Source organism: Amphibalanus amphitrite, unplaced genomic scaffold (genome assembly GCF_019059575.1).
Source record: "Amphibalanus amphitrite isolate SeventyFive unplaced genomic scaffold, NRLGWU_Aamphi_draft 001804F_arrow, whole genome shotgun sequence".
In the NCBI taxonomy this organism is placed as follows: Eukaryota; Metazoa; Arthropoda; class Thecostraca; order Balanomorpha; family Balanidae; genus Amphibalanus; species Amphibalanus amphitrite.
The window spans coordinates 1-108,322 of NW_024883297.1; the positions used below are offsets into that span (position 1 = coordinate 1).

Below are 108,322 nucleotides of genomic sequence, written 5' to 3' on the forward strand. Positions count from 1 at the left end.
AAAGTGCTGGGTATGTATGCTTTCCTATTTATTAATTAATGTACCACAAACAACCAAGCCCCCTGCCAGTGATGTTACGTTTTGCCGACCTCATGGGCCAGAAATAAATTTTAGGAATGTCATTTTAATTTATGTCTATCTATCTTCGTTTATATGATCTGAAAACACCAGCAGCTGGCAACACCCGCATTTATTTGCGCAGGGATTCGAGTGAGCAGGTCTGTACGACGTGCAATGTGCATGCCTTCACGCATATATTGTATGCGTATCTATATGAAATGTATTCACATCGGTTAACCTGTATTTGCACCGGAGTCGTACTTTGACATCCTTGCACCTGTTCTTCATCACCTGTTTCATGTTTCACAAGCCACTTGGCCTTGGGATAAGGATCAAATGATCTCGAATGCATGATTCAGGACCGTAAACAATGAGCTGTGGCGCCGATAATAACCTACAGTAAATCTTTCAAGTGTGCAGGCCGTCATCTCAAGGGATGATTCAGCGACAGAATGTCGATAGGCTGCAGATATCTCTTAGCATCTAGGACTAGATTATATTATGCCTACCTGTCTAGATCGATCTAAGAGATCTCAGGTCAGACTCTCCCCTTCCCCCGAGTGTCAGCATTGTGTTGTAAGTGATCGATTTCTTAACTCACATATTTGGGTCGAAATGCAAAATACGAATGTATCGCTTGACATGCCCAACCATGAAATAGCTAAACGTCATGCTTGATGCTATAATATAATTTCAGTTTCCGACCTACCGTTGTCAGTAACTCACCTTATATGAGACACCGCGTCGCACAGCTTTACGCCATGTTATAACGGGACTGAACATCACAAACACAGTGGGAAAATCTTTTGTATCAGGCTGAAAATATTTCATGTTGTGGAAAGTATTTGACGATATGCAGTATGCACGAGCTCCTGTGTTTCGGAATTCACATACGACAGCAGAAGAATTGTCGCAATGAAATACAATTTCAGCGTAAAAAGTTGATCACGGGCCTCTATTCCCATGCAACAAGTCGTTGATATTGAAATACGGAAGGAGGTTGCAACTAACCAATCTGGCAGGCTCGTCAAAAAAAAACTGGCTTACGACAATACTAAGTGATACGAGAATTGTCACTTGGAACTCTTGCGGGATGTACATGAACGTCAACCGCACATATCCGAATTCTACTCCCTCCAAACTAAGGTCATCGCCAAACAATTATCAAACACCCTTCAATCCCGTATCGGTGAGAGCACAATCATCGGACACACGTCAATCCCGCATGGTGAGAGCACTAGCATATGGTTCAACTACGACCGACTTCGAACGCATTCTTACACAATAATGACACTTTGTCAATATTGAGCTTATGCGACATTCAACACTTAGTGACACAAACCGTCCCTGTATGTGCAATTGCACTTTAACGTTACAAAGCCTGATTTGATGCTGATTCACCAGTAAGTGTGCCCGACTGTCCGAGACCCTCTCAGATGAGGTCATCAAGCGCCGACTGTGCAGTAGCCCACCGAGAGGACCCAGGTCACCTGTTCCACCGATATCCCGATATCCCAACGTTAACCCGCCCCGGTATCTTGCTCGATGACCACAGAATTAACCAGCGGCGTTCGACCCTGCGATCGTGCACACGGATAAGATAGCCTGCCGAAACACGTGAGCCGCGATAGCAAGGCCGTCATGACCTACAGGGGTGGTCGAGGTGATGGTCCGACTGTTGTCGCCAGACACAACAGGGAGCCGACCGCGGCCGTACACGGTAAGATGCAGGGGCGATCCAGAAAATCTCCAAGGGAGGGGCCATTAGAAACCAGGAGGCCCCCCCATAATCCCACCTGTTGGAGGCCCCATCTTCCCACTTGTTGGCCCCCCCCAAAAAAACTGCGTCTATTGAGCTTATCTAGCTGTTCAGGCAACATCTCAACATCTGTGCAGGCTTGGAGGCCCTCTGTGCAGGTTAGCAGGCCCTGTAAAAGTGGTCATCTCTGTGAGTATAAGAGACCTCCAAGTTATGAAAAGCTTTACCAATCTTCTAACAAAGAAGTCTTCTCAGCTAGTCTTCTAAGAAATAACTAAGTGGGTAGGTTAAAAAAAAAACTCATCGGATTTCGGCCACTTTATTTTCAGGAGGCCCCCTTTTCAGCTTTTTAAATTTTTATTTTATTTTTGAAAAAAAATCGGCCAAGGGGGGGCCATGGCCCCCATGGCCCCCCCCCTTGTATCCGCGCCTGGTAAGATGAAGCGCTTTGGGTGTCATGTTAAATGTAGTGTTCAGAGTTAAACACGGTAAGGTAAAGGGTATCATCTTAAATTACTTACAGTGTGAACTTGCTGTGTACTTCACCACGACTTTGACAGTCAATGTATTTTAGCACTAGCCTATTCAAGGTCCGAGAGGTTTTCAAACTAAGAAACCATTTGAGGGATATGCCCGCTGCGTGCCAAACCACTTTTTATTCATCGATGCGTCTGACTGAAAATGACGTTTTTAAAAGGACAATCGGAGTAACGCAAACACATAATCACTAGTGTAAGTAGACAACTGCCGAATATATCTTCTGAAACATGAAAAATGGGGCCAACATCATTGCAAAATAATAGCATCCTTCATCATTCTTTCTAGAATAATAGGTAAAACTTATTCTGGTGCGGTTCTAGCGACACTGCAATAGGGCGGACAGATTAGATAAGGCCTACGACCATTAACCATGACAATTTAACAAGCATGCTACTGTGAGCAGGGTGGCTTAAGGCTACGGTTATCTAAGTCCTTAGTAATTCGCAAGAACATAATCCAACTTACATAAATGCACAACAAAAGTAGGTAAAGACAAGAGATATCAAAAAGGACCTTTCTTACAAAGTGCCCAATCGTATAAGAAATAAGTAGCACCATCGCATAAAGAAACGACCGTTAAGAGCGCGTGTTTCGACGATCCCTATGCATTCAGTTTTAAGGTGACCCTCTCCCCTCCCTTCCCAGAAAGCATCTTGCATTGTGAGTTTGGTTAAAACATCTTTTTTTCTTTTGCTATGATTACAGTCACTCAATTCAGACGGACTATAGAACTGCTGCCAAGTTCGCCTTTTACTAGCGTTACTAATTGACTTATGTGAAGTGTTGCAGGCATGTCATCAACTGAAAGAACAATGACTGATTCAGAGAAATCGAAAGGTTGCACTTGAAATATTGTATTGACATGATAAAACAGTAGATCGCTTACATGTTATGTAAGCGAGTGCTTCCTGAGCTTATATCCGTAAAAATCTGAGTCACACAATTTTTCTGAAGCAATCGGATCCCACCATCAAAAGCACCCTCGCAGAAGCTCACTCATACACCAGCCTACATATGAAGCGGTGCGTTTCAGGTGCCTGGATGGGATCAGGAGAATCGGTGCCGACGGCGCCGGCCGGGGCGACGGTGCCAGACATCTGCCCCGCTTACAACTCAGCAGCGGCCTACTGCACCAGCGACAGCTGCCTGAGTCTGCACATCTGCCAGGGCTTCGTCATCGGAAACTGTCTCTACGGCGAGAGGTGCAGTCGCACCCACCAACTGACCACTGTGCATAACCAGCTGGTGCTGAAGGTAAATAATTGGACACAGCGAGCAGCATCCCCAGTTGATGACCATGCTTAAAGAGAAAGTCGGACAAGGAGCAGCTAGTTGCAATGGGGTGAAGATTTCAGGTCTGCCAACTCCTGAGCTATGTCTAGACTACAATGCTCTAGGATGTGTGCGTGAAGATTGCAACAAGCTCCACCTCTGTCTGCATTTCATTTTGAAACAGTGCAACGCTTCGGAAGGTCAATGCCGTTTTATGCATGACTTTGGCAGGGATGAGCACAACATGCTCGTGCTAAGAGGCGCAGGACTTCTAGACATAGATCAGAGCGTTATCATTAAAAACCTCAGCGAAAAGTACAGAAACCTATACAGCGAAAAACAAAACATCGCGAAAGCTGAGCCGCGACGGGGAGACGGAGCATCTGTTCGACAAACGAACGACCCCACACTCGAACAGGCTGAGCGGAGAACTGAAAAAGCCCAAAAAAGCCGATAAAGGAGCACCAAAACCCAGAAAAGCCCCGAGTGCTTGCATTGAATACAACAAGCGCTTCTGCACTAATCCTTCGTGCCCTTTTCTGCACGTCTGCTTCAGCTATTTAATGGGGCGCTGCAACAAAAAGAGCTCATGCCTCAAAGAGCATAACATCTTCAGAGGCGAACACAACAAGGAGATACTCCAAAAGTTCAATCTGCTTGATGCCGAAGACGTGTTCGCCACGATCCGTGAAGGATATGCTGCCAGAAAGGCGCGAAGAAGGCCGCGGCCGTCGAGTGCCCGGAGGGTGCCACTGGCGGAGAGGAGCCACCGTCAGCGCCGCAGCGGGCCGGCGCCGGCGCCCCGGTCAGCCTGACCTGCGCGGTGTGCCACGAGTTGTTCGTGCGCGCCACCACGCTCGGGTGCACGCACACCTTCTGCGAGGGCTGCGTGCGCGACGTGCAGCGCCAGAGGCAGCCGTGCCCGCTGTGCCGCGCGCCGATCGCCACCGCCGTCCGCTCGCTGGTCATCGACGACACGGTGGCCGAGTGGTTCGACGGACAGGACGAGGAGACGCGCCGCGCCCGGCGACAGCTGGAGGCCGAGCGACGCCGCCAAACCTAGCTGCGCGGCTCGACCAGCCGCCCAGCAGCCGCTGGAGACGACTGCACAGCCACCGGCAGCCGGCAGCCGCACCCTTCGAGAAAGCTTACTTATGTCTATGTGGCACACTATGTCTCACTCCAAAAGCGGATCATGTTTCTCGATATTTCCGAAGTGGAAGAAATGGACAACAATGCGAACAATAGGCGTAAAACAACACTTGTAAACCCTGTATGTATGCTTTGTAATATTAACAATCGTAAGTCGGTAAGGTACAGTATGAAAACCTATAGATTCGTATGGCACCAAATCGCAATCATTGTGATGCTTACCAATGGTGATTGTTATTTTGATGGATCAAATAAAAAATAACAATAAAACCGATTCTCTTTCCGATTACGATGAGCGCGGAAAAGCAGGGAAAGGAGAGTGAAGGAAAGAGAGCGAGATTGAGAGGGAAAAATTCAAGACCAGGGAACCGCCACCGAAGAGAGTTAAAGGGACTATCCCACCTTTAACATGGGGTTTGAGTTGAGATAGCCAAGTTTGCGGCGAGGTTCAGAAACCACTATCTATAGTAGGTTGCAACCCCCGCGGCCTCTTGGTGTTGAAGAGATTCGTTCCCTTCATTTGAAAATGGGCCTTGCGCAAGGCCCTATCTTCAACATGGAGCGACCGTTAGTGTGACATCACCTCGTTTAGTCATTCTGATTTAAAGGTAGTGTGCCACCTTTGAAAGATTTCCCATTTTATTTTTCCTAGGATAAGAAGCTTCTGTTTTTACCTAATATCGCAAAAAAAAACAAAAATGGGCCTGGAATAGTGCCTTTTTCGCCTAAAAGTTTATCGGTTTTTAGATATGTATAACAACTGTAGTGGGCTCACCTGCAAACAGGCGTCGGGCAACAATCGCGAATGCGGCGCACTTGTGACAATAAGCAAAGGTCATTATAGTGTTACGACCATACGACGTACGGGAATGAGTTATCAGCTGTCTAATCGTAGACAACACAATGTCGAGCCTTAAACTGTAAGCCCGTATTGGTATTGTTTCTTTTATTTGGCTGTCGAACATTATTTATGGTTTGAAATATGATTTTATGTAAAATAATTGATATGAAAAAGCCGTCTTATAAGTTATGACCCCATTTCACCACACGCAAGTGGCAGAAATGACAATGATCAGCTGACACATTTTCTTGGCCGAAGTCAGAGCGCGCAGCCCGACGCACCACCACCGCACTACAAAGTATGAGCAGAAGCCGCACCCAAAGCCAGGGCCCCGGTAACGTGAGGTAGCCGAGTCGGGGCAGCGTGCGCTGACCCAAGCCGGGGCCGCAGCTTTGGGCGCGGTCTACCGCATCCCCGCGGGCAGCCCCGGGCTAGCACATGACACCGGGAGGACGCGCGGCTCCGGCTTGGGTCAGCGCACGCTGCCCTGACTCGGCTACCTCACGTTACCGGGGCCCTGGCTTTGGGCGTGGTCTACCGCACCACCTAACAGGCGTGTTCGAAACCGCAGGAGCTGATGATGAACGGGTTTATCGAAACTTGATTGGATGAGCATATCGGTAATAGCGATTTCAGTGTGTGCATTTATTGTTCATAGTGGTGTGAAATGTGGTTGGGGTACGACCGACAACCCGTCGGGGCGAATTTCGCACTGGGGTACTCAAAATTTGAAGAATTTAAGACGTTTCCATGAGTTTTGAAGGTATGGATAAGTTCTAAAAATCCGGTTCTCCTTATCTGGGCCATTAACTCCATACGGTCCAGGAAAGCTGGCACACTACCTTTAAATGGGTTTGTTCGTTGAAAAATCGCTTAAAAATTGGTCTGAACTTTGTTGTGGTGCCTACAGAGTAAAAAGAATCAGCTTTATGACAGTAATGTGGCCTGGGGAAGGAGGTAATTTTGGGCTGTGACGTCACATATTTGAAAGTTTGTGTTTGGAATATGGGAAGCCTAAGATGTTTAATGAAAAATAAATGCCAGAACCGTGTTCCTGGTCATCCAATCTATAAAGTCGGGCACAATTTAACTGGTTTTAACAACATTTTAGAAGGTGGGATAGTTCCTTTAAAGGTAGTGTGCCAGCTTTCCTGGACCGTATGGAGTTAATGGCCCAGATAAGGAGAACCAGATTTTTAGAACTTATCCATACCTTCAAAACTCATGGAAACGTCTTAAATTCTTCAAATTTTGAGTACCCCAGTGCGAAATTCGCCCCGACGGGTTGTCGGTCGTACCCCAACCACATTTCACACCACTATGAACAATAAATGCACACACTGAAATCACTATTACCGATATGCTCATCCAATCAAGTTTCGATAAACCCGTTCATCATCATCTCCTGCGGTTTCGAACACGCCTGTTAGGTGGTGCGGTAGACCGCGCCCAAAGCCAGGGCCCCGGTAACGTGAGGTAGCCGAGTCGGGGCAGCGTGCGCTGACCCAAGCCGGGGCCGCGCGTCCTCCCGGTGTCATGTGAAAGCCCGGGGCTGCCCGCGGGGATGCGGTAGACCGCGCCCAAAGCTGCGGCCCCGGCTTGGGTCAGCGCACGCTGCCCCGACTCGGCTACCTCACGTTACCGGGGCCCTGGCTTTGGGCGCGGCTTCTGCTCATACTTTGTGGTGCGGTGGTGGTGCGTCGGGCCGCGCGCTCTGACTTCGGCCAAGAAAAATGCGTCAGCTGATCATTGTCATTTCTGCCACTTGCGTGTGGTGAAATGGGGTCATAACTTAAGAGACGGCTTTTCATATCAATTATTTTACATAAAATCATATTTCAAACCATAAATAATGTTCGACAGCCAAATAAAAGAAACAATACCAATACAGGCTTACAGTTTAAGGCTCGACAATGTGTTGTCTACGATTAGACAGCTGATAACTCATTCCCGTACGTCGTAACTCTATAATGACCTTTGCTTATTGTCACATGTGCGCCGCATTCGCGATTGTTGCCGACGCCTGTTTGCAGGTCAGCCCACTACAGTTGTTATACATATCGAAAAACCGATAAACTTTTAGGTGAAAAAGGCACTATTCCAGGCCCATTTTTGATTTTCTTTGCGATATTAGGTAAAAACAGAAGCTTCTTATCCTAGGAAAAATAAAATGGGAAATCTTTCAAAGGTGGCACACTACCTTTAATGGGAACAAAACGGCTACTCGCCAGCATTCAGTGCGGCTTTCAGATTCTCCTTTTCAAGACTCGCCAAGCGTATGTAACAGGTCGAAAAGAGGCGCGGAGAGATGAAGGAGCTCCTCTGTCCCCTTGGGTGGAAGCCCCGTTTTCCATATGAAGCGCGCTGGCTGCCCAGTGGGTTCAAGAACATTGTACGTTTACATGTACCTACCATGCTTTGATGTTTCTAAAGGATATTTTTATAGGCCCTGAAAAAAAACATACTTGACCCACAAACCCTAAATGCAGCGATACTTCACGACGGCATTGAAAGGTTAAAGCCCGGGTCGGGGAGGGAGAAGATGCTCAATAGAAATGAGCCAGGGCACCGCTTCTTTTTAGACAACTGCCTGCCTCAGACTTCAATACTTGTTTCCCTGCCCGAGATCGGTAGCTAAACTAAAATGCCAGTACGACATTGCCAATAGTCACGCATGTAGATGTACACATTGCAAGTGCTCCTACCACTGTCCACTCGAGCTGACAGCTGGCGTTGGATGATTGGTTAACTGGTCATCTCTGCCCAACTCTGAGGCCTGCACTTCTGAGGCATCTTGCACCTAAATACAAGAGGGCTTATCAGCAAACTATTTCAGTAATTAAATAGCATACAGTGCCGATTTTTAGTGTTTCAGCTCATAACGTAAACCTACAGGTGCTCGGCACAATTTCTGGGTAAACTGTCACGGTAGCATTTCAGAGTGGGTACCGGGTATCGCAGAATGTAAGTACCTAAATTGCAATTTACCTGGTAGGTAGGCATTTTGCTGCAAAAGGCGTCCTGGTGGCCGTCTAGTCAGTGCAACCCTTCAAATCGTAGGCGGTCTGCCGGGCACGTACCTATATTTTATACATATAGGACAGTCACTCTACTCCTTTTCCATCGCATCCCCTTTCCCGTCTTGTGCGTTCCACCTCCGGGCGCCAGTGCATCCGTGTTCAGGTTTTCTCATTCACGTGATCGCCTTAGAATGATACAGAACATCTCTTGTTTCAGGGTCGCCATGGATCCCGAAACGGCGGAAGCCGAAATGCCTAGCATCAGCGATGCAGCTGGTGCTATCATAAGGGACAGACAAGTCCCCCACCTGTGTGCCCGCTACTTTAATGAGCATGTTTTGACGAAGCATGCCCGCGACTGCATGTCTGCCTTTGGTATATACTTACAACATGCAACAACAGTGGTTGCAAGAAGATTCACGACCTGCACACAGCAAAGAACCTCAAGGTGCTAAACGATGCCGGCTGGAGAGGCGAAGACGACATAAGACTTGTGTTCGAAAAACTACGCCGCATAGCTCGCGGGAAGAACGTTAACATCTGTACTTCGTACAACGAAGGTTCCTGCACAGGTCTCTCTTACAGCACGTGCAAGTGTCCCTATTTGCACGTCTGCTACCGGTATGCGTTAAATCATTGTCCGCTGGACGACTGCGACCTCAGCCATGACGTCAAGGCCGGCCAACACAACACCAACGTACTGGAAGCCACAGATCTATCAGACATGCCCTTGGCGGATTTGCTGCAACGGCTCAGCGAAAACGTTCGGCGATGCCGAAGACTCCGGCCAAAAATTTGCAAGAACTTTGACAGATCTGGCAGGGAGTGCAGCAAGCACTGTATGCGGTTCACCTTTGCAGTGCTTTCACGCGTGGCGAGTGCAAGAGCGGAGACAAGTGTTCCAGGGGCCACAGCCTGGGAGGCACGCACAATCGACGTGTGCTACGCTTCCTGAGCTGGACAGAGAGTCAGGCACTCGCACTGCTGATGCCGAACAGCAGTTACGCCGCAACGCCTGATCAGACGCAGCGGCCTGCAGAGGCGCAGCGACTCGTCAACTATCTCAAGGAATACAAAGAGCGAAAGGCAGGTGTTAGCAGACAGCGTCAGTCACGCCGGGACAGGAGCTCAGAAAGAGACTCTGCGGGAGATGTCTGCATCGTGACAGACAGCCGGGCAGCAGAAGACAAAATCGGAGAGGCAACAGAAGTGGACACAGAACAAAAGGTAGCGGACACGACGAGACACAAGTGCCGGAGGCAAGTCCGACAACACTAGCAGACGGCATCGACGCTGCAGAAAAACAAGAGGATATGTCAAGAGAAGCAACAGGAGGATACCAGTGCTTCAAAAAAGAACAGAAGAGGGAAACGATCAGCAAACAGCAGATGATCCTAGTCAAGCAGATCACATGTAGAAGCGGAAGCAACAGAGCGGAGCAATCGCATGAAAACGAAGTTGCTGGGGAGGCAGACGGGTACAGAAGGCGACGGAATCCATACAGGCGGAAGCTGCTTTGGAAAGTGAGGAAAAAAAAAGGAAGGAAGTGAATTAGGAGCAGTGATGGGACACTGGGACCAAACCAGAAGTAAAACAGGATATAGCGAGAGCAGTACTAAAAAGGGCAAAGAAGAGAGAAAGGGCCAACAAAAAGCAGATGGCACTGGTCAAGCAGGATCGCAGAAAGAAGACGAAACCGACCAAGGCTACTACAGGAGGAAGAAGTTGATGGGGAAGCAGTAGTGGCTGATGATGTGACAGGATTTAAACAGGTGGCATCCGCAGTGGGAAGTGAGACAAAGGGTGAAGAGCGAAGCGTATCAGATCCAGGAAAGATGCTTCAGACCAAGAAAGTAAAGCAAGGTCTATCAGGAGCAGTAAAAGGAGCATACATTGCGTCAAAAGGATACAGGCGACGGAGAGGAATTCAACAGGCAGATAACACTGATGAAGCAAGCCCAAAGAAAGAAGCAGAGCACGGAGCAGGAGCGACCAAAGAGGAAGATTTGAAGCACCGGGGAACCAGCAGGGGCAGAGAAGGAGGCACATGAATTAAGAACTGTAGAATCTGTTCTGAAAAGTGAGCCAAAGGGCGCAGAGCAGACGGCATCGGAAGCAGCATTGGGGGCGGCAGGGCCACACGGAGCAGAGATAAATCCCAAAGAGGCAGACAAGCCAGAAACAAAGCGCCGAACTCAACCGAAGAGATGGTGACAGGAGGATTTGGAAAATAAAAGGGAGAACGTCGGTGACGACTGATGCAGGAGATACTGACGCCATGTGGAGAGAGCAGCAAGAGGATGAACAAGATACTATGAACGACACAGGCAACGTAAAACATGTCGTTGAAACGTTTGAACAGCAAATTGCGCAGCGAAACGAAGCAGGTTCGGATATAAGTGGCTTCAAAGAAAAAGGCTAAAATGGTGATGAGAGTAGCGGAAGCCCAACAGGATGCAGATAATGGAGCAAAGGAGAGAGAGAGAGAGAGAGAGAGAGAGAGAGAGAGAGAGGAGAGAGAGAGAGAGAGAGAGAGAGAGAGAGAGAGAGAGAGAGAGAGAGAGAGAGAGAGAGAGAGAGAGAGAGAGAGAGAGAGAGAGATAGAGAGAGAGAGAGAGAGAGAGAGAGAGAGGAGAGAGAGAGAGAGAGAGAGAGAGAGAGAGAGAGAGAGAGAGAGAGAGAGAGAGAGAGAGAGAGAGAGAGAAGAGAGAGAGAGAGATAGAGAGAGAGAGAGAGAGAGAGAGAGAGGAGAGAGAGAGAGAGAGAGAGAGAGAGAGAGGAGAGAAGAGAGATAGAGAGAGAGGAGAGAGAGAGAGAGAGAGAGAGAGAGAGAGAGAGAGAGAAGAGAGATAGAGAGAGAGAGAGAGAGAGAGAGAGAGAAGAGAGAGAGAGAGAGAGAGAGAGAGAGAAGAGGAGAGAGAGAGAGGAGAGAGAGAGAGAGAGAGAGAGAGAGAGGAGAGAGAGAGAGAGAGAGAGAGAGAGAGAGAGAGAAGAGAGAGAGAGAGGAGAGAGAGAGAGAGAGAGAGAGAGAGAGAGAGAGAGAGAGAGAGAGAGAGAGAGAGAGAGAGAGAGAGAGAGAGAGAGAGAGAAGAGAGGAGAAGAGAGAGAGAGAGAGAGAGGAGAAGAGAGAGAGAGAGAGAGAGAGAGAGAGAGAGAGAGAGAGAGAGAGAGAGAGAGAGAGAGAGAGAGAGAGAGAGAGAGAGAGAGAGACGTTGTGAGACCCCGACCAACGACATAGCTTTTTCATCCCTCATCCAGGATACCCTGGGGTTGCTTTAATGATGCTGTGGATAGACATGACTCAATACTTGATACTGCGCTTTGAGTTCGGGAATACCTACTGTAACGACCAGCCTTGTCTAATTGTCGGTAAATGAGCATATATTTAATATAGTGTGTACTTATGCGTGCATGAGTCCGTGTTTGCACGTACGTACGCTGACGTCTTAACCCTCGCCCTGGCAGGGGGGGGGGGTCGATGCCACCCCCCCTAAGGTTTTTCGAAGATAGCGTAAAAACGGCGGCGCGCAGCGCCGCCAAATTTGGCACAGCCTATGGGGCAACCTTTTTACACATGACCTGAAAATTTCAGGTCCGAGTGACCTAGGGTCAGGTCACCAGGTCAGAAAAACCGGTACAAAGTCATGGTCAAATTTCAATTTTCTTTTTGCACCTGTCCAACTCACAGTTTTCGACTGATTTCCTTCAAACTTTCAGGATGTGCTAAGTTCACCGAGTTGTATAGCATATAGTTCGGGTTTTTCGAGGTCACTGACCTGAGGTCAGTTAGAGGTCATTACGTCGTAATGTTAAGCCTATTGGAAAATACTAAATTCGGAAAATACTGGAGATATCCGCTTCATTCTATCACTTTTGTGCTTTGAAACCACAGTACTTAACAGCAGGTCACTTGGTGCTTCTTTGTTTGGTGTACTTATCCATGGGTCAGGTCAAATGAGGTCAACTGAGGTCAAATGACGTTTTTGCCAATAACTTGGCACATAATGACGCTAGAGCTTAAAAAATGGTATCATTGTGTTCCTGGTGATCAGCCGAATCGAATGATATGCGATATGATGCAATTTGGCTAACTTGAACTTAATTTATTAATTTAACCCTCGCATGTGTGCGGCGTTTTCCAGCTTCTAATGTGTAGGGGGGGGGGGTCGGTTGGACCCCCCCTTGCCGTTTGGCCCCTGATCGAGCTAGAGCTTCGCGGAAAAAACGAGCGTGTTGCCCGTGACGAGAGGAAGCCGATGATACCCAATTTTAAGGTCCTAGGTCATTGTTTGACCTTCCAGGTCAGGTCAATGACCCAAGGTCGGGAAAATTGGGACCTGTTAGAAAGTCGTAAAGTGTGGCTGCTAAGGGGTTTTTCGGGGTGCTGATCACGAATATCGTGTTAGTTTTGATCACCGATGATGTCTTTAAGCATTTAGACCAGGTCGGGTCAGGTCAGGTCAGGTCAACCAGTAGGCGTCGTGACGGGTATTAGTATTACGTGTCAACCGCCTCTGACAGCTTCGTAACATGTTACGAAGTCACCAAAACTACTTCGTAAATGTTCAAATGGTTGCTAAATTCGAATTCAGCTCCAAAAACTAGCCTAGAAACATGTAAAACTCGAAAAAGTGAACCGAGGTCACCAAAGGTCAATGACCTGACCTGACCTTCAGGTGACCTTGACACCCACCCTAATGCATGGGAGCAACATCAAATCACATGTTTGAACGTTTGAAACCACGAAAAGCTTGCAAACGCGCGGCTAATGCGAGCCGATATACGCGGAATCGCGGTTCCGGCCAAACATGGTCTCGGAAAAGAGGTCACAGGTCAAAGGTCATTGGGGTCACGGTCATGAAATTTTCAGGGTAGGTGTAAAATTGATCAATGCGAGGGTACTGAAAGTTTCGTCGCGATCGGCCGCTTTTTACGCGAGTTATTCGCGAAAAACCATGGGGGGGTCCATCCGACCCCCCCCCCCTACACATGCGAGGGTTAAGTTTACTTAAAATTTGAGAAAAAATTTAAGTACACTTAAGCAAGCTAAAAAGTATATCATTCGACGCGCCTTGACGTGCTGAGTTCACTGGTGCTTTTCTTTTTGCTCTATCTTAATTAGATCAAAAGTTATAAGCGAAAAACTTTTGACCTGTTTTTAGCGAAATTTTTACATTTATACCTCCCAAAACCCCCCTAAATATTGACCTAGAGCAACCAAAATTGCACAGGGGCGAGAACTCCAGGGGGCCCACCTACCTACCAAATTTGGTGTTTCTAGGTGCCATAGGAGCCAATCGCGAGGGGGGGGGGGTCGCATCGACCCCCCCCCCCCCCCCCTGCCAGGCCGTGTTATGAAAAATGCCCTGCCAGGGCGAGGGTTAATTGTTGCTCAATGAGTGACCTTGTCATTGTTTTTATAATCATGAGCGACGAAACATACATCCGCTGGCCCAGGGCTTCATTATGTCTTGTCAATGATTTTCAGAAATGCAATGCATAGGTTTAGGAATGCATCGCCACCACTTAGATTAGTGCATTATTAGGTCGCTGAAACCTATCAAATGAATGCTCGCTCCTGCACAGCGAACACCTGTTTTAAGTCGAATTATAACATGTTTTTAAGGTCAAATGCCGTGTGAAATGGTCATGCTATAACTCCGGCAGAGTTTTATGTGATGTGACGTTCGTATTGTATTTGTCTAGTGATCAGCGGCTCTGGAAGGGCAGTGCCGAGTTTTTTCTTGTGAGAGAGGGGTTTTTTACGGCTGAAAGTTGCTTAAACATCGACGAAGCTGCACAGATAGCTTTAGCAGGCCACGACCACAATTACCCCGTTGGATTCGATAACATTCAGACCTCAATAGAATTGTTCAGAATTATTCGTCCTCTGGCTACCCCTAAAATCATGATTGAAAGAAGGTACTTTCTTAACCCGCGCACCGACGGGGGTCTGCGCCAACTTCGCACCGACGGGGGGGGGGCGGATGACCGCCCCCCCCCCGAGATCTCGAGAACGAAGCAAGCTAGCGACAAGCGGTAAACGGCATCGGATACGCACGGTCAAGATCTACAATTTTTACTAAGGTCATTTTCAGGTCAGGTCAAAGATGACGTCACAGGGGTCGAAAAAGTCAAAATGGCGGCGCTAGATATGGAGAGGGTTTTTTTTCGAATAACTTTCGAATTAGTCAAGATAGGAACAAACTAAGGGCATCATCGTGATCCTCTCGTCAACCCGCATCGAATGATATATATGTTGACCTCGAAAGGTCAAGGTCAAAGGTTGACCTCAGGTCACGTGACCTCGAGGTCATCATGCATATCATTCGATGCGTCTTGACGAGCTGAGCACAATGAGACCATCCACGCGTCTGTATCTTGTTCCTGTACGGAGTTATTGGCCAAAAACCTTTGGTGACCTTTGATGACGTCACATGACCTCACAGCTGCCCAACAGCAAAACAGACCTCAAGGTAGTGAAGGTTGATCGTATATGAAGTCATGTATGGTATATGGGGCCATTCCGACCCGTTTTAGTGGTAAAAACAGGGAGTTGATTTTCCCCCATTGACTTATAATGGGGAGGTCGCGAAATTGACCTGACCTTAGGCCACCGATATCAAAATTCCAAAATCAAAAAAAAAATCAAAATTCCGAGATATACAAATTGTAGCTACTAATGACCTTATAACATCCTGCGACTTTCAAAGGCCTCCGACATCTACTGTAGCTCTCGCACGGTGACAAGTTGCATAAAAGTGACTTGAGGTTGGGTCATTCAAAGTGACCTGGTGACCTGACCTTGAAAGGTAGGAGGTTCAAACTTGCACACCATGGGTAAAATTGATGAGGGAATAGTCGTACCAAATTTCGCGGCGCGTAGCGCCGCGGTTTTCCCGCTATTCGCGAAAAACCTCAGGGGGGGGGGCGGATATCCGCCCCCCGTCGGTGCGCGGGTTAAGGCAAAACCCCTTTGAGACGCATTACTGCCATTCACACATTTCCAATCAAGAAAGATAGATCGTAGATTGATACCGATTGTAAAATCTTTCCTCGAAACCCGCAAGCATCCCAACACTGAGACAAAGTCTAATCAGACCTCAATGGGGGCTGGCCCACCGGCTCTTGACAGAAGCATTCAGATAAAGACAAAAGCAGCACAGCTTACCAATGGGTCCTCCCTCCTATGGCTAGTTACCATTAAACCCCTCGTTGGACACCATCCATCATGATTGCGCTGCCCTGGGAGCGCGGCCGCTGCCCCAGAAGACCAAACGCGCAGTCGCTGCCTGTAATCCCCAGTTTAGCGGAAGGCGCTCGCTCCGTTCCGAGCGAATACCGGTGCCCCTCATACCCTACCGCTGCCCGTAATCCCTGCTTTGGTGGCGAGCACTCCCTCTTAGCAGAGGCCGGAGCCGATGGAAGGGGAGTTCAGCTGGCTCAGTGCCGTGCCGAGCCGCTCGAGTGGAGCTCCGGTAGATGTCAGGTGGTCAGACGCTCTTATACGGCCTTGGTCAGAGGCGGAGAATCAGAGAGTGGAGGCGGCCGGCGGCGACGCACGCCGCCTTCTCATTCTGTGAGAAGGGGTACTCTCGCAGGTCGCAAGGCGGCTCCTGTAGGTACACTTGGGGGAAGATTGATGTTCCACCACTCCCTACCCATCGGACTCCCATGGCTCAGCCCTGGCTGCTGCCAGTGTTGCCTGCCCTCAGCACTGGTCAGCACTGCCTGCCAGTGCCAGTGCTGCCAGTGTTGTCACTGGCAGTAGCCAGTGCTGAGCCATGGGAGCCCGATAGGTAGGGAGTGGTGGAACATCAATCTGCCCCCGAGTGTACCATGCAACGCCAAGCGAATAATAACATTGAAAAAAACCTGGAATAAGCACTAAACAGTTCATGAAGACACATATGATGATAAGCCATGTAATCACGCAATCTATTTAATTTTTAGCGTATGGTACCAACACACACTGAAACGTGCTCTGGGGCCGCGAAGACATCGTGCGTCCCCGGCTGTGCTGTCAATTGCAATTGAGAACGTTTTCTATAGCTCATAACATTACTGATATTCTGCTGCTTTCCGAGGCATTTATAGGTATCGTGTAGGTGGTACCGTGGAACAGTGTGTAAAAACACACTGAGTACATTGAACAGGCATTCGTCGCAGAAAGAGTGGCGAATTAACTTGACCCAACCGGGAGCGCACACCGATAATTTAATTAAACGAGCTCCATTTAACCCGAATTGAACTCCATCCAACTGTGGCTGAACACAATCTCCGTGCACGCACCGGCATTCCGCGTCGACTCCCTCTCCCTGCCTCTGTCACGTGCCTTGGCGTGCGCGCCACTTGGCGGAGCCTTTCAGCCAGGATAGGCAATCGGTCTGAAGGTAGTCAATCAGATTCAGGACTACCCACCCATGCAGTGACAGCCCCATATACTTTATCTTGGTGAATAGTCACCACATCAACAGACATCATTGCCTTCATCTATCCTCGCAGACATTTTAAAAGCGCCTAACCCACTAATCCAGACTTCAACACGACTACCGGTCCACCCAGCCTTCACAACACCCAGCTAGAGATATACTTGTATTTTAAGTCCCAACAGGTGAGCAGTGTAGGTCACACTACATAGGTTTCAACCAGCTCTTAAGACCTTTCCAAAACGGAGCAGGACACCTGCTCCGCGGACCGGCGCTACCCAAACTGCACACGAACGCACCACGGCCTTCTTACAAACCTACTGGGCCGGCGACCGCCGATCAGCGCCGAATGGCATTCAGCTGCATAAAGCTGCCTTTGGGCACACACGCATAGCTCGGTATAATGAAAGTACATACCTACAAACTGCCGAATGACGTCAATCACCGCAATCAGTGTATAATGCATCAAATTAGCGCATGATTTCAGACTGTGCTATTAACCAGATTAAACTGCATCAAGCTTATCATTGTCATCGCAGTTCACTGGCCGCTGTTGTGCGTCTAATCACCTATGATAAGCCGACATACGATACCCTGATCTTTTGCACGGTACAAAGCTCGGCACAGAGCCCGGCGGACCACTGGTCAGCCTGGTCCGAGGGGCCGGGCCGGCGGACTGGTCAACGGAAGACATTGCACGGGGAGGGTCCAGAAGCGGCCCCTCTGCGGGCCTGTACGGTCCGGCCGGGCACGGCTGGCGGCGTGGACTACTCCGGCCGTTTGTACTGCTCACACCAGCGGCGGGCTAAGGCACTGCTGAAGGCAACCGACGGCTTGAGCTGCTGCGCGAGAGCAAGTCCATACAACAATCACAACCGGACGAAAATGGCCGAGCCAGCTCAGAGAGGCGCTAAGTGAGGGAGGGAATAACCTAGCCCCAGAAAAGACACAATGAACTAGCACGGCGAGAGGCCAAAGATTGACCAGGCATGAGGCAGGTGATATTGGGTGGGGTACGGAGGGACGAAAGACTACACATCCCAGGAAGACAGAGGAGTCTAAGCATATGTAGAACGGAGGAGATCGGACTCGCGAATTGCACAGCATCGCGACTGCTATGGCCACTGGCTAAAATTAAAACCTCTAATGATTAAAATCAAAGAACAGTCGCGCTGACTAGACAGACCACACAGCAAAACTACGCACACAAACGGGTCCACCCAGATACGCCAAATTCGTCACAAAGGCGTATGAAAACGTGATTCGTAAAATCGCCCAAATCACAAAAGCCCCTTAACTCTGGCAGCCTTAGCTGCAATTAACTCCAAGCCGGAAGCATCCCCATGGGCCAAAATCGACCATTACGATTGCTGGTGCAACAAAATCAATCACGTGCGTTCATCAACAAACGGCATGCAAAACAACTACCAACAATCGAAGACAATCGCCCTATTTAGCTGTCTTTTGATTGCTGATGGACTAGAGCAAATCACACGATCCCCAAATGAACACAAATCAAACATTATATACACGATTTTGCTAAGACTAAGTACCAAAAGGGCACAGGTTACCAATAAATACATCTGACTACCGTCCAGCGTCCACGTCACTGCACTGAACAGCCTCATGGCACGATAAAGTATGCCTCTGAGCGGGGTACAGGATGGCGACGGTCACTACGCTCGCCCATCTACCACTACAGGGTAGCTAACAATCACTTGGGTTCCGGAGGGAATGGGTTCAGGTTGTCTGCAGGAGTGGTCTTCACGCGGGCTCTAGGGAATGTTGACTTGCACACCAGTCACCTACCACGCCTACCAAGGGTACCTAGCTACTCTGGCCGACGGCGGCCGGCGGGAAGCTCGCTGGAGGAAGACTAGGAATGTTTCGTGACTAGGGTGCTGGCTCTCTGTGGGCGGGGCGGGACAGGGTGTGTGCGCGGCGCGCGCCTCAGCAGGTGGTGACGGCGGCGGCGGCGGCGTCAGCCGGGGCCGGGGCGGGGGCCGGTGGCTCGGCGGCCGCCGGCGACGGCTGGCCGCTGCTCTCGTCCACCACCAGAGCCGGCTCCTTGTCGTCCTTGGAGTCCTCGGCGGCGGCGGAGGCGGCCGGCGCCGGCTTCACCGGCTCGGCGGGCGCCTCAGACGACACGATGCCGTGGTCCAGCATCTCCCGCAGCGCCTCGCCCTTCACCTTGTGGATGTTGGTGATGTGCTTGCGAAGCGTGTCCCGCGACCGGGTCGGCGTCGAGCACAGGGAACAGATGTACGTCAGGTGCTTGTGCAGGTCCATGTGCACGCGCAGGTTGTACGCGTTGCTGATCAGCTTGCTGCACTCGGGACATTTGACGGGAAGCATGCGCCGGTTCGGTTTCGGCAGCAGATTCTTCCAGACGGGCCCGCTCTCGGCGCTGCCTGTGTCTGGAACGAGGGCCGCATGCATCGGTGTTAGTGGAAGCCCGTTACCAGCGTCAGACAGCGCGAAAATGTGAATGCAGTAGGGGCAGGGGAGATTGAGTAAAGAAAGCCGCAATTCCGCCAAGCGTGTATTCAGGCATCAGAGACGGTAGCGCAGTTAGGCACGTTACATCGCAGGCAGGAATTATAAAAAAGAGGCCGCAGAGGCGTGACAAGTCGCATTGAGGGCGAACCCCTGCAAAGAAAAAACTGAGTGTTAGTGACAAGAATGTTGCATGTGTGGAAATCATGCTAAGCCAAAAATTGCTGTTGCCCAGTTAGTGCGGCAGCGCATCTCGGCGTTTTGCAGTTAGTGAACAGCGTTGTGCAATATTTTAAAACAGCAGCATATTAAAAGTAATACAAAGTTTGCTCAGCATGGACCATGTCAACAGGCTCAAAGTATGAAGTGTGAAAACGGCAATGATGTACAACAGCCGCTGACAGACAAGTGGACAGAGACATGCAAAAGAAAAGCCAAGCGTATTGAGCATACTTATCTGGAATGCCGCACCGGAACTGTCGAGCGTCTTGCGCACTGCTGATTGCTCCACTTGCGCCCAAGATTCGAGTCAACCTGGATTGCAGCACTGACAGCTGCAGCGATGCTAAAGGTGAACATGGTTTAGCGTGTATGGACTCATTACCAACACCAACAGAAACTCGCAAAAAGTATGGGGTAGACCGAAAAAGGCGATTTTAGCGTCCCTTGCGTTTCCCTGAATCTACAATTATGATGTTTATGAAAAAATATACATTCTTTACAATTTAAATTGTCTGAGAATAACAATCTGAAAAAAACGAGCATTCGTATAGCCAGGTGAAAGAAATTACCAACAAAACCCGAACATGGAAATTTTGTCCACTCTATGAGGACACATAAGCTTCATAAAAACGTTTATCCTGTCATGTTGATCAAGCCGTGGCTGCATAGGGCGTCTGCTAGTTATTTATGTAAGATATGTTTCAATTTTAGCGTTTTATACTTGTGCCACGTGCAGCCGTTTAGAAAAGACCAGTAATGTTCAGCCTCACAGCTACGCTTCAGAAGCGCCACGCCTCATCTCTTCAGAACTAGAATTACTCGAGAGTATAAGCTCCCACCTCAAATCAAGCTCAAAGGAACTCAATACTTGCTCAATATCCAGACGAGTGAGCAGCGCCGGCGCCTTCGCGGCCTCAATTCCGCCGCGCGCCTTTCAGAGGGCCGCGCCACCGACGGCCCATAGCGGCGGGAAGTTGGCTGGGCGCCGCCGGCGCGCCACTGGGAGGCGGCTTCTCGGACTGGTCGGCTTCGCCCAATCGACGCCGCTTGGCGGTGACGATCGTCCGACACCAGGTCGGCCTTTGAAAGGAGCGCGGCCGCCGCCAACGCAAAGGCCCGTTCCAGCCGCAAAATTGATTGATTGTGCTCACGCGTAGCGACCGCCTCAAAGGCGTTTTGGCGCCGCAGCCGCCCTCCATCCGGTGGGTGCCGGGGAAAATGGTCAGAGCCGCGGCAACATCGGCGCCCAATTCGGCCCAGCGCGTCATCTCTGCGTCACGGGATGCCCTTCTGCGTCCTACTTCAGCTCCGCCAGTATGGCGGATCTTTGCAGTCCTGTCACACCATCAACACATAAAGCGTGATCACACACAAAGAGACCCAAATACATTGCATTCACGGGTTATCCAATTTGGCAAATCATTAACCATTGACAGGTCTGCAGATACGCCATTGCTACTAGAACTGAAACAGGACACAGAAGCGGGGATCCTGGCACGTAGGCGACTGACACTATTGGACGCCTGTCACCACGGCAATGACTTCCTCCCAGAAATCCCAACAGAGAGAGGGCGGCAATCCCGCATAACGCCTTTTGGTTTGCTATGCACCATTATAATCACGCAGCTGAAATCCAATAAAATGAACCACCTTGGCCTGTAAATGTGCATTTCCAGGAGCCAAATAAGTCATCCGAAAAAAATCAATTTAACCGACGCCACCAGCACGCCGATAGGATGAAAGTCGCCCGTAACCGCCGATAACCGGAGGGGATGCAGAGTTATCACATGGCTGAGTGCACCGACCTATCGCAACACTAACAGCAGCTCCAGCGGCGTGACATTTAGAAATCAGCAACAACGGCCATCAGCGGATAAAGATTATTATGCATCATTTATCCGCACTGACATGAGAGCTGCGGGGATAGTTCTCTTTTTTTTCTGAAAAGGAGTAATAATATCAAACCGATTTTGAGGTGGCCATACCATTCAATATCGACTTAGAATGGCACACCACAAAACAATAAACCTACTTTGCAGTATGGTTATCTTAAATATTCGAAACAACCATTTTGGTTGATTTAGTTGCTATTTGGCACGAAGATGTGCTTGGGTTGAATGGATCAAGCCACAAGAAAAATAGCTGAAGCCGATAAAATGGTCTGCAATTACACGAAACAACTACCACATACGTGTAGTGTGTTGATTTTAAACCAATAAAGGCAATAAAGGCAATGACAAAAGTCACACACTTGCCAGCATGCCGTACTTAATAGTCTCGTATTTCAATAAGCTGTTATAGAATCTAGAAAAACGCATTCCTGAAACAGTTAAATCTTTGTAACTTGAATTACCGTAAGGTGGGGCTATTTGAGACAGCATTTAAAATTGCTATAAAATAAAAAAAAAACATTTAAAATTGATGCTTAATTTTTTGCTCAGGCGATTTACTGCTCGATTCCAAACCTCCCTGAGCAGAAATATCACACAAAAATCAAACGATCTTCATTTTATAGCGATTTTAAGTACTGGCTCAAATAGTCCCATTGTCTCAAATAGCCCCACTTAACGGTATGTCAAGGTATCACAAAAATATCGCTGAACCCTTCTCCAGACATCATAGCATGCACGCTGAAACAAAATTACAGAAATGTTATTCGGAGTCACATCTCAGCACCAAACCCCGTCAGCTCAATATTGTCATAACGATTGATATTTAAAAGAGGAATCAGAATATCTGTAGTCATAAATATGCATAACCTTTAACCTTCAAATGCTCAAAATAATTATGCATTGGGCTTAAAATTAGCCATCCGAACATGAAATGTTTAAAAATGGCATTAACCTACTCAAACATGGTCAGCAGGCAGACGATAAAATAAAAAATGACAACACATTGCATTACCAAGATGAGGTTCTAAGGTAGCGGGGGAGAATGGTCACTTTCACTCAAAAAGTTGCAAGAATTGGTAGGTATTTATAAAGACGGCGGAAAACGGCCAAGGTTAGTTTATTGGGGTTTTAGGGCGTGCCGACTACTAAGGTCATTTTGCGCCCATTCAACGGCCAAGGTCAGTGTTGGTATAAAGACACTAAAAAATTATATTTTGGCTTCGGCGACAGGGGGAAATCTCTCAGCAAAATGGTGATGAGTGAAAAAAAAACACGGCGAGAAAAGGTCAAAAGGGTGGAATACTGATGGATTTCATTTAAACGTGTGCATGCATACATTTCCACGCGTGTGTTAGAAATGGATGTAGGATGCGATGAATGGAACAATGAGGTCCATCAGACTATACAAACATGCTCTTTCTGGGTAAAATTGGGAGTGGAAATTGCTCTTGAAAAATGGAGGCTAGAGTGAAAACTCTTTTCCCTTTAAATGTCGTTTCCCACGCGAATCGACAAAGTTCCGGACACTGTGTGAGCTTACATGCATCAGTCCGCTTGAGCCCAATGAAGCATTGCAGCATCAGACAGGCGACATTTGCATATGGCACTGGCACATTGGAGTCAAAATGTACACAAGTGCTCCGGCCAAACGATCATGAACCCGTCGAGTACGATTTTAGAAGGGCAACAACCGTTGCACCGTTCGTGAAAATTTACTAAAGAAGAAAACTGCAAACTGACGAAAGGTCAGAAGATATTGGTCGCAAGTCTGTTAGTATTGATGGATGCCCGAGGCCCCCAAGCTGCTTGGAGCAAAGTGCCCCCGGGGATTGAGCGGTCCTACTCTGTTCAACTCCGGATCCGAGGCGTCTGAGTATAGGACGCATCCATACGTATACCATCTTAAAGAAGAGGAGAGGCAGAGGCAGATGCAGAGGAGAAGGGAAGAGATGGCGGAGAGGCGGTAGGTACCTGGCGGCGACACGGTGGCTGGCACGGACGGAGGGCTGGCCGGCTTGCTGCTCCGGCTCTCCTTCGAGTCCCAGTCTAGCCACGAGCCTGGCAACAAACAATACAAAATCACTGGCAGCGACAGGTGTGGACGAGCGAATGGGCGGGGGAGACAACTTTACCAACACACAAAGTCCAGAGGATAGTCAGTAGTCACGGCATAGCGAAAATAGAGCAGCACACGCATAATAATGGCATCACTTGGTTTATGAATTCCACGACGACCAAAAAGAACGTAAAAATGCACAGTATAGGAAAAAAACCATATAAAAATATAGGGAAAATATTGAGTTTGACAAGTATCACAATAAAACGGAACAAATGCAACAGCACTCGCGAATATCTTCTAATCGAAAATTATGATAATGAATGACGAGCACTGACGAGCACTGAAACGATATTGGAGGACTGAGTGATGCTTCAATCATGCAATTTTAATCTAGCGCATTGCTGAACGTAATTGGAGTGGTGGACGGCGCACTGAATTCACATGATCAGCGCGCCATGCGCCATACATTGGTCTCAGTCGATCGGGACAGTGATCCATATGAGCACTCTGATCGGCACGCCCGGCCGGCCCGGCTGGTTTTCCTCAGTGGCATGTCCACCCTTTCAGCCCCCCTCCCATCTCCCCAGGTGGTCTGGACGGACCGTCCACCCTCTCCGCGGGCCTCAGATAACGTCCGACAGAACAAGACACGCGTTAATCAATCAGAAACTATTGGCGACGGCACAGGCGGCCGGCGGCTGGCTACGATGGTTCGCATGCTCCGGAGATGGGATGTCTTCGGACACGCCCTCGCAGACGGACCGGCAGGCGGAGGGGGCGGCACGACCTGCCCGGCGGGAGTGACCAATTTCTCCAGGTCGCCTACCTAGAGTGGGTCCTTTGTTAGGTCGGTCAATTGTCAATCTCTCCGAAGTGGGCTGTTCAGAAATGGCTACCATGCTGGCCAATTGAACACGTAGCCACAAAAAGCGGGAATATGACCGAAACGCGTGGCTTTATTATCAATCTTATAAAGGGTTCAATGTTTTACCTCAAGTGCCAAGCTACCCAATCCATATCTGGAGCCAGTACTAAAAATATCTGCTCTTAATGAGCTGTTTCAGAATTCCGCACCAGAAATCATCCAGATTAAACTTTCACAGGTCTCAAGCGACGAGCCCGCTCGCAACCGCCCAAAATCGAGGCGCGACATACCGACAGTTGAAGCATGAATCCCTCCCAATGACATTACGTTCATATTCCAGCGAAGTTCCATTTTCTGAAAGCGTGCGCATATACTCATATATTATAAACTATCATATCACTTTAATGGAAACGTACCAAAAGGGGCAACATACGAGTATCATTCAGTTAATTTAGGACCCATATCTCATCGTTCTAGTGATCAGAACAAATCCCGTGAGGACGTCCCCTAGGCCACCGAAAACGTGCTCAGAGCTCGGTCCGCCTCATTATTGCATTATGATAGGGACAACGGCCCTCCGAGGTAAAATCAAACGATGTCAAAATTACTAATGAAGAGCAGCGAATTCTCTGCCGTAAAATAGTCTCCGTGATCAATTCCTGCTGCTCTATCCTTCGCTTGGCCTCAAACTCGTACTATCGACGCAGGAAGAGGCGCGGTTCGTCAGCCGAGTCGACTGCGCCAATATTTGACAACAAACGAGTGGATCTATCTGTTCAGAATGAGGTGCTCGGCCAAAGGAGCCGGTGATCCAGCGCGATTGGACGCGCCGCCTGTATTGGCACTTGGGAATACTTCACGATAACGAGCCAATTCAGCAGCCATTGTGCAGCTATTGGTACGCCACGGACGCGCGGCGCCGGCCTACTGGAGACCTGCCGCTGCGCCCAGGTCAGCTGCGGGACTCAACTAGTGGGAAAAATTACCCGCGGACGCAAGGCATTGACCTCCTGGGGCTCTGTCGCTGGGCGAAGGTCAGCACTAGCACCTAGCACCGGGACTCCCTCACTGATTTTGACGGAGAGACTGGGCTGGAGTGATGAAGTTATGCCGAGAACGCACGGCCAGCAAGCTACAGCTCTGTCGCGGCAGCTGAGTTAGCATCGGTCTTCCAGTGGTGATGGGAACTAGAAAGTTCTCGGCTCTACGACGGACTAAAAATCGAACTCTATGGGACAGACTACAAAGTCAAAACGTTTCAAAACAAGCGCAACGAAAGGTGATTCTGAGTTAAAGGAATGCCTGGCATAATTTGATTTTCAGGTTGGCCGTAACTCGGCTACAACTTCGTGTCACAATTGGTTGTGGGGAGCTATTGCGCATGTCCTTCGCACGCAGCTGGACATCGCTCAGCCCTCTCCACCGTTGTGGCCCTAACAGCCGCGCCCCGCTGCTCCAGCCACCGGGCCTCCCCATTACGGCGCTGGCAGCGCACGCACGGAGCCATTACGCACACGCAGCGGGCTCTCACCGTCGTCCGACTCGACGCGCGGCGAACCGTCGGCGCCGTTGTCGTCGGCGGCCAGCGCGGCGCCCGGCACCGTCGGGATCTTGAGCGTGAACCGGCCGGCCGGCGGCTGGGCGGGCTGTGACGGCGGCGGCGGCGGCGCGCTCGGCGCGCAGGACAGGTTCAGAGGTGTGGTGGCCGACAGCTCGGAAGGAGAGGCGGCGGCTGGCGGGTCGCGCCGCGACTCGGCGCTGCCGCCCGTCTTGGCACGTTTGGAGGGCGACTCGTCACTGGGCTGCGGCCGGGCCCGCGGTGTCGGCTGCGACTGTGGCTGGGGCGTGAAAGCCTCGCCCCAGCCCACCTGAGAAACGAGGGAAGGGAATGTCAGCGGGCTGCCGAACAGCTGGAGGGGAGAATAGATCACCGATAGACCACAAACACCATCGAAAATGCTGCTAATACAGTTTGAAATCAAACTTTTGACCGAAGCGTCTGTAGGTGCCAAAGGTGCGCCAGGTTTCGAGCGACATTATTCCACGAAGCTCAGTTTGCTGCCTGCATGATGAATGATGATGGAAAGGCAGTTATCTGCAAAATAACCAATAGTTGAACGGCTAATGGTAATGAGCTTTTCGGAATAATTGCGGGCTTCATTGACACTCCTTAAGGATCAGTCTAATCAAGTGTCGCCCATTAGCAAACGAGCATTCCTCCCGAAAAGACACCAGAGTTCAAGGAGAGATTAAAATGAAGACATGCGAATTGCGAGGACTTCCTGAAATTATGGAGCGGAAACATCCTAAATTTCGCTGAAGACCATCCGTAATGCATATTGCTAATTTCCATTGACTTTCGAGCTGGATGTTACCATTACAGCAATGGTAGTTTTTGTTGATGGTAATTCACACAAAAGACTGAAAACAATCCCGAAGTATGAAGTTATAATTGCAATATTACCGTGGCTCATATCTCGATTGATGCGCTTCTTTTGCGGGACATTTAATCGACCGTAAGCAGCTCTCTGCTCCATCAGTTAACAAACGCTTTAAATGTTATCAGTGCAGAAAACGCCTGCGGTGACGACCTCCTATGCGGGCTGCTATCAACCATACGCTGAAATGTCCCCCGTATCAGGTTATCCGATTATCATATCAACACTTCGTCGGCCCATTTATATTCCAACATATATTACTCAGTTTGCAATATCCGGAGGCCTTATCGCACCCCGACTCTGGGCCACTTGATTCACGTCCCGAGCGAACAAAGCCGCGGCGAACGGCGTCCGGCGGTGAATAGAACGGCTGTTTAACGTGCGACTGCGCAGAGCGGATCTCGGCCCGTCCATCATCACCAGAATGCCCTCATAGCGCGTCCCATACACCATGCTGAGCGCCTCTCGAGCCCGCTGACACCATAAGCGGCCGATGAAATCATGCAGCTCGGTTCGCCGTACGAGAAGACGGCGTCCTTACGAGGGAATTGATATTGTGACCTCGCTCTTTGATACGAACCAGGATTCTGTCCCGTGCCAGGTACGCCGACGACAACTGGCATTGTTACACCTATCTCGGTATTTGATCAGAGGTCACCCAATAAGCTGGAATATCATTCACCTGGAAGGCCTTGCGTCAATAGGTTTTATACAGCGTTAGTTCAAAGGGCTGCTGACAGCTTGCGCTCCCCCGCTGCTCGAATGCTATCAGGCGAGCTTGTGAAGGTGATACCTGGGACTAACAACGCACGCAGTCAGCTAATGGGAATGGGGAGAAAAACAATGCAACACGAATATACACCACCACCGTGGGTAGCTTGACAGGAGGCCATCGATCAAGTAGCTTTCAAATATGCCTATCAAAGCCTCCTATCACCCGAATGCAATGCAATTCCACGTCGGCAGTTGGATTGAGCCTTCGATATTTCATCCAATTTTATATTTATATAACACCGACAAAAGGATATCTCTCACGTCCGATCTGATTGTTTTACGTCCAAAGCCTGCTCTGCCATCGATCGACACTATATAATGCAGTACCAAGGAAACGAAATACGAGTACGATTAGCCCAGACCGCGAGCTGGAAAAGCGTGCTCCTTGTTTTTACTTCCGGTGAGCAGATTGAAGTAAAAACAGCAATAACATTAAGTAAGAGTTAAATGAAACACACAAAGCAGTTAACCATCGACCCAATCCATCCATTGCTAGGTTGAAATTCGTCTCACTTTTTGTGAGAAACCCAGCGTACACAGAAACCCTTTCATCTAAAACCGGCGTCATACTTTGGACCAACTGCCGCTCCGAGCCGATAAAGCCCAGCGTCGCCGCCGCAACTAATTCAGAACGCTTACCACGAGTGGCGCACGTGGCAGCAGCAAGGCATTCAGCGAACCCCCGATCGACACAAATACAGGTCACCTCTCCATCACACATCTCCGACAGAAGCCCGGGCAATGCGGGCCGGGTGCGGGGAGGAGGGCCGGGGACGGGAGAACCGGCGGGTGAGGGAGCCGAGGGAGCCGGTGAGGCCGGTTTTCCAGCGCTGCTCGACAGATTGGCCTCCAGCCAGTGCAGGTACGGACGACCCCCGCCGCCCACCGCCGCGCCGGCCCGTTCTCCGCGACACTTGGCACGCTCTGGACGGGCCGGCCGCACCGGCCGCCTGCCACCGGCCGCTGGATGCAGTGCCGCGCTACTTACACCGGGTCCCACCGGACCCCGCTGGGACACAGCAGTGTTTCCTGGAGCGTTATGTAGTCACGCGCCGTGCAGCGCTCGGTGCCGGTCCCCAGGTGCTCGGGGACGCTTATACTTCCCCCAACAGTTCCGCTACGGAGGTCACGAAGCGCTCAGCGATAAGTGACTTTTGTTATACCACGTAGACAGAAACTATAAAGGAGGTGGTCACACAATATCAAACGCGGAAATCATCCTAGTACTTTTCTCCAGTCTGGGTGCCTGGAGAAAAGCCTTCTATTCTAAATGCCTTGTACTTGGCGATATCACCTGACCTGGCAGCCAGACTCGGTCACAGTCCAACAAGAGGTGGCATCCCACCCAATTTTAGCAAACCTTACGTAGAAAGGATAATACGTATGGTCCTGAAAACGTGCCCCCGAATGCTCGCTCTAATCTCCAAACAGCTGACAGCGGTAGCGCACAAAAAGCGGAGTCAAACAGCACGGCACGGGCTACCCGTCCCCTTCCCTTAGCTGTTCCATCTGTCCCAGTGCGCGTCATGCCATCTGTCGGTCCAGAATGCCACCGATCCGCGGCGGGCCGGCGGCTGCCAGCGGCGGCACGCGCCCCACGCGGTCCAGAATCCTGGCCGGCCGTCGGGTCGGGTCGACACGTCGCCCGCTCCCCCGCTGCCGCCGCACACCCGAAATAGGCTGGAACCGGCCGATCACCGGCCGGGACGGGCAGCTCAGTGTCACCGACAGACACCGGGGACGGTGAGAGGAGTACCAGAGGCAGGACTTTAGCACCGGGCAGGTCCGAGTCACGTGTTACCGTCGGTACAGTCTGCAGCGGGTGGCGTGGGACATCTTGTCTTACTAGCCATTGTCAGATTTACACGGGTTTATTCAACTTGAAACATTGCGAAGAATAGTCACAGTCGAATTGGGATTCGCCATAAACAAGACGCAAAAGTCGGCAGAAGTTGTACGTCGGATGAATGAAAAGTTTGGAGCCTGACACAGTTACAAGGACGCACGTAAATGAGAATTTGGTCACATGTTGTGCTACTATTTATATGTGTATACCAAAGTTTGAAGTCGTAGTACTTTTCGTTTCGTTTTTGGAGTCCGTTAAAGTAAAGAGGACTGCCCGTTCGGTGAAAATGGAGAAAATCTAGAACCGAGCTAACATAAAGTATTTCAATTTGGAAGGCATGTCTTCGTCTGGAATTAAAAAGGATTTGAAATTGAACTCATTCGTTGTGGCCCATTACATGGCACTGTTAAGGTTTGAGCTGCTAATTTCAAGCAAGGGATGAACAGCGTTCAAGATGAACAAATATCCAAAACTCCGTAGGATGTGACAAAATCCAACATGCCCACACATATAAATAATGGCAAAACATGTGACCAAAGTTGCATTAATCTGCGTCACCCGTAACTATGTTAGGCTCAAAACTTTTCATTCACCCTAAGTACTTCAAATCACAAATTGTTATTAGTTTCTGGAACTTCGCCAAATAGTTGCATCAACAGCCTGAGTTAACACCAACACAAATATGATTAAATGCAGCGATATTACCGCAGCGCTAGCATAACCGGAACTCTTCACAACGAATAATCACATTAACAATCAAGCCATATGTGCCCAATGACAGCCGGTCGTAATGATGAAATATAAGCGTGGGAAACTACGCCACGAGTGCCGGCCACGAAGGGTCAGTTACAACCAATTATGATAATTCAATGCGCAGTTATTTCTAATTCAAGATCCTACAATAGTGAGACGAAACAGTAGAATAAAATGATCATGCTATGTGTATATCCTTCAGATAATTTTGAGTGTTTTATTTTTCAGGCTATGCTATATGTAATGCATATTATCGTCCACCGTCCAAAATGAATGGGGAAGGTGTCACGACCAATAGTACCTAAATAGTTACCACATGCTGCAGCAGCACCAGAGGTTCCATCAATCACCTGATAACGTAAGTGATCAAGGCTGCATCATCTAAGTGGCAGAGTATACATATCATGATTATATGAAAGAAAAACATTGACCTTATTCCTCGAATATATAGCAAAATTAATGCCAAGTTACCTTTTTATTTACGTGATATTTCGGCCAACAGACCATTATCAAACGAAAAAACGACCAATGTAGAAGACTTCTACATTGTTCTTTCTTTCGTTTGATAATGGTCTGTTCTAGCATTGCACCATCATTGCGCCCTGGCAATTACTAAAGACATCCGAGAAGCACAGCCATGAGCCAGGCGGATGTGCGATGGACGCTCCGGAAAGAAGCCAGTCAATAGCCACAGAATTCCACTCGGTTCCGCGATTCCAGTCCGGTAGGCAGTACCACCTGGTGATTTTGGACTGACGAACGTTGGCATGGCGTAATGACACGCCATGAGAAAATAATACGACAGTTGGCACAGCGCATTACGGAGCAAAGCGCTGATAATCGGTAATCAGACAATACTGATGATGACTGATAGGCAAAATGATCTCCGCAGCGTGTACACGGACACATGCCAATGGGCCGGAAATTACCATAATATACGCAAACGGAGCGAACCGACCACATCATACAGTGCTTAAAGAAATCATTTCGAGGAAAATCCTCGGGCATCACATTACAAATGGAGAAGTTTTGAGAAGGTAAGATTTGTGGTGCGGATAGAAAGGTCACGGGAGGGGCACCGACTCCCAATTTGGCTGGTGCCAGGCGGATGTCATCTAAGCGCTGTACCCAGGGGTCGGCGGGACGTCATCGAAACGCTGCATTATCTGCCATTGCGGTCCACGTCTTATAAACCACCGTATACTTTACTGTTCCAGGAATTTAATTACAGCTATAATGATGACATTTTCACGTGCGTACCCGAATTAACGAACATAGACCTGGGACGATACATACATAAGATGAGCTGAAATCCGTGAAAGTATTTTGCATTGAACAACCGTTAACTGCAGCTGAAACTCGGCCAGTGCTGCCATCCCCATTTACAAAACTCTGTGAGAATGGCCAGGGTGCGGGTAAGCACGGGCGACATTAAGCCACAGACCTCATGCCGTATTCATTATGGCAACTGACATCCAATGCCCGCCTCAGTGCGGCAAATGCCAGCACAGCTTAGTTTTGATAGCAACAGGAGATGGCAAATGGATAATTATCGCTATTTTTACAGGATCAAATAAATAGCACCAACAAGCCGACAACACTTCCGAACACCACTGGCTCTCCTCGACGACACTAACAAGTATTAGTGGTTCCAATAACCAGTGGCGCAGCCAGGGGGGGGTCAGAGGGTCAGCTGACCCCCCCGAAATTTCTGTCAGGGGCCCGCTCGAGAGAGAGAGAGAGAGAGAGAGAGAGAGAGAGAGAGAGAGAGAGAGGGAGAGAGAGAGAGAGAGAGAGAGAGAGAGAGAGAGAGAGAGAGAGAGAGAGAGAGAGAGAGAGAGAGAGAGAGAGAGAGAGAGAGAGAGAGAGGGAGGAGAGAGGTCCTAATCTAACCGGACGAGAGAAGTGGCCCGGGCCCCCTGGGTGGATGGGGCCCGGGTCCCCTGGGTGGAACGGGGCCGGGCCCCCCGTGGATGGGTCCGGGCCCCCGGGAGAACGGGCCCCGGGCCCCGGGTGGACGGGGCCCGAACCCCCGGTTGGATGGGGCCCGGGCCCCCGGGAGAACTGGCTCGGGCCCCTGGGAAAACGGGCCCAGACCCCCTGGGTGGATGGGGCCCGTACCCCCGTGGATGGGTCCGGGCCCCCGGGAGAACGGGCCCGGGCCCCCGGGAGAACGGGCCCGGGCCCCCGGGAGAACTGGCCCGGGCCCCTGGGAGAACGGGCCCGGGCCCCATGTGTGAATGGGGTCCGGGCCCCCCGTGGATGGGTCCGGGACCCCGGGAGAACGGGCCCCGGAGGGACGGGGCCCGGACCCCCGTTGGATGGGGCCCGGGCCCCGGGAGAATTGGCTCGGGCCCCTGGGTGAATGGGGCCCGGGCCCCGTGGATCCCCCGGGAGAACGGGCTCCGGGTGGACGGGGCCCGGACCCCGGGTGGACGGGGCCCGGACCCCGGTTGGATGGGCTCCGCGCCCCCGGGAGAACAGGCCCGGGCCCCCGGGAGAACTGGCCCGGGCCCCTGGGAGAACGGGCCCGGGCCCCCTGTGGATGGGTCCGGGGCCCCGGGAGAACGGGCCCCTGGTGGACGGGGCCCGGAACCCCGGTTGGATGGGGCCCGGGCCCCCGTGAATGTGTCCGGGCCCCCAGGAGAACGGGCCCGGGCCTCCCGGAGAATGGGCCTGGGCTCCCGGGAGAACGGGCCCCGGGTCCCGGGTGGACGGGGCCCGGACCCCCGGGTGGCCCCCGGGAGAACGGGGCCCGGGACCCCGGATTGATGGGACCCGGGTCCCCTGGTGGACGGGGCCCGGAGCCCCGGGTGGACGGGGCCCGGTGCCCCAGGTGAACGTGGCCCGGGCCCCCATGTGGATAGGGCCCGCGCCCCCGTGTGGATAGGGCCCGGGTCCCCGGTTGAATGGGGACCGCTAGGGTGACCCGCTTGCTCCGCAACGCGAATAAGGGGTATTTTCGATCGGTGGGCGTTTGGTTGGTCTTGTGTCCGTGGGTTATGTATCCATTTCGGTCGATTGCTTTTTGACAGCTAAGCATTTTGGTTTGGGAAAAAATATCCATCGCATCGAGGTGCTGGTGTCTGATGAGCATGCGTTCTACTATAGAACATGTCATGTGTAGTTTATAACAAAGGTTGACGTAGGTTATTGAAAAATGAAAGCCATCGATGAGTTACTATGAAGAGGTTTGAAACATTTATATTTTTAAGAATACTGCTGCTCGTCATGCAAAAGCGATGGTTGGATTTTGGACAAAATTGAATGCTCTTTCCAACTATGCCATTTTCAACTGTCAAACGTACCAGGTTATCCAGTAAAACCCGTGTAATTAAGTAAGCCATTAACAAATACCATTTTCTCCAGCGATTTGTTCCACCTTGTTTTTTATCAATTAGCTTTTCACAATTTTTCCATGCGAGGCTGTGCATTTCTTTTGCCAACAGGCGTTGTTAGAACCCGCTCCGTCAGTCACCCGAAAATAGCATTAAGTCCCAAATCTGTCCGAAACGTCAATTTTCCAGCATAAGTGCCCTCACGGGTGCACGTGGCGCGTGCCATCCCTGCACCGCACGCCGATTTATACATGTATTGTAAAGTATATGACGCGAATTTGCACTTTTTAACCCGGCGGCCGCTGGGCCTCCGCGCCACCCGCCGGCCGCTGGGGGGGGGGGGGGGGCATAAAGTTGCCCCCTTTACTTCTGCGACGATATCGTCGCAACGCGAAGAGATAGAGAAGCGAAACTTTGCACACATCTTCCTGAATACCTAGCCGAGGTTGTGTTCAAATTTGGTGTCAATCCAATTTGAAATGACGTCACAGTGACGTCATAAGTGAAATTATAGATTTGCGACTCTCATATTCCTCACGATACATCACATATATGGGACCAAATATAAAGGGCCGATTATTGGTCAGAAACTAGATGGAAGTGTAGTAAGATGTTTTAGGGTGACAGCAGGTGCTGTCTAGTTCATTTACAGTCGAGTTTCATGCTCAGCGTCATCAGAAACGGTCCATATCGGAAAACGACAAAACTTTATGACGTCACTGTGACGTCATCTTAGGTGCTACAACCACCAAACTTTCCTCAAACATTGCCTAGGTATTCATTTGAAGCTATGCCAAGTTTCACGTTCGTAGCTCATCAAGTTTCGGAGATATTTCACAAAACGTAAAGGGGGGCAACTTTATGCCCCCCCCAGCGGCTCGTGGGTTAAGCACGCGCCATGTGCTCGCTATCGATCCGATCGAGCTGAGACCCTCAAAGGCACGTTGCCCATCCTTGATCTATAAATCGCGAAAATTTCAGCGCACTAGGCGCAACGGTCTGGCCTGTACTCCGCGCTAAGTAACACCATGCCGGGACCTCGATAGCAGACAGAATCTACGTCACCACATCACCACACCACAACAAACCCGGCCCGAGGCAATACATGTCCCATATGAGCGCGTTAACCCTCGCCGGCACAAGCCATTCCAACCATTTTGCGTCCTTCGACGGCACAAGGGGGAGGGTGGTACGGTACGACCCCCCCCCCCCCCGCGTTTGGCCCATGATCGAGCTAGAGCTTCGCGGAAAAAAGGAACGTGTTGCCCGTGACGAGAGTAAGCCGTTGATACTCAATTTTAAGGTTCTTGGTCATTGGTTGACCTTCCAGGTCAGGTCAATGACCCAAAAATCGGGAAAATCGGGACCTGTTAGAACGTCGTAAAGTGTGGCTGCTATAGGGTTTTTCGGGGTGCTGATCACGAATAGTTATCATGTTAGTTTTGATCACAGATGATGTCTTTATGCTAAATGCAGGTCAGGTCGGGTCAGGTCAGGTCAGGTCAACCAGTAGGAGTCCTGCCGGGTATTTGTAGTACCTACGTGTCAGCCGCCTCTAGCAGCTTCTAACATGTTACGAAGGCACCAAAACTACTTCGTGAATGTTCAAATGGTTGCTAAATTCGAATTCAGCTCCATAATCTAGCCTAGAAACATGTATAATTTGAAAAAGTACCGAGGTCATAGGTCAATGACTTGACCTGACCTTCAGGTGACCTTGACACCCACTCTTATGCATGGGAGCAGCATCAACTCACATGTTTGAACGCTTGAAACCACGAAAAGACTGCAAACGCGCGGCTAATGCGAGTCGGCATACGCCGAAACGCGATTCTGGCCAAACATGGTCTCGGAAATTAGGTCACAGGCGAAAGGCCATTTGAGTCAGGGTCATGCAATTTTTAGGGTAGGTGTAAAACTGATCAACGCGAGGGTACTAAAAGTGTTGTCGCGATCGGCCGCTTTTTACGCAAGTTATTCGTGAAAACCCTTAGGGGGTTGCATCATCCCCTCCCCCCTGTGCCGGCGAGGTTTAAAACTTCTTGTGATCGAATTTACGTAATGAAGAAGGATAAAGGCACAATCTTCTACAGCAGCCAATAGATGACTTAGGACAGGCATATGGAACTACTTAAATCTGATCCGATAGAAGCAGGCTACAGCTCCGTTTGCATATATGCTATGCATATTGCGGAAAGGGCACATTTCGTCCTCGAAAGATACGAATTCATACGTCATAGTAACATATTTCTGTCATGGTCAATTCGCGTAGAAATTGAATACCGGGTGATTACCGAGCTATTGTTCAATCAAAATTTTCCGATTCAAACTCGCTCAGGGTTATCGTGTAGGTAAAGGGGGCCCGCTCAGCAGAATGCGTATGAAATATGGAAAGATTCTGAAAAATGGGTGGGGGCCCGCACACTAGGGGGCCCGCTTTGGAGGCGATGACCCCCCCGAAACAAAATCCTGGCTGCGCCACTGCCAATAACCCAGCCCGTAAAGTTCAGTCGAGCTCTTTGCTAGAAAACCTGGCTGCGGCAGAAATTCCGAAGCAGTTAATCGTTGGGCAGCAATTTTCCATGCCTCCAGAGCACACGTCGGCCCCTAATCCGGTGCCACATAAAGCGCCGCCGCCACAGCAGAGGTCGGTCGGCCGGCCTGCATTCGGCCGACACGGAACAATGGGCGGCCGGCGGCCGGCGCCGCGCGCGCTAAAGCAGCCACTTCCGGCGCACCGGCCAAGTGCCCCTCCGAGATCGGAGCCGAGAGATTTAGAGCCGGCCTGAGCGGTGCGCCACGAGTGGGAGTTGTACTGGCGACTGCGGAGTACGACCCAGATTACCTCAGTGCGCAGAAGTTGAGATTGAGAACAGACATAAGGGAGCCGAATGGGAGAATGGCGCACAGATTACCAGCCATCAGACTAAGCACTGAACCGGATACCTGTGCCCGTCATTTCTGTGAACTGCCAGACTCCACAAAACCTGCATGCCAGATGGCAAAGAAATGAGAAGCACTCAGAAGATCAATACTGCACTGCACAGCTCTCCAAAAGAGCTTTATTGCGCATTAGAGCTGACAAGAACAAGTGAAATAGAAAATTGGGTTCTCTAGACTATCATTGAATAAGACTAAAAGAAAACACACTCAAGGGAAATAACTTCAGAGTAGTTGGCGTCCGCTTTAAGAAAAAAAGGCTCCAGAATCATCAGAAAGGCGTCACAGGACAATGCAGAAGTTCACACACCCAACAGAACTCGCTCTCTCCTGCACAAAATATCACGCAACCCCTACACAAGAAACGCAGCATGACTCCCAGCTCAGCCAACGCGGAACAGGCGACGCGATTTCCCGAGTATGCACACGCCATTTTAGGTCTGTCGCCCACTGGATGAGACTAATACTTTTTTTTCTAACCTCTCGTCTAACCAGTCTAGCCTGCCAGGCTTCCCGTTCGCCGTTAAACGACAGCGAGCTGAACATAGGAACTGGCGTGAAACCAGGACATCAGAACCGAACAAAGGAATGGAACAGGAACGGGACACGAGAACAGGACACGGGAGCGGGGCACGGGACGCGGGTACGGGGCACAAGAAAGGACACGGGAATGGGATACTGAAACGGGTCACAGGAACGGACACGGGAAGGGTCACGGGCACAGGACAAAGAACAGGGCAGGAGAATGGAGAAGGAGAACAGGACAAGGAAGCAAAACTCGGTACAGCGCCTTGACCTGGGAACGGTTTCCGGTTCACCGGATGGGGTCTCGCTGAGCACGGTGTAAGGGTGCGCGACCCGGGGACCGGCAGACAGTGCAGGCGACAGCGGGACACGGGACACGCGACAGGACGTCTCGGCGGGAGAGGGGTGGCAGGGGAGGCGGGCCGGAGACCGCTCGCGGCGCGCGATCGATCGTCGATAGAGTGAGTGGGCCGGCGACGGCGGCGTGCGGTCGGCGGAGCCCTCCCCTCCCCTCTGGGTGCCGCCAGCTGCCGGGCGCTGCTGCCACACACAGGTGGTCGCGGCCGGCCCACTCCAGACGGGCGCGCCGGCGGCGGACGGGCACCGCGCTGGAGCCGCCGCCTCCGCCCGCATACAGCCGAGTCCCCCGCCGTGCCAGTCATCGCACAGAGCCCCTCCACGCGACCAACCGACAGGCCCCTCGGGCCCAGCGGCGATTAGGGCGGTTTGCATCCCGCCAGCCTCGTCCGTCGACACGTGCTCAGCGCCGGCGTCCACGGGGAGCCATTTCCATCACGGCGGGTCCCCCGCTCTGTACCTCCTGCCTATTGGACGTGCCCGTGGGGATCGGCACACATACACACAGGGACAAACGTCACCGACACAGCACGGCAGAGCGGACCGAGCCGAGCAGCGGCGGACGGCTGACGGAAGAGACGCCGCAGCATGGAAATAAACGGACCGCAGGATACCAGCCGAACCGATAAGGAGATAAATGAGAATACAATGACGGTGGTATGGGAGGGGGTGCACGATGGAGAAATAATGGAAACGCTGGATGCAGACGCAAAAAGTAGAGTCTGTCTGACTATCCATTCACTGCAAAGCGTATAGACGCAAATCATAGAGTCTGACTATCCGTTCATTGCAAAGCACGGCTTGAATATCACCCACAGCTTGCAGGCTTCATCTTCAAAAGCAACACCGAACCGATTTTCGGCATGTTTTGGCCGAGGCACGGCGATCATACAGAGCACACAAACACACGTGAAAACAGCTCTCCGAGAACGAGCACTATCTTTTACCGTTATGAACCAATTCCGTGTTATGCGGCCGCGCAGATGTGTTGTCGCTGGAGTTTTACGGCCGCGGCCCGTTACAGTTACGGCTGTACATACACCGTTTGTTTATGCCGTGTGCGTCGTGCGCGCGATGTGACGCGAGCAATGCGTATGCGGTGGCATGCTGACGTGCCTGTGGCTAAGCTGTGAACGTGGCTGGCAGGAGGCAACAGGAGGTGGACCCGAAGGAAAAGCGAAATTTCCTTTACACCCGAAAGTCACAGCATCAGTTGACTTGCACCAAGCAAGAGATCCACCTGGACGAAATGAATAGCATATCGTGTTATGTGCTAGCCAAAATAATTTCCTGAACACAAATTTTATGAAAAGTAATATGAAAGCAAAATCATAACAAGTACATCAGCCTTAAAAGTATATCGAGTAGTAGTGGCGGCACCCATCCTTTCGGTTGGCTTATATTGAGTTTTGATTTTGTTCACCGGCCGAGCGTATCAAATGAAAACGGTGAGACCCACATCACCGGCTGAAGCACATTCTCCACCGCTGGGCAGCAGTTTCGATCCGAGTGGAGTACACCCAGCGTTATTTATCGCCAGTTTTGACGCGATGTTGATGATAAGTGACGCTGCTCTAATGCTGTTTACATGGGAAATATCTACCGTACACCAGCGCTCCAATCAATCTCCCTCGGTCGGCGATGTGGAAATATTTGCGGGTAAAGGGCACTGGAGCAGCCCCGTGGACCGGCGGCGGGTAGCGTTATTAGTGGCGGCCGACTCATAACACGCAGTCGCACATACAGCCAACGAGTCATGTGCACAGGGCACTGCTCATAATAAAGCGACCATATCACCGCTAGCATTTGCCATGCACGTCAGTGAGGTCCACATGATACCTACCATAACCAAACATATCATACCTAACCACACCTACACTGATAGCATAGACCGTGTTCGCGTGATAGCTGCTGCCTACTGGAGCATACACGGTTTCCGATACGGTTGTTGCCATTGACGCACGCTACGTAATTCAATGCACCCTCTGTTGCAAGTCCAGATCCCCACATATATCGACAAAAGAATTTCCATAAGGAAGTCAATAACGTCTGATATCGAACGTAATGATAGTTGTATATAATTAGATAAATAAAAGAAGTAATGATAGTTGCATATTTTCCGCGCAGACTTTGTTCATTTTTATGCATTTGTTATCTCCATTCAAACAATTTAAATAACTTTGAAATCTCCATGTTGTGGCACTTCGTGCTATCGAGGCTTGATGTTGAGAGTTCAGGTGTAGCGAGTGCAATATACATCCATTGAAATGTGACAGCCGACGGGCGTCATCAATGTAATCTAACATAGCTACCTACTGTTGATCACGTCATATGCATGAATCATATGTAGGTAGATACCGTCATCGTTACCTTTACACCGATCAATACAATCTAGGACCACACTGCAAGTCTACTTCACTGCCACAGACTTATCCCCTCCCTCCCAACCAACAAAAAAAAAAAAAAGAATCGGCATTCCGCCTTTGGTGGTTTTTGTGGAGCGCGGCGGGTATATGAGGTACGGTGGGTGCCGATTAGGTAAATACGGACTGTGGATCATGCACTTGGTCTGCGGCGCTTATATGCCGTGGGAATATGAATCGGATGCGAATCGAGGAGGAAGATAAAAAATAGTGTTATGGTGATGCATCATCGGCGAATTAATGGGCTTCGTCGTGTTTTAATGGCGATATAAAGAGAAAAAGATGGCTAAAGAATGACTTAATCGCTAAATGCTGAGATGTATGGAAATGCCAAGATGAGGATATTGTAACCACATGAGGGTTCGTCATACGCCGAGTCTCAGCCGTACGCTGTGAAAACTGAACTGTGAGTGTAGTTTCACACAGGCCCGCGGTGACCGTGGCATGGCCGAGCCCCGCAGCTCGCTCGTCGCTCGGCGGGCGGCACTCCACGGCGAGACTCACCAGGAACTTAGCATGTGCCGGCTGCGGGACTCAACTGGGACTCTGAGGCACTCCGCGCCGGGACTCACCAGGGACTCGGCGGCACTCCGCGGCGGGACTCACCAGGGACTCTGCGGGCGCCGGCTGCTCCTCTCGCAGGTGGGACGGCGTCAGGCCCTTGATGCTCAGTACCTCGGCTGTACGCAGCAGCGACGGAAGAGCGCTGTTGGATACCTGGCCGACACAAGACACAACAGTTAGAAAGGAAGTACGTCAAACTACTCCTGCACCTGCAGTGCTTAAACGCGCTGAGCTGTGGCGGAGCAGCGGGATAACAATGATCCACTGTATCAAAAACACACCTGTTTATGCAATAGAAGTCGGTTACAGCCCAGGACTGTCAAGGAGGCACGACCCGAAACACAGTGTCAATGTTTGGAAAGCCGCTAATTAACGCCAAACGCTAGGTCACAGCGCTGCAGGCACGGTAACATAATTAGCAGCTCACTTCAAGGGTTGCATTTAACAATAAAGGAGACAATAGCAGCGGCATGCCCCTGGGACACCGTTAATGTAGTTGCAGGTCAGTGCTCTGCGAGGACCAGGATTTCATTGAAAACAAAGGCCAAGAAACAACCAATGAAACGAGAAGAAGGCACTGCCAGGAGCCGTTAGCAACACAAATTACATTTTTAAAGTATCGAAAGAAGACTAAATGTACCCAAATGTAGACATCAAATAAGAGAAATGATAGTTGTGATCGCACAAACAGCAGAAACTTGCGCTGCAAGAACGAGAGAAATGGAACAAGACGAGAAAAGAAAATATTCCTAAACAAGAAATTCCACACACCGGGGCGGAGGGCATCACAAGTGTCCGAATAACACATCGGTACCAAGAGCCCTCCGTTCCGGGTGGGTCCCTCGCCAGTCACCGTTGTCTGCGCGGCACGATCGTCTGTTGTGTGACGGTGACACAGCCGGCGGGCTATATCATTTCCGGCCGCGCGCACGGCAGCACCGGCGACCTTTTATCGCGAGAGGGAGGCCGTCGGCCGTCTGCCTGCCTCACCAGCGGCCAGCGGCTGGCGGCGGCTCCAGTGAACCAGCGCTCAGTGGGAGGTCATGAGCTCCCGGCATGTCGGCCGACCGGGATATTGCACTGCTGCTCGATCGGAACTTTATTTTCAAGTAAATTACTTTGAGTCTCGACAAGCACGCCAGCTAATGGATATTTAAAATTCTTTAACACCCAACTGCATTGCATATTCAGAACCACAGACCTTCTTAGAATTAGCTGGCGGTACTGAGGAATTCGAGGAACGATGGCCGCGCTGATGATATTTGAAAGTGCTCCCACTGCCGCGCTGGTAATTTTCCCAAATACGATATCGAGAACCTAACTTATAAGGGCAGCGACGGTGACTTCACGACGGTAGCGGGAGTGATGCTTGGAGACTGATCTCTGAACTTATCCGAGCAGCCGTCAATATGATGGGTCCGGCGCTAGCCCATCCAGCCTCGTTTCAGAGCTCCCAATCACCAGCCATCAGCTCTCAAGGAAAATGAGAAATCGCTGAACCTCAATTTTCCTGATGTACTTTATGTACGGCATTAGGAAGTTTCACCAAGTATGCTTTATGTACGACGTTGGAAACTTTCAGACACTCCCATACTGAGCATGCATCACGGCAAGGAAGTCACGGTCTCGGGTGTGGCTAATGTCACGGAAGGCGACGACAACGGAATGTTGTGTGTTAAACGGTACCGCAAAGCTGCTTTTTTGTACAGGATATCGCATCCAAGATCCTATCTGGCTAGACAGCATCACAACATACCGGCTAGAGCCTTCCGCAATTATTTCCAGTAGCAGTCAAAAGGCATATCTCCCGCTGTTGGCTGACCTTGTCGAATCCTTTACACCTGTCCCCGTACACAGACTCTTTCGCCGGCCGCATCTCGGCTAGCACCCTCCCCTACCGGCCCTATCCCTGCCCACACCCTCTCCTGTCGCCTCCACCCCTGCTGTGACAGCCCGGGCCCGTATGGCGGCAGTTTTAATCAGTGTCGCCGCCGCCGGCCGCGCCGGCCGGCAATGGACCGGTCGCCGGTGAGATTGCATACCCGGCCGAACGGGTCACCCGGAGCATTAGCAGTCGGGCCGCGCCGGTCATGCGAGCGGGCCAATATCAGCGGCCGGCCGTGACCGCCGGCAGGGGAACGGCGCCGGTCACCGGGGGACGCGCCGACCCCTATCCCGGCACTGCCCAGCGCCCCGCGGCAGTCATTTATCTGTTACAACCAACGTGATTTCAGGAAAGAGAAAGAGACGCCAGCTTGATCATTGGCCAGAATCGAAAGCTCTCACTATGGAAGGAAGTCAAAATAAATCTCAGTAATCACTGGCTTCATTGTGATTGGCTCCATGGTAATAACGTGAGATATTGCAAATGAGATACCAATACGACGATACTGCAACATCATTGTATACAAAGACCGCAGTTCAGGTAATTCATCGCCGACAGTTGAGAAAGTTCTTGGACTAGTTCACCATTCAATAGTCATAAGTCAACATCCAGTGATGATGAGTCAGTCTACACTGTCCTGCTATCCAAAATAAGCCTGTCCGACATTTTCAAAACATTGCTAAGGGGAGAGATCAAATCCCGCCAGGACGAGTAACCGGAACTAGGAACCGCAACTAGATTCGATGATGTCTTCATTAACAGCCTTATAGTGACCAAAGTTGGTAGGTTCTTTCACGTTTTACAAGAGCTTTTGGCAATGCAATTCGCTTTGTAAATATTGGCACTTATTTGTTCAGATGACGTGCTCCTACACCATGTCACGATTAATCTACACGCATCAGCAGTGAATATGCGACTAGAAACTGTCCGATGCTTATCTTTCACGTCCGCATTCTGCCACCAGCCAGTGACTGGGTGCTGCCAATGCCGTGATCCGACGGCGGCGCGCCGGACCGGGCGCGTTCCATCCGCCGACTGCCCCGAGGAGCCGAGCGCCGGGCGACGTGCCTGGCCGGCATACCTCCGGGCCGCGCACCCGGTCGTCGCCGCGGCGCCAGCCTCGGCCGGACACGCCAAACACGCACACCGCGCGAGGGGCTAATTCCGTCCGTCCCCACCGGTGGCCGGGCGCTCCGCGGCCGCTGGCCGACTGTCCTGGCGCCGAGCGGCCGTCCAGCGGACGGTCGGTGGTTCCGCCGACCCAGGCGGCGGCGGAGCGGCACTCACCTGCACCTCGCCCTGGTAGATGAACGCCAGCAGCGTCTGAATGTCGGCGAACTTGCAGTCGCGCATCACGATCACCGGGTGCTGCTGGCATGGCAGCGTCTGGCGACAAATCGCAACAGCGTGACCCAACAGCCGCGCTCACCACTCATCGAGCGCTTAGCGAGATGAAAGCCCAGGATAGCATAGTCGATATTACACTAAAGCCTAACTCGCTGTGAAAAGCCCAAATGTTGAACAATGTATCAAGCTCCCTTCGATGTTAAATCTCCTCGGTACTTATCTGCCTAACCTACTCGACTAATGAACTATGCAGCGAGACCGTATCGATAAATGAAGGAACACTACCACACGAATTTGGAGTGGGTGCTGGGTACGAAACGTTTTCAGCGAAAATCGAACATTACCTGAAAATAAAGCCAACGGCACAGTAACCGTCCCAAACCATATCCCGCAGCTGAAATCAATTACCTAACAAAAACACAAAACTCGTAAAAACCGTTAGATGTCGACGCGGACGAGCAGTGGCGCGGCGCGCCGACCCACCTTGAAGAGCTGTTTGAAGTAGGGGCTGCAGGCGGAGAGGACGACCCGGTGTGCGCCCACGGTGCGCCCCTCGGCCGAGAGCGTCACGTCCACCAGCTCCTCCCCCAGCAGCTGCTCGTGCAGCGCCGACGAGATCGACGACTGGAAGTTGTTCCAGCGCAGGTTGAACATCTGCTGACCGCCCGAACCCATGTTGGCAGCCCCCGGCCGCTGAAATAACGCAAAACGAGGAATTTTGAAAAAAACCTTAGGGAAGCTCAATTGAATGGTTTGATTAAAAGTGTTTGCCAACAGTTTTTGGTGGTACTTACTGATGTCAAAAAGTAGTGGGAGCAGCACACCATACAACACCATAGAGGCATATAAGAAAGCTCTACCTATCATGACACCATAAACTGGTGTCCAGATAGGTTGATAATACTATCAGCTGTGACCAGTAGTCATATGATCCAGATCAGCGTCAGTAACTTATCTGTCAACTTATAGGTACACTTCCTTGCATCGGCATTGAGTAAGCTATCTTATCATAACCATGACATGGCCTCCATGCACCCCACAATGATGAATCAGAAAATGTCCTCTTCAGACATGATGAAATATGCATCGTGCTAAGGAGGCTACCCTTGCAATGCCCAGATAAAGTCTAATCAAAGTCAAAATCCAGCAAGAGACATCCATGCTCAATACATTACCAAAAACTCAGGGGTGGATCCAGGGGGCTTTGGGGGCTTAGCCCCTAGCCAAAAAAGTAGTGCCGCCCTTGGCCGCCCCGACACGAAGACTGGTGCAACAACTTTAGAATGTTAGCATTCTGCACCATATGGAATACATAGTCCACCCTTTCAAAGCCAAACGGCGCCCCTACCGAGCCACTTGCGCTCTACTAAGGCAAGCACTGTAGCCACCCCATCCAAGCTCAATGGCACCCCTCTCAAGCACCTGTCGCCCCTCAACAGACACTGGCACACTAGGTATCAAATATCGAAGTCATCCTACCCAAGCCCAGGGGAGCCCCTCAAAAACAACCGGCGCCCTGTTGATGACCATTGCGCACGCCGCGCGGCCATCCTATCCAAGCTCAATGGCATCCCTATAAGGCACCATGCACCCCCCCCCCCCCAACAGATACTGACGTCCTATCTAATGTTTTAGCCGCCCCAGCCAAGCCCAAGAACGCCCCTCCAGGATAACCAGCACCCTATTAATGACCACAACTGCCCCATTCAAGCTTGATGACATCTCTCTAAAGCACCCAGTGCCCATTGACACTGATGTGATAATGAAAACCGCAGTTGCCGCATCCAGGATAGATGGCGCCTCTCAGGCCTAAAAATAAAAAAAACAGCAACAGCCTACTAAAGAACACAGTCACCCTATCCAAAATCGAGGGCTCCTATCTTATATCTAGAATTCAGCACCCTACTCAAGCCCACAGGCACCTAATGAATAATGATCAAGATCAATGGCGCCCCTCAAGAGTCATCAATGCCCTACTAGAGGTTCCTCAGGAAAAGGGCACAATTTACACGATGTCACAAAAAAGGAACACGCTACCTACAACTTACAAGTACAGTCACCCCATCCGAGATCGATGGCATAGCTCAAGAGCCAAACAATGCCCTACCTAAGACAATGGTCACCTTATCCAAAAGATCAATTGCACCCTTCCAAAATCACCAGTGCCCTGCTGCAGACCCAAGCGACCCTATCCAAGAGCAATAACATCTCCTCTCCTCAAGGGCGGCTGGTGCCCTGTTGAAGACAACAAGGACCCAAATTTGAGAGCAATTGACCCAGCTGGGTGATTTCCTCCTTTTGTAGTGTTCACCCTTTCAAAACTGAAAAAATGACAAAATAAAGCATAGGAAGAAAGAACACATCCTCCTAAGGTTGAAAAGTGAGACCACATTAATACTTATGATACTTTTTACACAAGCCATTTATAAGTTACACGCAACCACATGTTAAGTCAGGTAAGGTTATCTTACACTGTTATGCTACATAAGGTTACTTCAGGTGAGATAAGCTTTTGTTATTTCTGCTTGTAGAGTACTTGATTTATAGCATAAAATGAGCGTATGAAGTGAACAATTTTCAAGGTTGATAATTATGGTTTGTGTCAATATGGTGTGGCTCTTATTCAATTTTGAGCCTTTGGTGCAAACCAGCAATTTCACCCCTAGCCGATAGCCATCCTCAATGTGGAAGCATCACCCTGCACATGCAACATAGGTAGGTGGATGCAGGCCATAGTCACTAGCATACTTGTAAGTTGTAGGTAGCGTGTTCCTTTTTTGTGACATCATGTAAATTGTGCCCTTTTCCTGAGGAACCTCTTTGATAGCTACATTGTTTTGGGATCTTTCATAAGATTGCAGATCAGTTTAATGAAAAAATGTAATTTTAATGTCAAAAACTGTCTAACAAGTAACAGATGCAGTTTTTCACCCATGAAAAAGTTCACACCATGTCAGCAATCAGCATTCTCTCGTGACACCTCCTGGGCGGTGTTTCACGGGACGCTGCTACCACGCTGCTATCAAATTGCGCGAGCTGACGTCACACTTGCGGTAGTGTTGGAGCAATGGGCCTGTTGATGTTTCCATGGAAACCCAATTTGACACGTGTAAAAGCAGCGTGCTGCTATCACCAGTGAAACAGGGCCCTGGTATTTATCGCTTTGGGTGGATGCTTGTGGACAGGTGCTTTAGACAAGGATGAGATAATCTCAGTATTTGTTCAGAAAATGTCCAATCTAAAATTGTGGTGCCGTTGATAAAAATATGCAGCATAAGGTTAGGTCAGGTTTGATGATGCTTTTTCCCTGGCATCCCAGGAAGATGCCAGAAACCATTGTAGGCTGTAGGTTTGTAGGGTAGGTTGTAGGTTTGTAGGTAAGGTTAGGTCAGGTCAGGTTTGTTTTGGTCTATACATCTCAGTCATCCCAATCTGGCATCTTCCTTGGACGCCAGGCTTACTAATACTGCAGGTTTTAGGTTTCAGGCTGGTGTTTTAGGTGATAGGTTTTAGGTTGCAGGTTTAGGTTATAGGTTTTATGTTGTAGGTTGTAGGTAAGGTTAGGGGTCTGTTCCCGTCGCTCCTCCAAAAAAAACTTTGGAAAACTTTGTAAAACAAAATTCACATTTGTATTACATGCGCCAAATATGTCTACGCAGAGCCTCCTCTGAAAATCCAACTTTCGTTTGGGATGAGGGAGGAGGCAAATAGTGGTGGCGAGATGTGGAATCAAGATGAGCTTGGATGAGCTTGGAGGAGCGACAGGCACAATTTTTTAAACGAGAGGAGGTTAGAGGAGCTTAGAGGAGGTTAGAGAAGCGACGGGAACAGCCCCTAGGTTAGGTTTGGTTTAATTACAAAGCTTCTCTGGGTATAGCACCTCTCCTTGATTGCAAAACACGAGTGTGAACTGTGACGCCTACTTTACGACTACCCATGTTTGGCCAGCATAATCTTGATGTTAGAAACAAGTCTATCAGCACGTCCATAAAGGGAACAATACCAGCACTGGATGAGCATACCGTGATAACCTCATCATAATTTGAATTGTTTTATTTTCCATTCCAAGCCCCCCTGGGCCCTGGATCAGTCACTGTTGTTGCCTAGCCTTGACAGCACCTCCTGTAGCATACCAATAAATCTGAGAACTAATTCATGTTCATGAGAATTCATGAGAATTCTCATTCATGAGAATGTCATCGAAAAAGAATGGCAAAGTGAATATTGCAATAAATTAATGACTTACCGCCCCTGGCTCGCGACCACACAACCACCCTTTCCAGCGCATGAGCGCAGCAAGGAAATGTAGAGTTGAACGATCCAAACGATCCAAACAATCGAGAACGGCTATCGATAAAAAGATATGCACCGGCGAGATTTCACTATAGTGCTGACAATGCATATATCGAAATATAAAACATTTTTTATTTTCAAGTTTTCAAGCTTTGATTGAGTCACCGGTAGGATAAGATCCTTGCAAGTTTTTTTTTCTGGAAAAACCTTGGATTACCTTTGACATGACTCATGCGTCTGCTAAGAGTGGCTGAGGCATCGATACAGTGGCGTTGCCAGGAACACTAAAAAGAGGGTAAACTCAAGGCTCGATAGACGGCAAACTGCCCGTCAGTTGTCGATGGTTCCGGGCCGCGTATATTTATAATAGGCGAGAAACTGCAACGTAAGTTGAATCATCTTGTTGTAACTGAACTTGAAGATATGTGAAATGATGTTTGACCCATGCATTAGGTATGGTGGGTGCAAGGGTGGGTGGGTTGTAGGGCCGCGCGAGGGTTAGGTGAAGCCGACGGTCATTGACCTTAGATGACCCTTGCCGGCTTAGAGGGGGGGTTTAACCACTAGCGTCGCCACGGGGGGGGGCAAAAGTCCCCAATCTTCGATCGGGCGTTTTTTCCTTAACCCGGCAGGCGGTTAAGGGGGGCATTCCCCCCCCCGGCCCTCGTATCTCCGAAACTTCTGGGCGGATCCGTAAAATTTAAAGGCTTCGATAGCCCTGTCAAATTTGTTGAGGGAACTCCAATTTCTTATTTCATTGACCTCGGGGTCACCGATGACGTCACAGGTCAGGTCAAGGATAAAATGTTTAGCCGTTCACGGGTCTTCTAGGGAATGCGCTATAACATTGAGTAAAACGCATTTTGTCGAAAATCAGCCATAGGGCTAGGGCATAAGTTGCCTATTACATAGGTACCTATGTTGCTACTGGATGTCACTGATTGGCCAGGTCAGGTCACAGGTCAGGTCACCAAGGGTCAGCACATGAACCCAACTTTACTAGGGTTGTGCGATGCATGTTTTATGGACAAATTTTCATTTCCAGCTCAATGGTGCTGGTTACCAGAACATCACGATCCAGCGCGACTCGAGGGAGGACGTCAGACGCCGGATCTCTGAAGCGGGACGATCGGCCATGTTCCGTTGTGTGCGGGGCATTATAAGTGGAAAGGCCGCCGGCCACAAACTACCGGATGTGGCCCCTGACGCCTTGAATGTGTTTTTTTACGGAGATCGGTGTAAAAACGGCCCAATCTGTTACTGTCGCGCGTCCCCCCGATTTCCGTGAGCTGCCTGTTCGACTCCCCCGTGTCTCCACCGCTCAGTTCCGTGTGAGACCTGTCACTATGGGAGAGCTGCGTGCTACGGTACTGTGCATGAACGGCAGCGGGGCGTGTGATGCAGACGGGATTACGATGAAGTTTTTGAAATCCTGCTTTGACGCGATAGCACATGTGATCCTTTGCGTAATTAACACTAGTTTGGTCACCAGTACAGTACCTACGCCGTGGAAGCTCTCCGTGATACAGCCCATTTACAAGTCAGTCGGTGCTCTCACCGACCCATCTAGTTTTCGCCCTATATCGCTTGTGCCCTGTCTCTCAAAGATCATAGAACGGCTAGTTCACGAACAGTTGTACTCTTTCTTCGTCAACAACTGCCTTCTTGCTTCCGCCCAACATGGCTTTCGCCGAAACTATTCTACCGAAACGGCACTTATTCAAATTACCGATCGCATCCATCAGGCCATGGATCAGGGTCATATCTGTCTTCTTGTCTTGTTAGACCTGAGTAAATGTTTTGATGTTGTGAATCACGCCAAACTGCTTCAAAAACTTGAACTTTATGGAGTGAACACTGAGTGGTTCCAAAGTTATCTTTCGGATCATTTTCAATACGTTCGGATGAGCTCGCCACAGAACGAACAGGTGACCTCCAAACCGATGAGAAACCCGATTGGAGTGTACCAAGGTACCTCGCTCGGACCTTTGTTGTACACCGTGTACTCGAACGACATCAGTTTGTACGTAGAGAGCGAGGTGACCATCGTTCAATACGCTGATGATACTCAGCTCCTCGTTACGGGCAGAAAAAGTGACATCGCATCACTGGTTCATCGCATGGAGTGTGCACTTAACACCCTGCATCGCTGGTTTATGCAAAATTCCTTGAAACTGAACTCCAGTAAGACGCAGCTTATAGTTTTGGGTACGCGCCAAATGTTACGAAGTGTTCCGCCTGTTACCCTTACCGTGAGCGGCAGTACCATCCACGAGAGTGATCGCGTCAAAAACTTGGGCGTGGTGATGGACCGCACACTGTCTTACGAGTACCATATAGATCAGCTTGTCGGACGATGCACTGGTCTTCTTATAGGTCTTAGTCATGCCAGATATAGACTACCGAAAGAGACTCTCATCACTATTGTCAACGCATTGGTTCTGTCAACCGTGAGATATTGTATCAGTGTCTATGGTACTGCGGTCGCCAAAAACATGTCTCGTGTTCAAAAGGTAATTAACTTCGGTGCACGAGTTATCACGGGGCGGCGCAAGCATGACCGCGTGAGTGACGCACTCAGAACTCTCACCTGGCTCCCGGCTCGTGAACTGGTGACTTACCACACTCTATGCCTACTCAAGCGCATGTTGGTGACCGGCGCTCCTCAGGATATCGCCGAGCAGCTCTCCACAGTAGGAGAGGGGAGAGAGCGCAACACACGGCAGGACGCAGACCTCGCTCTTCCACGGATAAGATCCGAGTCCGGCCGAAGGAGATTTTTGTACCGTGCTGTGTCGGCTTTCAATGCCCTGCCTCTCGCTGTCAGGGAGCAACCACCGGGCGCTTTTAAAAGGAATGTGAAACGGCGTCTGGGCCAATTTTAGAAAGTATGCGTGCTTGTGGGCTATGTATTTTTTTATGTGTGCTTGATTGCGTCACCATCCCCTTGTATTTACTTTTTCACCTCCTATGACACGAACTCAAGAATAGCCATGTTGTATGGATGAGTTTTTAAGTGTTCAATAAACAATAAACAATAAACAATCACGTACGGTTTAGGTCACTTTCTGGTGGAGGTCAGCTGTTCAGGTCAGTGTCAGGTCAAAGAAGGTCAAAGCTCAAAGTTGATAGTTTGCATGAACATGTGTACCTACATTGTACCAGGGATATAATAAAATTGTTCCAAGTGCATTTTACCTATGAATGATACTTAACTAAAACGCCTCGAAGTTAACGATAAGAACAACAACTTAACAGTTCAAAAACTTGCAAATTTCGCTGCCTGCTGAGCTCGGGCGCCGGGCGGTAGTACCCAGTGGGCGGTGTTACCCCGGAAAATGTAGGCATTTACTAAATCTGGAATAATGCAATTATGAACCAAACTACAAGAAAACAATTTGTTGATATGCATGCAAAATTAATGCGATAATTTAAGGAAGCTGAGAGTTTGACTATGTGGCCAAAAATTACGTGACCAGAACCTAAAAGGTTAGGGGGTCGGTGTTCGCCCGTCTTCCCCTATACCACTCGACGTGCCTGAGCGAGGTAAACACGATGATGCCAAAATTGCGGCTCTGCGGCCGTTTTTCGCGAAGTTATTTACCAAAAACCGAACCCGACCTTGAGCCACTTGACCTGACCTCAGTGGTCACCGGTTGACCTGAGACCTTAAAATCGGGTTTCAGTCGCTGTGTCTCGTAACGGCGCACACGCTCGTTTTTTCTGCGACGCTCTAACTTTATCAGGGGCGAAACGGTGAACGGGGATCGTACCAACCGTATGTAGGGGAGACCCGGGAGGTATGGGCCCCCTGGAGGTATGGGCCATCGCAGTTTTGAAGAAGTGTTGCGTATTTTAACACATTTGATGGCGTTAACTGGTAGCAACCATTCCGTTATACAACCCACCCACGTGACTTTCAAAATCTTCCTCAGTCTTCTTTGGCAATGAGCGGTGATAAAGCGTTTTTGCCCTCTTCGAGTAAAATACTATACATACAGAAAATTCGAGATAAATTTGAACCAGGCTCGTTTTATGATGTCAGACCATCGCTAACATAAAGTTTAAAGCATGGAAATTATGACTGGGTAGAAAATTTGAAGCTTCTTGCAATATTATGAGCTGAGATGCTACGCACATTCTGGCGTCCTAACCGGGAGGCTCGGGCCACCCACCCGGCACCCCGTTGATCCTAATAAATAAATAAAAAGATGCTTATATTGAATGTCCCCGTCAATAAGTTTTTTTTTGTCACGCAAGGTCGAAAATTTACCTTCAAATTTCATTCGAACAGAAAAATATTATTGATCTTATTTCATGGTGCATGATTAAGTTTACCAAAATACATATGGGCCCAAGTGACCTCCACGAAGTAAGCTGTTGGCCACTTATGCGGTTCCTGGGCTCTAAGAGAGATCAAGGTAGATACCAGTTACGAGTATTATTCTCACTGTCGAGAAAAGAATATGAAACATGGCACCGGCCCATACCTCGCGGGCCATGGCCCATCGCCTGGTGTATTTTGATGGATTGAAAAAGCACATGATTTATTGAAAGTTATCTGGAGACAAAATAGTTGATCCCAGATGCCTAATATCAGGCACACGTTGTAGGCGAAAGGCAATTTCACGTACACAGAGTGAAAAACCGGGTCTAGCCACTGCCCACTGGAAGAAAATTGCCTTTTCACAAAACCGGCCCATACCTCCCGGGTCTCCCCTACCTACCCCCCTCGGCCGGCGCGTATGTAGAAAACCAATATAGGTCCGGTGAGGGTTAAGGCGGCGCAATTCACCCTCCTTCCCCTAAAGGTAATGGATAGGGCGCAAAATTGGCATAACCTTTGGTCACTGATATAAAAAATCCGAGATGATAGCTACCTACCTAGTACCTAGGTACCTACTGATATTCTTATCAATCACTGACAGTTTCGACAATCGTTCGGTTGGTGTAACTGTGACCAGCATTCTATTTTTTTCTGAGGTGACGTCACTTGAAGTGACCTGATGACCTGACCTTGAGCGACCTGGGTCTGAACTTTTCGCAACGTATGCGGAATAGATGCATGAACTGAGTGTGTGTGTGAAAACGGCGGCGCTGGCCACGCCGCTGTTTTTTAGATATCTGCGAAAAACCCGTAAGGCCAGTGTCCAAACATCCCCGGCCCTGCGTGGACGTATATATGTTACGGGTCATATGCTAACTTGGGCAGTATGCAAACTACCCGGACAGTATGTAAACTACCCAACAGCCCGGGCAGTATGCAATACCCCCATGGTAGTATGCATACTACCCGGGCAAGATGTTTTCTCGGGCAATATATGCTGACCGTGGCCCGTGAGACTATATGCAATAGCTCGGCATATATACATACATGTCAATGACAGACGCTTTAACCCGCGCCGGGGCGGTGCTCGGCGCCAGTCGTGCCGGGCTGGGGGGGGGGAGGGTTGAACACCCCTGCTCGACTCCCGTGCCACTTAGCGGAACAGAAGTAAGCGGCATGTAAGATGCCCTAGGCATTTTAAGGTCAGGTCAAAGAATAGGGCAACAGAGGTTATCAAAGATCAAACTTCATCTTTTTCATTTTTTTTTTTTTTTATAAATTCGCCCATAACTCGGAAGATAGTAGAGCCACAGCGCCGCAGTAAGACGCATTCGATAGCTCTTTTAGCGCTTTCTGGAATAGGTGAGTACTCGAAGTTGATCTAAGTTCAAAATTTGACCTGAGGTCAAGGTCACGACCTGACATGAAATGGTCATGTTGTTTATCAGCCGCTCCTTATCATCGAACCGAACAAATCTAAGGTTGTTTCCATGACCATCGCTCCAACACGTCTCCATGAAAAATAATGGTCAAAGAACTGTTGGAGACCTTTTATGACCTGATATGACCTCATGGTCATAAAAAGGGGCCACACGTGCAATTTTCTCAATTCAGTGCGTCATGTTTACCTGTAACCCGATGTTTGAGTGCTTAGAATGACGTTCATCAAAAGGGGCGTCCTTCAACTTTCTCCTGTCAACTTCTTAGGGAGACTGTGCAATATTGACCTGACCTAAAGTCATCGGTATGATATCAAAATTCAAATACATGCATTTTGAACCTATAATTTTACTCTTATTAATCGCTTAAAGTTTCAAAGCGATCGTTCGGTCGGTGTAGCTATGGCGAGCATTCTAACTTTTTCTGGGGTAAGGTCACTTGACCTGACCTGGTAACCCGACCATAACAACTTGTAACGTCTTACATGTGATGGTTTCATCATCATGTAACATTAGCTAAGTTGAAACACCCTCTGCAGGTCCAAGTGCCAAACCAAAGCCAGCGAGTGATGGCACCATATATCTGTCGTCATTTCAGATGAAAATGCCGCTGGCAATGAAATTCAATGAAATACTGGGGAAATATTTTAAGTCTTTATATTCAAACATTATTTCACCCTTCGATCGATAAATCACGTTTGACGGCAAAAAAGACTTCGCGATTGAACTACGTTACTTTTTTAAAATTTAGTCCGAACCTTTTGAAAAGAAGGATTCACAAGGACAGAACCCCCGCTAAGCGAAGCTTGTTGCGGTAACCCTGCCCTCTACCCTCCGATCGCGCAATGCTGGTTCTATGGCAGAATTTGGAGTCCAAAGTTTAAAGTGCGCACAGAGCCGCGAACGGCCGGTCCTCCCACTGACTTCGCTTGGCTACGGCCTGCCACAAACCGCAACCATGCCTATGAGGAGGCAGTAAACGTCAATCGCCCGTCGCGCTTCGAACCCGGGCTTTTATAACCTGGAACGCGTGCTCTCACCACGCTGAGTCCAACGCTCATCGACTGAGCTACGGGACCGGCCAATACTTATAGAGCCATACTTCTTAAAATGGACATGGAATACACAACTTCAAAACAAGAAGCGGGCAGTATGCAAACTGCCCAAGCTTTTGGGCGGTATGCATAGTGCCCAAGGGGTCGGATAGTATGCATGCTACCCGGGCGGTATGCATACTGCCCGGACTGTTGGGTAGTTTGCATACTGCCCATAGCATGTTACCCGTAACATATACCTAACAGTTTGAAGTATGCTGTAAAAATGTGTTATTTTACACTTGTGACCTACTCCTTGAACCCCAATATGTTTGCGGCAGTTTTTTTTCTAATTTACCAAAAAGCCAATGCAGCTTACGTTTGGAGCTCAATCGCATGCCTTTTGCCGCATCAAAATCAGCCCTGCAGTTCTCAAAAAGAGGGCCGAATCGGTGGGCCCTTCGTACAAGTTAGCATACCTACAACAATAAAGTCCACAAGCATAGGTAGAAAGGCTGATTTTTTTCTAAGCAGTTTGAAACAATTTGTCGAATACTCTGGCTCTCCTCTCTCTTTCTCTTTATCTCCCTCTCTCTCTCTCTCTCTCTCTCTCTCTCTCTCTCTCCCTCCCTTCCTCCCTCCCTTCCTCCCTCCCTTCCTCCCTCCCCTCCCTCCCTCCATCTCCTCTCCCTCCCTCCCTCTCCTCTCCATCCCTCCCTCTCCTCTCCATCCCTCTCTCCTCTTTCTGTCTCTGTCTCTGTCTCTCTCTCCCTCTCTCTCTCTCTCTCTCCCTCTCTATCCCTATCTCTCCCTCCCCCTCCCTCCCTCCCTCTTCCTTCTACTGACATCAGCCTTGCGCGAGTTTAGTATCACGCGCAGCTAAATGCGGGCATCGAGCTTGGATCCCTTAGGACCCGTGAAAACCGCCCCAAAGCCAATCATGGTCGCGCGTCGTATCCGATGGACAGCAGGTCAACGTTGCGGTGTGTGTACAGAGCGGCCGGGCTGAGCCGACAAACACCCAGTGTCAAACAGTGCGGGCCAGCGTCACAATGGCGGATGGACAAAACTACGATAGCATGGCAGTGCAATAGGGTGACCTAATGCGACTGCAGGTCACAGGTCTGTCAGGTCAATGATATAACAATGTGGGAGGTGGTCGACGCTTTTAGAATACCATTTTGGATTTTTAGTCGCCCTAAATACCTCAATAATTTGGACGACAAGATACCTGATGCCTAGGTAAATGAATAAAAGAGTTGATTCATCATTTCATCACTGACAGCGTTTTCTAAGAAAGTTAGTCATCATATCTGCACTTGTCTCGGTAGTTATTTTTGTTGACACCGACAAAGACGTTGACCACCGAAAACCTGCAGCGCTGATTGGAGTTTCAGGTTCTGCCGCGAGACGGCAGCACTATGCCCAGCCTGATGTGCAGTGGTGGCGCTGGCGTTGGTCGCTGGTTGGCGAACGCTCGTTGTCGCTGGTCGCTGGTTGTCGCCCGCTACAGTCGGTAAGCTGCTCTGCCTTTTTTCGAGACTGGAAAAACTAGTCCCAAGATCATTAGCGGTGTAAGAATGGAGCTGGACGAAGCTACTCCTAGGATGGTATTATACCCAGTCCACTAGCTCAGTGAATGATAAAACTGGACAAAAAGCTTCGCTTTGTAATAAAACGTTTTTTATTTTTTAATAAGGATGCCTTTCTGATAGCATGGAAAAGCTGGACTACGATGGCTAATGATTACGCTTAACCTACCTGTAGCCTTCAATCAGAAGCTGAGCTGCTTCAATAATTTTGAAAAAAGAGCCAGGCGCCGCTAATGGCAGCTCGAAAAAATAGCATCAAATGATAACTAGCAATGCGACTCATTTGGGTCAGTTGTCAACCTTGCCTTGAGGTCCATTTAGGTCTGGTGCTGTGGGACGCTGATCCGGTCGCGGGTTAAATACCATTTCAACACCAACAAAATATGTGTATTTGAGTCTGGTAACACTTGTTTTCCAACACAAGTCTTTTGCCACACAAACAAAGCGCGTCGTACACCAAACGAGTTTCAGGGGACGTCTCACAAAGTAGTATCGAATGTTGGACTATTTGGATAGTGAGAATGGTCGACATCACAATGACAGCCAGAACGTTACACGTCGAATAATAAGCTGTCGACATTGGTAAGCAGCTCACAAAACACATATAGCGGACTTATAATACCACTGATGGCTGCGCTGCGGCGATGGGAGCACCGGCGGTGCGCACGCCCTGATGACACCTGATGACACCCCAGCGCAGCGCCGCGAACGCCGAGAGCCGCCTAAGTTATCGGTGTCCAAAGACGGATGAGGGACACCAACAACAGCTGAAAGCTCTCCTTTCATCATTCAACAACGGCTACCTTTCGCTATACTGGAGTTCCCATTTGGCATACATAACAGCCACAATACGTTCGTCCAGATTCGGCAAACGCATAAACCCTGCATTCCACAGTACACAACTTCCATCACATAACATCACATACGCGTATAACGCAAAGCGTCTCGCAACAGTTTTAAATTTTACTCTTTCATTCAACACATGACATTTTTTCAATTCAGAAGCCTAACTTGCAAACTCATAGAGCAGCAAGACAATAATAGCTTCTTCATTGACCCAACTGTTACATCGGGAAAGTCAATCCACACTCTCAAAACTTCTACGCACATTTGCCGTGAGAGCAGTGCTCGATCACGTTTCATTGCACTTTTTTTAACACTACATTTAGCCAAACATTCTCACTTCATCGCCGACGCCATCACACTATAAAACCCTGTCCTCACAGTTTTCGCGAGTGTGTCAGCGTTATTCACAGATTCAGCTGACCGTAAGCACCTAAAAGCGCTATGCGTAGCCACTGTTCAGTGCTCATCACCTGGCGCTTCGGGGTTCGTATGCCGCCTCACCAATTGCAAGGGTCGTGCGTCACATACACGCGCTGATCATTTGTCCCCGTCACATAGGCCGCGGGAGTCGCATGTCCCATGGCGCTGTTATCCTAGACGGTGGCTCGGATAGCTGAGTCGGTCTGTGTGTTTTTCTGTGCGCCGCATCTGAGCGCCGGTGACTGGGGTGGGTCTGCGGGGCTCGACGCAGGCCTCCCCCGTCCCAGTCGGCCCACGGATGCGCCGTCATCAGACACCATTTGTGACAGCAGGCTGTGTGAGCAGCTGCACGGAACAACAGCGCCGTGCAGTGGGGGGCGTCGCTGGAAGAAGCCGCACCTCCACAGATACGTCCCTCGTCTGAAATATGGTTCGGTTTGCCACTGTTCTAACAACGACGCTCTTTTCTTGGTCGATAAATCTCGGTATCGTCCTACTCCAAGGCTGTTAGCAGTGATAAATTACGGGCGGGATGCAGTTGTGACCCAGTCGGGCGGCCAGAACGGGCGAACGGTCGCGGCGCGGCCGCGAGCTCCGACCAGAGTGCGACCGCGCTCGGTGCGCGCTCCATTGCGAATTCCGGCTCGTCAGCGTTGTAACGGACCACGCGCTGCCGTGCCTCACTGTCGGGTTTTCCACTCGGCTTGCGTCAGGAGCTGTTGGAGCTATTGTAGATCGTTGCTCGACCCTCCCAGGATCTCCAACAGGGCCGATACTGCCCGCAGATGATACCACAGAAATTGAAGCTCGATTAGTTCCATTCAGCAGCACCATTTCGCACCCAGCGATGCACGTCTCCGCTCGGCCGCCCACCCGCTGACGAACTGGAATGACGCCAGGAGAAATTCTCCCCCGCCACGCCGCCAGTGCCGCCGGAGGAGCCGGGACTTCCGCCGGAAGTCGTCAGCTGTGGACAGAAGGGTGACGGTTTGTGAGTGAAATTGGCCGTCCGCTGCTCTCAGACTTTTAGCGGCACTCTCAGTCGGCGTTAGCGCGGAACGGGTCGAGTTTCGTCGTCAGTCGGCGCGTCTCCAGGTGCACTTCGAGAGAGCAGTTACGATTCGGGAAACGCTGACGAGCTGCGACAGAATGTGGAAGTGGCCTCGGAAAACGAGCCGGTGGGCTCGCGCGAGGACTAAAGTGGGGTCTCCGACACTCAGAAAAACTACCGACTGGGCAATTCAGGCGTTGGCACATCTAAAACCATTTTACTGCCTATTTCATCTTTTAAAACAGAGTTAAATAGCAAAATAAAAGTGAAATGTTATGCGACATGTAAATATTATATGAGAGAACTTTGCAAGCGAGAGACTCGAGAGAGCTCCTATAATTTGACACGGCAGCTGTCAGCTTGAATTCCTCCCGAGAGAGATGGGTACAAAGTACGGGCTGAATAATATAGGACTCAAGTGCGCTCGTATCTATCAGTCTTTGGTAACCGAGAGGGAACATTTTTGATGTTCTGGGCTAAGATTTGCTCACGTTCGGCAATAGATAGGCTGAAGTTTACCATCTACTTCCCTTTTTATTGATTACATCCTGTGTGGGTTGGATCAAAGTATTTTGAAGTCATTAGGTAAAAAAATACCAATTCTTATAGTCATGTTTAGTAACGACGTGTTAATACTATGAAAAGACGGCTTTTGTTCCGATAGATAGTGGAACACTTTCCGTGAAATTAATTCTTTGAAAAATGAGCTGACAATTTAATTACTCAGCCATACAAAGTTTCACGAATCTCTATTCTCGGAGGCATGAACAGTGAAAATTGTCGGCTTCTGCAAGCTCACTCAGGCCCTCGGACACGATTGCTACAGGATACAAAGTTGCCCTCTGTTGCTAGTTCAGGTGGATGTCCGCCATTGTGCTAAGCCAGGTGCTTATGTCCGCTATTGCACCTGGTTTGGTTGAGGAATGACAGCCCTGCCTGCAATTGCTGGGGCAGGCTCATCACGCATGAGGTAGCGCCTGTGCCCCAGCGATTGGCAGATACTCACAGCTCGCCATGTTAATAAAAAGCATACATTATTATCGTAAAGAACGTGATGCGTTATGGTCTAGAAAAAGGCATTATATTGATTGTTTATCACTTTGTTGGACAGGACACTTAAAGGTAGTGTGCCAGCTTTCTTGGACCGTATGGAGTTAATGGCCCAGATAAGGAGAACCGGATTTTTGGAACTTATCCATACCTTCAAAACTCATGGAAACGTCTTAAATTCTTCAAATTTTGAGTACCCCAGTGCGAAATTCGCCCCGACGGGTTGTCGGTCGTACCCCAACCACATTTCACACCACTATGAACAATAAATGCACACACTGAAATCGCTATTACCGATATGCTCAATGCTCATCCAATCAAGTTTCGATAAACCCGTTCATCATCAGCTCCTGCGGTTTCGAACACGCCTGTTAGTTGGCTTCTGATGCTCGTCGAGGTCGGAATTTCCAAATACGCGTGGTGCGTCGGGCCGCGCGCTCTGACTTCGGCCAAGAAAAATGCGTCAGCTGATCATTGTCATTTCTGCCACTTACGTGTGGTGAAATGGGGTCATAACTTATAAGACGGCTTTTTCATATCAATTATTTTACATAAAATCATATTTCAAACCATAAATAATGTTCGACAGCCATATAAAAGAAACAATACCAATACGGGCTTACAGTTTAAGGCTCGACATTGTGTTGTCTACGATTAGACAGCTGATAACTCATTCCCGTACTTCGTATGGTCGTAACACTATAATGACCTTTGCTTATTGTCACAAGTGCGCCGCATTCGCGATTGTTGCCCGACGCCTGTTTGCAGGTGAGCCCACTACAGTTGTTATACATATCTAAAAACCGATAAACTTTTAGGCGAAAAAGGCACTATTCCAGGCCCATTTTTGATTTTTTTTGCGATATTAGGTAAAAACAGAAGCTTCTTATCCTAGGAAAAATAAAATGGGAAATCTTTCAAAGGTGGCACACTACCTTTAACAGGCAATAAACCAAAGACAAAGACCAAGACCAAAGACCAATGTCCAAGACCAGGACCAAAGGCTTTTTTCGGGCATGAAAGGAAGTCTACAAATGATGTTTACTATTGTCCCGCTCTCTACCGAAACCAATCGTAGCGGCACGCATTTCTACGCAGTACGCCATATGTCCCGTTGCCCGGATACGGCGAGTGTTAACAGAGTATCAGCAGCATCCCCCGTGATACTGGAGCGGGATATCGCTGTTACATATTTACACACAGCTGGATAGTGGATATCTTTCCCACTTCCCAGTCAAAAGCTCTACCCATTCTCTGTGCGCTGTAGTCGGTGCCATTCTTAATAATGCCGGCCTTTCATATATGCTGGAGAAGCACACCGATTTAAATGAGATTATTGGTCGAGTGCACCTGTTCGAGCCAGTGCGTATTAGCTGGTGCACCTGTTCGAGCCAGTGCGTGTTAGCTGGGGAACAGCCCGAGCATCGTGCGAAACGGCATGCTATTGATATCGCCTCATATTGTATCAATCCAGCTTTACTTCTGCATGCCAATTGCCAATTCATTTTGACAGCTATTGATGCACAACCATTTTCTAAGTTGACAGCTCCTGCAATGGTTTTACACGATGAACAACAAACTGAGAAATGTGTATACGAGGATGTGTTTTGTATGTTTTGTAATGCGTTTGACAGGACGTTAACTCGCAGTTGTCGCAGTTTTTCTCGCGCAAATTGCTCGGGAATTATAGATATAATGAGTTGGTAGAACACCAAAGTCGTATATTGCAAAATGAAGCGGCCAATGCATAGCATTATGCTTCAGCGATCCGCCCCAGCCAGCCGGTAAGCTGCCGTTATCTTCGGCCGGGCGGCGCGCGCCTAGCTGGTTATACTAACCGTGTTTACATAGGGTTCCCTTAATCTTCCCCTATTTGTCTCTTAAATGTCCCTTATAAAGGAATCCTCTGTCTCCTTTACCTCGCTTCACTACAAATATGGCGCAACTAAGTCATTCTAGAAGCAGTTTGCAATTTTTACTTACCTTTAGGGCTCTCCCAAATAGCTTCCAGACTAGACACTGAGGTAAAAGTGATAGCACATGAAAGCTCAAAGCAAGAAATATCAGAAAACTATCTGGCATTTAACATACTTTAAACGGCTGAGCTATTATTCAAGTAGGTGTAATCACATCCACGGCAATATCAGAACACCGCACCTGTCGAATTTCTGCCTTGACTTTCTGCCGTTTATGCGTTAATGCCACTTAAAAATCCTCAGTCGGCGCACGTGCGCTTGTCGAGTCGGGGACCACCAGTCGGACGATTCGGAACTGCCGGCCAATCAGCACGCCGCTTTTGTGATGTGTTAGTTTGAGAACCACTGGATATGGTAGCGTAGCAGCTTTTGGAAAGGCGCTACGCTACCAAATCCTCCCCTATTTGTCGCTTAAAGAGGGAATTGAAGGGCAGGATAAAAATACTTCAAAATATGAATTGTTGAATTTCGAGTATTAAATAAGCCCAATTTATATTGTTTACAGCATAAACGATGCTTTGTATGCTTCTAACAACAATAGCGCCCATAGCAACGTTACACGCGATCGCTATGATGCCTAAAATTCGATCTGAAAATAGGGGAGAAATAGGGGAAGATTAAGGGAACCCTATGTAAACACGGCTACTGTTCCGCCCAACTGTGGTGTACCGCGGGCTAGTCTACATTCCAGGCCAGTCAGCCAGCCAGGCCGCCGAGCCGCCGTGTGGCTTTATTCAATACTGAGCTGGAACATGCAGATCGATGGATTCACCCAATAAAAACAAAAAAAAAAAAAACAAAAAACAGAAGCACAGTCCGTACTTTATACCTTGCCACGCTTATCAAAAATATAGTTTTCAAGATATTGTCAATCAAGTGCAAGAAATAAGTGATGACAACTTTTTTTCTGAGAATGTGTTATTTAATGCCCCTAGCGGCTGGATCAATGGGAAATAAAACGTGGATCCAACTCCACGAAATGACTGTGAGACCTGTAAATCACTCTAAAAGTTACGTCTACCCAAGGGCACCGTATATCTTTGTTAGTCCAGGCTCGATCCACACGAGAGCGCAACCTTTTCAAGTGGGCCGCTGGGTTGATAAATGCTGCACGCTGAGGGTTTTGATTGTTAGCAATGCGGTTGGTCATGTGCAAGTGGCGGGCTAAATAAAATGTTTTTCGTGAGATAGTCTGCTACTGTGGCATGTAGTTTAGGTGCTAATTTAACATATTTAATTTAACAGCTGACCTGTGACCATGGAACCAAGAGAATGAATTCTGTTTGGAAACAGTCCATTTGTTATCATGCAGTAGGTGTAGATCTGCATTCTAAGTCTAGCACCTAGCGCTTCAGGTGGTAACTTTGAACTCTGTAGAGTACGACTGTATCACATATAGGCTTCACACGGTGCAATCATCTCTGTCCCTATAAGGGAAACCTTCAGCCACCACCTGTTGCGTTCGACTGAGCTGTTATCGATCCCAAAGATAATATATAGTGACAGGCGTTCCCATAAGCACCGTACAGATGGGACCCAAAAACAATGAAAGGCTGATCGATTTTCATGACCCAAATGTAACAGCTAGCACTGTTCAGTAAAGCGTAAATTCACAAGCCTCCAGTGGAACGTATACTACTGATCGTGTTTCAGTATGTGTTCGGATCGCTCCCAGTTGTATGTAAGTATATCTGAGCCCGCTGTGCCCGGACAGACAGCAGTGGGAGCGACGTCGACCGATGCCTGTTCCCCCGGGCACGTGGGCGTGTGATTGGCTGGGCCAGGCGGGGCCGGCGCGGGACAAAGCCTAATTGAGGCTCGCGCTAGACCATGAGCATGAGAAATGTCTACTGTACGATTCCGTGCTGGCGCCAGAAGCGTGCTATGACGGATATGTATTTTTAGATATACAAAAAGACAACGAGAAGCTTAAAGATGTGAGCTCAGTCTGTTAACATTTTAAAACTAAAACCATTTTAAGAAGGAGCCTTATTACATTATTGGATCCACGAATTTGTCAAATTGAAGTGAGATTCTTACAGCGCTAGGAGACTGTAATGAAATTATCAGATAGCAGTCTCTATCCCTGACAATACCTTAGGTATCAGTGTTATTTTCTTTCACATTAAAACCTGCTGGTTATCACAATTGGCATGTACAATTATGATTTAATGAACTGCTCCAAATCAGTGGGCTGTGCCACGCAACTTTTGTCAAAATAATTGGGTTATGTAAGACTTATGTTTTTAAGGAGGTATGTCCTTATTCCACTCAAACATGTTCTAATATTATTTCAACATCACCAGAAACTATGCGGAGCTGCGTACCAAGGATTCCAATGTGCGCCAGTGTTGATGGATGACCTCTAAGCGACAGGCGATTACAATTATGGCACAGGCAGGAAGCCGGCCTGTGCTGGATCGATCCCGAGCACAGTGCTCTCAAGAGGCCGCCATGACAAATGGTCTCATGTCATGGTATGTTCAACGCTTTACGCTGACCGGCGCAGCCGATCCTCAGCTGACAGCGACTAATTCCAGCCAGACTGATAGCTTCAAATGGAAGAGAACCGGACACTCCGAACAAATGACGCCCGTTTGTCCGAAACATGGCAAAACTTTGACGGTAAATTTACTGAAAAAATACGACCGCGGAACTGTTCAGCAACATTCCGCTACTCGGTGACATACATCAGTGAGAGCTGTTACTGTGAGAGACATCCTGGTCTTTACAATGCCGAGCTGCCGGGTCCATTGGGACGCGATTCTGTTAGGGTGGTTGACTAAAAATCAGCTTCATTGTAATTCTTGAAACTCCGTAATAGGTGTGCTATTGGCACTAAGAAGTGCATATATTTGCACTAAGTTGCAGGTACTTGCACTGAGTAGTATTTGCCACTAAATTGGGCCAACTTGTGCATGAATATTGCATATTTCTTACTGCACTCAGACACCGTTTGATACGCTCAGGCACGGTGGCTGACTATACAAGTGAATAAAGATAATGCGATGCTAGCACATGCTAGCTAGCGATGCTAGCCACTTCATCGACTCGCAATTCGCATACCAATTTGTTTGTCGACTTCTACTGTTCTACATATAGTGGAATTTGTGTCAAAATGAAGTTTTGTGCTTGCATGACGTGAAGAGTGCCACGTCTGATGATTCAAAAACGTCAGGGACGGATCCCAGTGGTTCACGGGATCACGCAAAGGCCCTGAACGTCGTATGATTTGACCTCGAAAAGTGGCCGACATAACTGTGGGGTTTGGGGTTTCTACGAAGTTACAGTGTGTCGACTGTCGACTTTCCTCTTCTCCGTACCGCCGAGCACATTTTGCTGCTCCGGTCAACAACAACAGGCCATTACTCCCCAGCTCAACACATCTTTAGTTGTACAAAGGTATAGAGTTTTAGTTGACCTTCCCTCAAAAAAGAAGAAATAAATTCATGAAAAATTGACAACAAACGCAGGGCTATACCAGTCCTTGAAAATTGACGTAAGCTGCGTACGTTATGCTGGTATGCATTAACGAGTGCATAAAACAGCATTTTCTCGTCTGACCCGCGACCATTGACCAGCCATGAGCTGCAGAGTTATGGTTGACTTCGGTCATCTATCATGAGAGTAATGTGTCGAGGTCGGCTCTTTGGACATAGGTCTGTCAGAAAAGGCGTGCCTTGACATCTTCAGTCCGTCTGCGGTATCATCGAGACCGTTGTTCATGGGGTCGTAAGCTTCAGATATTGTGCTCGCGCCCAGAGGGCTTTGACAGAAATACGTTGTTGAAGGGCGTCGCAAAGGAAAGACGGCGTAGTAAAGGGATGAAGAGCGGTGACGTTCCATAACAATATGGTTGCCGAAATGAAATGATGGCTTTGGCTTTTGAGTTATGCTTACAATGCACGTGCATTTCGTATAATATAGCTAAGTTGAATCAATCTTTATATCCTCCTTGATGTAATAAGTTCAATCGTATATGCTGTTAAAAGTACGAGTCACTTTCTTATTAATTAACCCGCGCGGGGCTGGGGGGGTAAATTTTACCCCCCCCCCCTCGCGAATTTTTGCGATATCTCAAAAACGGCGGCGCGCAGCGCCGCCAAACTTTGAGTACCTTTTCTTACATCAATTTGACACGTTCCCTGAAAATTTGAGCGAAATCCGTCGAAATTTTTTTAAAGAAATTGACGTTTTAGTGACGTCATGTTCGTCATTTTCGCCTCAAAAACGGCAAAAGTTCAAACGCCGCTAACATCTTCATTTTTAAAGTAATCAAGACGTAACAAAAAAGGTTATACGTAATTTTACTTTGTCTATCAAATGGCGATCTCGGTTTTTTGAAAATGTTGGATTTTGGCCTAAATTTTTTTTTCTCAAAAAACTGACTTTTTTGGGAAAATCATTATAAAATCCAAAATTTTGAGTCTATCGAAAAAACCGGAATATATGTCAGAGAAGTGGTCTATGTGCACCTACATACCAAAATTTTAGAAGAATCGGTTCAAAAATGTGGGAGTTATTCAAAATTTTATGACGCCACGACACACAATTTTTTTGAAAAATGACTTTTTTGGAAGTTCTAGACCTCGTACGGAAACAAAAATAGCACCATTCGATTCGCCGTGAAAAACTGCATCAGATAGACACCTTTTTAGGCCTTAACAACCAACTTCAAAATTTGACCTCACTTGACCTGACCTTGACCTGACCTCGACCTATAATTCATCCAGAGGTGGTCCATATCACTTATTGAGTGTGCCTATTGAATTCTATGAGTAAAATGACCCATAAAACATGTGTCGCACATGCCCTTTTCTATATTTTGTTTTTTGGTGACCTGACCTGACCTGACCTGACCTTGACCTTGACCTCTGAATGATATTGTATGCAACGAATATTGTCTTGGTAGCCTAAGAACACGTTTTGGGCGATCAGTCTCAGTCCATGACTCCATTCTTCGGCAACTACGGTGCAAGGCCGATACTGTAGAAACTTGCAATTTGTACCCTTGACCTGACCTTGACCTTGACCTCAAACTTTAAATTAAGTACATGTTTTTAGTAGTTCGTGATGAGAGCTTTCGATTGGCGTTTGAATTTTCCAAATCGGACCGTTAGTTCGGGAGATAACAGGGGGGGGGGTAAAATTTACCCCCCCCCCCCCCCCCCCCCAGCCCCGCGCGTTCGGCTGGAGACCCCAGCCCCGCGCGGGTTAAGTGATACGATCCGTCCAATTTATGGTTATACTTATACGCGTGAAGAGGACGGGGGAAAAACGATAGCGTTCATTGACTGCCAAGGGTATAACAAAGTAATCAGTCGCAGCTTCGATGCAGCTGTTCAGCCGTTGCAGCACTCTGCCTGGGGTTTGTCCGTACCGTGTCTTGTGGATTCGGGAAAGACGTCAGAAAACACTGTCTCCTACTCTGTGGACGCAACCAAACACCCCATAGCAGGCCCTCGTGTCTTTTACCTCCATGCCGATTAGAGCAGCTGGAGCGGAATGTCCCGCGTGACCATGGTCTCCTCTCCGGGCGGCTGGTACGTGTGACTCCGTCCGTTGGCCTGTGTGCAGGTCAGCAGGGTCCTGAGGTTACCCTGCGACCGCTCCTCCTCCGCATTGGCACCGGAGCGGCCCTTGCGGAACAGGCACGGCAGCGCACCGTGTGCCAGTTCGATAAACTCCTTCCTGAAGTTGTCGTTGAGCCAGCCGTACAGAATGGGGTTGGAGCAGGCAGACGTCATCAGAATCATGTGGCACACGGCGAAGATGATGCGCAGCTTCTCCAACGAGCCGTTGTACATGATGAGGTCGATCACAAGGTTGCAGACGTTCAGTGGCACCCAGGAGATGGCGTAGATGAGTGAGATGGCGATCAGCAGCGTGTGTGTGCGACGGGTGCGCTGTTCGCGGCCCTGGCGCAGGCTGGACGTCCGGCTGGCCATCGATGACATACGGAAGCGCAGCTTCTTGGTGATGCGGGCGTAGGCGATGCTGACGGTGACGATCGGCACCACGTACTGGCAGATCATGCTGAAGATGGAGTAGTAGGCGCGGCCGTTGCGCACCGTCCACTCTTCGACGCAGTAGTGGAACGTCTTGGGCAGTCCCGGCAGCGTCTCGTTGAGTGACGCCGGCAGCAGCTCGCGCACGACGAACATGGGCGATGCCAGGAGCGTGGCCAGAGTCCAGATGCAGGCGAGGATGATGCAGACCTCGACCAGCTGCAGGCTGTTCCTGGTCGGGTAGACGATCACCTGGTAGCGGTCCAGCGCGATGGCCGTGATCGACATGGACGAGACAAACTCGGAGACGCCGGTCAGGCCGCCGAACAGCTTACAGAGGAACGTCGTGTCGCCGCCCAGCGGCCAGTAGCGCGACAGGATCTCCAGCAGCGTCAGCGGCATCGTCACCAGGCAGAGCAGCAGGTCGGACACGGCCAGGTTCAGGATGAACAGGTTGCGCGCCGTCTTCATGGCCGCCTTGCGCAGCACGGCCAGCACCACCAGCAGGTTGCCGAGCGCGCCGAAACAGATGAGCAGCGCGTAGAGAACGATGAGCGTGTAGTACGCCTCCTTGCTGACGCTGCGGTTCTCGCGCATCCGCGCGATGAACTCGGGGTCGATGAAGTCGGCGACGGTGACGTTGGGCGGCAGCTCGTCTGCTGGCGATATGTTCACGATCTCGGTGGCAGCCGAGTCAGGAAGCTCCGTGGTCAGCAAGACCGAGGTCATCGCGACGGTGGGTGGTGGCTCACGATGACAGATCGCGACTCAGTAGACCTGAAGAAAAGAGAAAAGGAATCATTATATGGGCAAGCATCGGGCTGGTTGTTCTCATCAAATGGTTGCTTTGGGGGGGGGGGGGGGCAAGGAGGACTTGAGCGATGGGCATCTATGCCAGTGTTAGGCTATTTTCTAACAGCTTACTTGCGTCATGGATGCACGTGACGCACCAAATGTTTGGCTCAATCACAATGCAGGTATTAACATCATGGAATCTGATATTGACAAGAGTTTCCGCTATCCTACATGGTGCTTCATCCACTCCCGCCAACAATGCATTCCTTGCCACCCGGGCTCTTCACTGTATGTCGGCTCGGCCGCGGAGGTGCCGGAATGAAAACAGCCGCCTGCTGGGATCACTCCCACTAAATAAATGTTTGCGCACACCGGCTGCTGTTTAGGTCGGAAGACATTAACATAGGCAATTTGGGCCAGACACTGAGAGCCGGCCTAGATACACACAGCTCGCTTCACACGCCGCCAAAGAACAATTTGGGGGAAATTCGTCTCGTCAAGTTCAGAAGCGTGCTTCAGAAGCGTACGAGCTCAGCTCCTTAGAGTTAAGACTATTATAAACTCGATGTGTTTAGCATCAGCAAACTTGAGAACTCGGCAAAAAAAACTTGAAAGATAATGTGGATTAAATGTTAAGCGACACAAATATGGTGACACATTTTGTTACTTTCTTCTTTTGCCAGCTGTGTTCCTAATGCTTTGCTTGGAGCACTGCAGCTGATGTTCGGCTAACCGTCCATAATAGCTGACGACTGAATGTATTGATTGCACTCTGAACAGTCAAGATCCATTGGCAGTTGGGCACAAACAGCCTTTTGCTCTTTGACTGACGGACCTGGTAATTTCCAATCAATCAGCTGTCAGAGTCGCTCACAGCACATGCCAAAACGAACATCACAGAATAATGGCAGAACTAATTCATCAGTACCGTTGCCATCCTCTATGCACCCCTGACCATCTTTTTACATGTGTGTTAGAAAAAGTTGATTTAGCGGATAAAACACGCTTAATCCTTATTGGAACGGGCGACCGTGATGCGGTGGAAATGAGAACTGGCTCGTTTAGTGCCGCTGCTGATTGCTCGTTCAGTTTTTCAGACCTGTAGGAAATGCCGCGCATACAGAAGCCTGTACGAGAAAAAAAACACGAAACGGGACTGATTGGTACCAAGAACGGCTAGGTAAATCTGATTTGTGGAGCAGACAATTTCATTTCGTGCTTTGTAGAGCTAGCTAATTTCAAACACATTAGAGCGGAAATACAAGATCATCATTCATTGCAATTTCCAAAATCACAGGAGTTGCATTTGCATGTGTTTATTGAGGCTAAATCATTTCGAAGTAAGTTATTTAATCTAAACAGTTTTATGGCCACTCAAGTTGACGGAGTATAATTTACATTTAAAGAATGTTTCCCTGTAAGTTACGGGTAAATTCAACTTACGCATCATTAAAGCTACACACCATTATGAATCGGTTGACTTCATGTCCCACGGTATTCAAACCGTCGGCGGAAGACGCTAAAAGCTGTGACAGAGGATAGCAGTGCACCTTGGCAGTGCACCTTGGCAGTGCACCTTGGCAGTGCACCTTGGCAGTACACGCTTCAGTCGGGGATCGGGCGATCGGCAAAGGGGTCAGACGGTGGCAGCGAGGGGAGCCTGGCGCTTCAGTCGGGGTCCGACGGGCGCCATGAACGGCAAGATCGTTTCAAATTTCACGTGCCATTGACTTGATGGACTAGCTCGGGCTCGACAGGCGAAACGATAAACGTTCCGCCTCCGTCGGATGGTACGGTTTCATTAAAGAGCGCCGCTCACGGCAATTTCGGTATGATGACACAGCCCATTGAACTATGGGTGACATATGATCGCCATGATCATGGAACTTGTTAATTAAGCCTAGACCTCATGGGGTGCTCGACTATTTGTCAAGGTGAGGTGCTTTGGCTCAGTGTTCACATTGTTGCATGGCACCCTTAGAAATAGAAGACATGATGTTAGAAATGCTGCACTCATCCACTTCACTGTTACCGTGCCGCTGCAAATCGACTTCAAAATTCGAGACAATAAATTCTAGAAATTAAGCGACTATTCCATTTTGATGTTCGGAAGGCAATTAGCATAAGTGGGGCATCGTGTGAATTGTACTACAAATTAACATTTATTACGTTATAAATTACAAAGTATAAAGTATTACATTACCAAGTATTACGTTCTTAACATTACACATCAACAAACAGCACTTACAGAAGAAATTGAAGCCAAGAAACGCTGACACCCAATCTAAGCTAGATGTCTCCAACAGATGTGACTGCTGACATCAGTTTAAGTGAATTTCAAGATGAAACGCGGCGACTGCACCCAGTGCAATTTTGCGGTGTGCCCTAGGGCGGGCGACAGTGAAACGTCTGCTGCCTCCAAACGCGCCGGTGAAACTCTAGTCGACACTGCTGTTATCGTTTTAAGCCAGAGCGAAATCGGGAGAGCCAGTGACGAAAAGGCTTCCTCGACCTTCAGGAAATGTTGCTGAGTCCACAGACTTTGTGAGAGTATGATGGGGTTTTAACGAGAGCCAAGTGACGCAGACGGAACAGTGGCCGTTAATTGCTCATTTCCGCAGAGTTTCAACGATGAATGCAATATAATACATTCGATACAACACTAAATGAATAGAAAACATAATATTTACGTTGATTTTATTAGGTACGCTTGAACGCTTGTCCCAAACTCTGAGAACACACGGTACAGTTCTCATCGGCAACCTGAAAAGTGTTTATAATAGTTTTATCCTACAAGGGGACGTGGAAAGTTGTCAGCTTTATTAAAAAAATGCAAGACAAAGAACCAGCGTAAGTCAATATTAAATTTTCCTAGCAAATAACGTTGGTCGTCAAAACTGCAAAGACGTTGTTAGGTATGTGCAATATGTATTGCAGGCTGTAACGCTGTCAGTTATTGAACCATGAATTACTATTTAGCATGCTAATCTTGATAAAAATGTTTCAGATTACAGCTAGCATTGAAAACACGAAAAAAGAAGCCTGAAAATCGGCAAGCTTGCTATTTTGTCTCCTCATCAAGTTCAGAAGTTTGGGACGAAGAGACTTCCATCACCAGGAAAACATTAGTAGCGATGATGAAAACAAACTCTCCTTTAATAATTTCATAAACATTAAATTTCTTCTCAAATTTGCTTCCTCTAAGCACACTCGAAGGTAGGAGCTGCTTGTTCAGACTATGTACTTACATATAGGTATGTAGGTCACCAAATGTAGCGAAGTATAACACTTGTACCTGCGTTCGATCATAAAGAAGATTAAAACCTATTCCGTTTCAAAATCTACATTTCGATGAGTCAGACAATTATCAGCAGAAAAGGAGACGTCTACTGATGACCTGATTGATCACTACTTTCGGGATATGCCTCTTGGTTCCACCGGGTTTGCTCGTTGATTAATAGTGACCGAACATATTGTTGTGTGATTCATTAGATCATGTCAGTGAACAACGATGCTGACATGACATTATCGCTTGCAAAATATATTTTGAAAACGACTTTGGCTGTGGGTCAAAGCTGATAAATGTGTTGATGTATGACAAGACATGTTCTTCATTTTACTCATACGTGATAACAAAAGACTCAATTTTGTATACCTTATCGAAAGGAAACCAATAACGTGCAGTGTCCTGAAAAGAGCATTCGTTGACACGACTGATGTTAGTGCTATCCTTGACTTAAGTCTGTCAATAAAAGAGCGGACAGAAAGACCCATTCTTCTACTCACGCCATCGTGTGACAGCGATGCGTGGCCTTCAGCATCGATTTGCAGTAAAGTGAGCGCGCTTATGATGATTGGCGACTGTCACACGTGTTTCTAGACTATATTTCTTCAGAATTTTTGATGCTTCAAAACTTTTGACTGACAAACTTTGTCGATAAGGGCATGCGTCTCCAGTTTCTGTATCATTCCCAGAAGAGAGTCACTTTCCAGCCCAACTCGACACGGGCTGTCTGCACCGCATCGAACCGACATTTGATTGGCCAACTTGGTCACATTGGGCGCCGAACTGAGCTCAGTAGTGCTCATTTCGAGACGGGAAACTGGCTGTGAGGTGGCGCAGGACGCCCGTGCCGCCATGGAGGCAGAGGTCACAAGGGTGTCGGTTGTACCGTTTCAAAGGTCAGAGGGGTGTCGGTTGCGTCGTGTCAGAGGTCACGTAGGTGTCGGTTAAACCATGTCAAAGGTCGTAGGGGTGTCGGCAGCGCTGTGTCACAGGAGTGTCGGCAGCGCCGTGTCAAAGGTCATAGAAGTGTCGGCAGTGCCGTGTCGGAGGTCACACGAGTGTCGGCTGGGGCCCGTGGCAGAGGTCACAGACTCACAGTGGTGTCTGGTACGTCATGTCAGTGGCTATACGGGTGTCGGTTGCGTCATGTCAGTGGCTATAGGGGTGTCGGTTGCGTCATGTCAAAGGTCACAGGGGTACAGACTCGGTGACACGGCTGACCCCAGAATGTCATGGCGACGGGAGACGGGACAGTTTGGACCCGGCGGACAAGGCGATTCCATTATTTCACGGAGGTGATTCCATCGGGGGACCATCAAAGCGTCCAAAACCGCAGCATCCAAAGTACGCAACATCCAAAACCGCAGCGTCCAAAGTACGCAACGTCCAAAATACGTCCAAAATCGGGTATATAGGGAGCATTCACAACGTCCAAAAACGAAACATCCAAAACCGCAACATCCAAAACGTATCATCCAAAAACGCAACATCCAAGGACGCATCATCCAAAGTACGCAACATCCAAAGTACGCAACATCCAAAACCGTTAGGTTAGGTTAGGTTAGGCTAGGTTAGGTTAGGTTAGGTTTCCTTATCCCCGGTAGGCATAAATCAGTAGGTTAGGTTAGGTTAGGTTAGGTTAGGTTAGGTTAGGTTAGGTTGGGTTTCCTTATCCCCAGTAGGCAAAAATCAGTAGGTTAGGTTAGGTTAGGTTTGGTTGGGTTAGGGATAGGCAAAAATCAGTAGGTTAGGTTAGGTTAGGTTAGGTTAGGTTGGTTTTGGATGTTGCGTGCCTTGGATGTCGTGGTCTTGGACGTTGTGGTTTTGGAGGTTACGTACTTTGGATGTTGCGTCTTTGGATGTTGCGTTTTTTGGATGATACGTTTTTGGACGTTGCGGTTTTGGATGTTTCGGTTTTGGACTTTGTGAATGCCCCCTATAAACCCGATTTTGGACGTATTTTGGACGTTGCGTACTTTGGACGCTGCGGTTTTGGATGTTGCGTACTTTGGGTGCTGCGGTTTTGGACGCTTTGATACGGACCCGATTCCATCATACGAGAGATCTCCTGAGGGAAGTGTCGGTGAGTTTCCGACATATGCAGCATGGATTCACGGGGCTTCAAACCCCTAGCCGTGGCGAGATGAACAGTACGGCCACGGTATTGCGGTACGGAAATTTTAAGCTCGAATATCTATAATTTCAACACAGAAAGTATGGCCTACCATTTCATCATTAAAGCATGGAACCTTGGTGAAATGGTCAGTCACATAAGACAAGACACCAATACATAATCTACTCTGACGACTTAGGCCCCACTGCATCACAAAACCGCTAATGTTGTCTGGAAATAAAATCCATCTTCCTCAGAAGCCCTGCACCGGTTAGAGTGTCATTACGGTCGGCTATGGTTTATACCAGCAACCAATCTGAAATTTGGCGGCCCATTCTCCTGGATCACCCGGCGTCCATCATGTGTGTATGCTGCAGTGGCCGAGTGAACCGGGTCGCTCCGGCTGATGCATGGCTCCGCCGTCCCGTCCCGAGTTTCCGGGAGCACCGTCCGCGCTGCAGGGAAAGAAGCTCATAGCATGTAGTGTCGGCCGGCGCCGCCATTTGGGCCAAGGCTGGCCGCAAAACGTGCGATTTATGGCCGGCCGGCGGCTAATTCACTGCGCCACACCATCTCGTGCCTCAGCGGTGGCCTGAGCACCGGACAGGGGACAGGCCACCGATCACGGGCCGTGCAGTGTGCCGCTCTCACTCACGGACAGAGCTCGGCCAGCTGCCGCGGACGGTCCGTCTAGAAACGGAACTGCGCCGCCCAGGCGGCCTCGGCTGGAAAGGGCGTCGGCTTTTTCCCACAGCTATAACGCGCTGAAGCACTACAACAATACACCGCAGGTCAGAAACGATTGCAGCAAATTACTTCTCCGGTGGAGAGGTCATGTGTGATTCCGGTACAGTGCATTTATCGAAAAGGAAATCATCCATATTTCTGCATCCCACGCAGCTCGCACACTTACTAAAGGAGATTGTTTCTTGTTATTGTTGGTTACAATTGGTAAGATTTCTCGGCATGTATCGTATGGCTTCAACCGGACTCGCGGTTGACGTAGAAGGCGACCACATCGCTAAAATAATTGCAATCGGATGCCAAACAAGTGTATCTATGTAATAACAATACACGGCAAATAACGCTGTGCTCGACTGACGCAATGCGGCCACCATTACGTCGACAATCTGTGCGGGTTCTCTATCTGGCTGGTGGCGGGCAGGTGCATCCCACGTAAACCCAGCCTCGATACAGCTATCGTTCCGATACCGGCCGCCTGTGGACAGGGCTGGACAGGGGTGCTGGGTCCAAACACGGCTGGCAGCTCGGCCAGACACCGGTGATGCGTGATAACGTCAGAGAGGATAGGAGAGCAGGATGCCACGCTGGAAAATATACAACATTAAGGAGTTATTGCAGTGAGCAGAAAAGAAGATGATCCTTAATTATACAAGGTTATTCTACTTCTTACGATTATCATCAGGGCACAGTTTTTGATTTTTTTTTTTGAAGTTTTTGCGAATCATCCATTAAGTGATTGATACTGATTGGCTCGAAATGAATAAATTTTGCCTAGTCGTTGTTCGTCAAACTTATTTTTATTGACATAAAAGTGGATTTGCTAAGGCTAGTTAGCAAGTAGCAGATTCAGTCACTTTATATCAGAGATGTCCAGCTTGTTATCTAGTACCTAGATAAGCAACAACACAAAAAATAAACGGTTTGCCAATAATTAGGATGTTGTAGCTGTGCTATTGCTAACCATGAAAAACACAACTACGGCGGATTATATGCGGCAGCGGAACAAATATATGTGCGGTAAGGGAAATCCTACCCCAGTCTCTATTTATACACTTTTAAGTTGTTACAGATGAATACGTTTTTTTTTCCCACGCTTTAGCAACCCGTTAGCTTTATTGTTAGAGTGATGATATGGCTTATGGTCTGTATAGAAACGCTGAATAATGTCATATCTTTGTCGGCCTTCTCTCGATCTAATGCCCGGAACATCTCGACGAATTGAAAAGCTCCATCTAAATCAATCCAAAACTAAAAACAGCTTCAAATGAAACGGAGCGAGCGGATAGCGGCCAAGCCCGACATCCCCTGGAGGTAGCCTGTGCCGCAAAACACGGTTTCGCTAACGACAGGTCGCACTTCAAAGCCGCCACTGCCGCGCCGGGATCCACTCCAGGCGCAGGGGAACTCGATTGGCACGGCTCCATTCGTCTGTTTGTCACTTCAGCGCTGTTTATGTTTGGCTGTTTATCCTGAAGAAACATGCTGTCCTATTTGATTTTCACACCGTATATTTATGCTACTCCCTAGGCGTCCTGCCGCCATTTGTTACCTATGTGCAGCTACATATATACTTTACCATAGAGACTACCACGTAGACTTCAAATAGCACATGACTTCGCAAATAATACGCCGCGTTTACCGAAGATTTATGTTAGAGAGAGAAACGGCGATATTGGCACAGATCGCTCAGCCGGCAACTAAACTTAGATTGGGAAATCTGAAGCACAGCAACGTTAGCCTGGTGGCATAGTTTTCAGCAGTCTGTAATAACTATACATTCCCTGGTGTTCCTAATCAGTTTCTAAAAATTATTTATGATCGCAGAAAGGTAGCGATCATATGAAACATGCCCTATGGGGCCTCGTGTCCGAATAGCTAGCGACAAAACAACTAGTGCCATTTGAGCTAGTACGTTTGAGCTAGTGCTACAAAAGAGCTAGTGATGTAAAAGCTAATGTTAAAATAGCTAGTAACTTATAAGAGCTAGTCCCAAGGAGAGCTAGTGGCGCAAAGAGCTTTGAAGATACTTTTTTACAATTACTTTGAAGATACCTACATTGGGAGGCAAGAACGGAGGGGGCAGAGGAGAGCACAAAAATTTCGAATGTCTGATGTCAGTATTCGCACCGAAGCGGAAATGCCGAGGACCAACAACAAAATTGAAGGGTGACACAGGGCAATCCATGGAATGGTGGACTCGCCACACCCGTCACTTTGGCGTTTTCTGGCCTCGATTCAAAAAGGACAAGCGCTGCAAGCTGCTGAACTTTACAAATTCAAAGCAGGAAACGAAGCTAAAAAACAAGAGAAAAAATTATGCCGATATAAATAAACAAATTAAGGTCCTCATTCGCCGTCTCACAGAAGATATCATAGACAGGCAGGAGTTTCTTCGCGGAGTTGCATACATCATTTCGATGAACGTTTGAGAATAAAACCTGAGTCGTATGTTTCTGTCTTTTTCAATATTACGACTTTTTAGTGACCGATCTGATCTGAACTGAACTTTGCTTATAAAATCCCGAAGAGGTACGGCGTGAGCCGATCTACTAGCCCTTTACAACACTAGCCATTTTTCTCCTAGCTGCTTTGTAGGACTAGTTACAATCGCACTAGCTATTTTGTGGCACTAGCCCAAATGAGCTAGCTCAAACAACACTAGCTCTTTTATGGCTAGCTCATTCGTATGGGAATCCCCTATGGGGGTCCACCATACCATACATACATACCATACCATACCATACAGCCATACACCATACCATACCATACATACCATACCATACCATACAGAGTATGTATCATATTTGGGGAAGCAAATTGCTTAGCATAACGATAACACAACGTTGCGTGTTTTCTGTAAACCATCGGTAAAAGAGGCCAGCGCCGAATCTTTAAAGGCGATACCCGGCTGTGCGACAAGTTTTCACACTCTCCGGTTTTCCCTGTTATCGACTTTAGATCTGCAGCAGGGAGCGGGTCCATTTGTCGTGCGGAGACGCCCTTGGCACCACCCAAACGGCCCTAGGTAGCTAGGTAGCAGGGACACGACGGTCACGAATTCCAGTATGGCGTTCACATGATGGCGATGTTTCTCCGCTTCTTATCCATGTTTATGCTTTGTTATTTTCAAGAATAGCATATTTGGGTAGCAAGGCAACACCTGGAGTTGAGTGGGAAAGCGGTGTGAGTTGTTTACGGGGGATGGCGTGGAGAGGAAATTGGCAAGGTGCGTGTGAAAAGAATGTGTGTGTGCGGTTGTGCGTGTGCAGGCAAGAGAGAGAGGGAGAGAGAGAGGGAGAGAGAGAGAAGAGAAGAGAAGAGAAGAGAAGAGAAGAGAAGAGAAGAGAAGAGAAGAGAAGAGAAGCGAAGAGAAGAGAAGAGAAGAGAAGAGAAGAGAAGAGAAGAGAAGAGAAGAGAAGAGAAGAGAAGAGAAGAGAAGAGAAGAGAAGAGAAGAGAAGAGAAGAGAAGAGAAGAGAAGAGAAGAGAAGGAGAAAATGAAGAGAAGAGAAGAGAGGAGAAGAGAAGAACAAAGCCGGCGAGGCTTTATTTACAGACTATTTCCTCGTCACGATTAACGAGGATAGCGGGGAAAGTCACAACCTGAGTAAATGGGATAATTATATCAATGACATTGACCAGCGATACCTATGAACACGCATTTCCTGAAACATCCCTGATAGATATTTCGCAATCCAGATGATCGTGGTTCTTATTAACCCGCGCCCTGCTGGGGGGTGTTTGAACACCCCCCTTGTGGTTTTTCGCGAATATCTCAAAAACGGCGGCGCGGAGCGCCGCCGTTTTTGGTACACCTTATCATACATCAATTCTACACATGTTGTGAAAATTTCAGACCAAGGTCATTCAAGGTCAGGTCACCAGGTCACTTGAAGTGACCTCACCTCATAAAAAGTTTCAATGTCTGCCATAGCTACACCGAGTGACCGATCGCTTTGAAACTTTTAGCGATTGCTTAGAGCAACAGCATGTACAAAATTTATATCTCAGAATTTTGATATCGATGACCTAAGGTCAGGTCAATTTTGCGACCTCCTCATTATAAGTCAATGGGAGAAAATTGAAATGCGCCTCTTTTAGACAAATGACATTATAAACACTCCCAAACACTGAATTACAAGTGTTTTAGACACACTGAACATGAAAATGGTGTCTGTGACCCCCTGTTTATGCCCCTGAGGTCATCTTAGGTCACGAATGGTATCCAACAGTTTTTCGCAAATAACTTTTGATAGAGGCATGCTAGAGCGATGAAAACACCTTAGATGTGTTCAGCTCAACGATACGGATCGACTGATATGCAACATGACCCTTTCCGGTCAGGTCATGACCTTGACCTGAGGTCAAATTTTCAAGTTGACCTTTCAAGGTCAAGTTATAGTTCATTCGATGCGTCTTGACGAGAGGAACACGATGCCGGTAAAAGCAAGCTCGTACAATTCTTGGGTCAAAAGTTATTGCAGAAAAACTGTTTCCGAAAAAAATCGGCTATTTTTGCAGTTTTTGCCCCCTGCAGGCAAAACCGTTGACGTTAGGTCAAATCTGAGACAATCACTCAGAAAGGGCGTTAATAGGGCTATCGAATGCGCTTTTCCGCGGCGCTGTAGCTCTATTGGTTCCCGAGTTATGCGTTGGCTTCTTGGAAATTGTCGACATTCGACCTGGAAATCGGCAAAATTTTGCATTCAATGACCTCTGGTGATCTGACCTTTGACCTGACCAAAAAATTGACCGAAGTGATTTCGTCATTATTTTTGGCGCTCTTTTGAACACCGCCTTCCGCGTATCGCTACGTGGGCCATGAGCCGAGTTAGAAGGGGGGAGGTGTTCAGACACCCCCCCCCCCCAGCAGGGCGTGGAAATCCAGGACCCCCAGCCGGGCGCGGGTTAAGAAATGATGCAATTGTGTGACGAGTTCAGTCGTGGTATAAAAACACACCGATTAACAGAAGTCGTGTCATAGTCGAACAGTCGCACCACGTTCACCACAATCACCTCACGCTCCCCGGACTCTGAAACGCGCAGGTCGAATTGCGCTGCAAAGGTGCTGTTTTTATACGCTTGACGTCGCTGCACCTGCATAAGCGCGCTAACACTCACAAATAGGTAGTTATATCGCAAAATCGTTAATGCACATTTAGGCTCATTAGACACGATTGATCATTGGACGGTTGTTAAAATACGTTATGACACAGCAATTGAATTGCAGCCGGCGCTGAATCAAGCCAGGAAGATTTACTTCAGCCCCACACAGGCGAGCGATTCAGCAGTAAATATACAGCGACATGCTTTCAAGAGATATAAACAATGAAATGAAGAGTGAAAGGAAAAACACGCTGGGCGAAAGCAAGTTGTTTACCAATCGAAAGCGTGAGAGCTAAAATGTTCTGGAAATGTTAATAATGATATATGAGTTAAGTAATGTCATCTGAGCTTCAGCGCGCACAGTTCAAGAAACGACTCTTTGTTTGCTGGTTCATGCACCACCACCGCTTCCAGCATTGTGCTACTTTCATAATCATTTTAATCAGGTGTAATAAATTAAAGAAAGGCCAGCGTGATAGGTATTTGCATGGGTGGCCACGGCGGCTCACTTGCCTTTGCCATTCATTAAGCTTATGGGAAGTGAAGAGAAAGTGGGCACCGGACCATCACTTTGTGATATCTTCACCACCCTCTTTAGCCTTAGTTTTAGCCGCCAGTGGAGTGGATGTATGTATACAGCATTGGGGTAGCAAATGGCATACAAATGAGGCAAGGGTAGACAAATGATAACAATAAGAAGCTGTAGATTGAATCCACCATTACCTTGGCGTAATTGTATGCACGATGCAATGGGTTGCTAAATATTCATTCATACGTGCCCGACCGCGCTCGTCTTATCAAGGCACGTCAAGTGGTTTCACCTCCTCAGTGGGTCCTCCTCACTCATCAGCGCTCAGCATTGTGCATGCCATTCATTGATCTGTGAGCCATTGAAGCATTCAACTAATATCATCAGAACTTTGAAGTTAATCTCAGGAGCATCGGTCGAGTTCAGTGAACGCTACCATAAATCTATAGAGCTAGCGATGGTCATTAGCATACATTGGTGTCGCGCAAGAGCCTCAAAATTTTGAATTAGATGTATATTTGAGCGGTTTACTGCCATATTTCGCATGTGCATTGTGCAAGGCCTCAATTGCCTAGACAGTCTGTTTTGACACTTGCAAAGGAGATGCGCATTGCGCAAACATCGCGCATGCAGCATTTAGACACCACGACATAACTCGACACTCGTAATGCTTTGGTTGCTGCAGCGGTCGTAGCAAAAACACTGAGTACGATCAACTCAATCATTAAGGACCATTCGGCCGCGTATTACAACAATTGCTAGGTCAAGGATATTTGAGCGGGCATCGTGAATTTTCAGAACAAGTAACATATACAACTATTCCTGAATTTAAATAGCAACACTGCAACAATTACCATTGTATTTAGCCGCAAAAAGGTGGTCTTTTTAAACGTTTCATAAGGCTTGGACGGAGATAAATGCGTCAGGCTAACGTGGTATTTGCACCTTCTTCGTATAATCAAAACTCACCAGCGCATAAAACGATAAGCTCCTTAGTTTTCATTCCCACTACCCGCTTCAAACAAAATCCAAATCAATTACTGGAGAAAAAGCCAGAATATCCCACTCATGTGACCTAATGAACTTGCAAATATTGCAATTAGAAAATTGGATTAATTTGCTTTCATCTACTGACGGATATTAAAGAATCCTCTGAAGTTCTTTGAACAGCAAAACCGGAGTTGTGCTTAGATAAGTTTATCTTGGACGTCTTCCCAGAAAAGAGCAAACTCGTTTTCTTTAAACGGATGAGTGGCGTACTAGTGATAGTTGGTGAGCAAACGACTGTTCTCTTTAGAGATTCGGGAAAACCGTGCTTAGGTATCATTGCTTGCATTTAAATTCGCTGCCGATGCAAGCAACTGACTTTCCATAGTACTTATGTAATACAAGTATTCAATGCTTCATCCTTAAGTTTCTACGACAAATATTCGTCTGGACTTGAAAAAAAATCTTCGCGTAGCAGTTCCCCAGCTAAATCACAGTCCGACGCTCGGGGTCAGCTGAGGGGGCCGGGATGTCGCCCCATGCCGGCGGCAAATCAGTCCGGACCACCATTGGCTGGGTATACCGCCGGTCGGCGATGGCCATCCGGTAATGAAGGGCCCTCCCGACACGTGTCGTGCTGAGCCGCGGCCGCAGCCACCTCGCGCGCCTCTTTACTGCCGCCGCTGAGCCGGGTCGGATGGCGCGAGCGAGACGCGCGCACGCCGCACCCGAAATCCCCGCGTGCCCCGGAATACCGGCATTCATAGACGGGATCGGATTCCGGCGCGCGGCACTGTCACATCATGCGAGCCCCCAGAGAGATACGATAATTAAAACGAAATTTAGGGCATCGAGTGAGAAAGGCGACCGGCCAAATTCCTGAGAGTGCCATCTCGTTGCTTGGATGAGTTTCATTATTTACAGAGCAGCATTGATGCCGTGGACCCTCTCGTCCGAAATTAACCGTCGCCTTGAATTCTGACATGAGAATGCAAGGGAACAACGGAATTCTTTATTTATGGGCGGCAGTAAATTTCGTTATTCGTTTATTAGTGTCGGTTACTGAGACTCGCTGTCTGACCAGAGATAAGGTCACCAGATACAAACGACAGTCACTGATAAAATATTTGCATCTCTATCTCGTAATACTGTTTGAAGCTAAAATCCATATGAGGGTGCGCACTGCACAAGCAATGTCTTACGTCGGTACTAGAGTACGCCACTTCATTCTGTGACCTCGTTGTGTCACGTGCGATTGCATATCGCCCATGCTCCAAACTTATCACCCTATTTTCGAGTCAGGGCTTGCGAGAACCTGAATATTGAACCGAAACTAGTTCAGGCGTTTCCCACAGGCACACTCTTGAAAGGCCAATGACCATGCCCCATAGCGCACTTCTTCTTACACCATACAGCGCCTTTTGCACACATAAAGCACGTTCAAAATACCGCAATACCATAGGCGGCGGAACGGGGGGGGACCGGGACACCGTGCCCCCCTTTGATTTGCATTTTAACGTTAGCCCTATGGGCGTTGCAAGGAAAGAATGAGACCAAAAGTCGGCAGTGCCCCCCTTAATTGAAGGTGTTCCGCCGCCACTGCGCAATACGTTCCGAGGTATAAAATCGAGCTAGACGCTCACGGAGGTTGACCTTTTCTCCTGGAAATGCAGCCAGCTTTTTAAAATTCAGCTCGTGTCGCGGTGCGAAGTCCCAAGTTTGGTTGCATACGCATTAAGAATACAGAATGGGTTCTAGTGTAAAATAGTAATGCAAATAATGCAAATGGGTTGTAGCTGAAATATTTTTTAGATATTTGGCGTTCTATTTTACAGAGAAGTCACACATAGGCAATTCTCAGTTAAACATGCTCTGGTGTTTTAATTAAAAGCATCCAGAAACATAGGCTGTTTGTTGAGGCTGCTACATGAGGAAAATGTCTTATAAGTGGTTTACGAGGAAGTTAAACTTATTTTCAGTGTTAAGCATATAACATATGTAGGTATAAAAATGTGAGGAGTTCATCAATGCTATAGATGATATGTTGATGGACAAACCTGATTGTTTTTGGTTTAAAATGACGCTTCAGAGATGTAAGAGAATTGCCCTGAAAAACAAACTTAAAACAAAGTCTGATAATGCAAGTACTGCCAAGGACATGATCCTTTCCCTCACCGGTAGAGGGGAGGACTGTGAACTTAATTAAACACTCCCTCTTCAGGGCCTTGCTAGCAGGATATGACGCATCGTTTTCTGGAGTCTAATGAATTTTTTCAGTAAACTTCGAAAAATAACTAGCCGATTTTTGGTGAAAATAGCCCAAAAGTCACGGAGCTATGACGTCATAAAATAAAGAGCATGGGACAGAAAGAAATACATTGAATGACAATAGTACAGGCGAAACTCCCCCTCGTAACAGCTCATGAGGGAGGAACCTGAACCTTATCCAGTCCCATTGGAGTTCTGTGTGTTTCTGGATATCCTCACTCGACCGGCTCGTGTTCCAAATATACATATGGGTCCTGCGGTGAGAAGCCTTGGCGCGGTTTTTTACACCCACCTCACCTGTCGTCCATATCGTCCCTCGATCAAAAATGTAGCGACATCCTGATCAGACTGTCCCCCGTGCGCCACCTTATCCTTAGTGAGCTCCTGCCAACCATGGCCATTCTTCTTTGCCAACCGTGGTGTACTTTTTGCCAACCGTGGTCACCGACTTGCTCCCCTCGCGTGCTCGCTATTGTCTGTCGATCTATTGTAGCAGGCCTGACAAAAACATAGAATATGTGCAAAAGAATCCATTTTGGCGCTGCGTGATGCGGTCGGCCGACGTACTTCGACTCCTTATCAGACGTGTGGGGTAAGCTCGGCTGCTCAGCGCTAGTCCGTGGGACGATCTCCACTCCTTGAAGGAATAGAAAGAGGAATAAGCTGACCCCTGTGGACTATGATGATGTATAAGTACAGTGGGATTTCATGAGTTAATGAATGCGAAATTGCTGCCCTAAATAAGCTCAGAAGCCTCACATTTTAGATCACTCGGGACACTTGCAGCTCACTAAAACAGCAAAGCAATTATCTTATTATCGTCACCATATAACGGCCAGTAATAGTCTTCTTTATATGACGGTTAACATTTCTTTCGGCAACAAACCCAAGCGCATTATTTCCCCAAGCACAAGCGTCCCCCACATGAAGACATACGAGTAAGCGCGAATGCACCCACGTTCACCAAAAGACAGTCATCATTGGCTGACTGTCAAATCATTGGCTGACTGTCAATCAATCATCTGCCAACATCGCCTCATTTGGCAGTAAATGGCAGTCTCCTCGCGGTTGAGCGCACCTCGTCAGACAACAGGCGGAGGTCGGCATTTGGCAGCCCGGCCAAATATGCCCGCCTCGCCCCCCGCGGGGTCAGTCGGCGGCTCGCGGACACTGAGGTCAGCGGGAAGAAGAGATCGGAGGGATCAGTGCAGATCGGTGCGCTTCTTCTTACGGAAATGCCAGCAAGGCGGTGGTGGGTCATAGATAGCCAATGTAGGGGTATGTCGATGGTTCGGTACATGGGCCATGACCGAGTTCGTGGCATGTTGAACCACAGCGAATTCCTCTTACCGGCTGAGGTGAAGCATCGGTTACGGAAGTGAAAAGGCTACGTCACCCAGTGAGCATCCTGTCTCCAAACAAGACCTGACATCATAGACCACCCGCAGGCAGATCGGACTGTGTGAGGCGCATCAACAAGCTCTTCAGCAGGAGGATGGGGATGACCCCGGGCGGCTGGTGCGGGGAGGGAGCGGGTATAGGGGTAGGCCGAGGACAAGGTCACGACCTACTAGTGCGGCGACAGTGACAGTCGGTGCCGGGTAGCCTGGCGGCGCGGCCACCTCCGCTGGGTGACGATCGGACGGGCCCGGCGCGGCGCCCGGTGGACGATACCACCGGGGACTCACCATCATCGACAGGTCGCGGGCTGATCACGTCAGGTGGTCACCACCGCCCGGGCGTGACCGGTCGCCGCGCCGACCCCCGGCCACGGCCACATACCGCCTCCAGCACATAATGGACGCGCCGCCAACGACATTAGCGCTGTTGTATCGACGAAACGGCACTGACGAATAATGCATAATGAAGCCCAGTCCAACTCAATAATTGACAAAATGATGGCTTTGATTGGTACGTGCTGATTAATTTAGCAATGCCATATTGTTTCAGTGCCATTATTACAAAACGAAAAGCAGTCCGTGTTAACATATTCTGAAATTCACATAAATCGCAGCCTGCGACGACAGATGCTAAGGGTCTTTCAACATTGCTAATGACTTGGAGTTATGACTGTTCCGGGTTATTGAAAACGCATTAAAAACTTGAGTTAGGATGAAAAGTTTGGTTTCTTCCGGAAAGTCGCGAGTCATTAAATAATTAGGAGCGGAAGCGAACGGAAACTCGGTGCGAACTATGTTACAGTAGGTACACAAACTTAGCCATGCCGGCGAGTTGAGCAATTAGCGCGCTAACGAGCGGCAGCCGGGGCCAAGTCGGTTGATTGGTTTACCGACGCGCATCACCTTTGTTGGCACGCGTCCAACCGTCCAACTCGGTGGCTACAGGCCTGCCTGGGGGTATGTAGCGGTTCGCCGAGCGGCGTCCCAGCTGACAGTGCTGCAGGCTCCCTCTCTGCCGCTGGTAATCAGTGTCGGGTAGGTGGGGACCGGTGACGGCGGCGGGGGTCATACCTGTCCTCCTTAGAGCGAGGAAGGAGACTGTCTGTTCGGTCATTGGGTGCCATCCCATCCACAGCCACCTCTCATATCAGCAGCCAGGGGGCAGCACCCCCACAACATATCCACTGTCCCCAGTCCAAACCAACTGGGTAGTATTTATCAACATCACCAACTGGGCTCTATCTACATCCGCATTAACAGCCACACCTGTTGGGAAAGAAGTGAACAGGCCGATTGGGGGAAAGTAGAGGTCTGCACCGGCCGGCTGCAGCCGCGGCTGGCTGCAGCCCCACGGCTGTGGGCCGGGGCGGCTGCAAATATCTCCAAGAACACGGCTACGGCTGTGGCCACGGCTGTGAGATTTCAAGCTCAATCTTAAGTACTCAAATATAAAATTTTAAATCCTTAATCTTACATTCTGATAAGCAGTCTAGCATGTAAAAATCATGCAAAGGATGCCCAGCAACATTGAAAGTGGTGAAGGCCTTGAAAACCTGTAATGGTTTTACCATTTGCTGTAGGGGAGTTTGCACTCTGGTACAGAATACTAATTATAGGTACTAATTGTTCCTTCATCATCAAGAGCTAGACAGTTTCAGAAAATGAAACATGTTGCATTGTCACATCCCTCTCAAATCAATCTCACCTGGTCATTAGGAGAGCACCTGACAGCTATTGAAGACGAGCATTCAATAATTCTTTCAGGTAATAGAACAAGAAATCACGCCTAGGTAAAGGCAGGTAAAGGCTTCATAAATATTATCTAAAATAACTCTTACATGTATTTCTGGTTTTTTGGCAAGTCCAATTACATAATATAAAACTGGCGCTTTATGTTCTAACTGGTGTGTGAGTGACCGCTGACAGAAAATGCTGATCGACGAAGCCAATGGAATTAGATTAGAAGTGAGCATGAACCTTACTTACGGTTAATTCACATGATGGTGAAAACCCTGAACACGTAATTCACATGACGATGAAAACCCTGAACACAATATTTCTTACGCGAGCTGTTGACTTTACTAATAAAATGACGTCTTCTTCAGAAAATGTAAAAATTTGATACACAATCTTTGTTTGAGAGCAATTTTTAACTGAATAACATTATTAATCATTAATTATAATTTTAATGGCTGTTTATAGTGATACAGAACAATGTATTGCCACTTCTTTGCTATTGACGTCATTAAAAACTCAAGTAAAATTTTGATTGAAAGAGGCAATTGTGGCTCGTACGTCCTTGGGGATTTGAGCGAAGATCATTATTTGGAAAAATCAAAATAGATGAATGTTTTTCTTTCTTGGATGCTCACTCTTGTGCTCACTAAGTAGTGTTTTGATGCCTTGCATATCAAATTAGTTTGAGACTTGCTCAGAAGGCTGCTTCAAGCCTGGCATATCACACCCCAGAAAATATGCAAGGTAAGAAAGAAGCAAGAGTTTTGACTAGACAATCTCTGTTTGACAGTCCATCAACTTCAGTTTCATTTTCCATACCTAACATTGATAATGAAAAGCATCAGGGTCTGTTTTTCTGTCCCACAACCATGCTTCAGGATTTGGCATTAGATGCCTACACTGCTAGTGCTTCTATTCTGGTTCGTTGTTTATGTTTTCTGTTGATGTAGGTACCTACCTGCCCATCTTTCTTAACTGTAACCCCTTGCAAGGGCTTGTGTAGGCATTGCGTTGCGGATCAGGCTTGGGGTCTTCGGCCTAAAGCCATATACCTACACAACCACTTAACCTATGATGCTTCATGAGCTTGAGAACCTATAGCCCATTGCAATGTGCTTTTGGCTATATGTTTCAACTAAAAACAAATTATATTTATATACTATTTGGCTGCATTTCATTGAAAGTATCCACGGCCGGCTGACGGCTGGCTGCCCACAGTTTGCCACGGCTGTGGGCGGCTGTGGCCGTGAAGCCACGGCTGCGGGGTGGCTAGGCTGTGGAAAATTGCAGCCGTGCAGAACTCTAGGGGAAAGCTACTTGAAATTGTGAATCCAGAGTGGGTGCTCAGTTCGGCCTTGCGCGATAAACTAACTCGTTTCATTCGGCGAAAAAAAAATGTTTCGCCGTCGCCAAGACGGCGACGGCGAAGACGGCGACTGCCATTGACATCACCACATATGTAGGCGGCGGAACGGGGAGGGCACCGGGGCACCGTGTCCCCCTTTGATTTTGGCATTTTAACATTAGCCCTATGGGCGTTGCATGGAAAGAATGGGACCAAAAGTCGGCAGTGCCCCCCCCCCCCTTAACCCTCGCCGGCCGAGGGGGGGGGCGGGTGCCGCCCCCCCCCCCCATAGGGTTTTTTCGCGATAGCTCCGAACACGCTGGCGATAGAGAGCTGAAACTTGGCATACCTGACCTTTGATCCAAGCCGCATCTTTTGACAACAAACCGCATTTTTGGGTCAGGTCAGGTCACTGACCTATGACGTCATAAGTGAACCTCTGCACGGTCTTCAGATGTCGCAACTTCACAACGCCCTCACTGCCAGAGGAGATGTCACAGGGAAATAAAACTTGCAGGATCTAGTATCCATTATGAGTCTCACAACTTGTATATCTCGGATTTTTCCTAAAGGTCATATGAGGTCAGGTCATTTTCGTGACCTCACCATTATAAGTCAATGGGGAAAAATGAAAACTATTCTGGCGCCGGGAACGATCTCCAACTATCTCAAGCACACACAATCGTGATTTGATGCACTCCTTGCAAGGTTAGATGCGTCACTTTTGCCATGTTGACCTTGCGTGACGTCATTTATGACGTCATCAAGGTCATATTAGTTTTTCGTCAATAACTCTTGATCAAATTGAGCTAGCGAGTCGAGAAAGCCACCAATGGACTCAGAAAGACCTGCCAAATCGAATGATATGCGACATGACCTCTTTCGACCAACTTCGTGACCTGGGGGTGCTGACCTGACCTTGACCTGAGGTCAACACTCCAAGTTGACCTGACCCGGACAAAAAGTATATCATTCGACGCGCCTGAGCGAGGCGAACACGATGCTGCCAAAATCGCGGCTCTGCGGCCGTTTTTTAAGAAGTTATTCACCAAAAACTGAACCGTACCCTGGGGCACTTGACCTGACCTCAGAGGTCACCGGTTGACCTAGGACCTTAAAATCGGGTACCAATCTCTGCGTCTCGTAACGGCGCACACGCTCGTTTTTTCCGCGACGCGCTAGCTCCACCAGGGGCGAAACGGCGAGGGGGGGGTCGTACCCGCCCCCCCCCCCTCGGCCGGCGCGTATGTAGAAAACCAATAGGTCCGGCGAGGGTTAATTGAAGGTGTCCCGCCGCTACTGCATCACCATACATCACCGATGGTAGTTCTGATCAACAGAACCTCAAAACGGATAATACGTTGTTCGATTACCTACATTATCATAACTATCGTTTTGCTGAATGATTTCACCTCAATCCTAATAATCACTTCAAAGAAAACATACTATCGTCATTTATTTTGTGCTTCTGCGAAGGTTTGCATTAGATATGCATTTCCCTGCAACTATGTACATAGAAAAGCGGCTGACGGGGAGCGGGACATCCCTTGCATTGTCAGGTGCGACTGCTGGTTGGTCCCCCGTTCAGAGCAACAGCGCACTGCTGCATCCTTCAGTAATAAACTCGCTGCATCATCAAACCAAATACCTCATTAAAAACTTTACAAAGCTCATCCGATCCATTTCACGGGGTCTGAAAATCAAGCCACTCAGGCTTCATCAGGCTAAAAGTTACTCAAAATGATGAGGTTTCCTTAGAACTTCGTGAAAATCTAGACCAGGGCATTACTCAGAAGTTCGCAACATTCTGTACCCAAATTACGGCGGTGAGCTTTGCTGCTCATGACTGCCTAATAAAAGAATTCATCTGTTTTGTTTCTGGCTTAAATGTAAGCCTTTTATTTCATCAAAGGATCCCAGCACTCTCGGCCTACCAGCAAATGCGGTTACAAATATCTACGAAGAAAATGTCCCCCTTGACCCGAAACAGCGAGTCGGTTTTCACTGCGTGCATTTCTTGTTTCGCACTGCGACGGGGCAGAAAAAAAATCAAGAACCTACGTCTAGCAAGCCAGTGAAAGCAACTCTATAAGAGTGGTCTCAGCTACACAAGAGTTCGGTAAAGATCGTGTGCTATCGGAGGGCTCAAATCTCGACGGCGATGCTCTGGGGCGAGCCCTGAGCTGCAGCTTGCATAAATGCATCAGTTCATCATTATTCCATTGAATGGGCGGGACGGTCAAATTGAGTTCAATGTGCACTCTTGGTCTGTGTGCTCTTGCAGTGCATACCTGCTCGAATCAAACGATCTTGTGTAGCAAGCCATCGATGAGCGGCTTCTGTAAGGCATACATGCATCGGGCATGCAATAACCATGGTGTAGGCAGGCGTGTTAGCTTATCAGTCATTCTAGTAAAGAGTATTATGTTATGATTGACGCCGTCTTCCTAAGACCAATATATTTTCATGCCGTTGTCAAAGCTACTCAATAAGAGCGATGCAACTGTAAGGTGACGCGCGAAAGTTAGACAGCAACATCTATCACATTCCAACACATATACATGGTACATACCTAGCCCTTTTTCACGACGAAACCTTCGGCGCCTGTTTGATTGAATTTGAAAGACAAGAAGCAAAACAATCGACATTTTATTCGAAAGGTGGCAACCTTCTAGTAAGCAACTGCCAACTATCAAAAGTTCTCAGGACCAAAATGGAGCAAACTGATCAAATAGGTGCCCACTGCCCAACGTTCCACCGTGAAGAAGGGCTATTGTGCACATATATGACCAGACTCCCCATTGGCAAGATTATCTCAAACAGTCGGGAGAGTTAAAGTTTCCTTGGCTACAGACGCAGCAGACAGTAAATTGCTTTCACGCCAACAACCGTATTTAGGAGAGCCAATTCGCTAAAAGCACTCTTCGGAACAAGCGGTGGCATTTTTGTCTGCGGCGATTTCGTCTGGTAGCACGCCTTACTATGCGTGACAAAATTATTTTCCTAAGAAAACTTGATGATACAAGCTTTGAAGATAAACCAATATCAAAGCGCCATAACGCAATAACTAATGGCGTTCTTTATCACAACGGGCTGCTTCAGTTTCCAAACCGCTTCTCGCGCAGGGTTTTACCAAGCTGTAGCGTGCAAGTAACTTTACAGCTGGTGCAAAATTACTTTTTACTCACCCACAAGTGTGGTTATGAGCCCTCCTTGGCTCCCGTGCCGTCAAAACATGGCTCCGACTAGCCTCGAAAATTGTGAAAATTAGATTAGCTTTCCAGGGCAGCCCCTGCGACAACCGTGTGATGTGTTGCACGTCGGTTGGTCGAGTTTTTACCAGATCATAATGCCTACGCAAGCAAGCGCGATGTTTTGATCATTATCCGCCCATCCCACGACGAACTTCAATAACAGGTCGGCTGAGCCGTCACTCTACTCACTCCTAATTGGTAATGTAATTTGCTGCTCTCAGCTAAGCTGAGGATCAATGATCATCACTTCCGTGATCCACAAACACAACCTAATCTGCAGGGGAACATGCTGATGATTTAACAAGCCGCATTATGGACAGAATTTTAATATCACATTATGTTTGATAACAGCTCTTTTAGCCGAATCGGGTCATCACTTGCCAACGAGCGTAATAAAATGGTAACGGAAAGGGAAAATACAGTAAAAGAAATCCATAGAGAACAGGGCAGCATACTTATTGCTTATCTCATATCAACGATGATAAGTCGAACAACAATATTGTACACCACCGCTCTAAAAGTGAACCTTTGAAATGCTCTTTTTTACACCAACACAGTGACGGGTGAATTGTCGCGCAAAACCTCGCATTGCAATACACACATACATACTCTTACACCGCGGGGTGCCCCATCCCAATAAATCTGCTTAGCACAACAGTGATTATTACCGGGACCAATCGTCTATGGTACATACCCGCATTCGCAATCGTGCTGCTTGCTTATTGGAGTTGGGGCAAGTTGTTGGATGATGCAAGTTGTTCGAGGCTTGATAAGATGTTGCATCTCTATAGTTAAAGATGATGTTGAAATGGGTGACTAGTAAAATGTTTCTCTTGCACGAATTTATTTTAAAATACGTGAAACTAAATTCGTTGTACTGTTCAGCTATCTGTTCCACTGGCCCTTGTGACTGAGGTTAATCTTTGGGCAATGGGCATATCTACTTCCGTAAGCGACACAGAATAACGTCACAAGGCGAAGCAGAAACAGAAAATCAGGTGATTATTAATAACATTGGTGCATGTAATTGACATTAACCGTTACATCGATGTTTTGCGTGCGCGCTCTCGTGACGATACGTGTTAACCCGGCAGTTGCTGGGGTATTTCGCCACCCACCGTTTGCTGGGGGGGGGGGGGGGCGTTAAACGCCCCCAGCCGATAACTCGAGAACCAATAGGCGCAGCGAAACGCACGAGGCGGCAAACGAAAGAGTGCGACGAGACGCTTCAGATGAGTACTTAAAAGTTGAATTTTGAGGTCACAGGTCGGGTCAAGGTCAGGTCAAACACCTGAAATCGGGCTTTCAGTAGCATGGACTTCAGGACTTCGCAATGGGCGCCTCTCGTCATAAACTCTGTCAAAACGGTGCACAATCCATCATATAAGGCCTACAAGAGTGTCAGCTCCATGTAGGGGTCAGTCAAGCATAGGTCAGGGTCAAGGTCAGGTCAACCGGGTAGGCACATATCCCCGAAAATCAAAACTGATATTTGCAGCCTGTGACACATGTTTTAAAGGTAATTTGGGGCGTAGAACACGATGGTGACATTCATTTTATCATATGTGTACGTGTTTGGCTCAAAAAGTTCAATTTAAGAAATGCATGTATCATGGTCGTGAAGTAGTCACGAAAAATTGCTAAGATTCAGTTCGAGATTATGGAAAATGCGGAACAATAATCAATAATCAAAGATAGCCATTTGATTGATTGGCAGTCTAATGGCGTTTACGGCATGTCTGTATGTTTATTCTGTGATTTTATATGATTTTTTGAACATATGCCGTTTTTGGTCGAAAACTCAGAAATCATGACGTCACTAAAACCTCGATATCTCAAAAACTTTCCGACCGATTTTTTTGAAACTTTGTCACAATAAACTTCAATCAATTCCCTACAGGTACCTAAAATTTGGCGCGCCTGCGGCGCGCCGTTTTTATGCTATGGCCCGGCGAAAAAGTGGGGGCGTTTAACGCCCCCCCCAGCAACTCGCGGGTTAACGATTGCACCCGTAAGCAGACGTGGACGTGACGTGACGCGTAACGTGACATGACGTGACGCGAGACGTGACGTGATGTAAGACGCTCTCTCTGCGTCACAAATGGCAGCCGTGACACGGCGACCGTGACCTGAATTAGGTGGCAGTTCGCAAAGCCTTCCGGGTCGTGTTTGCACCCAATTTCAAACATTGGTTCGCTCATCACTGCACTCGATAGTCGACGTCGATTAGAGGAATCATTCGAGCCCAATTTGTCGTGTTTGGGACTCTTTATTGCTCAGACAATCGGTATCATTATGACCGAAATCAATTGAGGCCACTAGCCAGCGCTTCATGGAGCTTCAAACACTCTAAGTAAGGCTCTCTCTGTTTCTCTCTCTCTCTCTCTCTCTCTCTCTCTCTCTCTCTCTCTCTCTCTCTCTCTCTCTCTCTCTCTCTCTCTCTCTCTCTCTCTTACTCTCTCCTTCTTCCTCACCTTCTCACGTTACCTCTCTTGTCACTACGCTACACACTGGCGGATCTGTCTCCCCCAGTGCCCAAAATCGATGGAAAATTTCCTTTCGCTAGAACAGAAAGAAAACTAAACGACTTTTATGAGAAAGTTTGCTTTGGGCTACATGGAAGTGGATACAGAATTAACATCCGAGGAGATTTTTTAACTTGGGGAAACATTTTGAGGATATCCCCCATCCCCTTTGCGTCCGAGCCCGCCTTTCTGGATCTACCTAAACGGCTAAGCATTCATCTGAAAGTTAAATAGAATGCGTGCCTTATATAACCTAAGCTTTTGATGGAATTCAGAAACTGACAGAAAAGGCTGCTCGATGCAGTGATACAACTTTGATGACATTCCAGCTCAGAAATCTGAAGAGCAAAGAGCACATGAAACATTGGTTTCAAATAATCTTCTTTACGCGCAGGTCGGGTGGAGATGGTTTTCTCGAAATCCTCTCATTATCTTACAGCTTTTCAAGGGAACTAACCACTGCACTCGTGGTGTTAAGAGAACGCAATTGCGCCATGGAGCATGTCTCAGTGTTTCGCGGTTCTGTAATTTTCAGTGCCGTGAAAATCCGGGTCTCTTGTTCGCACCACATCAGTGTGGGTCCCTGGTGTGATCATGGGAATCTTGGTATGACCCTAGTAATCCCGCTATGACCCCGTGTTCGCGGTGTACGGCGTGGGTGAAAATAAAGTTAATTAGCGACGGGTTTATCGGGCCGTATTCCTACAGCAACGCTATCAGAAAATCATGTTGACATCCAGGGCAATCGCGCGTTTGCACACCATTCCAATTGTCTCCTATCTGACCGCCGCGCCGAATAGATCAGCATGCGTCGGCTGATACGCGATGACAATGACCACATATAGAACAGGTGAGGGGCGTCATCCGAGCCAAATAATGGTGTCACAATCCGCCTGCTCCAAAGAATAAGAAAAATAGGGTCAATTTTACGGTAAATACGTACACCTATATTGCAAATTGAGCTCCGAAACTATGTAGTCTATGTATACCTGTGCAGTGTGCAAGAAATAGCGTCATGTAGAATGTGTAGCGTGGCTGTATTTAATTGTTGAAGACATTTCAGCAACATTCTGAGTTCTGACTAATGAATACCTACATTCCATACTTAGAAATTTAGTCTGCCTAGTTGAGTGGGTCAGCTCAGGGGACGGAAGCCACGCTAAGCAGGGCACGTGGCAAACGCCAGCACGGCGGGGCCCGGCAGCCCACCTCACCCGTACCTGGTCCGCCAGCCAGCGCTAATTTTAGGCGGATTATTGAAGGTACTTGCATACCACGAGTTCTGGCGGCACTTAGCTCCCCGGTAAGGCACGGCTGTGCTTCGTCAATTTCCAGCGTCAATTCGCGGATCAAACGACGCTTCACTCTCCAGTCTCGAACCCGCTGACACCGGCTGAAGACAGATTGATCCACCGTAGCAAGCAAAAATTACGGCACAAAAGTAAATCATAATAGACCAACTGTGTCCGTGAGTAATCTGCTCAATATTTCTAAACAAATAATATGTTATGTGTATTACTATAACTATGTGTCTCAAAACTTAAAAGGTATATATTAATATTCGCATGACACATTTCCTAAAACCTCCTGCAAACACTGGACCGCGGTTCATCGCACATGTGTAGGTTGGCGTGTATGAGCGTGCGCGTGTGTGCGTGTGTGTGTGTCCGCGCGCGTTTCCGGGTGCATTGCGGAGACCCTGCGGTACTGATGGTGTCACGGCGCGCCGCTATTGATTGGGCGGTGGGCCGTGTTTGAGCGGCCATTACCGGAGAGCGCGCCGCGATCGCCGCCGGCCGCCACCATCAGCTGATTGCCGTTTGTTTGCACGGCGCAGGTGAGGCGTATTGGACGCGCCGCACTTCTTCCGCCCTCCCCGGGCCGTGCCGTGTACCACACAACCCGTGTGGTACGCGGCAAAGGCTGGCCACGAGCAGTAGCAATCCCTTTCCGTCCTCCAAATCGATATTGGCGCCAGGAGGTGTTCATTCTCTACTTCACAATATGAGCGGCACCACAAAGCCGGGCTGACTCGAGGCGCCCTTCTTCACTGCACTATATCAACGGCTTGGTAAAACCCGGCCAAGCATAACGACGCTCCGAGAAAAGCGAGTGGCTTGTCAGTTCACCGCGGCACAGTGAACAAAAGCGAGCCACATCAAAATGGCTCCTGTCTCCTGTTGCATAAAACATTACTATTTTTGAATTAGTCATTCATGTGGTGTAACAGAAATCTTCCCGAGTGTTATAATTTGTTCAAGTTTTATCTAAGAGATGTATTCATTCAGTTTGCTCATTGCTGAGACGCGTGACTTTTCCTGACACTCCGCAATATGCAGTGTGCCATTGCGCTTAATTTTACTTAATCTTTGACTTAATCTTTAAACTTACAATATCCCAGGAGTCTTATTTCAGTATTTTCAAAACCTTTCAGAAAGCACCAAAGTAGTTGAAACCACGCCTGCACCAACACAGTACTGGCCGCACCGCACCGGTCAGTTAGCGTCCAGCACCGCCATTGTCCAGCGGGCGACACGTTCGGTCCATCTCACCCCTCTCAGACGGCACTGCTGGTCGGCCCACTGACCAGTCGAGAGTGGCTGGTGCCGGGTCCCCGAGTTGCCGTTCGGCCGCGGGCGGTCCGCCCAGACTCGCCTCAGCTCGGCGGCGAACACGGCCGTCCGGAGAGTCGCCGCCGCAGGTAACTGCCCGTCGGGGTCCCGTTGAAGCGCCTAACGAGCGGCTTCAGTCGCCCAGGCCGGCCCGCTCCGGCACGGCACACACACCAGCCGAGCTTAGCGCCCATATTCGCTCGGCCTCAAATGAGGCGCTAATGGGTCAGAGTCGCATCTGGCCCGGATTTTAGCCGAGACGAGCCTGCCCCACAGGGACAGTAAGACAGATGTATAGGGTAGACAGATTGATGGCATGGTGTTCGTTTTTTTTTTTTTGTGCCCACGCAGTGGTTGATTGCCACAATCCGCATGGCGCTGACAGCCATAGGAAGAGCCATGGACACACGACAGCCATTCTTTTCCGGGCTCCACAGGAAGGAAACAATATTGGACAGTGGACACGTCTTCACACACTATTTACTTTCCACTGAAGTTGGAGTAGCAATAAAATATCGGATCAGAGTTTATTGGACGTCTTCATTTACGGACGCCAACTACAGTCACTTATTCACTTGTTTTTGTATATTCACTTATTCTGTTGAGGCTGACAGTGACGGCGATATTGCGAGGAGCCGATGGGACGCTGACAAAAACCTCATTGTCATTCGGCGCCGCACCTGGCTATCCATCGGAATTGCCGCTGCTCGTCATAATGATACCTCGGATAAGATGAGAGATGTGAGACATCAATAACCAGATCCGCAACGGCACGGACACAGAGCCCCTGAGGCACCAGTCCGGGGTATCAGTAGCATACTTCATTCATCGGACATCCTTGGAGATAAGCTCATCCCAGAGACAAGCGAACGGATGATGATGTCATGTAACTAGGTAGTAATATTTGAGGTTTTAGATCTGGATCTCGGGTATGTTTGACTCAACTTCGGACAAGCATAAGTCAATATAGATAAACTTTTTATATAGTTTTGTAGCAGTGATCTTGCAATGTTGCCACGCTGCATTCATTTCTAAATAATAAGTAAATAATAAGGTGAAAAAATGTGAAATAATCTCGATGTGATAAGGTCGATGTTGACAGATCCTCGCGAACATTCAGGCTGGGTGGATTGTTAGGATGTTGAATATGTGATTCAACTTGACCCAACACTGAAACGTTTGTATACCTATGCCTACAAAAACTTCAAATTGAATTATGTTGCAAGTTCATACCCATTAAAATGAAAACTGGAGCCTTTTGAGCGTGCAATAATCCCACATCAACAAAAGGAACATTTATTGCCGCATTGAACGAAAGGTCAAGCATGCCTTTTAAATTTGCCTGCTTCTTCAACCGGCAGGCTTCATTCAAAATCACGGGTGCAGCAAACGAGACATTAACAAAAGAAGCCGGAGTGAAAAAGCAGTGCTGGGTCCTTCAAAGATTTTATCATAATTAAACGTGCTACGTAGCGTATGCTGTTAATTAAACTGGTTCTTGTAGTCTTAAGGAACGCTTTGTTCTATGGCGTTAGCACGCCTCTCCACATTGTTTTAAGGCTAAAGCGTATGATGCGGTGGCATATTGATTTCCGTGCCAGATGAATCCAGTTGCCGTTTTGTAATTTGTGGAAACTGCGATGATAATGCCAGCTAAATAGCCTATTGCGCCTTGCTTATAGCCTGTTGCGTTGTACTTACCGTTCCTCGTTTATTCTCGGCCTACGCAGTTGAAGGACATATCTGAGGGAAATATCTATGTAAAACATGTTGGCACTGTCTAATGGCCAATCTCAGTCCTCACGGACTGATATCTATAGGCGCCTGAGTAAGTAAATTAACTTAAGGTCTGGCATTCATTGAAATGGATATTGGCATGCATGACATGAAAGACATGCATGATTAATGAAATTTCAGTAAATACCCCACATGAAGTCGAAACCTTCAATGGAATGTATCACGAAAGCTAATTAAATATTAGCTGGCAGTCTATCGCTGCTAGAAACCGCAAGTAAACAGAGGCATGCAGGTTTTCATATATCAAGTGGCCATTGGCCCAGGTACCGAAACTGTTCAAACAATGAAAATAAACGTCAAGATTGACCAACTCGCGCAAAGCCGCCGGCTCCATTTGATGGGATCAACCTTTGGGGCTCGCCCCCGCGAAGCTTCCATTCAGCGCGCCGTCTGTGATCCCAGACAGGTCTGGTTATTGGACTGTCACAGTTGGCGGCACGAGCATACCGCCGCGCCGACGCGCTTAGCATAAACTGACGCGGCCATCGCCATCCTGCGGTCCCTGGAGATCCCAGTTCCACACACTCATCGCGGCTGGCCAGTCCCCGGAGCCTCCTCAGGGCCACCGCTGCTCGGTAGTCGGTGGGACCCGCCCTCCTCAGAACCATCAGTGCACCTCTGAGGCTCAACAAAGACATGGGTGTGTCCCCTGAGCCCCAACAGACCCAGCAATGTGTGCCTGGAACACCTCACAAGTTCATCACCGCCTCTCTAAACATCCTCAGAATCATCGCTGCAGTCTGAGTCTTTGGACGTTCTCATAATATAACTCTTTTTGAGCCTCAACAAACTCATCGCGATGTGTTTCCAAGCCTCAACTGACTATTCACTGTTGCCCAGCATCACTGGTGGCTATCCTTGACCCCCACGGCGCCGCGAAATCCCCCGCCTGCAGCCTCGGTGGATCGCTCACCGTTCAGCGACGTCCCGTTTCCTTTGACGACCACATCTCAGTCCAATGGCCATCTCGATCGGTGATGGTGCGACGCCCACCGCTCTCATCATAGAGTCAAAGGGCGCACCTGGACGGCGGCCATTACGGCGCCCGTTACGGCACACGTTACGAAGTTCGTCACGATACCTTCCCGTTACGGCACACGTTACGAAGTTTGTTACGATACCTGCCCGTTACGGCACACGTTACGGCGCCCGTTACGATACCTACCCGTTACAGCATACGTTACGAAGTTCGTTACGATACCTGTTACGAGATCCATTATGAGGTCCGTAACTGCATCCGTTACGGTACGTGTTACGGCACCCATTACTACATCACGACGCTTCAGTACAGCGCCCATTATGACATCCGTTACGACGCCTGTCACGGCTCTCATTACTGCGCACGTCTACAGTGTGTCACATCACATGTATCTACGCATCACGCCAAAGAAGCCCACGGCAGGTCTGAGCCCGGCCCACTGCGGTCCTCGTCGCATGGTGTGTCACTAGTTGTCATGCACATGGGACAATCAGCCCAAATTGGTTTCGGGGTGGCAATGGGTCACCCAGCCAATACATCTTCTAAGCTCGCTGAGTAATTGTGGCTGCATGTTGAGAGCTTGTCGTTTCGTTTGACCCATGCAAGGCAATTAGGTTTAAAGGACAGAAAATGAATTGCACGTGCATTGTCACAGTCGATGTGTCCCATGGGTGACGGGGTTAGACTCCAGCCCACTAGAATGGTCGATGAGCCCCAATGGTTGAGCGGGATGGGCCGGGCACGCCGCACTGAGACAGAATACTCGTACGTGTATGAATATCATGTGTGAAGAGGCTGTATTTCGGACACTAATGCGGCTAATATACATATGAGCGAATATCATGTGTGGCCTCATGACGTCTCGGGTCTCTAGATTTACCTCAGAGTAGCCCGAAACGAATACGAATTACTATCATTTACCTGAGAAAGATTAGAAATGACACTTCGTATTGCTTCGGTCAGAAAATGTGAATAAAATAGCGATCGAAGAATCCCAAACGAAATTGTTGACGTTCACCAAACGGATACCAATACATAAAACACCTATATGGTTCAAACGCTTCTTGTCAATAAATCGGTATGAGTCACTGGAAGACGTTTCCGGTGGAGGTAATCTCTCCAAAAACGAATTGGTTCCCAATGGAATTGGGCCTGTTGCCTGGCAGAACCAAGCACTGCAAATGCATGCTGACAGGAACTGTCAAACGTTACTGACAGGAAGCTAGATTGCTCTGGTCATTGGTCAAAACTGTCCCAAGATGTTTCATTATACGGATTCTGTGTGTCTGCTCGAATAACAAAAATATTTTGAGGTTAAAATGATGGAATGTATAATGCTCATACAAAAATGTGGCATTTAATCCCAACCTCGACCGAATGGGTGGTTATACATTAGTTCGATAAATATAGGCCGTTTAATTGTCATGAACAGTGAAATAAGTGCAATAGTGCAATAGTGCCTGGCGTATATGATATCAAAGTTGCAGAAAAAAATGCGTTGCTTACCGTTAAACGACACAATTGGAGCAACCACCTATATCATAAAATGGTCGACGAAAAAATTAAGGTGAGAGCGAGAAGGGATACAGGGCGGAAGTGTAAAGTTGTGTACTAAATGTCTCGAAATTTCACAAAAAAGTTCTGTATTCCCCACAACATATAGGGGCTTTTCAGTAGTAACGAACGACCCACAGAGCGTAGTAGCGCGTGAGCTATTTTACATCTTATTAGGTCGCGTTTACCGGGTGATCAATCACGCTGTAAACAGCTTTCGGCCGTGCAGCTGTTGCTCTCAACATGGCTGGGGGCTCCAGCTGAGAATGACGCACCGGGGGCGTGGCGGGCTGCCGAATTATAAAACTGGAGGCGCCACCCGAGCCTGATCAAAGTCGGGTTCAAAGATACTGACTAAATCATCTGTCCCCTCGTTAGACGGCGGAACAGAGACGCTGGTTCTCTGCCAGACGGAAATCCAAACGCGGCCTGGTTATGAACACCGTTTTGAAACCAATTAATGCAATGCGAGACCAAAAAGAACACCGCTGTTTTAACACGCGCACTGCAGCGGGTCTGAGCCGAACACGAACTGCAGGGGGGGGGGGGTTGAAAACAACTCCCCCTGAGATCTCGAAAACGGCGCAACGTAGCGACAAGCGGTAAACGGCGTTGGATAGGTTAAGATGAGATCTACAAGAAATACAAAGATCATTTTTGGGTCAGGTCAAAAACGAGGTCACCAGAGGTCACCGAAGACAAAATGTTACGATTTTCACAACAGGAATTTCGCGGTAGTTTTTCTTGAATAACTTGTCTTGCATACAAGACAGAGGATCGATTCGAACGCCATCGTTCTTAGCTCGTCAAGGCGCATCGAATGATATATAATATGACCTCGAAAGGTCAAGTTGAAAAATTGACCTCAGGTCAAGGTCATGACCTGACCGAAATAGGTCATGTTGCATATCATTCGATCCGCATTGACGAGAAAAACACGATAAACGTCGAACGGAGTCTCTATCTCTATTCAATCTCAAGTTATTGAAGAAAAACCGCTGGTGACCTCAGGTGACCTAAGATGACCTGGAGATCACCTTCCAAAGGTCATAAGTGATATGTTTCGGTGAAATCACCAACAGGGACCTGTAATACTATGATCCTGAGCGTATTGAAGTCATAGGATGGCATTCAGAGTAAGTTGAAATTTCTCCCATTGACTTATAATGGGCCGGTCGCAAAAATGACCTGACCTTAGGTCATCGATATAAAAATTCCGAGATATACAAGTTGTAGCTCGTGATGACTTTACTATTTCCTGTGGGTTTCAAGATCATATCTCAACAACTGTGGGCTTGGTGGGATTGCAAACTTCGAAATTTACGTTTCGAGGTAGGGTCACTTGACCTGACCTGGTGACCTGACCATAGGTCACCTGGGGTCAAAATTTTTACTCAAGGTGTGCAAAAGTTGGGAAAACAGGTATGCAAAATTTGGCGGCGCTACGCGCCGCCGTTTTCTCGCGATTTGCGAAAAACCACAGGGGGGGGGGTTGAAAACAACCCCCCCCCCTGCAGTGCGCGTGTTAAAAGCGCAAGCAAGTAAGGCCGGTAAAACTGAAATACTATAGTCCATTTTATTTCAAAAGGCGCACGGCCCGAAAATAGATTTTAGAATTATCACGTGCAAAGTGATGGTTTTGACAGAATTCAACGAACACCGGCTTGGCACGTTTCGAAATCAGACTGGTCGGCTGGTCTCTGATTTGCGATAGTTTTGAGAGAAGTATATACATACGACTCATAATGAGGAACTGTGAATCGAAAATGCTTCCACACGGGGTCTAGCCATAGGCACTAAACAAATGATTAAGATGATTACGTGGATGACTTGTTTGCAGACCTACAAAAGTAACACACGGATTGGCATTTTGTTTTACGTTTATTTCTGTTGAGTACAAAAAGAAACATGAGCCAGCATATCTGCCGATCTAGTACAATGTTGATCGATCGATTCCTGCATTGGGAAGAAGTCGGGTATGCGCCTACTAAATCTGGAAAGACTCATAAAAAGACTACTGAAGTTTGTACGTAGCATGCGAGAACACAATGTAAGACAACAATATGGAACGTCACCAGCTTCAGCAGCTAACAATGACATGATGAGTGAGCCTGCCGTTCAGAATTCTGGCGCCCGACAGAGCCTTGTAGCAAAAAATATTGTTCTGTCTTGATTATTTAAGGATTTGCCGCTTGTTATTTCTCAAGTGGTGGCCTGGCTGTGGAATCAAGGTTAACCCGCGCCCTGCTGGGGGTCCTGGATTTCCACGCCCTGCTGGGGGGGGGGTGTTTGAACACCCCCCCTTGTAACTCGGCTCCTGGGCCACGTAGCGATACGCGGAAGGCGGCGTTCGAAAGAGCGTAAAAAATAATGACGAAATCACTTCGGTCAATTTTTTGGTCAGGTCAAAGGTCAGGTCACCAGAGGTCATTGAAGGCAAGATTTCGCCGATTTCCAGGTCGAATGTCGAAAATTTCCAAGAAGCCAACGCATAACTCGGGAACCAATAGAGCTATAGCGCCGCGGAAAAGCGCATTCGATAGCCCTATTAACGCCCTTTCTGAGTAATTCTCTCAGATTTGACCTAACGTCAACGGTTTTGCCTGCAGGGGGCAAAAACTGCAAAAATAGCCGATTTTTTCGAAAACAGTTTTTCTGCAATAACTTTTGACCCAAGCCTTGTACGAGCTTACTTTTACCGGCATCGTGTTCCTCTCGTCAAGACGCATCGAATGAATTATGACTTGACCTTGAAAGGTCAACTTGAAAATTTGACCTCAGGTCAAGGTCATGACCTGACCGGAAAGAGTCATGTTGCATATCAGTCGATCCGTATCGTCGAGCTGAACACATCTATAGCGTTTTCATCGCTCTAGCATGCCTCTATCAAAAGTTATTTGCGAAAAACTGTTAGATACCATTCGTGACCTAAGATGACCTCAGGGCATAAACAAGGGTCACGGACACCATTTTCAAGTTCAGTGTGTCTAAACCACTTGTAATTCGGTGTTTGGGAGTGTTTATAATGCCTTTCATCCAAAAGAGGCGCATTTCAATTTTCTCCCATTGACTTATAATAGGGAGGTCGCAAAATTGACCTGACCTTAGGTCATCGATATCAAAATTCTGAGATATGCATTTTGTACATGCTATTGCTCTTAGCAATCGATGAAAGTTTCAAAGCGATCGGTCACTCGGTGTAGCTATGACAGACATTGAAAATTTTTATGAGGTGAGGTTACTTCAAGTGACCTGGTGACCTGACCTTGAATGACCTTGGTCTGAAATTTTCACAACATGTGTAGAATTGATGTATGATAAGGTGTACCAAAAACGGCGGCGCTCCGCGCCGCCGTTTTTGAAATATTCGCGAAAAACCACAAGGGGGGGTGTTCAAACACCCCCCCCCAGCAGGGCGCGGGTTAATCTAGGAGTGACGTTAGATTAGCATGCAAATTCATGATTATGAGCATATTTTTAATTGACCGAATCCTCAATGTAATCTGAATAAAATGACAAATAGCAAAAATTCGGGTATATTCGATCACAGATCTTTGTCAACCGATACCAGCAGGCGCCACAATTGTAGATGTCAAAAACTTTTTGTTCAGTACACATGCACAACAGTAGATATGTCCTCAGGGAAAAGATTTATGGTTGGTACTTCTAAAAGTCGCAGCAGTCAAACATAATATGTACAGGGAAAGCAGTCAAACATAATATGTACAGGGAAAAACCTATACACAAGATTAAAGTGCGTGTGTGCCTAAGCATATACCTACGAATTTAAGATGAAACAATACTTGCGGATCAATTAAATGGGCAGCAAGTTACACTCTTACCCTGGACAAAGTTAGGGCACATATAACATTTACACTGTGCGAAACAATTAAATGAGCATATTATACATAAATGAACATTATATACGTAAATGAGCATACATGAGCGTATTATCATACTATGACTACTCATACCCTGGACAAAGTTAGGGCGCATACAGCATCTATGAAAACGATCTACACAATCACTTTTTAACGTGGTGAGCTCTTGAAAATGCTACCCTACTTTGGAAGTAGCTGCCAGGAGGTGCTGTTATCGTTAAGAGCTGGCATCCTATCGCGGATGGTGATGGATTCAGCAATCCTCCTGTCAGCTTCATCCTTACATTTGCGTACGATGCGTGCTATCAGAGTCGTGTCCGTTGGGGTCAGGTCTGGGTGCTCGTGCGCGAAATGTTCACCCATTGGTGTGCCTAGTTTCTTGTTGGTGCCATCTCGTAAGTGTTCGTTATATCGCAGTCGTATTGGCCTACCGCTTTCTCCTACGTAAGTTTTGTTGCACAGACTACATTTCAATTCGTACACTACGTTTTTCGTGTGACACTTTCCCCGCAGCCCAGCTTGACATGCGTGGCAGTGCTGTCTGCCTGAAGGACACGGTGGGTCTTTGAGAGCTGACCGCACTAGCTGTCTTTTGAGTGTGTTTTGATTTGTCCATGCTGCAAGGATCGGAAACCCTGATGTTTTCAGCACTTTTTGGACCTTGGAGGCCACTTCATCATTTATGAATGGTAGTTTGACGTAAACTGTTCCCCTGCGCTTCCTTTTGTCCCTCTGCACCCTAGCTACCCCCCTGTTTGCACGAGAGCATTCCCGTAGCATGACACTTTTGATGAGCTTAGCTGGATAACCGTTCAGCTTAAATAGGGACGTGATCACCTCTAGGCTCTTGTCCCTACTTGGGATGTCGGAACTTATCCGAATGGCTCTTTTTACATGTCCTGTTAAGACTGCCTTTTTGGTCGTGAAAGGATGGGCCGATTGAAAGTGAAGGACAAGTTTTGCGGCATTGGGCTTAATGTACAGTTGTGTAGTGTACGTGCCGTTGTCCTTTACTGTAATCAGTACATCAAGGAAAGGGAGAGATCCGTTTGCATCAGATCGCTCCATCGTGAACTTGATCGTTTCATGTTTCGAGTTTAGAAAGTCTTTTTAGAGACTTTCTAAACTCGAAACATGAAACGATCAAGTTCACGATGGAGCGATCTGATGCAAACGGATCTCTCCCTTTCCTTGATGTACTGATTACAGTAAAGGACAACGGCACGTACACTAACAACTGTACATTAAGCCCAATGCCGCAAAACTTGTCCTTCACTTTCAATCGGCCCATCCTTTCACGACCAAAAAGGCAGTCTTAACAGGACATGTAAAAAGAGCCATTCGGATAAGTTCCGACATCCCAAGTAGGGACAAGAGCCTAGAGGTGATCACGTCCCTATTTAAGCTGAACGGTTATCCAGCTAAGCTCATCAAAAGTGTCATGCTACGGGAATGCTCTCGTGCAAACAGGGGGGTAGCTAGGGTGCAGAGGGACAAAAGGAAGCGCAGGGGAACAGTTTACGTCAAACTACCATTCATAAATGATGAAGTGGCCTCCAAGGTCCAAAAAGTGCTGAAAACATCAGGGTTTCCGATCCTTGCAGCATGGACAAATCAAAACACACTCAAAAGACAGCTAGTGCGGTCAGCTCTCAAAGACCCACCGTGTCCTTCAGGCAGACAGCACTGCCACGCATGTCAAGCTGGGCTGCGGGGAAAGTGTCACACGAAAAACGTAGTGTACGAATTGAAATGTAGTCTGTGCAACAAAACTTACGTAGGAGAAAGCGGTAGGCCAATACGACTGCGATATAACGAACACTTACGAGATGGCACCAACAAGAAACTAGGCACACCAATGGGTGAACATTTCGCGCACGAGCACCCAGACCTGACCCCAACGGACACGACTCTGATAGCACGCATCGTACGCAAATGTAAGGATGAAGCTGACAGGAGGATTGCTGAATCCATCACCATCCGCGATAGGATGCCAGCTCTTAACGATAACAGCACCTCCTGGCAGCTACTTCCAAAGTAGGGTAGCATTTTCAAGAGCTCACCACGTTAAAAAGTGATTGTGTAGATCGTTTTCATAGATGCTGTATGCGCCCTAACTTTGTCCAGGGTATGAGTAGTCATAGTATGATAATACGCTCATGTATGCACATTTACGTATATAATGTTCATTTATGTATAATATGCTCATTTAATTGTTTCGCACAGTGTAAATGTTATATGTGCCCTAACTTTGTCCAGGGTAAGAGGGTAACTTGCTGCCCATTTAATTGATCCGCAAGTATTGTTTCATCTTAAATTCGTAGGTATATGCTTAGGCACACACGCACTTTAATCTTGTGTATAGGTTTTTCCCTGTACATATTATGTTTGACTGCTTTCCCTGTACATATTATGTTTGACTGCTGCGACTTTTAGAAGTACCAACCATAAATCTTTTCCCTGAGGACATATCTACTGTTGTGCATGTGTACTGAACAAAAAGTTTTTGACATCTACAATTGTGGCGCCTGCTGGTATCGGTTGACAAAGATCTGTGATCGAATATACCCGAATTTTTGCTATTTGTCATTTTATGCAGATTACATTGAGGATTCGGTCAATTAAAAATATGCTCATAATCATCAATATGATTTTCCTCACTACGCTAAACTCTCTTAAATGAGCATGCAAATTCAACAGAATGGCTCAACCGCTCAAATATATGAATTTACTAACATTCTGCAATATGACACGATTTATAAGCTAAATTGAACAACTGGCTCCGCGGTTGCACTGTGCTTATCTTTCAAAAATGGCCGAGAAATTCATCTCAGCTTGCGTTATTTTCTAGCGTCTCGCACGTGCCAACTCCAAAATAATGCTTCGGGCCATGAGCCTTTTGAAAAAAAAATGGACTTTAACTGCAGTTAGTGTAATACAGTAAATGCAGTAATGCGTTTGGTAATGTAATGCAGTTAGTAATGCAATTGCAGAACTGCAAAACTGCAAAACTGTATTCTTCGACTAGGAAAGAACGTAAGGGCGAGTAGAAGCCTAAATTGCAGGAAATAAAGGAATCCAGTCCATGTGTCATTAGTAATAAAGTAAAGGTAAGAGTGCCGGACATTATACTGACATCCATCCGTCAGCCTCCCAAACAAAATGTCCTCCCGTTTCCAGCAGCTGATGTAACCGAGGTCCCCGGTGCGGGTTACACTGACGTCATTGCTCTCATAGTAACTGGTCCATAACTGATCTGTGCTCGAAAATAGCATGTCGCCCTGTGGCTAACCGTGTGATTCGCACGAATGCTATGAGCCTGTATCAACTCCCGCGGTGGCAGATTGACGTCAACACGTTTTGGAAACGTGGCGTGAGACACACCAATTGGTGTGTCACCAAGTGCTGCAATGTATAGCTATAGACGCCCCCGACAGCCTGGCGACGACCCGCAGATTTTTTCACTCTATCGACCAATTTTCAGAGTACCGAGCGCCCTGGCTAACATCTAAGCAGACTGGCGTTGAGACCAATTGGTCATTCTTCAATGTAAGATAGCCGGTCCCCAATGAGCCTGAA

General features: G+C 48.3%; 3 protein-coding genes across 3 annotated transcripts; 1 reads left to right on the plus strand and 2 right to left on the minus strand.

The window, feature by feature from the left end:
* Positions 1-1,701: 1,701 nt before the first annotated feature.
* On the plus strand, positions 1,702-4,881 carry LOC122375251 (E3 ubiquitin-protein ligase CHFR-like). The gene is made up of 3 exons (XM_043354528.1): positions 1,702-1,780; positions 3,393-3,613; positions 4,338-4,881. Exons 1-3 carry the CDS (start codon positions 1,702-1,704, stop codon positions 4,692-4,694), a joined length of 657 nt encoding a protein of 218 aa, XP_043210463.1. The 3' UTR covers positions 4,695-4,881.
* Positions 4,882-17,226: 12,345 nt separating this feature from the next.
* On the minus strand, positions 17,227-48,248 carry LOC122375252 (protein abrupt-like). The gene is made up of 7 exons (XM_043354529.1): positions 48,044-48,248; positions 44,281-44,490; positions 43,738-43,836; positions 40,608-40,718; positions 26,139-26,475; positions 23,655-23,741; positions 17,227-19,490 (listed from the first exon to the last, which is right to left on the minus strand). Exons 1-7 carry the CDS (start codon positions 48,197-48,199, stop codon positions 19,024-19,026), a joined length of 1,467 nt encoding a protein of 488 aa, XP_043210464.1. The 5' UTR covers positions 48,200-48,248; the 3' UTR covers positions 17,227-19,023.
* An 8,599-nt stretch (positions 48,249-56,847) lies between these two features.
* LOC122375253 (neuropeptide F receptor-like) lies at positions 56,848-68,619 on the minus strand. Its single transcript, XM_043354530.1, has 2 exons — positions 67,301-68,619; positions 56,848-58,715 (listed from the first exon to the last, which is right to left on the minus strand). The coding sequence occupies exon 1, from the start codon at positions 68,560-68,562 to the stop codon at positions 67,312-67,314; it is 1,251 nt and encodes a 416-aa protein (XP_043210465.1). The 5' UTR covers positions 68,563-68,619; the 3' UTR covers positions 56,848-58,715; positions 67,301-67,311.
* Positions 68,620-108,322: the final 39,703 nt, after the last annotated feature.

Coding starts and splice junctions, on each gene's coding strand:
- LOC122375252 (XM_043354529.1), bottom strand. CDS start 48,199: ATGCATTGTCAGCACTATAGTGAAATCTCGCCGGTGCATATCTTTTTA. Junction 43,837..44,280: donor ACTTCAAACAGCTCTTCAAG/GTGGGTCGGCGC, acceptor ATTTGTCGCCAG/ACGCTGCCATGCCAGCAGCA. Junction 19,491..23,654: donor AGCCACCGTGTCGCCGCCAG/GTACCTACCGCC, acceptor CCCTCGTTCCAG/ACACAGGCAGCGCCGAGAGC.
- LOC122375253 (XM_043354530.1), bottom strand. CDS start 68,562: ATGACCTCGGTCTTGCTGACCACGGAGCTTCCTGACTCGGCTGCCACC.
- LOC122375251 (XM_043354528.1), top strand. CDS start 1,702: ATGACCTACAGGGGTGGTCGAGGTGATGGTCCGACTGTTGTCGCCAGA. Junction 1,781..3,392: donor GCCGACCGCGGCCGTACACG/GTAAGATGCAGG, acceptor GGTGCGTTTCAG/GTGCCTGGATGGGATCAGGA. Junction 3,614..4,337: donor ATAACCAGCTGGTGCTGAAG/GTAAATAATTGG, acceptor ATATGCTGCCAG/AAAGGCGCGAAGAAGGCCGC.